This window comes from Cibotium barometz, chromosome 21 (genome assembly GCF_041138505.1).
Source record: "Cibotium barometz isolate CiBa-2024 chromosome 21, ASM4113850v1, whole genome shotgun sequence".
In the NCBI taxonomy this organism is placed as follows: domain Eukaryota; kingdom Viridiplantae; phylum Streptophyta; class Polypodiopsida; order Cyatheales; family Cibotiaceae; genus Cibotium; species Cibotium barometz.
Genome location: NC_141066.1, coordinates 45049840 through 45185796, shown reverse-complemented (window position 1 = coordinate 45185796; position 135957 = coordinate 45049840). Strand labels below are relative to the sequence as shown.

The following is a 135957-nucleotide window of genomic DNA, read 5'->3' as shown; positions in this document are numbered from 1 at the left end:
GAATGTGTTGGAAAAATTATGTTTTGAAGCCCTCACAAAAACAGTGAATAGATGCTCATTTTTTATGTTTTGAAGCCCTCACAAAAACAGTGAATAGATGCTCATTTTTTATGCAATTGGAACCGGTTTTTTACAAAACTCACAAGGTTGATGGCTTGGGTGCATGCCTAGGGGTGTTGGCAACTCTATATACCATCATTAGTCACACCTAACTCTCCAATTTCCCCTAATTATAGGCAGCGTAGCCTAGGAGGCTAAAACGTAGCAGTTTTTTGCTTTTTTTGCATGGTTGGTTGATTGATTCCTTGCACAATTTTCTTAGCAATATTATGGTACACACAGAGGAGAAGGATGCTATGTGTGTGTTGTAGCTTTTCTATTATGGCTTTATGCATGGTGTGAGAATGGACATGTGCAGAAGGTGCATTTGCATTGAGCAAATATGTCAGACAACCTAGTACAGATTGTGGGTGAGAAGTTGGATAGAAAGAACTTCCAGGCATGGAAGTACAGGATCAAAAGCTTTCTAAAAGAAAAAGGATTTTGGATCCTTGTTATTACAGGTGCGGAGCCAGAGCCGGATCTACCCCGACAACCTACACAACAAGAAGTTGCAGCTCATGAACAATGGACAGAGAGAGCATACAAAGTTTTGCATTACTTGTCTATATGTATCTCGGATGCTATACTCATACATATACATGATACTGAGAATCCCAAGGATGCATGGGATACTTTGGTAAAGCTGTTTAATATAGATACTAGTGCTCGTAAGTCTCAGTTGAGACAATTGATTCACAATGTGAAGTGGAAGGGAAGGAGTATTCATGATTATGTACAAGAGATTAAGAAGTATGCAGATGCATTGGCAACTATCAATGCCCCCATGCCTGATGATGATTTGGTAGACATTGCCTTGCGTGGTCTTGGCAAGGAGTACAAGTCTTTTGATACATCTATCTCTATTCGGAGTATAGGTTTGCCACATTTTGATGAGTTGGTTTCACTCTTGCTTGTTTGAGGAAATCAAACTCAGTGACCCTTTTCATGATACATCTACTAGCCATGATGATCATGGCAGGAATCAGGCTTTCTATTCACAAAGGGGATTTAGAGGCAAGGGGAGATCTGTGTCACTCACGAGGTCGTGGTGTTGGTCGTGGACGACAAGATAGGTCACCCCACAACAGAATTTTCAGCCTTCATATGGTGCTAGAGGTGGTCGTGGATATTCACCTCAAAGAGGTAGAGGTAATTCTCGTGGATATTCACCTCAAAGAGGTAGAGGTGATTCTCGTGGAAGAGAACATTGGCAAGGCCAACAAGCATCTATGCAAAATGTGGAATGCCATTACTATGGAAATTTTGGTCATATGGCTCGTGACTATTACCACAAACAGAATGATTTGAGAGGGGGTAGGGCACAACATGGTGGAAATTTTGCATCAAGCAGTCATGATGGTACTGCAAATCACTTGTTTGCCATGAAACATGTCTTGGGGTCTATGATGACACATGGTGACAGTGATGACACTTGGTATATGGACTCTGGAGCATCAAACCATATGACTTGTCATGGCAAATGGTTTGAACATATGAAGCCAATGGATGTGAAAGGCTGTGTGGAGACAGGTGATGATTCTCAGCATGCCATCACTCATGTTGGGGGTGTGCCATTGGTGATGCACAATGGTAAAATGAAGTCTATGTCCGTCTTATATGTGTCTTCTATTACAAAGAGTTTGGCCTCAGTTGGTCAAATTTCTTTCTCTAGTTCCGTACTTTAGGTGATTTAAACAATCAACCTGATAGGTTCACGGATGAACATATGTGACTCATCGAGACGCTGATGACTCTCTATGTTGATATGGGTAACTCGGGACGTCGATTATTCCATATGTAGATGTGGGTATGTTGGGGCGCCGATGAATCGCTGGTTTTTGCTGTTATAATGCCATGTTTTCCTACTTAATTTCGAATGGTTTACAACAACGAGAAAGTTACTTTGAATGTGAATTGCTCTGATCATCCATAGTCTAATGGGTAAACAGAGCGTATAAATTAGATTGTAGAGTATATGCTTCGTGCATATATCTCGAAAAAAGCATCAAATTGGGAAAAATATTTTCCAATGATGAAATTTGCCTATAACAGTTTTAAATATACAGCTATCGGTTTTAGTCCGTTCATGCTTATGTATGGGTATCAGCCTAGGGCACCTATTGATGTCGGTCTTAAGGACATCGAGCTTGATGCATCGAGGGATTTCTTGCGAGATATGCAGGAAATGCTGACGAAAGCTCGGGATTCTATCAGGAGTGCTTAGGATCAAGTACATTTAATACTGATAAGAGACGCTCATTTTGGTCTTTTGAACCAGGAGCGTTGGTTTATCTTAATGTTCCTAAAGATTCTCAAACTTTGTCTCAGTAGAAAAATGCTCAAATTTATCTCCTAGATATTATGGTCCATTTTCGAGTTATACATCAGATTGGGATGGTTGCGTTTGAAGTCAAAACTACCTCCACATATTAGAGTTTATCCAGTCTTTCGTATCAATAGATTGAAAGGGAAATTGGGAGGTGAGAATAACATGGTTACTTCTGAAGAACTCGTTGAAGTCCAAGATTTATCCTATGTTCCACATGAACCTGATAAGGTACTTAAATTCAGGGAAAGTAAACTTTGTAGTTGACTAATCCCTGAGGTTAAAATTAGGTGGAAAGATAGGGAAATAGAGGATTCGACTCGGGAGTCGGTTGAGATTGTTCAGCGCAGTTCTCCTTCTCTTCATTGCAAGAGTGCAATGTTTTGAGAGAGGGGAAGTATGTTATATGTACATTATGTGTGCTATGTCATATACACATTATGTGTGCATATACTAGGAGGCGAATCCACATTAGGCTTGTGAGCATGGGAGCATGGGAACAAGCTCTAGTGGAGCATGTGTCAGGACTAACCTTAAGGGTTAAAGTTAGGGTCAGGCATCCAAGGGTCACACATAGAAAATGGAAAGTCAAGAGTCACTTGAGGGCTCTCCTACATAATAGGGGCATGGGGCACACTCAAGGGAGGCTTGGGGGCTTGGAGGCTTAGGCTATGGTCTCTTGTGTAGAGGTCCATATCTATTCACCTACCATTTCACACTATAGCTACATGCTATTGGATTGGAGTTATACCTCTTGATGGTATGGGACATCAAGGTAGAGATATGATGTATTTCATTTATAATTCATGTGTGCATCCCTTGGGCTCGGGGATGGGTGGTTGAGTTTATGCCTGATTTATGCATGTTTATGCATAACAATTATCTAGAGAGATCTTAGGGTTTTAACAGTGGTATCAGAGCAATCTCTAGTTAATTGTTATTGATTTTGCTTTATAATTTTTAGCTTTTTTTTAAAAAAAAAATAATATTTACTAATAAAAATATTATTTTATTGATTTGTATTGATGATTTGCACGTGGATCATCGATATGGTGATTGGAACGCGTGTTACTACTATTCAATGGACGAATCGATGTTGCGGGGGAATTCCGTGAGTTTAATGCTATTTTTTGTAATTTGAAATAAGCATTAATGAAAAGTTTTACAAAAATATCACATATTTTACTATGGATATTTTTGGTAGAATGAATTCTCTAAATTTCTAAAATTTTTAGGACCTGATGAGTCCATATAAAACTTGGAAAACATCCAATAAAATCCACCAAAAACAAACCGATCAACTGACCCATATTTAAAATAAGCATTAATGGAAAGTTTTACAAAAATATCACATATTTTATTATGGATATTTTTGGTAGAATGGATTCTCTAAATTTCTAAAATTTTTAGGACCTGATGAGTCCATATAAAACTTGGAAAACATCCAATAAAATCCACCAAAAACAAACCGATCAACTGACCCATGATAGAATTTGTCTTAGGCTTAAGAAATTAAGCACAAACCACACTTAAACTAGTGCAAAATAAATTATCATATACAAGTGTCAAAGGTGAAACATACTTTGAATAGAGATTCTAGCCATCATTGATAAAATTAAGGAACGTGTCCAAAAAGAAAGGCTAAACAAAGGCCAAAAATCATGAAAACATCGTTTAGAATTAATCCAAATAAAAATAACTGCTAATACAAGGTACAATTGTATTAATAATACGTGAATAACCCGCATCTATCTAATGTCAGTACGAGAAAACGTACTTCAATATTAAATAACCCTCAAAAATATTAAATTCTTGAGAAAAATAATTATCATGATTTTTTTCTAAATTTTTCTAATTTTCTAGGGCCTCAAAATATAATAATTTTGAATTCCACCAAACCTATCTTATGGCATTCTAAACCTATATTTTTCCAGAAAAATTTTAGCAATTTAATTTGCCAAAATACCATTGATATTTTAAAAAATTCTAATTTTTAGGATTTTTAAAAATATTTTTGATTTTTTTTTGAGAATCCTATCGTTCACAAAATTTTCAATTCCGCCCGATAATTCTCAAATCTAATGAAAATTTACAATTTTAATGGATTTTTTAATCTTTTGGGTCAAAAAATATATTTTAAAGGAATTTGAATGGTCACGGGCGTCGAATGGACACACCACATGCCAAACACCAACCCCACATTTTGTCAAAATTTAAAATAACAGTTGTCTAATTTTTCACTAATTTTTAGGAATTTTTTAAAATTTCTAAATTACTGCAACCACATTTAAAATACGAAAGGTCAAAAAATTTCAGAATTCCAACGGTTTTCTCGGAATACAAAAATCCAAAAATTTTGGAAAAATGAAAAGATAAAAAAAAATCGGAATGTGAAAGGTCAAAAGTTCCTAGAATACGGAAGGTCAAAGTTTTTTTTGGAATTCGGAAAGCCAAAGGTTTCGGGAAAGCAGAAAGCCAAAAGGTTTCCCGGAAGATGAAAAGCCAAAAGGCACCAAGAAAAAATTTCCAAAAATTTTCAGGGAATTTTTTTCTCAGATTTCAGTTTTTCTCTAGTCTTTAGGCTTTTTTCCAAGCTTTTTTTAAAATAATTTCAAAAGCTTTTTTTTGTAAATAACAAAACTCATTTTTTTAAAATAAAAAAAACAATATTAATAAAGCTTTTTTCAAAGCTTAAAATTTTTTTTTGGGGGGGCGACGTTTTTTTCTCCTGCTGCGCAACCCTCCCCCCGGCCTGTGTGCAGAAAAACAAGAGAGAGGGATCTCTCTCTTCCCTCTCCTCTCTCCTCTCTCCACACCATTTCATGGCTCCTCTCCACCCCCTCCTTCTTTGTATAATTAGAGGGGAGGTTGATTATGTTTTAATTAATCTTTTTAGATTAAATTAATCATAATCATAATTAAATATTAATTATGATTAATATTTATCTAAAAAACCCTTTTAAGAGAAATTCACACGAGCGAGAGGAAAATAGACGAGAAAACTCAGATTTGAGAGGCAGAGAGGGTCCCATGCACACGAGAGAGAATTTCATGCATCAACATGCTGCCCCCTTACTGCATTTCAGCAGAAAACTGGCAAAAATTTGATCACATACCCGCGAAAAAACCTGCAAAAATGTATTAAAAAAATGTTTCTAATCATAAAAATGCTCTAAAAATTTAGGAAAAAATTTCTAAAATTTCTAGAAATTTAGGGAATCCATTCTATCAAAAATATCCATAGTAAAATATGTGATATTTTTGTAAAACTTTCCATTAATGCTTATTTTAAACCACAAAAAAATAGGAAGAAATAGCAGTAAACTCACGAAATTTTCTCGCAACGTCGATTCGTCCATTCAATAGTAGTAACACACGTTCCAATCACCCTATCGATGATCCACGTGTAAATCATCAATACAAATCAACAAAATAACATTTTTATTAGTAAATATTAAAATTTTCTTTAAAAAAAGCTAAAAATTGCAAAGTAAAATCAACAACATTTAACTAGAGATTGCTCTGATACCACTGTTAAAACCCTAAGATCTCTCTAGATAATTGTTATGCATAAAAATGCATAAATTAGGCATAAACTCAACCACCCAACCACCCCCAGCCCAAGGGATGCACACATGAATTATAAATGAAATACATCATACCTCTACCTTGATGTCCCATACCATCAACAAGAGGTATAACTCGAATCCAATAGCATGTAGCTATAGTGTGAAATGGTAGGTGAGTAGATATGGACCTCTACACAAGAGACCATAGCCTAAGCCTCCAAGCCCCCAAGCCTCCCTTGCGTGTGCCCCATGCCCTTATTATATAGGAGGGCCCTCAAGTGACTCTTGACTTTCCATTTTCCATGTGTGACCCTTGGATGCCTGACCCTAACCATAACCCTTAAGGTTAGTCCTAACCCATGCTCCACTAGAGCTTGTTCCTATATTCCCATGCTCCCATACTCACAAGCCTAATGTGGGTTAGCCTCCTAGTATATGCACACATAATGTGCATATAACATAGCACACATAATGTACATATAACATACTTCCCCCCTCTCTAAACATTGCACTCTTGCAAAGAAAAGAAGGAGAACTGCGCTGAACAACTCAACCGACTCCCAAGTCGAATCCTCTATTTCCCTGTCTTTCCACCTAATTTTAACCTCAGGGATTAGTCAACTACAAAGTTTACTTTCCCTAAATTCAAGTACCTTATCAGCTTCATGTGGAACATAGGATAAATCTTGGACTTTTAAGAAGTAACCATGTTATCCTCACCTCCCAATTTCCCTTTCAATCTATTGATACGAAAGAGTGGATAAACTCTAATATGTGGAGGTAGTTTTAAGTTCAAACACAACCATTCCAATCGATGTATAACTCGAAAATGGACCATAATATCTAGGAGATAAATTCGAGCATTTTTTTATTGACAAAGTCTGAGAATCTTTAGGAACATTAAGATAAACCAACGCTCCTAGTTCAAAAGACCGAAATGAGCGTCTCCTATCAGTATTAAATGTACTTTATCCTAAGCACTACCGATAGAATCTCGAGCTTCGGTCAGCATTTCTTGCATATCTCGCAAGAAATCCCTTGATGCATAAAGCTCGATGTCCTTAAGACCGACATCACAATAGGTGCCCTGGGTTGATACCCATACATAAGCATGAACGGACTAAAATCGATAGCTGTATATTTAAAACTGTTATAGGTAAATTCCATCATTGGAAGATATTTTTTCCGATTAGATGCTTTTCCCGAGACATATGCACGAAGCATATACTCTACAATCTGATTTATATGCTCTGTTTTCCCATCACACTACCGATGATCAGAGCAATTCACATCAAAGTAACTTACTCGTTGTAAACCATTCGGAATAAAGTAGGAAAACATGGCATTATAACAACAGAGACCAGGAATTCATCAGCGCCCCGACATATCCACATCTGCATATGGAATAATTGACGTCTCGAGTTACCCATGTCAACATAGAGAGTCATCAGCATCTCGATGAGTCACATATGTTCATCCGTAAACCTACAGGTTGATTGTATAAATCACCTAAATTACGGAACTAAAGAAAGAAATGCCAACAAAGGAAGAATCCAAATTTCCTTATCTGAACATAACAAGATAAACTTGTTTAAACTCTAAAGAAAGAGATTTCAACAAGTGAAAATACTGATGAGATAACCCTCATCAAAACATGCAGGCTATAGATAAAAGAAGTTTATCTAGAGAATTCCCACACTATAAATTCTCGTGAATTTAAAAAATGAGAATGTCTTTGAATGTTGAGGTCAACATGCTAAGTGATGTAAGTAAAGCAACGATCTTGAGCCCAAATTATCCCATAAGACAATATATGTGAGGGATCACTAGCGTCCCATACCACCATGATACCACCCATACATACCTTAACAATTTGAAAACTCCTTAGTATGCGTCTAGGAAAATATGAATAAAATCCTGTATAAAAGGAATAAAATGGCCTTATCCCAGACTTTCACATGCTAAAACCTGTCTCTATATACCTGAGACTACATCAAGGAATAATCCTTATCGAGTACATCATTAGAAAAGAAGTTTGAATTATTGGCGCCTTTCTAATGATAACTACTCAAAACACAATAAAGTTAGGGTAGAAAAATAACTCACCTAGATATATAAACAACTAGGTATCCGAGTTGGAATATTAAACAAGAGTAGAAGCAATATACTCCAAAATTATGTGCAAAAAACGAAGGTAAATTTATGCTACCCTCAAAGCACATGAGGTTATCCAAAAGATCAAAAGATCCTTATAAAACCATGGATAAAAGCATAAAAGCTCCTCGAATCCATAAAAACCATAGTTGATCATAAAAATCAATGCATACCATCTAATGGACATTAATCATGCCAAAAGAAGCATTAAAATTGGTGGCCAACTCATCAATCCGGAGTATATGAGCATTGTGTCGTTCAAGCAAAACTCCAAAGTAAAAAAGTGAAACACATGCGTGTAGCACTCATTAAAAAACCCCTAGACACAAATGACCTAGAGGCAGAACCTGATGAGTCCATATAAAACTTGGAAAACATCCAATAAAATCCACAAAAAACAAACCGATCAACTGACCCATGATAGAATTTGTCTTAGACTTAAGAAATTAAGCACAAACCACACTTAAACCAGTGCAAAATAAATTATCATATACAAGTGTCAAAGGTGAAACATACTTTGAATAGAGATTCTACCCATCATTGAAGAAACTAAGGAACGTGTCCAAAAAGAAAGGCTAAACAAAGGTGAAACATACTTTGAATAGAGATTCTACCCATCATTGAAGAAACTAAGGAACGTGTCCAAAAAGAAAGGCTAAACAAAGGCCAAAAATCATGAAAACATCGTTTAGAATTAATCCAAACAAAAATAACTACTAATACAAGGTACAATCGTATTAATAATATGTGAATAATCCGCATCTATCTAATGTCAGCACAAGAAAACGTACTTCAACATTAAATAACCCTCAAAAATATTAAATTCTTGCTTTTATATTAAAAGAGTGATTTTCATCATAAATGATTTGTATGCATAAACATATGCATAAAAGATAGTGGCAATACACGCTAAACGCCCATTCTATATCCTGCACAACATTTGCAGAATCTGCATTTGTAGAAGCATCCGCTATTGTGGCTGCATTTGGCTCTTTCTTCTTTGCCTCTTTAGCCTTTAGCTTAGGGCAATTCTTAATGACATGATCATTTGCCTTACAATAGTTGCACCTAATCTTTTTCTTGCCTTTATCATCAAGAGCCTTCTCAGACTTATTGTTGCTACCTGTGGAAGGAGAAGAAGTTGTAGACTTATTAATAGGAGAAGAAACAGTGGAAGGGGCTGCCTTACCACTTCTTCTCTGCTGGGCAGCAATAAATGCCTGATCAACTGCACGCTGCCTAGCCCTGTTTTGCCTGGACTACGCTTCTTGCAAGAGCTTGTTGACTAAATTATCATACTTGACAACATCAGGTCTGTCCTCAGTAACAAGTCTCCACGTGGAAGCAAAAGTCTGATATGACTCAGGTAAAGCATCAAGAACAGTCTGCACAAGAGAATGATCAGGAATAATCTCACCTGCAGGAATCAACTGTTCCTTGAGATCTTTAATCTCAGCAAGAAAAACATTCATGTCATCATCTTCCTACATAATCTTTGATTCTAGCTCTTTACGCAGGTAAGAGATTTTTGCCTCGTTACGACCTACATACAAACCAGCTAGAATATCCCAAGCCTGTTTTGTTGTTTTAGCTGAACGAATATGTGGGGTGATGTTACGTTTGACAGAAAGTGCAATCAAGGCATGAGCCTGCGCATCTTTACCATCCCAATGAGCTTGTTCAGTAGTGGGTAAAACAACAGCAACAGTAGAGCTGCTAGAACCTGCAACATACTCAACAGATCCTACATCCACAGAACCTGGACGTACATCCATACCTTGCACAATGTTCCACACTCCTTTTGCATCCAAAACATGTTGCATTATGTATGCCCAAAGTGGGTAGTTGCTGTCTCCATTCAGTTTGTCATCAACAGACAATATGCGAAATACATCATTGCTGTTATCAGCCATGGCCACTGACTGAAACTGATGCAAAAGCTACCTGTAGTGAAGCAAGGACTGAACAGAAAACAACTCGTGCTATGTAGCACGGTCCACAATAGAATACATATGCTTGTTTTGCAGAAAACTGCACTGTTGAGATTTCTGCACAAAATGACGAAAACACCTGTGCAGAACTTGAAATGCAAAAACGGAGCCTGAAACGACCTTAGATGCAATTTCTAAGAATGCATAGGGACTTGCAAACGCTCGTGAAAGCTCACCTCAATCGGAGAACGTGAGTCGAAGGGTGCCAGCAGCGTAGCCCTGGGAGCCGATGCCTACTCTGATACCAATTGTTGGAATTAGGGTTGCACGAAAGCACACAAAGCTTGGAGAAGAAGAAGCAAGAATGCACACAACACAAAGTGTATTAGATTGTGTCAATGTACAAAAGATAAGTTAGCCCTAGAATGATGGGCGTATATACAAGCCAGGGGAAAAAACCTCCTAAAGAGGAAAAAAGTGCCCCGGCGGTCCTAAGTGTGTTCACACACATCACTGCTTATATATATGGCAATAAAAATCAACCAAAAACAAACCGATCAACTGACCCATGATAGAATTTATCTTAGGCTTAAGAAATTAAGCACAAACCACACTTAAACCAGTGCAAAATAAATTATCATGTACAAGTGTCAAAGGTGAAACACACTTTGAACAGAGATTCTAGCCATCATTGAAGAAATTAAGGAACGTGTGCAAAAAGAAAGGCTAAACAAAGGCCAAAAATCATGAAAACATCGTTTAGAATTAACCCAAATAAAAATAACTACTAATACGAGGTATAATAGTATTAATAATACGCAAATAACCCGCATCTATCTAATGTCAGTAGTACGAGAAAACGTACTTCCCTCAAAAATATTAAATTCTTGAGAAAAAGAATTATCATGATTTTTTTCTAATTTTTTCTAATTTTCTAGGGCCTCAAAATATAATAATTTTGAATTCCACCAAACCTATCTTATGGCATTCCAAACCTATATTTTTCTAGAAAATTTTTAGTAATTTAATTTACCAAAATACCATTGATATTTTAAAAAATACTAATTTTTAGGATTTTAAAAATAATTTCTAGAAAATTCCTAATTTTTCCTGAGAATCCCATCATTCACGAGATTTCCAATTCCTCTCACGGACAATTCTCAAATCTAATGAAAATTTATAATTTAATGGATTTTTTAAAATTTTGGGTCAAAAAATATATTTTAAAGGAATTTGATTGGTCTCACGGGCACCCGAATGGACACACCACATGCCAAACACCAACCCCACTTAACCAATGCATAGTTAAGAAAATTATGTGTGGCAATGTTGTCAATCATAATGATGACTCTACGGTTATTGATTGAACCATACATTCGGATCAGATCACGTGGCCCAAACAATGGCAGCTGCCACATTGCCTATGTAACACTATAGGCATGGGTGCTATTAGTATGATAGACTGTCACCTCCTTAAACTCTATGGTCTGGAGAGACAACACCTACACCGTGTGTACTTGCCTAGAAGGCTTAGCATCCTTCTCAGCCTCATTGGAATTATGTCCAGTACCTAGCTTAGGACAAGCTGCCTTACTATGTCCGGGTTCAAAGCAGTGAAAGCATATATTATCCTTTTTTCCTTTTTCATATTGCTCTTTCTTTTGCATGTGTGTGGGGTTCCTTTCTTTGTGAGATTTTTCATGTCTCTTAGTCCAGTGGGCCCCTTGTCCCCCTTTACTCTCTTGCCCTCCATGACTCCTTCTCCTCCATGTCCCATGTCATTTCGAAAAAGTTTCTTTTAAATTTTGATGCCCCACCCTCGCCAAACTGCTATCTGAAAACTGAGTGCGATCTACGAGATATATCAAAGTGTACTTGATCACTTCATCAAGGTCTTTGGGTTCTTTGGGTTCTTTGGGTTGCAAATAGCTTTCGTACTCAAGTTCTAAACCACGCATAAATCTGCACAAAATTTGGAATGCATCGATTCCCTTCAATTTCAAAACTATCTCACGAGATAGTTTGAAATATACTGCATGAGTGTTGTGCCCCTCATGGAGCATTTATCCCACTCACGCCATGACCTCTGAAGCTCGTTCATCAATAAAAATTCCTAGCAGAATATGCTTTCAAACTCGACCCAAGTGCGAGGTTGTCTAGCACTATCAGCAAAGCTCATCCACCATTTGTATGCCTTGCCGGACAACGTTAGGCTGGTCTCAACCGCTCTATATTCTTCAGGTGTATAAAGTTATGTAGGTTAGACCATTTTTGCAAAAATATATTGACTATATCCTTGTTGCGTTCTTTTTCCTCCCCCCCCAAAGACTGGCACTTTAAGATCTTTTACGATGTTCCTCATTGGGTTTGCTCTAAAGTCTCGGTTCTTTTAAACAACTCCAAGAGGGTTGCATGTGAAACCTCCTGTGCGGGAACCTCATCGGGTTACACGTCTACGACATCCTCCTCCTCAGTGTCTAAGAGGTCCTTGTCTGTGTCTAAGTTCATTTGGGCAGTGTTTAGATCTATGTCGTCTGCTCCCAAATGCGGGTTATCTTCAGGACTGATCTATGGGATCGTCAAAGCACAATGGCAAGGTCTGGGTCACACCATGAGAACTACCAGTCTCGTGCATGCTCATCCATGTCTAAGAGGTCCTCATCCATGTCTAAGTTCATTTGGGCAGTGTTTAGATCTATGTCCTCGTCCGTGTCTAAGTTCATTTGGTCAGTGTTTAGATCTATGTCCTCGTCCGTGTCTAAGTTCATTTGGTCAGTGTTTAGATCTATGTCCTCGTCCATGTCTAAGTTCATTTGGGTAGTGTTTAGATCTATGTCCTCGTCCGTGTCTAAGTTCATTTGGGCAGTGTTTAGATCTATGTCATCTGCTCCCAAATGTGGGTCGTCTTTAGCCACTTACGGACTAATCTATGGGGTCGTCAAAGGACAATGGTAAGGTTTGGGTCGCAACATGAGAACTACCAGTCTTGTGCGTGCTCAGTTAGGTTGTCAACGACGAAGGACAAGTGGCCTCCATCTGACGTGCATGTATTTCTTGCCACATATGAGCAAGCTCCACTTATGTCAAGATGGAGAAAGGTGACAAGACCTTAGAAACACTCCCTAAGGGTCGGGGTTGGTGGGCTATCACTTGATGCCATGAGGGCAAATAATAAATTATGCAAAAAGAACGATGTAAAAATGAACACAAGTGTTGGATTACTAGATTCCTCGTCGTGAGAGTGTACTAGCCAAATGCGATGCCAATGTCGAGGACAAGCTACCTACATCGTCGTGGGATCACGGATGAGCTATGTCATTGTGGGTGCAGGCCTTTTTGAGTTCGATGAAAGCATGTGTCTATTAGGTGTGGCTAGTGCATGAGGCCACAAGGTTATCGCGCCTAGATCGTGGGTTTGATGTGCGAGTGGTGCTAGTGTGTAGATATTGGTCATCCACTCCATGGCAGCCTCTTGTTTGGATGTAGGTAGTCGAATGGTTGCCGCAAATATTAGTATGCTGCTCTATCTCCCCTTGCTGCAACATATGTGCTTGTCGGTGGGCTTTATGACATGCTACTGGCCGTTGTGTGCTTGTTGTCACACTTCTAGCCGGTGACACTGGTAGAGAGCACTAAAGCTCTTTACGCTGGATGGTGCTAGTCATGCTTGGCCACATAATGTTCCCGTCTGCCCAACGAATTAGTGCCCATCTAATGGTTGTTGTGTGGTGCCGTCTCGCTGCCATTGCTGATGCCCTTGCTGCTGTTGTGCTGCGGTGGCTGTCATGGCTAGCGGTGTTGCTAGCATTACCATTGTTGATGCACTTGTTGCTGCCGTTGGCTAGCGCTGTTGTGACAATCGAGCTTTCTACTCTTTGTTGGCGAGCTTAACATGCATAGCTGGTTTAGCTTACTTTGTAGGCTTTGTTGCTTAGTTTCTTGCTTAGCGCTTATTGTGCCTCCTTCATAAAACCAGAAGAGAAGCTTCTTCTCTCCACGCATTTGAAGCCCACCACACACTCGCTTTCTTCTCTGTCCACAATGTTATCCACACAGTGAAGGAAAAAAAGATCAGATTTTTAAGAAAAATCTTATCTTGTTTTTTTGAGCGAGGTCACGTGTGGAGGTCGTCCTTTGCACTCTGATAGTAATGTTACATTGCCTGCTAGGAAGACATCATAGCTAGAGAGGAGATAGAGCTCTTGTTCACCACCCAACAATAGAGGAATTGTGGATAAGCTCCACACTGCCGGGCTTATGTAGTGTCCTGTCGGCCCACATTTTCCCGGCCGCCCGTGGTGCTCCGACTCGAGTGCGTCACCCTTGAACCCTGGACACCCTCGCCAATCGCACTTCGATGATCGGGCTCCATGTTCGGTCAAGCCCTACATAACCTATTACAAGCTATGTGACTCTCTCTCTCTCTCTCTCTCTCTCTCTCTCTCTCTCTCTCTCTCAATTTCATGCTCTAGTTTGAAAAATGTTTGTGTTTTGTTTTTTGGATTAATGATAAGAAATATGTACCTTTAGAGATTGCTCTTTTGTGTAATGAGAGATAAGGTTGAGGACATGAGGTGTGAGAATATGATTTTATGTTGGGTCGAGTTGATTCATTTAAGTGATAGGATGGAGCCACATTGCTAAAATAACGACGAGAGTGTTGATTAACAAGCTTGGCTATGCTACATTGATGTGATGAAAATACTTGGATCAAATTAGTTGTACCATGGGAATAATGCCACTTTTGATTTAATTTAGAATATGTTTTTGCTTTGGTAATTTTTATTTATTTTAGAATATATATTTTTGCATTTAATCTCTCTCTCTCTCTCTCTCTCTCTCTCTCTCTCTCTCTCTCTCTCATGATATTTGTGATAGATAATATTGTCCTTTTTGCTATTAAAAAAATGTGTGTATGATAAAGGGATTATTTATATAAAATTTAAATATTAGATGTTGCTCTTTTGTGTTTTTGTTTTGTGTGGAGATGAGGTCGAGGACACAAGTTGTAAGGCTATGGCTATGATTCGGTGTTGAGTGGAAACAAGAAACAAGAAATGCTTGCTTCTTGTTTTATAATGAATCACATTCTTAGATGTGATCTCACCATGTGTAAATTAGGAACTTTGTTTGAAGGACCACATTTTGGACGAGACTCTTGCTCTGTGGGCTTGTGATGAGCTCATTGATGAAGTAGAAAATTTATAAACTCACCAAATAAGAATGGATGCAATCTCACCATATACTCAAATGAGCACATTGTATTTTTACATTGACAAACATATCCTTTAGGAAACTTGCTTGCCACCACTTGGTGCATAATTGCTTGGTGTATTAACAAACTGCCTCTTCCTAAATCCTTTTGGGTTGAGGTATTTAACACGGTTATATACATTCTTAACATAAGTGTAACACGTGCCATCAAAGACTCCATTATAGGCCTACTCGGGTAAGAACCTTTCGTTGCACACCTAAGAAACACCTAACACCTAAATCCTTTTGGGTTGAGGTATTTAACTGGTTGTATACATTCTTAACATAGTGCAATGCATGCCATTAAAGACTTCATTACTCGAGTAAAAGCCTTTAATTGCACACCTAAGAGACACCTAAGAGTTTTTGGGTTTGATTGTTATGTACATATTCTAGATGCTTAGACAACCAAATGCCAAAAGCCGTTCTTGGGTTGTAGTATGGAGTTGAAGGGATATCGACTCTATGACCCATAAGCAAAGAACATCATAGTGAGAACCGAGATGTGTTGTTCTGGGAACAACTATGTTGGATGAAGGTGGAGGAGCTTCCATCTTCTTCATTGTGTGCAACAACACAAAAAAAACACCACCTCCAGATGCATATAAACTTCCTCACATTTTAGACAAAGAACCAGAGCATGCTATGTCGTAAAAGGGTAATCCATTCCCTACGTGGCAAAGGAAACTTTTAGATGGAGCAAAATCTTAGACCATTGAGGATACGCCTCAAGATGTTTGTAGATCTAGAAGGATAGAGGAGGAAAATAGGGTTCGAGAGAATCTTATGAACTATGCTCTTATGTGTGAGGTTCAAGAAGCCACCACCCTTGCTGAAGCATAAGGGGACATGAATTAGATGGTAGCCATGTAAGTAGAACATGACTCCATCCTCAAAAACCACACTTACGATAGCCATGGTTGAGTAGCTCGAGCGCTCGTTGTCAGCATCCCTCAATTAAAACCCCCCCTCTATTAACTATCATGCTATGTTACATAGACCTAATGTGACCCCCCCCCTTTCCGAGTCACTTAAGATGGTAAGGAGATCGCTTCTATTTACATGCTAAGCACAACAACAATGCAACACTTGAGTTTCAAGGAAACCTTTTTATGATCAAGGGGTCATGGCATGGGGATAGAGGCATACTAGAAAGGATGACTTGTATCTCCTTGTCTAGTGCTTGCGTGTTTAAGGGGGGGGGGGAGAGAGACAGAGAGAGAGAGAGAGACAGAGAGAGAGAGAGATTTGCATCCTAATGTGCGTGTAGTAAGGAAGCATCGATGCACGCATTTCCTAGACAAACCAATGTAGGCTTGCACCTCATCTGAGAGAGAGAGAGAGAGAGAGAGAGAGAGAGAGAGAGAGAGAGAGAGAGAGAGAGAGAGAGAGAGAGGCTTGCGTCCTAATGCGAGTAAGCATCGATGCACGCACCTCCTAGACAAACCAATGTAGGCTTGTACCTCATCTACACCTACTCTTCATGAACTGCGAACCCTTCCACTCCATTGGCAACTTGTAAAAACAGAGAGAGAGAGAGAGAGAGAGAGAGAGAGAGAGAGAGAGAGAGAGAGAGAGAGAGAGAGAGAGAGAGAGTCCTAAACAACAACTCTCTTTGCAAATCCAACTCCCCTGGAAAGAGGGCATGGTATTTAGGATACATAGAGACATAATTTGCAGGTTGTAGCTCACTAGAGAGAGAGAGACCAAGAGAAAGATGCACATGGTGTTTACATGCTTGCCACATAAGAAAGGGAAGAGGGCATAGTATATAGGACACATAGCAACATAATTTGTAGGCTGCAGCTTAGTAGAGAGACAGAGAGACCAAGCACATGGTGTTTACATGCTTGCCACATAATAGAGGAAGATCCCTCGTATCATGACATACTTTTGTGATCAAACAAAACATGGAAGTTAATAATGAAAATTTCTTGCAGACTTTTTCAAGGTTTCAGATAATAATGAAACAAAATGTGGAGGTTAATAATTAATTTTTCCTATGAATTTTTCCAAGTTTTCAAACAGAGTTGCCTAATTATTTATTCCCGCCCCCAAAGTAGCGTCATGTCAATAGCGTCATGTCAAGAGTACTTTTAACCAAGTTACAAATACCCCTTTTCAAAAGGGTATTCTAAACAATAACTATATAGTGTTCATATTCTATAAACAATAACTATACTTATACAAACAATGAATACATACACCAAATCGAAAACTTTTAAAATAAAATTTGGGGAAAAAAACCTCCAGCCTTGATGACTGATTTTGTTTTAAATAATAACTATACTTAGCAAAACAACAAATACTAATAAAACAATTCAAAAACTTTTCAAAAACAAAAACTGCCAAGAGCTTTGACCGGACAATGGGAAATGGAGACAGTGTGCACCGAACGGAGCCTTTTGTCCGGCCTACGGTTGGTTTTAAAGGCACATGTTCAAATGAATATGTGCCACGAGGACAAGACGTCTAGGCTTCCCATTTCTCTGTAGAATTTTGCAGGTAGCCATTGCAGTTGGAGAAATTGTGAAGGATTTGTTCACCTAATTGTAACCCAAGATGTGGGCTGCGCAGTTTCCAGCTCACTTTGAGCCCAGCAGCATGTACACACATCCTGGGCCTAGGCCTTGCTGTTCTTCTCTCGCAACTGTCAACGATATGCCCGTTCATGGAAAGCCTAGAGATTTCTGTCGCAAATTTTGCTCGAATAATATCAGGTGTCAGGCAAGCCTCAGAGATGCCCATCATCCTCATAAGGCTAGCCCTTTCCAAATCCTGGGCCTCCCAGAAGACTGCACCGAAGAAGATATCAAAACTGCCTTTAGGGTTAAGGTCAGACCCCAAATTTACCCATCATTTTATTTTATTTCTTGCCCACCCACAAATAGATCTCGCAAAAACGTTTTTTTGATTTCACAAATACTATTACATATATACGCATGCACATCCATGAACGATGAAATACTCATACATATGTACATATAAAGTGTATGATGTATGTGTAGTATTATACAAGCACACATACATACATACTTGCACACATTCAGATATGTTCTTACGATACACACTCTCACACAATACATAGATACTTGCGTGTGTGTATGTATGTATGTATGTTGATGGATTAGAGCTTAGATTGCTGACTTCATTAGAATCAAAACAATGAAGGAAAACAATTTGTCATAACCTGAAATGATTCTTTCAGATAGATTTAGTGCTTTAATTTTAAGTTATATGCAGAAAATCTGCCATTATTTGCCAGTTATAATCACCAGTTTGGAGAATCTAGGAGGAACAGGCATTACAACATCCATTGAGCTTGAGCTTCCCCCCTGTGCACCTGTCCTTGTGCACCCCCCCCTGCCTCTTGCTCCCCCTTCGCTCTATCCTCCACCCACCGTCTCCATGGCCCTCACCTCCTACTACCACCCCTAGCCCTTCTTCCCCCAGCCTGTGTGCACCTGCCCTCTCCCGTGCCCTTGTCTCCTGCTGCCGCGCTTTGCTTTTGTGCTACCCCCCGCCTCCATCCTCGAATGCGCACCCTGCCGTACCTTCTCCATCCTCCTCGCCTTACTTCCCCTTGCCACTTTTGCACAACCCTACGCCGCCTCCTCTCCCAGCTGTGAGCGCTTCCCCTTTACGGCCTCCTGCGCTCATCTCCACCCCCTTCCACCTTCCGCTGCTTTCCACCTCCATTTCCCCTTCCACTTGCTGTCACCCTCCTTGCCAATCCGTCGTCCCCTTTTCTCTTGCTTCTTTCTCAGCGGGTTTTTGCCCTTTGAGGTTATTACCGATGCAAGTGGATTTGCAATTGGAGGAATTCTTATTCAGGATGGCTGACCTGTGGCTTATGAATCTCGAATGAGAGGAATTGTGCAGGTCATGACCTAGAACTTCTAGCCGTTACTCATGCATTGAAATTATGGAGACACTAGTTGCTTGGTCAAAGATTCAATTTGATGACAGACCATAAAAGTCTGAAATGGATATTTACCGAGATGGATCCCAACACGCGTCAAAGGAGATGGATGCAGACTTTGCAAGAGTTTGACTTTGAGATAAAGTACTGACCTGGGAAGGAGAATGTGGTTGACGCTCTTAGTCAAAAGGTTTCTTTGTTAGCAATAACTATGATCTCCAACGCATCGTTGCTGAAAGAGGAAGTTGGGATGGATGAGTTCGTCTTCACTGATTTGCAAGATTGTTGGGAGCCACCTAGCACGTGATCTGATTCGGGATCTAAAGATAGTCCGCATTGGCAAGCTTAGAAAAATCATGGACTTTCATTCTCTTGGGAACGGCTACTCCGAAGTGGAGTTTGATTCACCCATAGGTGGCTGATCTTGTGTGATGGAGCAGAGCCTCATTGCAATACGTAGCGCTTAGGCGTTTTTCGCTGGATGGCACCATGACTTTGACTGTGCATCCAACCCCTTCGCAGGTGCATCCAGCTTCCCCGTCATAGTCTGCTTCCCATGCCTCTGAAAGGAGTACCACCTCCTCATTTAGTCGAGTGGACAATCGATCAAATAGGTTTTGGAGTCCCCTCATATTGTCACCTTGGTGGTAACTAGGGCAATAGGGATTCCGTCCATTCGGGTATGCATATTCTTTCCGGAGGCTCTCCTTCAGGACATTGTACTCCCCAGCCTCCATGAGGGCCCGTTTATGCAGAGGGTTGAGTTTTTAGGTTTCCTTGGACAATCTTTCATTTGTAGACAGATGGGGCACTTGGCTAGAGCTTGTCCTCACCATTAGGGCCGCAGAGGACAACCCTCGGTCTCTCACTAGGATTCGTCCCGTGCTCCCTGTGTAGGAGTGGAGGAGTTAGACGGTTGGCCCCATCCCTCTCTTCAGCCCGGTAAGCGCGAGTTTGGTCGGCCTGATTTGCGGCTGGTCACCCGTCTCCCCAATGCCAGAGGCACAACATGGTGAGAACGCTGGCTGTTGGCAGCCAGTCCGACGGCCACACCGGTGGCAATACCCTTCTCTGCAAGGGTGTCGAGAGCCAGACAGGTGGGCCTCTTGAGGCAATCGTTCTTACTCGTAAGTATTATGAGCATTTGCACAGGACCTGGATCTTGGCGATGTGGCAATCCCACTTATCTTGCAAGAGGTCCCAGCTCCCTTTGTCCAAATTCTTGTTTTCCCGAGGATCTTGAGCATGCAATTTCCCCCCTCCCCTTTCTATTGAGATTCCCCTTCCCGCTTCCCCTTGTCCCAACTCCAATCTCCCCCCCCTCCCCTTCATGCTTGTTGCTCTCGCACAATGCCTATAAAAAGTAGGTAGATGCCAAGAATGGCACTCTGAAAACCAAGGAAGAATTCTGCCATGCAACAAAAATAGAGTTGTTAATTACCATTGAAGAAGTGTGCACATGTAGAACACTTGTGCCTATGTGCTAGGGTTTTCTAGAGATAAAAGAAAGGTGTGATGGAATCACACACACAACACACACACGAGTCCTAAACTACAACATTGCGTTATGTACAAGAAAGAGAAGTAATACAATTGAAATTCAAGTATTGCTATCGAGTAGAACGTGGTCAGATTTTTCTATACCTTTTCACTCTCTTTCCATTCTTGACTAGACTGGGTCTCAGGTCAGCCACATGTACCCGACTGCCACATCATTAGTGCCACGTGTCAAGTGCGTTGTCCAACTCTGTTTGATGGTTGCTACTGATGTCAGCTGTGCCCCACATACTCGTAGGTGTGTCACATTCTCCCCTACTTGCATCTTAGCTATGCTCAGTGGCATGGCCTCTTAATAAGCTCTCAACTAAGGGCGAGAGTTATCCATGAATTGATCCTTATCAAACCAGACTGCCTTGCTGGATTGGGTAGCCCTTGAACTTGAGGAGATACTAGAGTTGCTTTCGACAAGAACCCCTCTTGTACTCGTGCAAAACAACATGCTCCGGTATTAAGACCTCTGCAATCGTTTATCATCCACCAATTTTGGTTCATTCTCATCCGGCAGAGCGCTAAGCTCTAGTCCATGATACTATACAAGGTTGCTTCAATGAAACACCGGATGCATCCTCCGGTGGCTCGGTAACTCTAGCTTGAAGACTACATCACTTAGCTTCTTGATAATCTTGAATGGGCCTTTCTTCTTTGGAGCTAGTTTGGAAGCAACTTCCCCGAACGTTTTAAGCCTCTACTTCATGATCTTCAAATAAGCCCAATCTCCTTCTTTGAAGGTACTATCTCGACGATGTTTGTCAGCCTCACAGACTTGCTTTGCTTGCACCTTTCTCGTATTTTTCCCGAACTTGTCTTGATAGTTGGTTCAAATCCTGAACTACCTAGTGTGCACCATAGTTTCCTATGGAAGTTTTGAGAGCTTGGATCATTGGGTTAATAAACGACGTCCATATACCATCTCAAAGAAAGTTTTCTTGGTCGATGCTTGTGTGAGAATATGTGAATATGAAGCGGAAGCAAGTAGAGATCAAATAAGAGAAAGTAGATAGCCAAGATTGATCCAACACTTAGCCAAGAACTGAAAATATTGAATTATAAATGAACAATGTCCATGCTTATATACATATCTGTAGAGCTAGTTGACTGGAGCAAAAGAGCTACTAGTTTGGACAAATGGTCAAATGCCTAAAAAATACCTAAAACTAAGCTATAAAATAGCTGAAAAATATGATGCCGCTTTTGGAGGAGAGGACATCCTGAAAAGTCCAAGCTTCATATGGTTCGCATGCGCTTGAAGGATGCCGCCTTGAATTGGTGGCTAAAGGTGGTGCAAGAAGGAACTGAGCCGAAGACATGGACCGACTTCAAGGTTATGTTCAACAAGAAGTTTCTACCTGCAACCTTTGAAGCGGATGTGTAAAAAGAGTGGGATGTGGTAAAATAGAAAGTCGGTGAGAATGTGGCAACTTATCTTAACAACTTTTCAGCTGTTTCATTGAACTTTACTGCTTGTGATCCTATTCCACCGCTAATGGATATGCATAAGTTTGTGAATGGACTTCAACCTAAGCTTATGCAAGTAGTGTATATGGCTGGTCTGAAATCTTTGGAGGAAGCCCAAGACAAAGCTTTGCAAGCTGAGGCTTTGCACATGGCTTGGATGGTGGGCAAGACGAAGAATACAACGGGGATCCACTTGGAAAGAAGAAGTTTAAAGTCGGATCCCAATCGAGAACCGAGCCTCAAGAGAAGAAGGATAGGAGTGGGGACAAACCTCCACTCTTTCGAAGGAAATTGTCCCACAAGTAACTTGAGGAATATGTCAAGGAAGGTAAGTGTTTTGAATGTGGAAAGAAGGGACACATGGCTGCAAAATGTCTCGACAAGCCAAGCCAAAGCAAAAAGCCAAGCCGCCTCAAACCAACGCATTACCAGAGTAACTTCAACATCAAGATGATACACCACCAAAAAGAAGGCAACTTTTCAAGGCTTGGGGCAAAGTGGCTAACCAACCAGTGCTTATTCATTTTGATAGCGGTGATACTCATCACTATATCCATCCTCGAGTGGTGGAAGCTTTGAACCTCACTCCAGAGAGGTTTGGAGCTCCTATTTTTGCAGGTGCCACTTTCGAGGGAATGTCAGCGGAAGTGACCCTATCTTGGGGAAGCTTTGTTTACAGGTTGGGGATTATGTGGATCATGAGAATTTTGTTGTTGGTAAAGTTGGACATTGTGATGTAATTTTGGGTATGCCTTGATTGATCCAGCCATTGATTGGATTGGAAACAAGATAAGATTTCCTTTTAAAGGCAAAAATGTAACTTTTGATGTAGGAGTTGAGGGGAATTCCATTTCTCTCATTAGTCATGCACAGGTTCCTAAAGCAATAAAGCAATCTATTTCCTCGTACTTGATTTATGTCAGGGATCCTAAGAAATCCAAGAGTGAGGAACGACTCCCAACTCTTGATCATGAAAGGAAAGATTTCCTAAAGAAATATGAAGATTGTTTTGCAGATTTTCTACTAGGAGTTACCTCCGGAGAGACAAGAAGATCATTAGATTGACATCATGCTAGGAAATTCACCTCCCAACCGACCTCCTTATCGTATGAGTTGGGCACAACAGGAGGAGATTATGAAGCAAGTGAATGAGGTATTGGAGAAGGGTTTGATTAGACCTAGTCTATCACTTTTTTGTTCTCTAGTTTTATTGGTTCAGAAAAAGAATGGGTTTGTTGGCGTATGTGCATTGATTACAGGGCTCTTAACAAGATCACTGTGAAGAACAGGTTTCCTATTCCTAGGATTGATGACATCCTAGACAGATTTGATGGAGCCACCATCTTTAGCAGGATTGTGCTAGAGTATATTCACAAGACCGCATTTAGGACAACATTTGGACTTTATGAGTATTTGGTGATGCCTTTTGGTCTTACCAATTCCCCGGCTACCTTCAACCAAACGATGGAAAGAATCTTTTGACCACAGAGAATGTTTGCTGCAACTTTCTTTGATAATATTATTGTGCATTCTAAGAATGAGAAAGAGCATCGAAAGCACTTGAATATTGTGTTTCAAGAATTGCGGAAGCACAAGTTGTATGTGAATGGCAAGAAGAGTGAATTCTTTTTGTCAGAAATTCTCTACTTGGGTCACATAGTGCCCAAGGAAGGGGTCAAGATGGATCGAGACAAAGTCAAGTCTATTATGGAATGGCTAGAGTTAACTAGTGTGCATGTAGTTCGAAGTTTCCTTGGTTTATACTCTTATTACAAGAAGTTCATCAAGTGGTTTGTAGTGGTGCTAGTCCGTTGCATGACTTGACAAAGAAAGCCCGTGGGATTTTGGTGGACCAAAGCTGAAAAAGAATCCTTTGAAGCATTGAAATTTAATGCTAGCAAAGGACTGGTGTTGATTGTTCTGGATTTGTCAAAGCCTTTTGTGGTCGAATGTGATGTCTTAGCAGATTGCATTGGAGCAGTTCTGAACCAAGAGGACCATGCTGTGGCCTATGAAAGTCCAAGACTCCAAGGAGCGGAAAAGACCGCACCCACATATGAGAAAGTATTGATGGCTATCATTCATGCATTGAAGATGTGGAAGCATTATCTTATGGGTGTTGAGTTTGTTATTAAAACGGATCATCAAAGTCTTAGGTACTTGTCTCAACCTAAGATATCCGAAAAGCATATAAGGTGGGCTAGTTATTTGGCCCAATTTCATTTCCAAATTATACATACTCATGGAAAGGCAACAAGGTAGCAGATGCATTATCTTGGAGACCCATGAGCCATGCGGTTTCTATGGGTTACAATATGGATTTCACTTTGATGAAAGATCTTTATGCTATGGATGAAGACTTCAAGGATACATGGAATAGATTGCAGAACGGAGATTTGGTGATCTCCTATGTCATCAAGGAGGGTCTCCTTATGATACAAACCTAGTTATGTGTGACAAAGGATTTGAGGCCAAAAGTGATGGAAGAATGCCATGCTTCACCCTACATGAGACATAGAGGCATCTTGACTACAACTCAAGCTTTGGAAAGCTACTTTTATTGGCCTAGCATGAGAAAGGATATTGAGCAATATGTTCCAGAATGTTTGGTTTGTTAGAAGGTCAAATTTGATCGACAAAAGCCAGCAGGACTATTGCAACCATTGCCGATTCTGAATGTTCCATGGGAGAGTATTGCTATGGATTTTATCTTTGGATTACCAAAGTTAGAAAATGGAAATGATGGTATATGGACTATTATTAATAGATTCAGTAAGCCAGCCCACTTTATTCTAGTGAAGAAGACCATTCACACAGAGCATATGGCGAGATTGTTTATTCAACAGATTTTCAAGCACCATGGATTGCCCAAGTCCATTGTGGGGGATAGAGATCCTCGAACTACCAGTTTCTTTTGGAGAGCTCTTTTTAACAATATGGCGACAAAGCTGAATTTCTCTTCGGCTTATCATCCTTAAACTGACGGACAAAGTGAGATTGCAAACCTCACCATCTTGGATATGCTAAAGTGTTATGCTCTCGAAGCAAAGGATCAATGGGAGAAGTATTTGCTTTTTGTTGAGTATGCTTACAACAACACCATTCATTCATCTACAGGCAAACCTTCTTTTGAGATTATCTATGGCAAATCATTGTTGTTGCCCTGCTTAGAACTAAGGAAGAGATCTTCCATGCGGATGAGTTTGTTCGAGACTTGGATACAGCTTTTGCATAGGTTTGAAAGGCTATTGAGACATCTCAAGCCAAGCAAAAGAAAGGTGCAGATAAGGATAGAAGGAAGGTCTCATTTGAAGAAGGGAATTGGGTCTTGTTGAGATTCGAGAAAGCAAGGCTTAGGAAGTTTAAAGCCACGGAGCAGAAGGACCCAAAGCTTGCTTCTAGGTATTATGGACCTTTTTAGATCACAAAGAAGATCAACGATGTATATTATTGGTTGGACCTTCCAGATCATTAGAGGATACATAATGCCTTCCATGTGAGTTTGTTGAAACCATTTACAGGACCACCCCCATAGGAGCCCGTATTGGAGGATCCACCAGAGATGGAAGAGCAAGAAGAGATTTTGCAACTAGAATAAATTGTGTTTCATTCTGCGAGAAAAAGAGGAAAGACAGTGGTCAGACAGTTCCTCCTGCATTGTCACAAGGAATGGTAACGGGGGACGGGGACGGGATGGGGGACGGCCATAAGTAGGGAACGGGGATGGGGGAGGGAACGACACTCAAAAAATACTTTTTTTTTAAAGTTTTTCTACTCTACACTTATTCTACTTTGGAAGTACATCAAAATGAGCACAAATTTACATAAAATGGTAAGCTTTTGAGTCATATTAACAAAATACGCCAATCAAAGAGTGAAGGCGTTGACGGTTGATTGTATTAATAATTAAGTAGATACAAAATGAGAGAGAGAAAGAAAGAAAGAAAGCTGTATTAACGTCTACTAGAGAGAGAGAGAGAGAGAGAGAGAGAGAGAGAGAGAGAGAGAGAGAGCCTATGTGAGGATTATGTTATTAATCTTGCATATTGTGTACTAATTACTACTTAAGTAATTAACTTAGAACAAGAACCTTCAGGAGAACACTTGAGAGAAGATTGAATTGACTTCTTGTTATTAAACTGAGTACAATAGGTCTCTTATATAGGAGATGAAGAGACACATTTGAAGAGGCATGTCCTTTGATGAAAGGACATGACCTTAGACGAAAGGGTACAACTTTTAGGCTAAGGGATGTGTCTAGTCGATGTAGAGGCACAACCATTCATTAAGGGATACAACCATTCGTCGAAGAGATGTGGCTATTCGATGAAGAGGTACATCCTTTGACGAAGAGTCACAACCAGTCAAGGGTAGGGGTTCCCTTTGGCTGGTAACTCTTTGCATCTGCAACAGTAATCAGCAATGAAGAGAGAATCTGATACATAAACACGTCACAATCGTGACATTCCCTCCCATTTAAAATAAAACCCATGTGTCAAATGATAGACATCCGTTTGTCGAAGAACTCCTGAAGAAGGTTAGGGTATTGCTGCATTTCTTCATCTGTTTGCCAAGTGGAATCAGACTCATCCAAGTCCATCCACTTCACAAGAAATTGTGTAGTCAACTTTCTTCTTGTTTCCTTCTGTCTTACGTCAAGTATTACTTCTGGAACAAGGATAATATGGTCATCTTCAATTTCTGGTACATATGAAGATAAGTCTGGAACAGGCGAATCTCCTTGAATATACTGTTTGAGCCAAGAAATGTGAAAAGTCGGATGAATCTTTCCCCATGACGGTGGAAGTTCCAACTTGTAACTGACAGCTGAATTTTTCTTAAGAATCTTGAAAGGCCCATAGAAGCGAGGTCGTAACTTTGGAAAAACTGATTTCACTGTTTTGTAGCGGTGAGGTGCCACATATAATAAGACCAAATCTCCTTCTTGAAATTCTGCATGTCGACGATGCTTGTTGGCCTGTTTTTGATATTTTTGTTGCACATGGACCGATTTATCTCGAACTTGTACAAGCACATCTTGCATCTCCTGAACCAATTGATCTGCCAACGCCACTTTGTGTTGTAAAACAAAGTTTGTAGGCACAAGAGGAGTATGTTCATATGCTGCTTGAAATGGAGTTAATCCAATTGCTGAATGATGGGAATTATTATAAGCAAATTCCACGAGTGGTAAATAATCTTCCCATGATGCCAGACGGAATTGAATGTAATGTCGAATCATTTCCTCCAAAATCTGATTGACTCTTTCAGTCTGTCCATCTGTTTGAGGATGATAGGCTGAACTGAATAACAAATTCGTGCCAAGAGATTTGAACAAAGACGTCCAAAAATGTCCAGTGAACTTTGGATCTCTGTCAGAGATGATGGTCTTTGGCAAACCATGCAATTTGAAGACATGTTTCACGAATAATGACGCCACATCTAGGGCTGAAGCAGCTTTCTTGCAAGGAATGAAATGTGCCATTTTGGAAAATCGATCAACCACCACAAGAATCTGAGCATTGCCTTTGGATGAACGAGGCAAGGTGGTGATAAAATCCATACTGATACTTTCCCACCTCTCATTGGGAACTGGCAATGGTTGAAGTAACCCTTGAGAAAGTTGTCGAGAGGCTTTCATTGTTTGACATGAATGACAAGCTTTGACAAATTTGATAACATCTTGCTGCATCTGAGGCCAGAAGTATGTAGCAGACAAAAGTCGATATGTCTTGTTGATACCAGGGTGAGCAGCATAAGGGACTTCATGATGTTCTTGAATAAGAATCTTCCGCAATGAAGTATTGTGAGGCACACAAATGCGGTCAGAGAAGAACAGCAACTCATCCATGATAATATAGGCTACAAACATGTTCATTTCTGCAGGACTGGGATTAGAAGATTTGAGAGCACGGAACGCATCTCCAAAATCTCTATCCGTCAAATATTCATTTTTGAAACAAGCAGGGATTTCCATTTGCACATCTGTGATGGCAAAATTGATGGCTCGAGGCATGCGACTTCAGGCATCTGCAACCACATTCTGAAGACCAGGAACATACTGAATAATCATGTGGAAATTAGCCAAGAATTCAACCCATCTGCCTTGTCGAGAGTTCATAACAGGCTGAGTGAAAATATACGTCAGAGATTGATGATCTGTACGTACAACTGAATCTGCTCCAAGAAGATAATGTCTCCATGTTCGATAAGCATGTACGATTGCCAAAAACTCCTTATCATACACAGGATACCTGCTTTGAATGGCTGAAAACTTTCTGCTGTCAAAAGCAATGACACGATCATTCTGCATCAAAACTCCACCAGAAGCACGATCTGAGGCATCTGTCATTACATCAAAGGGCTGAGTGGGATCTGCAATGACCAAGACCGGGGTTGTCGTCAAGGCATGCTTGAGATCATTGAAGGATTGCTCAGCTTCCGAAGACCACTGAAGTTTGTCCAGCTTTGTCAGTTCTGTCAAAGGGGCAGCAATCTCCGAAAATCTATGCACCTTGTTGTGATAAAAGTTAGCAAGTCCCAAGAAAGATTGAACATCTGAAATGGTGAGAGGCAAAGGCCAATCCACAATCGCCTGAATCTTCTTAGGATCTACTGCAATCCCATTAGCAGAAATGATGTGACCAAGATATTCCACATGGTTTTTGAAAAATTCGCTCTTCTTTTTGTTGATGTACAGCACATTGTTGCGTAGTACTTCAAAGACTATCTGTAAATGCTCTTTGTGATCGACCATAGATCGGCTAAAAACCAGAATATCATCAAGGTAAACGATCACGAACTTATCCAAGTATGGCCCAAAAATTTCATTCATCAGGGTCATGAAAGTGGCCGGGGCATTGGTTAACCCAAAAGGCATGACCAAGAATTCATAATGGCCATATTTTGTCCGAAAGGCTGTCTTGTATTCATCACCATTACGGATACGAATTTGATGATAGCCGGACTTTAAATCAATCTTGGAAAACACCTTAGCACCAAGGAGTTGGTCGAACAATTCATCGATGCGAGGTAAAGGAAATTTGTTCTTGATTGTCAGCTTGTTGAGAGCACGGTAATCAATGCAAAGTCGCATTGATCCATCCTTCTTCTTGACAAGTAAAACCGGGGCTCCGAAGGGACTTTTGCTGGGACGGATGTGACCTTTGTCCAGCAACTCCTGTAATTGCTTTTGTATCTCCTGAGATTCAGAGTAAGAAACACGGTATGGAGCTCGGGTTGGAGGAGGTTGACCTGGGATAAGATCAATCGGGTGATCCACAGGACGACGAGGCAATGTCGTCGGAAGATCATTCGGAAACAAATCCTGAAAAGGCTTGAAGAAGGGTTGCTCCAAGTAAGCAGTAGTTGATGACGAGGCTTGAGATTGCTCACTGGTTTCTGCTTCAATCTCCTGTAACATGACCAAGGATGTTGCACTGTCACGTTTGCGAACGAGACGTTTGACTTGCAGGGCAGAAACAATGGTGATGGGTTTGGCACTGAAAAGGCCATGAAGTTCCAGCTCTCGACCATTATGATATAATTGGATTGAATGGGAACGAAAGCTGATCACCGGATCATATCGATACAGCCAAGATTGTCCCAATATCATGTCATAATGTGACAACGGCATCACTGAAAAATTAAGGTGATCCTGGTAATCTTGAATCTGGAACTGGAGCTGTTGCACCTTTTGGTTACAATTAAGGAAGGAACCATCAGCAAGCTCCACTTGAAAAGCATCCACAAAATGTCGGGTCTGTAGGCGAAGCTTATGAACCAAAGAAGTGCCCACAAAATTAGTGGAACAGCCACTGTCCACCAGCACATTGATGGGATGGTTGCCAATGAAGCCAAGAAGACTAAGGACCTGTTTGGAAAGATTCACCGGAACAGGGTTGGTACTTTGGCCATTAAGCATCAGGGTACTGACAAACTCCGAAACGCGAACAGAACAAGCCATCTATTTGTTCTTGTCTTTCACAAGAGGCGGGTCATGATCAGCATGGTGACAACTGTCCACCTGAGAATTGCGCCGAGTGTTGGAGGGTTTAGGACGCTGAGGGCATTCATACCACCGGTGATCGCCAGAACAAATTGTGCAGAGGCCTGGGCGACTAGGTTGGGATGAAGGGGCAGTTGATGAAGAGGTTTGCTGTCCTGAAGAGGGTTCTCGCTTGAAATTGCGCCGATCATTGTTGCGACGGTCCTGTCGAGACCGATCTCGGTTTTTGCTGCTGCCAGAGGATTCGGTCTGAGAGGATCCTGCATTTGACGCGGAAGTTTGCCCATAAAAGTGCGGCCGGAAGGATTGTTGTCCAGAATATGGTCACCGAGAGTTGGGTTGTCCAGAATTAGGACGCTGGGGTTGGCTAGTCCCATTGGATCGATTCCGCTGGAAGGAACGGGCGCCAGAGGAAAAGTTCCTGGGAGGACGCCGGTAATCACTGATGCGCTCGACATACGAGATTGCTTCATCCAGGGTGGCAGGATTATACTTATGGACTTCGTCTTGGATTGTGGGTTCAAGCCCGTCAATGAAGCTGTGAAGCTGGTCAGAGGGGCTGAGTCTCTCTATCTCCAGAGCCAATTTTTGAAACTCTGAGATGTACGCGGCCACGGAGCCAGTTTGACTCAGGCGGCGGAGAGAAGACCTGGCATGAAAATTCGCATTTGCAGGCTCAAAAGCCTTGCGAAGAGCACGCCGGAATTTATCCCACGTTGGAGTAGACTTGCCATCTGCAATCTTGCGTCGCCACCAGAGGAAGGCGGTATCCTTCAAGAGGGTACTGGCCAATGCCACCTTTTTGTTCTCGGGCAATTCAGTATTCGAGAAATAAACCTCCATTTTGTAGAGCCAATGATCGATTAACTGCTTATCACGGCGGCCATTGTAGGGCTCAGGTAACTTGATGTCCATCTTTCGTGTTTGTGCTGTGGTCATTAATTTATATAAAAGTTTAAGTTCAACATTGTCTACCTCGGCAGTCCGATCGAGAGGAGTTAAGGGATCGTCCTGCTGGCCCACCGAGGATGATGATGATGAATGTGGAGAATGCGAACGATGCGCTCGCTGTGACTTCCTGGATCCCTCGCGCTGATGTTGGTGCCGCTGCTGCATGTCTTCCATCTGGGATCTCATTGATGCCATTCCGTCGAAAAATGCCTTTTGCAAGTCCTCCATCTGTTGTTGGAGAGTAGTCATTAGCAAGGCTTCCATCTGAGGATCGGCGGGTGGCACGTTGTCGTGCGAAGTCGACATCTGGAGCACTCAGAGAGAGTACTGTGGTGAAGCAGGAAAGGTCCACCCGAAATGTAGAATGGAAGGAACAGCTGCTGGAGAGGCAGTAATAGGATCCTCGTACGCGAAGTCGGGGTCTTCCACTTCGTCGGGATCGTCCTCCGAAGTTACTGCATCGGCTTTCTCCAAAGAACTGGGCACTGGAGATAATGGAGTATAGTCGGGGACGAAGATCTCGCAGTAAAATGTCATAGGAGGGCGCGTGGAGGAGATATTGCGTAAGCCATCCACACTGCACTCTGGAAGAAAGTGTGCCAACTGCGGGTACCGTGATAGAAAATACTCGAAATGAGTAAGATGCAGTGGCTCGCAGGTGAGGAAAATAGTCCATATCGCCCAAGTGTCGGGTTCGGTCACATGCGGGCTGCTGACATTAATGCGGTACACCTGAGAGGCCGGGGATGCTGAGATAGGAGAGGCCGAAATACTTGGAATCCACCCAACATCGGCGGGTAGTGGCACTGATTCCGGAGTGAGGGCACGAGGAGGGCTGTGTTAGGGAAGAACAGCCTCGGGGATCTCGTCGATGTAACTCAGGTAAGAGATGTGCATGTCGAGTTCCTCCGGGAAGTTGTCCATGAAGCATGCACGTAGAGGGCGAGAGCACACAAGGTATGTGGTGTGGGCAAAGCCAGGAAAACCCACGAATAGCCAGGAAGAAGGGCGCCTATTCGGTGGAGAGGAGGAGGCGAGTAAGAAATAGGCGACATCCTGACAGCTGGGTGGTGGTTTCCGAGTCGCCCACGGTGGCTGTTCACACCAGCAAATCCCAGCGCACGCCCAGCGGGTTACGCATGCCTGTTGGGTGCTTTTTTTTTTTTGAATTCCACGTGGCAGTACACGTATTAATGTTGTGGATTGTTTTTTTTTTTTTGAAGGTTGACGCTTCGAAGGCCGTCGCCGATTGGAGGTGCGAAGGTGACGCTTCGAAGGGCTGAATCGCCGACTGAATCGCTTCGAACAGGGCTGAATCGCCGACTGTGAGTCGCCTCGAACAGTGTGCCACCAGCGGTCGCTGAATATATTAAGGCGGCTCACAACTGGCCGCCACGCTCAGCAATCAAGAGCGCACGTTGGCAGCAACCAAGGCAAAGAGAGGGGGGGGGTCCATATTCAGCAGCGAAGGGGGCAGTTCCTGCCATGTTGCGAACGCCACCGGTCAGCAGGGAGGGAGGGTATTCCGGAAATACAGCAGGGGGTCCCTCTCTGCTATACACACAATACGTGTATATGGGTGTGAGACCTTGTGTACTTGTTTACATTACTACGAGCAAGGATTCACGCCAAGTCCACCATCGCTCTGCTTCTTCCATACAACACCGAGAGGAGAGGTGGATGAGGGAGTGCCGCGGAGAGGGTGAGGGCTTCACAACCCACGGGTAGGAAAAAATTTTGCTCTGATACCACTGTGAGGATTTTTTTTTTTTCCCGAGAAAAGATCCTTTCATTAGTTATATAAGAACGCCCGTAGGGCTACAAAAGATCTCTCCTGCTCCTAAGAGAGATAGAGCAGCGAATACATCATGGCAGCCCGGGAGACTCTCCCTAGGTGCTACAAAATACAAGCATCAGCACAAAGAATTGAGCGGCTAAATCATACAATAGGGGGGGGGAAGAGCCAAACAGGTGGCCTGTAGTGCCAACGGGGGGATCTCGTGTGTAAGGTGTAGAAAGGGCCACAGCGCCAAGTGGTGTGAAAGGCCTGGCGCCGTAAGATCGCCTCACCCGAGTCTCCCCGGATGCGGTCGTACTGTCCTCGCAGGGTGTGGATCAACTCCTGCCAAATCCCCCGTAGAGTCTCTGCTGGTGGCTCCAATCTCCCCTCAAAGGCCGTAAAGCACCGGGCCCTCCAGGTGAACCAGATGGTGAGGCTGCTGAGGAGCTCCCATCGTAAATCCCTCTCCTGTGTCCAGCTGGCGGACGAGAAATCCGGTGCCGGAACCAGGCGAGGCTGGCCCCTAATAAATGTGATGGCCTGACTGCCCTGCTCCATCTCATAGCCCAAAGCAGGCCCTGACGAAGTCGACCAAGCAGCGGCACCCCACGTAAACATACCCTCTGGAGAGAGGGGGGCCAGAATACGCAGCATCCGCAGCCAAATCTGCTGTGCCTGAGGGCAGTCCCAAAGGCAATGTCTTTGTGTCTCCATAGGGTGGTCGCATCGGACGCAGGCCGCCGGAAGACCGCTGTAAACAAGCCAAGTGCCAACTGCTGAGCCCCTGTGGGCAACCAGCCACTGAAAAGCCGAGATCCTGCGGGCCTGCCGACTAGCCCAGAGCTGAGCCCAGAAATCCTCCAGGAACTCCTGTGAGAGTCCCTGTAGTCGCCAATGCCCAGCTGCCGCTGGAGAAACCGTCCTCCTCGCCGTCAAAATATGCCGCCCCAGCCGAACAGTATACTGGAAAAAGGTGATCTCTGTGGCCTCAAGGGATGCATAAGGATCATGCCACTCGTACTCCCCGGGGTCCCACTGTAGCCGGGCCAAGGGGCGCGTTGCATATGCCCATATGCGCCAATCCGGGAGCACATCAGCAAGGTCGGGGTCAATATGCCACTTCCGAGAAGCGGCGGCCACTACCCGAATTCTCTGAAAGGTGCACTCTGCAACCAAAGGCGACTCCACCTCCACTCTCTGTAGTCTGCCCTCATCCTGAATCTCATAGTAGAGGCATCTGCCATCCTCAGTGCTAGCTCTGACAGCAATCAGGATCTCCAACTGTGTAAAGGCTCCCATCCACCGTGGGGCTACTGGCTCGAGAGGCGTGAACCACTCCTCTGTGAGTGCCTCTTGTATATCATCCCTCATAATCAACCCTCCTCTGAAGTGACTCAGCCTCTCCACCTGGATCTCCTCTGGTAGACTGCAGAAAGCCTGCCAGTCTCCAAAACTACGAGCTGGGCCTGCGGCTAAAGGTCCCCAGGCTAGACGAGGCCGAGAACCCAGCATATGACCCTGCTCCGTGCGAACCGCTGGGCTCCAGATGAGCGGCTGTCTGGCCCGCTCCTCAACACAAGAAGGAGGCCGCTGAGAGAGCCCCGGTCTCAGCAGCTCCCAAGCTCTCAGGATACTCAAAGCAAATCTGTCCTCCCATCCTCTGCTGAGGCCTGTCCTCCTCATCTCTATGAAGATCCAGCGAATCTCTGGTGCCCAAGTACCCCCTGCTGGGGGCGCCCGAGCCTGCAGTCGCTGCAAGAGGAGCTCTTTCCAAGGCTCAGCACCTGGAAGCAACCCCCGAACAATAAGCTTCCCCAATAAGGCTCTACTCTGATCGATTGGATCTATAATGCCCAAACCGCCCTGAGCCAGCGGAAGTGTAATAACTGCCCATGCAACCTTTGCCCGAGCTGGCTGACCGTCCCTCCCGGACCACAGAAAGTTCCTGATCAGCCTCTGTACCTGGCTGATGCAAGAGCTCGAGAAAATCCAGCAAGACGTAATGTACCACATGGTCGCTAATAGCACCTGATTTGCCACCACCACCCTCCCAGCCAAGGATAGTCGAGCTGTACTCCAATACAATAGCTTCTTCCGAATGCTCAGAAGAAGCGGGGCAATTTGCTGCTCAGGTGACAAATCTAGGCCAATCTGGCATCCCAAATACCGCACTGCTGTGCCTGGAGGAATCCATCTAAAACCGGGGTCCGGGCTCCATGCCGGAGTGGGAGCACTACTGATCCAAAAGGCCACTGTCTTGCGCCAATTGATCAGTGCTCCCGAAGCTGCACTAAAACCTGGAGCGACTGCTCAGCCCGAATAAGATTGGCCTCATGGCCATGCAAAAATAAGCCCGTGTCGTCTGCAAACTCAGCATCAAGTAGGTCCTCCCCCCGGACTGGAAGCTGCAGTCCTCTCAAACCAACCTCTTCTACCGTCAAATACATACTCATAGCCTCCGCAAAGAAGAGAAAAAGGAAAGGGGCGAGAGGACACCCCTGACGGACTGATCTGGTCAGCTCAAAACTCGGCCCCCGTCCTCCTGCAATCAGCACCTGGCTGCGAGCTGTGGAATACAGAGCTGCCACCCCTCTGATCCATCCTGGCTCAAAGCCCAGGCGAAGCATAGTGCCCTCCAAGAAACCCCAATCAACTCTATCGTATACCTTCTCAAAATCGAGAAGCATCACGACCAAGTCCTCGCCAAGAAATCTAGCTCGGGCCGTCGCCTCCCAGAAAGTAAAGATGTTGTCAAGGATACTGCGCTCCTTGACAAATCCTGTCTGAGTAGCATGAATCAACTCCCCCAGGAAGGGCTGGATCCTCAAACTCAAGGCCTTTGCTAAGACCTTGTAGACAGTATTGAGGATCGTGATAGGCCTCCAATGCCGAATGTCATCTGATACTCCCTCCCCCTTGGGGATAAGATAGATCAAGCCCTCTGAAAAGCTCTGCGGCATCACCCCAGTGTCCAAAACATGCTGAAAGCCCCTGCGGAGGCCTGGCCCCAAAAGGTCCCAATAGCGCATAAAAAAGGCCGGCGTCAGTCCGTCCTCCCCTGGGCAACTATGTTGCGGCAGGACCCTCAAGGCCTCGGCAAGCTCAATCTCTGACAGAGGCGCACCTAGAACTGTACGCATATGGTCTGTGACCCTCCTCTGCACATGGGCCCACACAGTCTGTCTGCAAACATCTCGATCCTCAGTGGCTGGCTCCGCTAAAAGCAGGTCACTATAAAATGCAGTAGCAATGGCTCTGATCCCCCCGAGCTTAGTAGCTACCAATCCATCCGGTCTACCGAGCTGGCGAACTCCTGCTCGCGCATGACGGGGTCCAGTGATCTCAAAAAACTCTCCAGTCACTCTATCACCAAGCTGCGTCCACTGAGAGGCCTGACGACGATAGTAAAACTCATGTCTCTGCTCCTCTACCTCTCTAACCTCCTGGCGTGCCTGGCTCAGCTGGGACGCCACCCACTCACATGCAGGCTGCTGCTCCTGAAGGCGCTGTAGCGAAGCAAGGCTGCGTCTCAGCCGTTGCTCCCGCTCGCGAATCTCTCCCAGTCGTGTCAAAGCTGCAGCGTGTAGAAAGGAGCTAAGATCAATGAGTCCCTGGGCACACTGGCCCGTTGCATCCTGGTCAGAGCACTGACTATCATGCCAGATCCTCTCAATGTCCTCAGCGAGACTGGGATCGGTAAGTACCCTCTCTGGGATCCTCAACTGCAAGCTGGGCTCCCGTGTCCCCTCCTCCAATGTCAATATAACTGGCGCATGATCTGAAAATGAGGTGCCAGCGAGAATGCCGACGGAGCCCCCTCGCTCCCCTAACCAGTCGCCCACATAAAAGCGATCAATCCGTGATAGATTAGTCCCTCCCTGCCGTCGATCCGACCGAGAGAAACTAAGACTGTCCTGAGACCGGGAGAAAGCCCCATGCTGCCATGCATCAGTGATCCTCAGTGACATGCAAAACCGGTCCCAAACTGCAAGCTCCGTGCCGTGCACTGTAACATGACTGCCTCCCACCCTATCTGCCGGGTCCTCAAGCATGTTGAAGTCTCCCCCAACACACCAATGTGCGGCCTCTGGCAATGCATCTGTAACCTGAGTCCAGAACTCTGCTCTAGCACTAGCATGATTGGGCGCATAGATGTTGAGCACACCCAATAGCTCATCATGCATCCTCAGAATGACATACTGTGCTCTACCAGGCACAATGATCCCTCGATCCACAATGGCCTGCCGCCATACATCTGCAATAACCATGCATACTCCTCCGTGTCCACCCAGAGGACCAAACCCTGCAGACCAAAAAGTGTCCCATCTACCAGGCATCACCGAACCATATCTCCGGATCCTGCTCTCACCCAAGTGGTGCTCCTGCATCATCAAAATATCAATGCTGCCACCAACCAAGCATCTCTGAAGCTCCTGCCTCAAGCAACCTCGATAGCGTATAAAGTGTGCTCCGCCAAGGCCCTGTACATTCCATGAGATGATCCTCATGGATGCCCTGCTGAGGTGGATGTTGTCTCAGCCGTACGGCGGGCCTTCGCAAGCGGCTTGGATGGAGAGTAGTCCCCATCCGAACGGCTGCGAGTCTGCCCACCCGGTGTACTGCAAGAATCCGGATCAGGCGCCAGTGGCTGTGGCCCATGGCGACTGCCTCCTGCTCTGACAGAGTAACCTCGTGTATACTCACATATCCAGGGTCGCGTGCCAAGTCTGCCACTATGCGCACGACCAAATGCCGAATCCCGGAGGTATCCACACTCCCGGGATCCAAGAAAAAATGAGCCAACTCCCAAAGTCGGCCTATCACATCTGTCACCTCCAGATCGCTCATGTGATGAGAAAACTCAACTGCCTGAGTCTTCAAAGTGCTGAGAGCGAGCTCTAGAGTCCACTCCCGGTCACAAGGTCCACATAGAGGGAACGAGAAGGCCACCGCTGAGTCTAGTGCCTCCTCCCCGCGGGCCGGAGGTATCACTATATGAACTCGGATGGGTGCTGGCTCATGGGGGCCCTCTGCTCCAAAAAGCCGTGTGAAGGCATAATCAAACGCCTCCGATCCTCGCTGTCTAATGCCGAGGCGACTCAGCCGACTGCGGATAGATGAAATCCGTGAGGCCCTAATCGGCATAGGTCTCCTCTGTGATGCTCGAGCGAGGTCAGTGCTCAGCGCTCTCCGGACTGCAGGTGAGCGCCAGGGAACTGCCAGGGCCTTCCGGGAAGGCGAGGCGGGCGGAGGGGGAGGAGAGGGAGCCGCTGCCGAAACCGGAGCGGAGACGGGAGGAGGCGAAGGTGGAAGCGAGGCGGTGGGGGGGGACAGGGGTGGGGGGGGTGAAGGAGGGGGTGTTGGCATCTCCTGGTCCTCAGTCGCTGCGGGGGTCTCCTCCTGAAGGGGAGCAAAACTGTTCCTCACGGGAACCCAATGAGACTGAGACTGTGGCTGCTGCTGCAGCGGTCTCTGGGCGTGCTGCTGTGGCTGTCTCCCTCGGCGGCGCCCCTGTCCAGGCTGCCACTCCGAGGTCTCTGTGGTGTGAGCAGGTGTCCCGGAGGCAGCCTGCCGAGCCGAATCTGTGGGCGGGCCATCAGTAGCCTGCTGCTGTGGTGAGGGTCGAGGTCTCCTGCGAGGGCAGGCCTTGGCCAGATGACCGACCTGCCTGCAAATGAAGCACTGGTTCGGGAGCCCCGAGAACTCCACTCTCTGATCTATCCACCCCCCCCCCCCCTATCCTAGGTAGCTGAATGACCTTAGGAAGGGAGGAGATGTCAGACACCAACACTCTGACCGAAGGTAGCCCAGCTGCTTTGGCCACCACTGAAGCTGCTGAGGGGCCCGTCTCTAGTACCGAGCCCACCAATGCTCCGAGCCTGGAGAGGAGCGGAAGATACTCCCGGCGGAGACCAGGGAAACAAACTGTAATATGGAAGAGGCGCTCTCCCTGCTCCGCGGCTGCTGGGTCAAATCCATGCCGCCAAGGTCTGAAGAAAGCCCGAGCACCCCTGATGTCCAGAGGACTCATGGCAAGGACCTTGGCAACGCTCTGGGTGGCCTCGAACTCGATCTGATAATGTCCCCGGCCCAGGAGCTGTACATCCAGGATCTTGCCCACATCTGCAAGAAGGCGGGCCTGAAAAAGATCCCTGATCTCCCCTCTGCTGGGGCGAGTGCCGACTATACGGCAGATGGTGGAATGAGCCTGGAGGCGTTCCACCTCTGCGGTGAGGCTCGCTTCCTCTTCCGGCGAAAGAGAAAGCCTGATGGGGATGTCCTCGGGGGCGGGTGAGGGGGCTGCGGATGAGTCCCTCTGAGGCGAGGCGGGAGGAGTCTCCATCAGAGTCTGAAGCTCAGGCGAAGGCGAGGCGAAAGCGGAAATCCTGCAAGAAACGGGCTGTACACAAAGAGGCGGAAGACCGGAAGAGAAGGAAAAAACAAAACCCCCTGGGGGTGAAGAAGAGCACGAAAGAGGAGGGGGGGGGGGGGGGGGGGGGGGGGGGGGGGCGAAAAAACGAAGGAGAAGCCCGGGGGGGGGGGGGGGGGGGGGGGGCGGCAGCAACGCGAAAGGGAGGGGGGGCGGGGCGCTGCTGAAAGGAGGCGTGCGCGAACAGGCGAAGAGGGGGGGGGCGAACAGGCGAAGAGGGGGGGGGCGAACAGGCGAAAAAGGGGAGGGCGGGCGAACAGGCGAAGAGGGGGGGGGGGGGGGGGGGGCGAACCGGCAAAGAGGCTAGGAGGGGGGGGATGAGAAGGTGAGGAGGGGGGAGGCGCACCAGCGAGGAAGGGGGGGTGCAAGCAGGCGAGAACGCGAGAAGAAAGGGGGGGGCGCAACGGCGAGAAGAAGGGGGGGGGGGCAAGAAGCGATGGCAGGCGATGGGCGAGCAGCGCAGGGGTGATGGCGGGAGCTTCAGCGAGCAGCGTTCGTCCAAAAAAAAAAAGAGGATTATGTTATTAATCCTGCATATTGTGTACTAATTACTACTTAAGTAATTAACTTAGAACAAGAACCTTCAGGAGAACACTTGAGAGAAGATTGAATTGACTTCTTGTTATTAAACTGAGTACAATAGGTCTCTTATATAGGAGATGAAGAGACACATTTGAAGAGGCATGTCCTTTGATGAAAGGACATGACCTTAGACGAAAGGGTACAACTTTTAGGCTAAGGGATGTGTCTAGTTGATGTAGAGGCACAACCATTCATTAAGGGATACAACCATTCGTCGAAGAGATGTGGCTATTCGATGAAGAGGTACATCCTTTGACGAAGAGTCACAACCAGTGGTCGAGGGTAGGGGTTCCCTTTGGCTGGTAACTCTTTGCATCTGCAACAGTAATCAGCAATGAAGAGAGAATCTGATACATAAACACGTCACAATCGTGACAGCCTAGAGGCCTAGAGGCTTGGAAGTTGGAAGACTCAAGAGGCTTGAGGGAGAGGTGAGAGAGAGAGAGAGAGAGAGTCTAGATAGTAGAGAGTAGGGCCTTGTGTGAGAGACTTGGAAGTTGGAAGTTACTAAGTTAGAAGAAGCTTGAGGGAGAGAGACTAGAGAGAGAGAGTTGCTTGAACTTTGAAAACTTGAAGGGGTGTGTGTGTGCTTGTAGCCTTGTAGCCTTGTTCTTATATAGATATTAGATAGGCAAGAGAGAGGCAAGGGCAAGTGAGAGAGAGAAAGAAAGAAAGAAAGAAAGATATATTAACGTCTACGAGAGGCCAAAGTCGGCCTATGAGACAAAAAATAATACAACTGTGTTCTTCCGGTCATCGGAAGAAAAGAAACAAAAGAAAAAGTGTGCATGTGTCTGGATACAACTGTGAATCATCATGAATCGGTGGAGCCCATATACAAACAATATAAGGGGGGTGGGGATGTGGATGGAGTGGTAAGGCAAGATGCATCTCTATATGCTGAAGGGGTAGTACAAGCATGCTATGCAGATCTATGTCTAACTCCATCCAGTGCCATAAGAGGGATATAAGATATCATACATCGCCGATGCTGAGGCTGTGAATGGCATGAACATGTACCCTGAGTCTGAATGAAAGCGAGCTAGCCTCTCCTGTGTCTTCGTCTGGTGTCTCATTCGGATAGCTGCTATCTCTCGGTGACGGAGTCGGGGTGCTCTATGTCCAGTCTGTCTAGGTCTCCTCCTGGCTCTCAATTCCTCTGCTCTCTGTGCGGTCACCCCACGTGGTACATCAGCTGGCACTGGCATAGCTCTCTGGAAGAAATCTGTGAGCTGGGACTGTCTCCCACCCCTAGTGGAAGCGGGTGTCTGGAGGAGTCTCTCTCGAGAACTATGAAGCTCTAGTAGTAGTCTGCCAAGCTGTCGCTGGTCCGAGGCCTCCATCAACTGATGTAGTGAAGAGTGCTCCTCAAACAATCCCGCATATCTATCTCTGACCCCCTGGTGGGCTCTACATCTACATACAAAATGATCCTCAGTCTCCACCTCCTCGCGGCACAATTTGCATATCCGCGCAGCTCTGGGAACCCGTGCCGCTCTCCCAGCCTCTATCTCTAGCTGATGTGATGAGACTTGTAGTTGTCCAATAGCAACGCGAGAGCTGTGTGGCATGTATACATCCATGTACCGCGGTCGATGTATAAACCCATCCCCTGAGATGCTCATAAAGTGGTCTCTGGAATACAGCATCTTCGGTGGTAGTGGGCTCTCTGGTGCTGTCCATGTCTCCTGTATGTAGTGCTGCCATATGTCTTGTCTCATCACTCTGTTCCTCTCATTGAGAGAGAGGTAACCCCGTGGAGCAGACTGATCATACTGAAAAGGTGGCAACCGCTCAATGTCTATCCCATGATGTGAGAACCACTGTAGCATCTGTGCATACCAAGATCCAGTGTGTCCAGCCTCGGCCAGCTGTCTGGATGCCTCAAAATCTCGGCGGGATAATCTCTCCGTGGGCATCTCCCTCATCCTGTATATAAAGGAGATCGTGTGGAACAATGCCTCCACTACCATAGGTGGTGCAGCAAACTCAGATCGAACTATGTCGTGCGGGACGGATGGTTTGCTGCGTATCATCCTCGAGAGCATCAAGATCTGTGGTCTCTCCAGCTGTACCCATGTGGAGGCTGCAAGCCCTGGTGCCCAAACCGCTGCTGCATACATCAAGGCTGGTGTCACTAATGTATCAAAGAGCCACCCCTTCGTGCGGGGTACCTGAAAATGTGCTTGATGACACTGACGCTCAAGGCCAGCAAGCGCTGCATACCCCCGGGTCACTCTGTCTCGGACTGCCTGAGCCATGGAGAAGCGTCCAGCTGAGCTAGTAAATGTGATGCCAAGGTAAACATAAGAGCTCACCACCTCGACCCGCCCTCCTGCTAATGTGAGAGTAGTGTGGCTCCTGAGTGCAGGTGAAGTGTGGAAGATCATAACCTTGGTTTTCCCAAGGTTCACTGTGAGCCCCTGCTGTGCGCAGAAGTCATCAAGAGCCACAAGGTGTCTTTGAAGCCCAACCTGCGTGTCGGATACCAAGACGATGTCATCAGCATAAAGCATAACATGGACAGTAATACCTGATAGCTCAACCCCAGAGCCTCCTCCGTGTGTGATGTAATCGACCACCTCATCAATATAGAGCCCAAAGAGCGTGGGGGAGAGCGGGCACCCCTGCTTCACACCAATGGTGCTAGCAACTGTGTCGGACAAGCCTCCTGGGCATCGGACTCTCCCAAAGACCTGCTCATATAGCCTGTATATGCCCCACATCATGTCTGAGGTATGCCTAGTGTCTGTAGTCGCCGAAAGAGGCACTCTCTGGGCACAGTATCAAATGCCTTGCGGAAATCCACAAAGCAACAATAGAGCCGTTGCCTCCGTGCCTTGGCCTGATCAATCAGGCACCTCAATGTAAAAATGTGGTCGATGGTCGAGAAGGCTTGACGGAAGCCTGCCTGGCCTGCTGCTCTCAATCCCCCAACCTCTGCATGAGTGCTCAGCTCTGCCTCCAAAACTGCCCCGTATAGTTTGGCCAATATATGGCCAATCATGATGGTTCTGTAGTTCCCGGGGTCTAGTACATCTCCCGCTTTATGGATCGGCACAATAGTGTGCATCGTCCACTCAGCCGGAAACCCCTCTGACAGAGCTCTGTTGAAGAGATGAGCAAGAAATGGTGCCAATGTATCAATAGCATAGATGAGATGCTCTCCCTGTAATCCTGAATGATCTGTCGCCCGTCCATGTTGGAGTCGGCATATGGCCCTCCTAACCATAGGTGGGGTGAAGAAGGTGGAGACTGTGGAGCATGGCTCTGTGGGCTGTTGTCACCAATTGGCCGACCATTTGGTCCATCTCCAGTTTTTGCGTCTCGTTCACTTGAGGCCAGGCCGGTGTCTCATGTGAAGAGGCTAGTATTTTGCTGACATGGACGGGAGCCAGACTGGTGCCACCCGTGTGTTAGCAAGATGGTGTCGTATGGACGGGAGCCAGACCAGTGCCACCCGTGTATGACCTGGACTGTGTTCGACCCATGGGATTGTCACGCCATGGAAGAGCCACTATTCGTGCCGTGTTTTGCCTATGGGACTGTCACACCATAGGGAAACTCGTGCCTGGAACTGTGTCTTACCTATGGGACTGTCACTCCATAGGAAGACCAGGTTTTTATGTTTTTATGTCGTGCCAGTTTTGTGCCGACAGATATTTTGTACTTGTTCCATGAACGGGAGATATGTCCATGTTACTATTTGCACATGCACACATATTTTGCATGTTTGAAACTGTTTTCGCATGACATGTATTTGTGTGTTTGCTTGTTTGACGTGTAACTTACTGAGCGGGGACGCCTGCCAGTGAGTCGTGAAGTCTGCTCTGTATTCTGACGAGCTTTAGTGCATGTGAACAGGTGGTAAGTATGTCGCACATGTTGTTTTTAATATTTTATTCTAACCCCTTTGTTTTATAAGGTTAGGTGTTCACATTCACTTAAATGTGGGCACCCCCTTTGGGCACCCACTTAGGGGCCAAGGTGGGGAGCCCCACTTAAGTGAGTGTGGGGGTGGGCATGGTCACCTACCCAAACTCCCCACCCACATGCAAGCGTGGAGTAAAAACTCCACTTTTATTTTATTAAAAAAAAAAGGGCTTCCTCCATCAAGCGTAGATGATCAATCGCTTCCATCCTTCAAGCGATTATTCACCAACTTGCGCCTTCTCTCCCACAGGCGACTGTTTTCCATACACAACAGGCTGCGCTTGTTCTCTCCCAGGCGGCTGGCTGCCCTACATCCCTCCTACGTTTGCTTTTCCCAGGCGGCTGGCTGCCTTCCTGCAGCACGACTGCTTCTGTTTCCTCTGCTGTTGGCTGCGCCTCCTCTTCTACAGGCGGCTAGTGTTGACTTGAGGTGCGCTTCACACATAAGCATTGCTGCAGGCGGCCATCTCCATATAGCATACGCTGCTCTCTGCAGGCGAATCCCTTGGTCCTGCAGGCTGCGTGTTTTCACCAGCAAACTGCCCTTTCTTTCCTCTCCAACAGGCGGCTATTTTCCCCTGTACAGCAACTGAACCTTAATAGTCAGGCGGTTGTGCGCTACTACCTGACGGCTGCAGCACCTACTGTTGGTGGCTGCGCATGTTCTCTCCAACAACCTGCACTTCCACCTCACAGGCTGCTGTCCTTCTCATGCAAGCAGCGTTCTAGCTTCAGCAGGCGGTTGTCCCCCGAGTGTGTGTGCACTCCCGCAAACGATGCTCTATAGGCCGGTGGCTGCAAGTTGCCATCTCTTCTCCACTGGCGTTCAACAAGGGGACTTCGCATCTAAGGGAATTATCGAATTCCTCATGTGCTTTCTGAAGCGTATAGTTCGTGCGCTTTTCATGTGAGTCTATTTCAGAAATATGTGGGGCCAGATCGTGATGAGCCTGTCTCACAGAAGATCCGCCAGAGATCGAAGAGCTTGAGGAGATCCTCCAGCCAGAACAGATTGTTTTTCACAAGGAGCGAAAGCTACCTGCAGGAAAGCTTTCCAGGAGATACCTTGTGAAGTTTAAGAATTATTTGCCTATTGATGCCAAATGGGTAAATGAGGATTATTTTGCAGATTATCCGCAATTGTTGCAGGCATATCTTGCGGCTTTTCAGTTGAGGTCAACTCTTTAGAAGCCCGGGGGGATGTCACCAATTGGCCGACCATTTGGTCCATCTCCAGTTTTTGCGTCTCGTTCACTTGAGGCCAGGCCGGTGTCTCATGTGAAGAGGCCAGTATTTTGCTGACATGGACGGGAGCCAGACTGGTGCCACCCGTGTGTTAGCAGGATGGTGTCGTATGGACGGGAGCCAGACCAGTGCCACCCGTGTATGACCTGGACTGTGTTCGACCCATGGGATTGTCACGCCATGGAAGAGCCAGTATTCGTGCCGTGTTTTGCCTATGGGACTGTCACACCATAGGGAAACTCGTGCCTGGAACTGTGTCTTACCTATGGGACTGTCACTCCATAGGAAGACCAGGTTTTTATGTTTTTATGTCGTGCCAGTTTTGTGCCGACAGATATTTTGTACTTGTTCCATGAACGGGAGATATGTCCATGTTACTATTTGCACATGCACACATATTTTGCATGTTTGAAACTGTTTTCGCATGACATGTATTTGTGTGTTTGCCTGTTTGACGTGTAACTTACTGAGCGGGGACGCCTGCCAGTGAGTTGTGAAGTCTGCTCTGTATTCTGACGAGCTTTAGTGCATGTGAACAGGTGGTAAGTATGTCGCACATGTTGTTTTTAATATTTTATTCTAACCCCTTTGTTTTATAAGGTTAGGTGTTCACATTCACTTAAATGTGGGCACCCCCTTTGGGCACCCACTTAGGGGCCAAGGTGGGGAGCCCCACTTAAGTGAGTGTGGGGGTGGGCATGGTCACCTACCCAAACTCCCCACCCACATGCAAGCGTGGAGTAAAAACTCCACTTTTATTTTATTAAAAAAAAAAGGGCTTCCTCCATCAAGCGTAGATGATCAATCGCTTCCATCCTTCAAGCGATTATTCACCAACTTGCGCCTTCTCTCCCACAGGCGACTGTTTTCCATACACAACAGGCTGCGCTTGTTCTCTCCCAGGCGGCTGGCTGCCCTACATCCCTCCTACGTTTGCTTTTCCCAGGCGGCTGGCTGCCTTCCTGCAGCACGACTGCTTCTGTTTCCTCTGCTGTTGGCTGCGCCTCCTCTTCTACAGGCGGCTAGTGTTGACTTGAGGTGCGCTTCACACATAAGCATTGCTGCAGGCGGCCATCTCCATATAGCATACGCTGCTCTCTGCAGGCGAATCCCTTGGTCCTGCAGGCTGCGTGTTTTCACCAGCAAACTGCCCTTTCTTTCCTCTCCAACAGGCGGCTATTTTCCCCTGTACAGCAACTGAACCTTAATAGTCAGGCGGTTGTGCGCTACTACCTGACGGCTGCAGCACCTACTGTTGGTGGCTGCGCATGTTCTCTCCAACAACCTGCACTTCCACCTCACAGGCTGCTGTCCTTCTCATGCAAGCAGCGTTCTAGCTTCAGCAGGCGGTTGTCCCCCGAGTGTGTGTGCACTCCCGCAAACGATGCTCTATAGGCCGGTGGCTGCAAGTTGCCATCTCTTCTCCACTGGCGTTCAACAAGGGGACTTCGCATCTCCTGGGTGGCTTCATCATACCACAAGTGTTGGTTTTCTATCAACCATCTACAAGTAAGTGAAATTTCAGATTTCAATAAAGTATTTTATGTTTAAATCTGATAAGGGATTCATCCCGCTCGGCCAACACCCGTTCGGTGCCGGGTTGTCCAAGCTCTATTGGAGAACCTCGGTCCAAAGGTGCTGAGATCGCGAGAGCCAGGCGTTAGTACGAGAGCGCCTGTTTGTGCGTGGTCTCGGAACACCAGTGAGGCGCTCTCCGGGGAGTCCAGTGAAAGCACAGGACCGTAGAGATTGGACCACACTAGTGGTCGTTCTGCTTCGAGCTTCTACATCGAAATTCGACTTCGAGACTATTTGTTTGGTACTGTTTTCATATGTACATGGACATTATCTGGTTCTTGGAACCCATGGAGCATTGTATTTATTAAATACTCCCAATAAATATATCATATATTGAGGGGGGGGGGTCGGCCCGTTCCGGCCCCAGTGCTGGTGTCCATCTCTCCATTTCATTTCATTTAAATTTCAAGTTGTTTTAAGTTGTCCATTTCAAATTTGTGGTTTTAAAGTTGTGCTATTAAGCGTGTGGGTGTCCAACGGAGTCTTTCCCACTTGACGGGATCGGTTTCAGCTGTGGTATAGGGGGCTGTGCAGGCACATCATAAAGTCTCTCTGCATATGTCTGCCAGGTCTGAGGATCGGCAATAGGTGTGGGAGGATCTGAGTCTCCTCCAAGCAGCAGCATCTCTGCTCATGAGCATGTGATATGTGCTCGCCGCTTACGGCGGGTGAGAGTATGCATCCTCCTGCCTGCCTGCCTCTGGGTGATCTCCCCACGAGCCCTCTGCACTCGGAGACTGCGGTAAAGGTTTCTGCACTCATCATCATACCATCGGTTCTGGGGCATGCTCCCAGATGTAGGTGGCCGTCCTGTCTGTATGTGGTATGGGAAACTCCTCACGGTTGCGGAGTTCAGTACATGTGAGAGTTGGGAGGTGAGCATGGCCATGGGTGTCGATGGATCTAAGGCAAATAGCTAATCATGAACATGATAGTCGTACACCGCGGCTAGGTCCTGAGTGAAGTGAAAAATAGTGCGTGGTGGCTGTATGATGGGTGGGTGGGTCTCCAATAAGCTCCTGAAAGTGAGGGATAGGTATGTATGATCCGCCCCAATGGGGCATGGTGGTACGGTGAAGTGGGACACCATATCTGCTGCCTCCCGGGATCCCATCACATAATCCACGGTATTACTGCCGCCTCCCACTGGAAAGCAAGTCAACCCACCTGAATCTGGCCACTGAGTCATCCCGTTATAAATAACGAGATGGTGTCGGGCCCCAAGCTCCAGCAAATGTTGCCCATATCCAGTGCTGTCAGCTCCTCCATCAGCGGAGATCCGAGTGGTCCCTGTATCCTCTGTAGCTAGCGGCTCTAGTCTCAAGGGATCCTCAAAGTCATAGATCTTGCACTGTCTGCTCTGAGTCCGTGCATTGAAGTCCCCCATCAAGAAGACTTCTCCCAGTGTCGAATAGTGTAAGATCTCCTCAGATAAGACAGAGTATGGAGACTCACTAGCCTCTCCTCCACCCGGCTCCTCGATGGTGGCAAACCGCGACCCCTTCGGAGGAAAGTAGCAAAGGACGATATGAATCCATCTGGTCTCCGAGAGACGTAAGCTAATCCACATGTATCTCGCCTCCGAGTCTCGTGCTACGACTCGAACATGCTCATGTAACCCATGCCTGAAAAGCAGTGCAATACCTCCTGAACCTCGGGAGGTGGCCTGTCTCATCCCCTGTCGGTGAGCTGACTCCCACTGATAGCCCTCAACCCGTGGTAAGCCCCTCTCCGGGCTCTCATGTGTCTCTGTCATCAAGATGATATCCCGGCCCTCCATCACCTCCTCAAGTCTCCCTGGATGTGTCCATAGGACTCCATTACAGTTCCATATTGCTATGTGTATCTCTTTGTCTTCATGTTGTTTCCTCCGTGTCTCATAGGCCAGATGGCGCTATTCGACCCTCTTCCCATCAATGTAGATGTGACCATCCCTATAATGTGCCTTTTTCCCTTCTTTGCGTGCCGCCTTGATCTTCGGCATGCATAATCTTCTGTGCTCCAGTTGCATCCATGTGAGATCATCATCGAAGTAGATGGGGTCCCCTGGCAAGCTCCTCAAGATAGCCCGTCTTCTCATAAAGCTCATCCTACTCTCCTCGTCCGGGAACTGTAGCACTAAGGCCTTGCCTTTGGTGGAGTCCTTTGGGGTTGTCCTCCATACTTTAGTGAATGGGAGCGGCTCATCCTCCTTTAGTCCTAGCTTGGTACATATGTTCCGCCCGTCAATCTTGGGCGTGGAGGTAGTGCTCTCTGGTATCCCTGTGACTCGGATGTTGAGGCGCCGGATCCGTCGCATCTTCTCTTCATCAAGAGTAGACTGTATCATGTGTACAGGAGAGAGACGGGCTGAGAGGGTGGGTTTAGGGAAAGGGCGCAGGCGGACACGGGTTACACACAGAGGGCGAATGCGGCCACGGGTTACATGCAGAGAGGGCGAATGCGGCGAACAGTGACAGAGGAGAGAGACGGGCTGAGAGGGTGGGTTTAGGGAAAGGGCGCAGGCAGACACGGGTTACACGCAGAGAGGGCGAATGCGGCGAACAGTGACAGAGGAGAGAGACGGGCTGAGAGGGTGGGTTTAGGGAAAGGGCACAGGCAGACACGGGTTACACGCAGAGAGGGCGAATGCGGCGAACAGTGACAGAGGAGAGAGATGGGCTGAGAAAGGGTGGCGAAATGCAGGCGAGGAGTGGCGAAGCGGGCAGCGGGAGGGGTGGGCGAAGAGCGAAGGGAGCAGCGGGAGGGGTGGGCGCAGAGAGAGGCAAGGGCCAAGCCTCAAGGGCCAAGGCCCAAGGCCCCAAGGCTCAAGCCTAAAGGCCAAACCTCAAGGCAAGGCCCAAGGCCCAAGGCCCAAGCCTCCAAGGTCCAAGGCCTCCCCAAACGGCGAAGCCAAATGGCTAGAAACAGCTAGAAATGGCTCCGCAAACGGCTAGAAACGGGCAAAAGAAACCAGCCTGACTGCACAGAATGGCTCCCTGTCGTCCCCCACAGCCGTCCTCGTTCCTACTGTCGTCCCCTTCACCGTCCCTTGTGAGGGATGCCTTTAGGGGGACGTCTGACCGTCCCCTGCCGTCCCCATTCCTGAACCGTCCCGACTCGGCTTCCCTCCGTTCCAACCGTCCGTCCCTTCTGTCCCTTGTGACTATGTCCTCCTGAAATTAGCTAGAGGAGTACTTCAAGGACTATCCAGAGATACTTTGAGCTTATGAGGAAGCGGTTGGTCCAAATGTATTTGAAGTACAAACATAGATGTCTTGAGAACAAGACAGATTGAAGAGGGAGGGATTGTATCTATAGCCCTCTTCATTGTATATATGTATTGGAATGTAATTGATCATTATCTTACTTATGTAATGGTTAAGTGGACATGCTCTAGTTTGGGTCGGTTGCATACCAGATGACCGAAGGAACGAGATTCGTATTTGGGTGGCAGTGATGCTAGATGACCCATTGGGCAGCCTTTGTGCCAGATCCCTTGGATTTCACAGTCGGGCGGTCATAGTGACCAGACGGCCCAGATGACTGTGTTGCATTTGATAGTTGGGCAGTCAGTGCGATGAGATGGCCTAGATGACTATTTGACAGTCGGGCGGTTTGAGAGACTAGATGGCCCATATGACTGTATTGATGAACACTCAGGCGGTCATAGTGACTAGATGGCCTAGATGAGTGGTTATGATTGACTGAGCGGTTTCCTTAGGGAGCCAGATAGCTTAGGAGCGGTTTCTGATGAGACCACATGCTCGACCATGATAGATCATAGGACAATCTTTGAACAGGAGGATCTTTACATATGCATTGCATATTGATGTATGTTTAAATTTCTTTGACCTTTGTGTGCTGTTTTTAATGTGGACAATGCTTGGATTTATGGCATGTGATAGGCCGGTACCTAGAATATCCAATAGACGCGAATGATGCATATCTGTTTGTTGACTACATTGTATCTAACTTTTGTAGGAGGTATGTATGGATTTCTTTTATCTACCACATGTGATAGGTCATGAAGAAAAATCATCAAAGACAAGCCATTGGTAAAAGATAAGGCATTGAGATGTTGCGAGATGAGCAGATGACATCCACATGCATAAGCTCACTAGATGGGGCTAGTACTTGGAACATATGGATAAGCTTGATACACTTGTACTCCGTAGTTGAGGGCAACTGCGATGTAAGAGGGAGGGAATGTAACTATTTGGCCTTCCTAGCACTTTATCTCATGATGGAACCCTTGCTAGGACATTGGATTGGTAGAAGAAGGCATGGGGATAGGGACCATAAGATTTGCACATGGAAAAGCACTAGTTTTGGTCAAAAAGCAAAGAAAAGCAAAAGTCAAATTGAGTTGACTGCGAGCCTGGAGCATCATTGGCAAGAGCGGATTGAGCAGGATCGAAAAGCAAAGCTGCTTTTTCAAAAAGCAACTCTAGGGCCAAAAAGCAAGGCCCTAAAGCTGGAAAAGCAAAGCACAAAAGCGCTTGGAAAATGTTAGAAGTCATCTCCTATCTTTACTGAGACACCAAGGCCTCTGTTGTGGGTGTGCCCGCCCTTCTAGGTGCTTTTCTCATTTTTCCTCACTCGTATTTTTCCCCACATTTTTCCCATTTATCTATGGCTTGGGGGGGCAGTCTTGAGTTGGCAGGCGCATATATCTTGGCTGACTGTACCCGACTGTGTGTGGACACCTTTCTGGTGCTTGCCGACAGTGGACAGTTCTGGCGGACCGGTCTATGTGGCAGGTCGTGGAGTTTTGTGCTTGTTGGCTGCCTTTGGAGCAGGCTGACTGCCACTTGGGGGCCATATAAAATGGCCCCACAGCCCCTTGTCATTTGTGTCTTGTAGTATCTTGTATTCGGGATCTTCTTTGTGTATGTAGAACAGAGTTACACGCCTCTATCTCTCTCCTTCACTTGTGCTGTTTTTCTGCACTGTGTTTGCTCTTGTGCTCCCAGATTTGGTCATCATCTCCGCTGTGTATTCTGACATGGTATTAGAGCCCTAGGCTCTTGATAGTTCTTGGGAGTTGTGTGAGCAAGAGGGGGATTGTTGTGTTGCTGATTGGTGGATTGTTTTGGACTGTTCGGGAAGAGGAGAAGCAAGAGGAAGGCGGGCTGATTTGTTGGACAGCCACTTGCAGGTTAAGTTCTTCTTTGTTCCCACCCACCCACCCTTTTCAGTAACATCCCCACAATGGCAGATTTGTTAAGAGTACGCAGTGGAGATGATGACCAAATCTGGGAACAAAAGAGCAAACACAGTGCCTTCGAGTGTACTCGTGAGGGAGAAGCTATGGCTGAAAATGTATCAATGCATGTTGAGGGGCCAGCCATGCCTCATTCTTACAGGGCACATGTATCTATGCCTTCTGCACCACCTTTTTGGTCCTAAAATGATGCCAGTCACAGGGGTTGTCCCAATGGACAAACATGGGGGAAAACATGTTGAGATGCACGCTCATGCATCAAAGTCTTGTGACTTCAAAGCCGGAGACAAATCTGTGATGTTTGACACATATCATGGGGAATATGATGCATCAAAGGCACTTGCTTTTATTGCCCAGTTTGATATTGCTTTCAGTGATGACGATTTCACTTAGAAATCCATGATCCGGCATGCAAGCATGTTCATGAAAGACACTGCTGCCCATTGGTGGCTCACGGAGAAGCTCTCACCGAATCCTATTAGATCATGGGAAGAGTTCAAGGAGAGGTTCTATGCTCAATTCTTGCCTCCCAATGCGTTGAATGAGATAACAATGAAGTGGGATTGGGTGAAGCAAAATGAGGGGGAATCAGTAAATGCATATGTACAAAAGTTTTGGAAAGTGCTTTTGGAGGTGTCTCCATTTATGCATGTCACTGAGGCGGAAAGAAAGAGAAGGTTTTAATCGGGATTGCAACCCATGTACAAAGCGGGACTACAAATGTATTCTGGTCATGCCTTACATCAACTAATCGCAGCCGCCACCACCACCGAGCAATGGGAACTCAAATTGTGTCGATCCAATAAGGGTAACCCCTCATTTCAAGGAAAAGAGGGGGCCGTCCAAAACCTGCAAAATAATGGACAGCCACCTAAAAAGGACCAAAACCAAGATAAAAATGGTCCAAATACTGAAAATAACACTACCAAGAAGCGTCCCTTCAAACTGAGAGACTATAGTCTCACTTCGGAGCAGAAAAAGCAATATATGAGTGAGGGGAAATGCTTTACTTGTGGTAGCACCGAGCATATTGCAAAGGCATGCCTAAACAAGACGAAGCGTGATAATGCAAATGCATCAAAGCCTAATGTGCATATGGTTCCGGATGTGCAGGGCAACACTTCACATGATAGCAAAGACAAGGTTGTATGTAAAGCTTGGGGACAGCTCAAGGATCAGCCCGCTTTGTTCATGTTTGATGATTGTGCATTTGAAAATTGGATATCCACACAGATGGCAGCTCCTTTGGGTATTGAAGTGGAGGACATGGGTCCTCAAATTGAAGCAGGGGTTGCCTTTGTTGGTAGAGAAGTGCAGGTCATGCCTATTTTTGGCAAGTTGTGCATACACATTCAAGGCTATGTGGATCATGAGGATTTTCTTGTGGCGCCTTTGAATGGCTGTGATGTATTGCTTGGAAAGCCTTGGCATACACGTATTGATCCGTGTGCAAGGCTTACAAGACCAACAGGATCACCTTCATGCATAAAGGCCGAGAGCATGTAATTGATGCTGGTGAAGAGGGTGATACCATTCCCCTTGTATCTCATGTACAAATTAAGAAAGCAATGAAAAAGAGAGTTTTTGCGTACTTGATTTTTGTACGAGATCATGCTGAGGAAAATAATGTACATGTAAACACTTTTTGTAATGAACAATTAAAATCCATGTGAGCATGAAGGCCCACTTTTATTTTCCACATCACTAGCCTATCTACCATACCAAAGTACTATCTCATCTGCACCTTGATGCTCCTAAATTCTGGTTCATACTCTTTATCTGGTTGCCTCTTCTAGACCAGCACCTGAGAATGTCCATGGCATCTTTCATGCACATGACATCCCCCTCTGCTAAACTTGATGACGGGATTCCAAACTGTTCTTGGATGACTGTCATCATCCCAATCTTTTCCCGAAGTCCCTCTGTCATCCATCCATCCCTGGCCACCCTTTTCTCTGAAAGCCCGGCCCGTTCTCCAAAACCACTCTGTCTTAGACTAAGATCTATGCATCTGTTTCATCTAGTCCACAATCCATTCTTGCCCTGACTCTGAACACTGTCTTGGTCTTCATTCCTGAGAAATGAGTCTGGCACTCTCACATCACCCCTTGGAAGATAAACCTCCCTTGGGACCGTTGCCCGAGAACCTATTTGGCTCACAGGACTGCCATCCCCTCTGGCTCTGTGGAACACCACCAACAAACCTCCTGGGAGCTCTTCGCGATTATGTGTTCCTTGCCTTGGGCTTCGTATCCGTGTACTTTCCTATACCTTGGACCTGTACACCATCATATGGGACTGATTCAGTGTTTAGCTTTGTTGAGCCTGATGCTTTGATACCAATGTTAAATGTGGAAGCTTTTTGAGTCTTCTTTCAGCCCTAGACACTCTTGGAAACATGCTGATGCAAAATGCAGATTTGGAGAGAGAGTAGAGAGAGAGAGATATGTTGGAAATTCAGTATATTAATATGGTACAAAAAGGTACCTGCACTACAGCCATAGGCTGCCTTGTACAAAAGGTGGTATACACCCAAAATCTTGTCCTACTCTAGGACCCTAAGGATCCAATCCCTAAAGGACTGAATGAGTATAATGATGAGCTACCTTGCCTATTTATAGGCCTTTTGATTCCTTGGAGAACTGGCCGACCAGCAGTCGGCCAACAGTCTTGGCTTTCAATCCATAAAATGCAGTGCCGCCTCTGGTTGGTCCAGCCGCCCACCTTTTGTAAGCAGCCGACAGCTCATGTGTTCAGCCGACAGTGCATCATCCATGCCTTGGCTCCAAGTCCAAGCTACTACCTCATCTGCACCCTGATGCTCCTAAATTCTGGTTCATACTCTTTATCTGGTTGCCTCTTCTGGACCAGCACCCGAGAATGTCCATGGCATCTTTCATGCACATGACATCCCCCTCTGCTAAACTTGATGACGGGATTCCAAACTGTTCTTGGATGACTGTCATCATCCCAATCTTTTCCCGAAGTCCCTCTGTCATCCATCCGAGAAAGGCCATTATTGGAGAAAATGTCCGAAGCGGAGCACCAAGTAGGGTGCAGATTCCTCAGCAGTAATCGTGAAGACTCCAGCTTTTGTGCACTTGGAGATTATTGACACTGGCGTTTCATCTTCTTCGAGCAGGAAGGCGGTTGGACTTACCGCTAGGGACACTTGGGACTGGATTCTAGACAGTGGTGCTTCCAGGCACATGATTCCTTCCCGAGAGTTATTACAAGATCTTCGGAGGCACGCAGGTCACATCTTGATTGGTGACGAGTCCACTATCCCCATTAATAGTGAGGGCAGGTTAGAGATCATTCGCGATGGTAGAGGGGGGAAGCATTCCTCCCATGTTCTCTTTGTCCCATCTCTTGGTTTTCATCTGTTGTCAGTGCATGAGGTTTGCAAGACTGGTGTATGGGTGGAGTTTGAGGAGCATTTTGTTGCTCTCTGGGACAACGTGACAGGCCAGGTTGTATGTTAAGGCGGAGTGGAGAATGGGATTTACAAACTGTAACACGCGGAAGCTCTGAGAGTCTTCTTTCAGCCCTAAACACCACTTAGAACATGTTGATGCAAAAACACAGACAGAAGGGAGAGAAGAGAGAGAGAGATGATTGGAAATTTAGTATCTTCATATGGTACAAAAAGGTACATAGGTTCTACAGCCATGGGGCCGCGGAAGCTCTGAGAGTCTTCTTTCAGCCCTAAACACCACTTCGAACATGCTGATGCAAAAACGCAGATAGAAGGGAGAGAAGAGAGAGAGAGATGGCTGGAAATTCAGTATCTTCATATGGTACTAAAAGGTACATAGGTTCTACAGCCATGGCCTGCCTTGAAAAGGTAGTGAAATACCCTATTCTAATCCTAGTCTAGACCCACACCCAAAGGGGGAGTGAATGACCACAACAATGAGAAAACATGCCTATATATAGGCTCTTGGACAATTGGAGTGCTGGCCGACTGCTGGTCGGCCAGCCAACTGGGCATATTCTCCATAAAACGCAGCTCTGACCTGCCCTTGCAGCCGACAGTCCACTGTGCAGCCGACAGGTCAACCTTGTCCATTTCTCCTAGTCCTGGATGTGCCAGATCTGCACTGGATGCTTCAAAATCCCTGGTTCTAGGCTCCTTTTCTGGCTGCCCCTTCAGGATTAGCTCCAGAGAATGTCCATGGCAATTCTTGCACATGACACAAACTCTCAACACTCTTTGTAAACGGAAGGGGCAGGTGAACACGGAAAATCTAATCAATCATGAAATTTGAGAGTACACATATGCATGGCAGATAAAACAAGATGACAAATCTGCACAGTACACCACACTAGGGGCCATAAGATGGGCTGAACCCCCCCCCCCCCTTATGGTTAGATTACCAAAAAGGAGTTTGCTTCCAATACAACTTTGCGAGTGCCTAGGGTTCACCACTGGCTGCACCTGTTTCTTCCAATACAATACGAAAACAAGAAAAACATCACATAATCTGAATTTGCTGACAATTCTTAGCACAAGTGAGCATTCCCGGCATCAAGCACATGCAAGACAACTATGGACAGCCCATAGCACTCCCACATCAGCCCGGGACAACTCTACATCTTCATCTTCTTTCTGTCTAGCTCATAGGGCAAGTCGACCAGCCCTCAAAGGCTGTTTTCAGCAGTCAACCAGCCCTCAGTAGCCACAGAAGAAAGCGACCAGCAGTTGTGCACAAGCCTGCAAACCTCCGGTCGGAAGGAAAACTGTCTAGAAGCCCACGACCAGCTCTTCCTCCCTCTTTTTAACCTCTGTCCAGCCTCTATTCAAGCTGTAAATCAGCCGGCCAGCAGTGGAGAACATGCGGAAAGAGTCGGCCAGCTTCTCCCATGCAACTGGTGAACTTCAGTCATGATGGATGGCTGTAGAAACTTGCCAACAGGCTGAAAACCAGCCGACCAGCCCTCATGCACCCTAAAAAGCATGCGCCTCCCTCAATCTGGAGTTTTTGTTAATATCGGAGGCTCCCCTGCTGAAAATAGCCCACATGTGTGCTTTTTCTAGTCCAGAAAGGGGCGCCTACATGAAGGGAGTCCAAATAATGTCCAGTGCCCGGTCTTTGGCCGCCACGTGTATTAAATAAGTCCTGCTCAATGTGTACTCACTTATAAGTTGTCCGGTTACTTATAAGTGAGTGTGAACCTGCACCCATAATTATTAACATGTGAACTCATAAAGCTGTAAATTGAGTTTTTGGGAATACTTACCACGTGCAAAACACATGTAGACCACATGTCAGTCCCAAACAGGTGTGCACATACACGTCCAAAGGGTGCCTAGGTGTCCTTGGCCCCATGGACAACACAGGTAGAAATCTTAGGCATTGTCCAGGCAAACAAGACAAGTCATCCAAAGATAAAATAAAAGTCATGCACACACGAGTGCAATTATATTGGAAGAAACACCCATCTGCACAATTGTATCCGAGAAAATGTCCAGGGCTCATGATCCTTTCGGAACCTTCCCAGAACATAAATACAGAAGATCTCCAAGATAGTTGGTCCCAGAGACTTTCATTGTTAGGCTCCATGGCCACACATGTACACCATGTCAGGCCCCACAAGCCACACATGTACTATCATGTCAGGCTACACCAGCTATACATGTACTGTCATGTCAGGCTCCATATGCCACACAGACACACCATGTCAGGCTACACCAGCCATACATGTATGTCATGTCAGGCTCCACATGCCACACATGAACAGTAGAAAAATAGAAGCTGTAAGGAATTTTGTGACATTCCCCCCGGCTTCTAAGTAGTTGACTGCAACTGAAAAGCTGTAAGGAATTTTGTGACATTCCCCCTGGCTTCTAAGCAGTTGACCGCAACTGAAAAGCTTCTAAGTAGGCCTTTAAAAGTTCCGGATAATCCACAAAATAATCCTCGTCCATCCATTTTGCATCCATAGCCAAATAGTTTTTAAACTTCACAAGATACCTGCGCACTAGCTTGCCACCTGCATGCTTGCGCTCTTTATGAAAAACTATCTGCTCAGGTTGCAATACCTCCTCAAGTTCATCCACTTCAGGTGGATCTTCCAAAACTGGTTCCATATGAGGTGGTCCCACATAAGGCCTTAACAAACTGACCTGAAAGGCATTGTGGATTTTCCAGCGATCGGGCAATACCAATCTATATGCCACTTCATTTATTTTCTGCAAAATTTGGAATGGCCCATAATACCTGTTTGAAAGCTTAGGAAACTGGCCTTCCTTACCTGGCCGCTTCCGAAGACGTGCTTTCTCAAACTTTAGTAATACCCAATCACTTTCCTTGAAAACCACCTCTCGCTTGTGTTTGTCAGCTGCCTTTTTTTGCTTAGCTTGAGATCTTTCTATGGTTGTCCGAACCTGTGCAAACGCAGTATCCAAATCACGGACATACTCATCAGTTGCAAAGATTTCATCTTTTGTTCGTAAGATAGGTGGAAGCACCACCTTACCATAGACTATCTCAAATGGAGCCTTATTAGTTGAAGAATGCACTGTGTTATTGCATGCAAATTCAACCAATGGCAAATACTTTTCCTAGCAGGGTTTGAACTACCGGCGACCGCCTCACTCTTTGAGAAAATGATGATATCATCAAAGAAAGTTCCCGTGGACTTGCGGTGAGGTCTAAAAATTATGTCCATTATTCTATTGAAAGTGGCGGGAGCATTCGTAAGTCCAAATGGCACAACCAAATACTCATATAATCCAAATGATGTTCGAAAAGCCGTTTTGTGCACATCTTGAAGTACCACTCAAATTTGATGGTAACCACTCTTAAGATCAATGCGACTAAAACAAGCAGCTCCCTCAAGTTTATCAAGAATATCATCGATTCGGGGAATCGGAAACCTGTTCCTGATAGTAACCTTGTTAAGGGCCCTATAATCAACACACATCTTGTATGTCCCATCCTTTTTCTGTACAAGTAAAACTGGAGAACAATAAGGTGAAGAACTGGCCTTATCAACCCCTTTTCAAGTAGATCATTTACTTGAGTCATGATTTCTTCTTGTTGGGCAGCACTCACCCTATAAGGTCGTCGGTTAGGAGGAGAGCTCCCTCAATGCAATGATCCTTTGGTCTCTCGAGAGGTAACTGTCCTGGAAGTGAATCGGCAAAACAATCAACATATTCACTTAAGAAATCAATCTTATCTTGATCTACGGGAGCTACAGCATCATGCTCAACATTATCACGTACAAAGACCAAGTAAGAACAAGCTGATTTCTTTATTGCCTTTGAAATAGATATATGGCTTACAACGGGTATGGTACTCCCAGTAGTACCCGCATTAATACAAACTTCACTACCCCTATGAGTAACTGTCACGTGCATCCCGCACTTGGATGCCACGTAGACATATCTGTACAGAAGGTGCAGGACCTGGTGTCACCAGCTTGGACATTTCCCAGTATGGAAGGGGTCTGGTGGACTCCAGGATGTCTAAATATTTGGAAAGTACAAGCTTTGGGAATGGGGGATTATCCTAGAATACAAAGGACCACACTCCTAAAATTTAGGAGAGTTGCTATTTTTGGCCCGACTCCGATGGAAATTCTGTTCGCGTCATTACATCTGGAATTGAGCAGATACCAAGAGTTGGCAAAGTGCCTATGACAGAATGTCTACCAGTTGGGATATTTTTAGAGATAAAGTTTATGGAAGGACCCATCTCTTAGATTGGGACATGTGGCAAGAAAGTGGACCAAAGTGAGACAAGTCGCCTGACACTTGTTAGAAAATGGATCAAAGTGAGACAAGTGGCCTCACACTTGTCACTTCAGCTATTGTGTGGCTCTCCACTTGTCATTGTAGCCTTCTCTTGCCATTTTAGCTCATGGGAGGCCCAAATCTATAAATTGGACCCCTCTCTCTTCATTAATAGAGGCTCTCTTGCTGCACACTAGCCTCTACCACCGTTACAGGCTGCCCTAATGATGGCTACTCTCTTGAAGGCTGCCCATGAAGAATACCAGCTGTTGGGTACTGTTTTGGAGGCTTCCATCGCGAAGAAATACTGAAGGCAAGGGTATTTAATCATTTATTATGATTTCTAGCCATTGTACTTGTTGTACCAGCCTTTGTACCTATTGTACCAGCCATTGTAGTGATTGTACCAGTCCTTGTACTTGCTGTACCACCCATTGTACCGGCTATACCAACTTTTGTACTTGCTGTACCAGCCACTGTACCTGCTGTACTAGTCAATGTACATGTTGTATCAGCATTTGTACTTGCTGTGTCAGTTGCACCAGCCACCGTACCAGTTGTACCAATCATTGTACCTGCTGTACCAGCCACTGTATCGATTGTACCAGCCATTGTACCTACTGTACCGGCTGAATGGAGAGTTGTACTTGTTGTACCAGCTCTATTGCATGAAGACCCGTGGTTTTTGGGGAAGAATCAGTACCCACACGGAGGTATATGGATTATATTGTTGGCTCGGCATTTCTACAGCCTATGTTCCAGCTTGGTAGCCTCATGTTGGGCTGTGTTATGGCATTTGTATATGGATAATCCGGCATCTCCCGTGGGGAGAGTAAGGCCCTCAAAGCTTGTACATGATATTATTCTCCTTGGGTAATAAAATACTCCAAGGGGGGGGGGGGGGGGGGTCGGCCCATTCCGGCCTCTATGCGGTGTCACACGTGCAAGCTCCACTTTCAGCATTTGTGGATGTTTTGTCCAGCTTTATGTTTTATGCAAAGTGATGATGGATATGTGTTAAGGTTGTGGCCATGTTTAAATGTTTTAACATGCATCGATGTTATCAACAAGTGTGTCAAAGGCCCTAGTCCCTCGGGCACCTGCCGCGAGTTTCACCTGGGATGGTGAACTGGTCCCATGTGAGCCCAGTCCAGGACAAGTCAGCCAGGGATCCATCTCAGTCGTCCGAGGTCAGGTGTGCATTGTCCTGCACAGGAGTCCAAGGTCAGGTGTGCACTATCCTGCACATGAAACAATGCTAGTCCGCGCTGTGAGTCTCCCTCTGGAATGATGTCAGGGATTCTGTGTATCTGGTATGGTACCGGATGCCAGATCACTGAGTAGTTAGTTAGGGTTTGATTATAGGAAACGGGGCCAGCCATAGGGCTACTTTAAGTCTTAGGGTGGGCATGGGGATGGTGTGAAACCACCCCCATGAGAGCGAGGAAGGTCCTGGCTGTACCCACCAACCATGGGTAAGCAATGGAGGGCTGTAGGATAGCCCTAGGGGCAGGCCTAGGAGGGGTGTAGGGCAAGTATGGGGCAGCCCATATAGGCTGCCCAGCCTCAGGGTACTTGCAAAATCAGTACCCAGCCTCTTGGAATTCAGGCGCATGATGCCCAGCCATCTAGGGAATGAAGCGCAGCTTTTTATGTGTTATTTTCAGCATTTAATGCTGATTTTAGAGTCGTGGGCAGAAAGTGAACTGGCCGCTTGGATTAATGCTGGCCGACTGCTCATCCTGGAGTAGTATAAATAGATGAGCCACAATCCCATTGTTTCATCTCATTTTTCACCAAGAGCCAAGGCAAACAAGGGCTAGACAAGCCAAGGAGTTGCTAAAGCAAAGGGGTGAAGGACTGTAGGTCAAGGGTAGAGTTTTCTCAGCCAAGAAAGGTCTTTTGGAAGACGTTAATAAAATCTTTCTTTCTTTCTTTCTTTCTTTCTTTCTCTCTCTCTCTCTCTCTCTGGAGTCCTCCCGACAGTTAGCTTTACAGGGAGACACGGCTTGTTGGTATGGACAGATGACATCTTGGTTCCAGGCACATGGTTTTAGCATGGACAGATTGCCTCCCTTCCAGTATTCTCTGGAGGCACCCTCTCTCACTCTCACACGGACAGAGATTACCAGACTCATCCGTCAGGATTTAGTTCAGCTGGACATTAGGAGGACATGGATACAGCCGACTGAGGAGCTGGGCACGAAGATGGCTTTCTACAGAGAGCATTTTCTTCAGCTCACAGCAGATGGTTTTGTGATCAGACCCAGTTACATGGATGTACACTTGTCTCATGCAGTACGATGTGCTATTGGTCAGATTCGCACATCCTCACACCAGCTTGAGATTGAGATTGGCCGATATAGAGGTATACCAGCTGAGGCCAGGATATGCCGAGTATGCCATGGGGAGCCAGAGACAGAGCTGTATTATATATGCCATTGTACTGCATACTATGAGATACGTGGTCGTTTCCACTGTTTATTCAGAGAGGGTTTTGGACCACTTTCCAGAGTCATGGGATACCAGGACCAGAGGTGTTTGGGATTGTTCTTGCTTGAGCTGCGGAGACATAGAGATAGCCTGCTTAGGCGCACAGAGAGCCAGACTCAGAGGCACATTACAGATTTCTTTAGTCCAGCCATCACTGCGCCAGATGGACCACAGCAGCAGCAGGACATGGATACCGCCCACACCAGGGGTACACTGATTGATCGTACGATTGAGCTTGGGTGGTCCAGACGCCCACGACTACGGAGGGGGGCATCCCAGTATAGACGGAGGTTGCAGCGGCAGATTCGGATTATTCTTGCGAGGCATGCGGGACACCCAGTCAGGGTGCTGACCACAGAGGATATTGAGGAGATCCGCCAGTGTCCGATGCGGCACATATTATGAGATGGAGGCACCTCCATAGTGTACTCCTCCGTCCCACATGATATTGTATCCTCTCACTATATTCCACTCACCTCCATAGCGTACCCCCCCCCCCCCCCCCCCCCTCGCTATATTCCAGTTCCAGTTTCATTTTCTAGGTGCCAGTAGTATCATCTTTATTTTTCATTTTCTGGGTTTTTTTTTTAAAAAAATCCAGACATTGTATCAGATCCACCATGATATAACTTTTGGTCTCATAGGTCATTATGGCCTTTTGAAGACGTTAATATAACATTTCATTTCATTTCATTTCATTTCTCCCTATTTTCTGCACATCTTCATTCAGTTTGTGCGTTAATTCCGTCGCGAGAGTGTTGATTTCTGAGCATTGAAGTTACCCATCTTCTCCAAAGCTTCCGCATGTTACAGTGGTATCAGAGCCTACTTCAAGTGCAAAGATTCAACAAAGAAACCAATTTTTTTCTCGCTCGTGTGGTTGGTTTTTAGACGCCGGTGGACTACCCCCTTCGGAGTGACTCCTATCCCTCGAAGGGCGGTTGGTTTTCAGCCTCCGGAAGTCTCCGGACGTCTCCCACATAGATAGTGGATGGTCAGATTGCGTTCCGGAAAAGAAGTGCATTTTCCTGCTATGGCGAGCTTCGACGACGAGAGAGACCAAGAACCATGGGACCAGAGTGCACCAGGCAGCCCAGCTAGGGCACCAGGCTTGAGTGTTACAGATATGTTCCAGCAAATGATGCGCGCAATCGCAGACCAAACAACCAAGTTGGACGAGCAGAAAGCGCAGATCTTGGCTTTGGAAGAGCATACCCGTTCTCCAGCGTCGCGTTTTCCATCTCCTCCTCCCTCTCCTTTCATATCCGAGATTTGAGATCTTGGACACGGGGACCCTCTCGCGGGGTCACGACCGCAGCCTAGCTCTTTGCTTGAGTTGCAGATGCGTGCATTGGAGATCCGACAACGTGAAGACGAAGCCATGCGACGCGTGGAACACGAACGTTACCTAGTGATGGGAGAAGGAACCTGAATTAGGGTTTAGAGTTCATTCATGGGAGACATACACAGAGAAGCAAGGGAGAGAGAGAGAGAGAGTTGTGGGGATAAGTCAACTCATCAAGTGAGTGTGTGACTCCCCTATCACACATGTATATTGCACTAGTACACATAGTGCACTTAGTACATTAAAAGTACTAAGTGTACTATGTACTATAACTTATGGGCTTGTACACACTATAAGGGTGGGCATAACGCCTTTACCCCAACAACCTCCCACTTAAAGGCAAAGTGCCCTTAAGTAAAGGAAAAGAAAAATCAGCATGTACATGATAATATACAAGGCCATATCAAGGCTGAAAATGGCCTCATCCAATGCCCATCAAGTGTCTGCAATGAGCAAACCGCTCCGGAGGCAAACTCTTTGTCAACAGATCAGCCGGGTTGTCATCCGTGTGAATCTTAACAAGCTGAATTTGCTTGTTCTCTATCACCTCTCTGATGAAGTGATACTTCACATCCACATGCTTCGTCTTTGCATGAAAGACAGGGTTCTTTGCCAACTGGATGGCACTCTGACTGTCACAATGCAACAATGGAATATCCCCTGTATAACCCAAATCAACCACTAACCGAGATAGCCATAATGCCTCCTTGCAAGCCTCTGTGGCTGCAATATACTCGGCCTCTGTAGTAGATAAGGCTGTGCACTTCTGCATCCTGGATATCCATGACACAGCACCTCCTGTGAATGTAAATACATAACCGGTAGTAGACTTCCGGTTATCTGGATGACCGGCATAATCCGAATCCGTGTAACCATGCACTAATGCATCCTGTTTGCCAAAGCAAATGCACAAATCCTGTGTGCCCTTCAGGTATCTCATGACACCTTTCACTGCTTCCCAATGCTTCTTGCCAGGGTTGGCCATGTATCTAGAAACCACTCCCACTGCAAATGCAATGTCCGGCCTAGTAGCAACCATGGCATACATGAGACTGCCACAAGCTGAAGCATACGGAATCTTGGCCATATCAGCCCTGTCACTATCCGACTGTGGGCTGTCCATAGCACTGAGTTTCACATATGGAGGCAAAGGAGTACTAGCTTTCTTCCCCCCGTCCATATTGAACCTCTGCAAGACTTTGCCAATGTATTCCTTCTGAGACAAATACAACACATGCTGATTTCTGTCCCGAAGTATCCGCATACCCAAGATGTGATTTGCATCACCCAAATCCTTCATATCAAAGGTTTGATGCAGCCTCTGCTTCAAAGCATCCATCTCTTTACGAGATTTCCCGGCAATCAACATATCATCAACATACAAAATGAGAATCAAGAGACTGCCATCCAAAGCTTTCTTGGTGTACAAGCAGTGATCTATGTCACTTCTCCTGAATTTCTGAGATTTCATGAATGTATCAAATTTATGATACCATTCTCGTGGTGCCTGTTTGAGCCCATAAAGACTCTTTTTCAGCTTGCATACAAGCTTCTCCTTTCCACTCACTGCATAACCCTCTGGTTGCTGCATATATATCTCCTCATGGAGATCACCGTGAAGAAAAGCAGTCTTCACATCCATCTGAATCAAGTCCAGATCATCATGCGCAACCAAAGCCAATACAGCTCTAAGTGTGGTCATTTTGACCACTGGAGAGAAGATCTCATCAAAGTCCACACCATATTCCTGCTTGAAGCCCTTAGCCACTAATCTGGCTTTGTATCTTGGCTTTGCATCTGGTGCAACTTTGAGCCTGTATACCCACTTGCATGGCAAAACCTTCTTGCCTGCAGGCAAAGGCACCAACTTCCAAGTTCCATTTTTATGCAGAGAATCCATCTCTGACTTCATGGCACGCTCCCATAGAGCCTTGTCTGCCCTCTGTAAAGCCTCTTTGTAACATGAGGGCTCCCCACAGTCAGTGAGCATCAAGTAGTCAACCCCTGGAACAAACCTGTCAGGGGCTCTGGAGGGTCTAGTGGACCTCCGTACCCAATGACCATCATTTGCAGGTTGCTGTCCAGCCTGCATATCACCCATTGGTGGCTCCTGTTCCATGCCATAAGGCTGAAAAATCATGCCCGGTATATCCTCCAACTGTGGTATATCCATAGGGATATCTTCTGCCATATCTGGCTGTCCATTTGGACCATTTTCAGCACCATTTAAGGGCTGGTTTTCCTGCTGTAATGGCTGATTTACAGCCCTTTGTTGTTGTCCATGATGTCCATCATCATCAAAGATGACTCTGCCAGGCTCCTGTTGCCTTGCAGGCTCCTTATACATGCATGTTTCATCAAAAATGACATCATTGCTGCGTATGATCTTTCTATTCATGGGATCCCAAAGTCTATACCCCATTTCACCTCTGTCACCATATCCTAGGAATATGCATTTGTGAGACTTAGGATCAAGTTTGGTGCGCATTTCCCTGCGTATGTGCACGTACGCAACGCAACCAAACACTCTCAAGTGCTTGTATGACGGAGGCTTCCCTGTCCATACTTCTTCTGGCACTTTCCCACCAAGCCTCGTATTAGGTGACCTGTTTATAAGGTGAACGGCTGTCATAACAGCTTCAGCCCAAAAACCATGAGGTAATGCAGCATGTGACAACATAGAACGGACTTTCTCCTGAATGGTCCTGTTCATCCTCTCTGCTGTCCCGTTTTGTGGAGGATCATAAGGAGTAGAGAGCTCCCTCTTGATGCCTTTAGCATCACAAAAGTCCTGAAACTGTTTGGACATGTACTCTCCACCATTGTCGGAACGCAAAGCCTTCAGTGTTTTGCCAGTTTGATTCTCAACAAGAGCAACAAACTTCTCAAACACTGAGAATGTATCACTCTTCAAACGAAGAGGATAGACCCACACCTTACGTGTGGCATCATCAATAAAAGACACAAAATATTTTGCCCCTCCCAAAGAAAGCTGAGGCATCTCACATACATCTGTATGCACAAGCTCTAACTGAGCATCTTTCTGTCCAAGAGCTTTCTTGTGGGGGCACTGTAGTTGCCTACCATATATACAATGCTCACAAAATTGAAAACTTGAAAACTTTAGAGAAGGCAAGTAACCCAAACGAGACAATTGCTCCATTCCTTTGACACTCATGTGTCCCAACCGGCTATGCCACATAGAAATTTCCGGCAGCTCGGTTGCATTTACATTAGCATGGTGACAAACACCTGCATGCATGAAATAAAGAGTGTCCACTTTAGAGCCTCTGGCAACAACCAGTGAGCCCTTACTAATCTTCCACTTTCCACTACCAAATGTGGTAACATAATCAGCATCATCAAGCTGTCCAGTAGAAAGCAGATTCTTCTTGATCTCAGGCACATGCCTGACATCATGGAGCATAAGCTGTGAGCCATCTGAAAATACAAGCCTCACATCACCTCTGCCAAGAATTTTGCATGCATGGTTATCACCCAAATAAACCACTCCTTCATTGCCAGCAGTGTACCTGACAAACAAGTCTCTGCAACCTGTGACATGAAAGGAGGCACCTGAATCAATGATCCATGAGTGCATACCATGACCACCTGTAAGAAGTGAATGGGCATCAAGTGAAGACGTAAAGAGGACCTCATCCTCACTGCCACCTGCATGTGACACATTGATTTCTTCAATCTTGACTCCACTTTTGCCCTTCGGCTTTACATCTTTGGCTTCATCCTTGTCTTTGTCTTTGCCTTTTCCCTTTTCTTTCTGATCATTTTTCCATTTGTAGCATTGTTTTTTGATGTGTCCCTTCTTGCCACAATAATGGCATTCCAAATCCTTTTTGGAGCGAGACTTGCTCCTTCCCCTTTCTTGGCTTTTCCCCCTTTGCTGGGATCTCCCACGTGCATTCATTGCATTAGACTTGCCAACAGAGTTGTTCTTCCTATTCATCTCTTCTTGAAGAAGAGCACCCTCAACATCTGCATATGAATGCATAGCATTCGAATTGCTAGTGGCTGTCCTGAATGTGTCCCAACTCTCTGGCAAAGTGCATAACAAAAAAGTGGCTTTGAACTCATCGTCCATTGCCAACTTTTGATTTATAACCTGGCTGACAATACCATTAAACTCATTGAGATGGGCTGTCATAGAAGCCCCTTCCTTCATCTGAAGGCCTATGAGTTTCTTCAACCAATACACTTTGCTTGAGGCACTTTGTTGGGCATACAAGTCCTGCAATCTCTGCCACATTCCCCAAGCTGTCTTCTCTTCACGAATGCTGAAAAGTAATGAGTCTGACACAGACAACATGATAGTAGATCTTGCCAGCTCATCCATATCTTCCCACTCTTCAGCCGTAAGAGAAGCGGGCATCACACCCCTTTCTTTGATAGGCTTGTGCTGCTTTTTCTGAAGCAACACATTGTAGCACTGGGTTTGCCAAATGTCATAATTCTGCGAGCCTTCAAGCTTCTTGATGTGAAGCAATGAAGAGCTCTCACCTGTGGTTGCCATAGCAAAATGCAACCTGTCAATGCCTGACTCCCTGCAAATGTGCAAACACTGCACCCAAAGCACACAAAGTGCTCACAAATGTTCTCCCAAGCTTTATCTCCCACTGCGGAAGCAAGAATGCAACTTTTCTCCCACTTTTTGTGATGAAAACACCAAAATCTGGTTGCTGCAGATTTTGGACAGCACCTTAAATGTGCTCTTTTGCCCTTCCAAAGTACTGTACAGCAGTACCAAGTGCTCACCAATGATGTACCAAACCTGTACCGGCAATTTCAGCAGCTGAATTTGAACCTTTTGATCACTCAAAATAGTGTACAGCCATGCCAAAACATGTACAAATCTGTACCAAATCTGTACCAGCAGGTACAGTAGCAATAAATGCTCTCCTGGCTGTCCAAATGAGTGAAAATCAGACTTTTACAGTCCTGTATACTGCATACAACAGTCCCGAACAGAAATTGGGCAAAAGCCCCTTGACTGCAAGCTGATTTCTGAGGATTCAAGGCATAAATGTCTTGCATGTTGCTTTGCCAAGCTCAACAAGCATACAAACTTGAAAAGCCCCTTGATTTGAGATCAATTTCTGATCATGCATGGTACATTGGCGCACATGAAGGCATCCAGAGTGTTCACGATGCTTCCCCCTGGCCACATATACATCCAATACATGAAAGCCCCTTGATTTACAGGCACATTGAGTGCTTGTAAGGCATCAGCACATTAACCACAGCATCAAATGCGATTGCCTGCATGCAAATCAACCAAATCGGCACAAAAGCCCCTTGATTTGCACTGCAATTTGCTGCAATTTGCTGCGATTTTGCCCAAATGTGCAATTTCTCACATCATACAGCATGTATGAGTGCTTAATTGCACAATTACATCAAAAGCCCCAAATTTCGACATCCAATTTCCTGCAAATTGATCCTGATTTGACCAATTTCCTGCAAATTTATCCTGATTGTGACCAATGTCACCCGATTTTGCCAATTTTGCTCAAAATTGAGCAATTGGGCACCTGTACCTGCTCAATTGATAATTGTACCTGCTCAATTGCAAGTCCCAAAAAAAAATTGAAGCAAAATACCTCTGAATTTGCAGGTGGATTTCTGTTGCAGGAGGGGGGTTTGCTGATGTTGATGCTGCTGCAGAAAGCTATTGCTTTTTATTATGTTTCCAGACGAGTTGGTGCTGCTCTGTGCGCATTACGTGGAAGAAATGGCTGTCCTGGGCGAAGGAGAGGCGTGTGTCACCTTTCACTGTAGACAAGAGCTTCTCCAGTAGGCGGCTAGCGAGCGATGGTGCCGGCGTTGCCAGACGCCACACTGAACTCCACCCGAATCTGAAGGTCGCGTGTTCAGTCCGCGCTCACCATACCAATGGGGGGATGCGCCCGCTAGTAATCCTTTGTTCGCCTGGACGCTTGGTTGCCCCTTCGCTTAACGGTTCGCTTTGTTGCCTTCGCCCAAAGCTTCTTCGCTCGCCAAGCGTTAGTATTCGCTCCACGCTGAAGGACTTTCGCCTATCCGCCTGCGTGGTGGCCAGCGCTACACGCTAACGTGCCTTTGCGTTTTCCCTCTAGCGCCAAGCTTGGCCGGACCTCGTGGCTGTTGGGCAGCCCACGCTGGTTGGCTGGGCAGAGACCAGAAAAAATACAGGCAGCTCCAAGAGAGATTCAGCAGGCGACCAGCTCCAAGAGAGATTCAGCAGGCAGGAGCCATCAAGGAGAAGAGGGAGGGACCAAAGCTCTGATACCAGTTGATGGGAGAAGGAACCTGAATTAGGGTTTAGAGTTCATTCATGGGAGACATACACAGAGAAGCAAGGGAGAGAGAGAGAGAGAGTTGTGGGGATAAGTCAACTCATCAAGTGAGTGTGTGACTCCCCTATCACACATGTATATTGCACTAGTACACATAGTGCACTTAGTACATTAAAAGTACTAAGTGTACTATGTACTATAACTTATGGGCTTGTACACACTATAAGGGTGGGCATAACGCCTTTACCCCAACACCTAGCAGCTTTGGACGCCAGATTGACACTGGCGGCGCCCTCGAATCATTTTTCCGAGAAAATGAATTTCAGTAAGTATAATGGTAAACTCGATCCCACAACTCTTTATTCATGGTTACATCAGTTTGTAGCTTACTTTGCCGCAGGGTACTTGGAAGGTGAGGCCATTCCTTGGTGGACTCTGTGGGCTCATGCCCACACCAGATTAGGTATGGTAGCTTATGTGTGAGACGAGTTTGTCCGTGACCTTAAGCAGCGGTTTCTACAGCCTCACTACCTTGAGCGACTCGAAGACGAGTTCAGGGAGCGCGTTAGAACGCGCAACCAGTCCTTCAGTTTGCTAATAGAATTTCGACCTTATGTTTGCAGTTAGGCTTATCTGATTCAGACAAGAAAGGGCAGTTTTTGTATGGCCTTGACACGCAAATCCAATGGGAGGTGCGTATGTTCCGGCCAGCCACCTTTGAAGACACACTCTCGCTTGCGCAGAGTGCAGAAATGAAGCATAATGAGCAAGGCCAAGACTTCCGAGGCGGCTTCTCCCAAGGCTACCCGCCTCGGGGGGCAATGGCCAGAACCAAACGAGGTCTTTCCCAGGACAGAGCCTGAGAGCCTCTAGCTCCAAGAACTTGAACAATGCATCTAAGCTTACTCTAGACAAGAAAGCGGAGGCAGGCAGGACAGGTGGCAAGTTGAGTGCTGAGGAGCTTTCTCAGTACAAGGAGGGTAGATGTTTCTTTTGTCATACAAAAGGACATACTTCTCGGGATTGTCCTAAGAAGCCTCGAAAGCCCGCCGCCGCTGCCTCCATAGCTTCCGTGGTGAACTCAGATCCCCCACACAGATCCTAGCGGCTATCCTTGGTTCTTCAAACCGTGATGCTTCAATTGGAGCAATTATTAGCTGGGAGCTCGAAGATAAGCAGAAGGGTGCCCATGACCAGGAGTATGAGCGCAATGAATTGCTGAAGTCCTTTGGCTACATAGGTGGCCAGAGTCGTCATCGTCTTGTTTGACAGCGGCAGCACGGAGGATGTGGTCACGGAACAGGCTGCCAAGCGTGCCCGTTTTGACCTGACTTTAGTGGACAAACAAGTTGAGGGTTTTAGTACAGGCATGACAACGAGCGTCAAGTATGAAGCTCTAGGTGCTAAGTTAGTTATTCAGGGCATAGAATTTGTGCGTGATTTTATGGTTGCCTCTCTTGTAGGAACAGACATAATTTTGGGTATTGAGTGGTTTCACAAGTTTCTTCTAGATGTCAAGTGGGACAAGCACACGTTCCAGATCAATCGGAATGTGTCAAATGCCCCAGTGTGACCATTAAGTGTGAGCCAGGGATTTCGAACTTTCCGCTCATAAGCCACCTGTAGGCTAAGCGAGCAGTCAGGAAAGGCGCACACTGTGCGATGATATACATCCAGACAGCCCAGACGGTGGCCAGTGCTTCCGAGAAGTATTCGGCTCTCCATGAGAAGTTCCAGAAGATTTTTCTTTAGGACAGCCTCCCTCCCCAATCCCTCCCTGTCCAGACCGGAGGACCACAAGATTGACCTCCTCCCAGGCTTGGAACCCCCGAGCAAGTTTCCGTATCGCCTTTCCAAGGCAATGGAATCGGAGTTGGACCGCCAACGCCAGAGTTGTTCCAATTTGGCTTCATCCGTCCCAGCGTGTCGCCATTTGCAGCCCCGATTTTATTTGTCAAGAAGAAAGATGGGTCTTCCCGTTTGTGTGTCGATTATCGTGCACTCAACAAGCTGACTATCAAGAGCAGATTCCCGATGCCTATAATAGATTATATTCTCGAGAGGCTGAATGGAGCAAAGGTGTTCTCAAAACTTGATTTAAAGAGTGGGTACCACCAGGTGCGGATTGTGGAGGGGAACATCTCCAAGACCGCCTTTTGTACGGAACGGGCCCACTATGAATTTGTGGTCATGCCATTTGGCTTGACGAACGCCCTAGCTACATTTAACCGCATGATGATGCATGTTTTTTGGGATTTGATTGGAAAGTGTGTGTTCATATTTCTGGACGACATACTAGTATTTTCAGCTACGGTTGGGCAGCATGACATTGATGTGGAGAAAGTTCTTAACTTGCTGGAAAGCAACGAGCTCTACGTCAATGAAAAGAAGTCGGAATTTTATCTGTTCCAGGTGCATTACTTGGGATACATAATTAGTGCCGAAGGCATTCGACTGGATCCGGCTAAAGTGGCCGAGATTGTCAATTGGGAAATACCTGAGACAGCCTATGACATCAGATCCTTTGTGGGTATATGCCAGGCATACTCCACCCACATAGACAAGTTTTTTGATCTCTCGGCGGATCTCACCGATCTGCTAAAGGGTGTGAAGACAAGAAGGGAAAAGATTCGAATGACTCCATGAGCGTTGGAGGCATTCAAGAACCTCAAGGTGGCTTTATCAGAAGCGCCTTGTTTAGCACTTGCCTCGTGGGACGAACCATTTCAGGTGATCACCGATGCGAGTAACATCGCAATTGGCGGTGTGTTACAACAGAATGGTCATCCAGTAGCTTACATGTCTCGTAGTTTATTGCCCGCAAAAAAAAATTACTGAGTCTATGATCGTGAACTCCTAGTAGTTATACAGGCCTTGAAACATTGGAAACATTTTCTTTATGGCCGTGACTTTGAGGTTCGCACTGACCATTAGGCATTACGCTGGATTCAGACAATGCCAAGTGCACAGTGGAGTGATCGACAACACCGCTGGAGTCGGTCTTTAAGATGCATACCCACATGCCTAGCATAGATTTCTCAGTAAATTCCTCAATGCAAAAGGCTATTTCAAATTGCTTTACGAAAGCAAGTGCCTTGGTAGTATCCAACTTTCCATTATAGCTCTCGAATTTAATGTGCTTGTCCCCTGATTTGAACTCTTTGGCCTTCTTGCCATGACGGGCATCCCGACGCTCTAATACATCCTCCTCCTCGTCATGCCTACGTTGGCGATGATGCCCAGTTCTAGGGCTGATTTCCCGCGTAACACCCTCCACTCTGGATGGAACTCTAGGAGCAGGAGCATACCTAGAAGGTGGAGATACCACCGACAATGCATGAAGATCTTCTGCATCTCTCAAATGGGTTGAAAACCCCTCATCATCTCCTTGGGCTGCATGCCCCCTCAAATCAGTTGCATGGACTGCAAGCCCCCTCAAAACACTTGCTCGGGCTACATGCCCACTTACATCACTTGCTTGGGTTGCATGCCCTCTTACATCACTGGTGCGGTTTGCATGCCCTCCCACAACATCATCGGAATTCCCTTCACGGGATAGCTTGTGAGGCTGCTGTGTGAAGACCCTGATCATCGGAAACAACTTCGCCAGGGCTTTTTAGATAAGCAACAGCCAACTCTCGAGGTTTGTCGATTCCCATCTGTCGGGCAATTGCATCAAAAGTGACCACATCAGTCTTGACATGAGACTTTGATTCTATGACCCTCTGTATATCAGGATCTCTTTGCAAAGCACGGAGCTCTTCAAGCTCATTCATCAAGGCATCAATATCCTGCTGATCCTCAGTCCTGGCAGATAACGGTGGATTGTTACCCGCCAAAGCCCCAACATGATCCCTGTCTCTATCTTCTTCCCGCACGCGGCGAATACGGGTGATAAGAGTCCTCCACAGAATGATCAGACTGGCTGGCCATAATGTATCTTTCAGCTTTTCAAAAAGAAAAGAATTTTCCATGCCCTGGATTCGCTCTCTACCAGTTTCCCAAGTATGATACTGAATAGACTGCAAGGGTGCAACAGTGCCCCTACACTGACAGGAGGGCCATGAAGTCTTTCCGCACGCTCACTGCCGCTTAAACCAAAGGTAACCTCTTTCGAGGTGTGACAATAAGACGAGGGCTACCTCAGAATCCCAACCTTCTCTCACGGATAATGACTCCTTACAGCCATATCCAGCATCATATTAGGCTAGGCAAGGCTATATATAATGAGGGGTGGGGGGGTGCTGATCGGTCAGCCTAAAAGGTGTAGGCCAGTAGCCAAGACAAAAAATCCCAAATAAATCATAAAATACCCATAAAAATACCTTTTTTAGGGCTGGGAAAAATATTGTTTTCTCACAATCACCTCCTCTATAGCCTGACTTCAGTGCCCATTACTCACTTTCCTTCCTTTCTCTCCCACGAATGCCTTTCATACATGCTTCTGATGCTCCTACACTACCTTGAAACCTTCTAGCTTATCTACTTGTTTTTTTTTTCTGGAAACAAGATCCTTCTATTAGGTACCAAAAGAAGCCTCCAAAGGCTAGATACAAATTGCCTCCATGTACGGAGCGAGGACCAAAGAATAGAAAAGGGGGGAAGGATGCACTTCTCCTCTGGGCTAGCCACTCTATGAAGAGAAGGCTATCTCATCCAAGGGGTGGGGGAGGGAATAACCATACAGGTGCTTTGTAGTGCCAAGTGGGCTCACCACCACTATCTGTGAGAAAAGGAACAGGTAACCAGAGCTTCACGAAGGCTTCGCGACGCTTCTGCATACGGTCAAAACCACCCTGAAGTTTCCCCCACTGGCCGTGGAGGGTATGAATGATACCGAGCCAGACGCTCTCGATGGACTCCGCAGGTGGAGTGTTGGTGCCTTCGATGGCTTCGTTGCATCGGGCTCTCTAGATATTCCATGCAGCAATGCTACTACAAATCTCCCATCTTTGGCACGAACCAGGAGTCCAGTGACTAGTAGATGGGGTTGGGAATGGTACTGTCGAAATATGAAGGTGAGAGACCTGAAGGGCTAGCCCCCCACCTTCCTTCTCATAAGCCATGACAGCCTTGGCCTCAGTGGCCTAAGACAGTGCCCCATATGATTGTACGGAAAGAGGCCGTGTCTAGAGTGAAGATGCAGAGAATCCGTTGCCAAACCTGCTGAGCCTTCGGGCAATTCCAAAGACAATGGCACTAAGACTCCTGGGGATGGCCACATCTCGGACATGCTGTTGGTCTGCCGCCAATGGCCAACCACGTGCCAACCGCCAAACTCCTATGTGCCAGCAACCACAAAAAGAGGGTGATCTTCCGAGGTTGAAAACTGACCCAATGTTGCCGAAGTGTCCTCAACCTCAGGCATTTGGATCCTACGGATGTTGTTGCTTTGATGTGCTGGTGTAAGTTGTCTGTTGTCTCTCTAAGCAAGATGTGACCTGTGAGTCTTTCAGACTGAGCCATGCTACATGAGCTTTTGAGCCATGTTCATGAGCCTTTGAGCTAGTTGCGGGGAACATGTGGTGTTTCTTTGCTAGTATTGGAGGACAGGGACTATTGAGGGCCATCCTAGCATCTCCAACTTCACATCCGAGGGGGGGTTTAGAGCTTTAGTTTGTGAGAACACTCCCTATGAGTGTGTGTGTGTGAACACCTCTTAAAGGTGAATGTGTGCAATTGTGAAGAAGTGCTTATTATAACCACTTATGTGTGTGTGTGTGTAAGAAGTTGTCACATGCACTCTGCACTAGTGTGCATGGTGAGAAGACGGCTCATCATCAGTGCATCATTGTACAGCAATTGGATCCTTTAGGATATAAAAATGTTGTATGCCGTGGTCCCATTGTAATCCTCAGTTCAGGATATGTCAGGCACAAGCTACGTAGGTCATTCCTCAGCCTTAGAGTGTCAGTTAGTCAGTCAAGTCTCTTAATCCACTTGAAGAGAATCATTCGTGCATGTAGAGTCAGTAGAAGCCTTAGGGTTTGCATCTGGCTTCTCATACAAGCAAGAAGTTTTTTTGTTGGACTGTCTTTAGAAACAGGCCGATTGTCCACGGCTTACTAAAAATAGGAGAAAATGATAAAAGCCCATAAAATAGGCAAACCCCATAAATACATTGAGATGCACAATTCTAACACATGTTACATTGGTATCAGATTTAGCTTGTCCACACACACCACATCCTAGCGTGAGCATCCTTGGATGGTCAAACTTCGCTCCAGCACGACCATTGACTTCAGGAAAATGTGGAGAGTACACATCAGTAGGAAGATGTCTCCCTGGAAGGAGACCATGCTCTTCCACCAACAGCAGATACCATAGCTCTACTCCGAGCACAAAATCAACTTCTTCTGGAGCGTCTCCAACTCTTGGAGGCTATGTCAACAAAACCCACTCCACCAGCTACTCTCGACTTCATCTCTCTTTTCTTTCAGATGGAACAACAAAGATGAGAGGATGAGGCTAGATGGTGGGAAGAAAAAGCTGAAGAAGCCGCCAAAAAACAACAAGAAAAAGCAGATAGATGGGACTATGAGGAAGCTCAATGCAGGCTTGAAGAAGACCGGCGTCAAGCTGACCTCACAGCTCAGGAGCACCAACAAGAGCTCGATCGAGAGAAAATGATACTCGAACACAAGCAGGAAAAGGAGGCCATTCATCTGCAATTTCAACACACCCTCTCTTCAGTTTCTCCACCCATAGGTGCCACCAGCCATACCCCCGCGACATCAACGACCGTCATTAGAACTTAACCAAATTCTAGTAAGTATGATTGTAAGTGTGATCATTTAGCTATCAATCAATTTATTCATCAGTTTAATGCATATTTTTCTTTGGCAAAGCTAACAAATCCTCAAGATAAAGTCCACGTAGCGGCTCCCCACCTTATGGGTAAGGCACTCACTTGGTGGTAGCATTGGTCTACTTTACATACAAACCAGACCACAGGTGTGAGCTTTTCGTTGGGATATCTTCGTCCATGACCTAAAGACCAAATTTCTCCCTCCCCAGTCTTTGACCAACTTGGGAGATGAGTTCTATGGACTCAAACAGAACGGGTCATCCATGCTTCAGTTTTTGAGAAAAGGTTATCACTTCAGCACAACAGTTAGGGTTATTTGAGCGGGCCAAGATGGGTCAATTCATTTGTGGATTGGATCCTAACATTTGGTTCACAGTTTGCAACTTTGAACCTAACACATATGACTGGGCTTTGACTCTCGCTCAAAATGAAGAAATGAGGATGAACGAAGGAAAACCAAAACAACCGCAGTCTAGTACCAAAACCCAGCCACGAAAGGGTATTTCGTCTTCTAAAGACGCTAAGACAGACAACAGTTCTAGCTCTATTTTAGGGAGTAAGGAATCCAAGCCTAAGAAAACCCCTCAGGAAAGGCTAAAGCAGGCATCATTGGAGGCTATCTACCTCCAGAGGAGCAAAGGAAGTACTAGTCAGAAAACCGATGTTTTTACTGTTATACCATTGGGCATGGTAAGGATTGTCAGAAATGGCAAGTGGAGCAAGCCTCCAAAGAGCCTTTTGCCACAGTTGCCAGAGTATCTTCCGCTCCTCGAGAACCGCCTGCTACCGCAAATGCAGTTCAGCTCTTACCTTCTATGCATCCCATGTCATCCATGGTGTTTGATGCTAAGTAGGAGGGTGAGGTTGCAGTCCCATCAAAAAGCCTGATCTGACCTTATGGCTCTGCCAAGGGTCGTCAGTTTATAGTCTTATTTGCATGGTAACAAGCAACGGCCGTTTCCCTGCTCGGAAACGCGGAAACACCGTTTCTCGAGAGTCACCGTTTTCGTTTCTCTGTTTCCTAGTCTGCAATAAAAAATCACCCATTGATTTGTCTCATCTAGTGCTTGCTTAGTGATTTTCTACAAATTTTGCTCACTATTTATTTCAAATTATGATGGTGTGCTCCTCAAACCTTTCCCTAGTTATTAATTTTCTCATTATTTTTATATTATGTATCATACATCCACCGTTTCCTAGCTGTTTCTGTTTCCTAGTTTTGGGCCGTTGCCGTTGCCGTTGCCGTTGCATGTAACTGTGCTTATTTGACATGGGCAGTATCTCAAAAGGCACAGCAGTTTCCTTTTTAGGTTCAAAAGGTCTCATTTCAGCGCGATTTCATTGTATCGCCGCTTTTGGGGTGTGACATGATCTTAGGAATCTAGTGGTTTCGCCATAATGAACCCATTCCCAATTAGGGGCAGGACACTTTTACTATCTGTAAAGGTTTGCTTGAGCCTGTCATGATTCGTGGGGATAGGAGCATTCTTGGCATACCTATGATTTCTTATCTTCAGGCCTGATGAGCTATCCGCAAGGGAGCGGAAGGAGCATTGAGTTATCTTCATGCTCAAACAGCTTCTATCTCATTGATAACAACTGTCTCATCTTCTTCTTCAGTCCCTCAATTAGTAGATCTCCTTTCTCATTCAGATATTTTGCTTACGGACGATCTTCCACCTAGTCTCCCCCCCTCTCGTCTCGAGGATCATCATATCGATTTGGTCCTTGGGATAGAACCTCCTAGCAAGTTGCCCTATTGTCTTTCCAAGACTTTCAAGGGCAAGCTAGAAAAGCAGTTAGTGATCACAACACTCAAACATTTGAAGCCTATTCTTAATGGATGAGTTTTCACATTTAAAACAGACCACCAAGCACTTTAGTGGCTCTCAACGATGCCAAGTGCCTAGTGGAGTGATTGGCAGGCCAGAAGGAGTCAGATCTTCCAACAATTTGGCGAAATGATCAAGTACATCCCTGGTTAGCATAACCCCGTGGCAGATGCTCTTAGTGGAAAGACTAGCATCCAGCCCATGCAGGATTCCCATTCTCAAAATCTATGGAAGAGACTTGGATAGCGTGAATGATGAGCATGTCAATTCCGCAGAGTCTGGTACTCGATACAGTTTCGCCCCTGATTTTGAGTCTGGCCATTATTCAGTTCATAGACATGCAAATAAGTCTAGACGAGATGTCCACTTCAAGGAAGGGGATTGGGTCTATTTGCACATAATGAAACAGAGATTGAAACAAGTGGGCAAACGTTGTTCCAAGCTTTCTTTCAGTAGTTTTGGATCTTTTCCTATAGTTAAGAAGCTAAGTGATGTCTCTATGAAGTTGAAGTTGCCTAACAGACCTACCTCCAAGCTAAGTAGGAATGTCACATGCACTGTGCACTGTAGTGCATGGTGACAAGATGGCTCATCATCAGTGTATCATTGTATAGCAGTAGGACCCTTTAGGATATGAAAGTGTTGTATGCCGTGGCCCCATTGTAATCCTCAGTCTAGGATATGTTAGGCATGAGCTACGTAGGTTATTTCTGTGAGTCAATCAGTCAAGTCCCTTAACCCACTTGAAGAGAATCATTCATGCATGTAGAGTCAGTAGAAGCCTTAGGGCTTGCATCAGATCATGGTTTGCATTTGCATAGCATTCATCCCCATGTGCATGTAAACCATTGCAGAAGTCTTAGAACTTTATTCAACATTATTAGCATTATTCAGCATTTTTATCATATTAGTCAGCATATAACACATTATTACAAGTGGTGTAGCATTTAATACGCAGTCGGCCAGCTCCATAGCCAGCCGACCAGCCATATACTCCATATAAATACCATCGCTTTGCATCTCATCAATCATCTCAGCATTCAAGCATCAACGATTCAGCATTGAGCCCTTTGGATCATCATCGCTTGAAGCATAGAAGCATTCAGCAGCATAAAACACATCATCAACAATCAGCCAAGGAAGAAGCACTTCAGTCCCTTGCGTTTCTCAGCCTACAGAAGATTTCAGCATACGCATACATCATTGTTTGCTCCATGCTTCCGGGTGAAGGTAAATGCAGCATATTCATGCATTCATCTTGCATATTCACAGCCTAGAACAGTCCCAAAAACAGCCCATCTCTCAGCCACAGTTTGCAGCCTTCCTACAGCCCCTTGGAAGAGTGCATTGGCCTTGAGATTGGACATCATTGGTGCTTCTACAGCCGTGTACAGCCAGCCCAATTCTTGGTCTTCCAAAGGTCTTGCGTTTGGCTTATCTACAGTCCCAAGTCAGTCATTCTCTTCAAAGTAATAAAGCAAATACTCCTGGGTAATTTGGGACCCAATAAGGTGTATAGGTCTCTATCTCTCTCTCTCATCTCTTAAAGTGCGAAGTGATAAAGTGGATTGCTAAAGACTCACGAAACTCAAGATAAAGAAGGCAGTGTGAGACTTTGTGTGAGAGGATTCTACATCTACGCATAATTCCGCTGCAAGTTACAACAGTGATGTCATTGCTATAGCCAAGTGTCACTACCCCAATGAGTAGAATATTGAGAAAGATAAGGCATTCTGCCTATAAAAGCATTGTACCTTATGAAGTTCAAAATATACAGCAATCATCAGCTTTCAGTTTGTTACATTGCACACTCCCTGTCGCTTCTGCACATACACCATGGAGTTCCATCATCCTCCATAGTAGCTGGTCTGCTAACCCTAGGCAACAGAGGGATGTTTTGTGTGAAGCTTGGATTTAAATTTTGATAATATTGCGTTATGTTGCTGGTGATAGATGATATGACTTTGTATTATGACGGCATGTGTGCTGCATTAGTGATAATATTTCCTATGACTCCAATGTGCGGTTAGTCTCATGATAATTTCACAGCTTGTTTCAGGTCAAAGAATATCATCCCGATGTTTACAAGGGTCAAGAGGATGCAGTTCTAATAACACAGAGGTTAATAGAAGCCTATGAGGTTTGAAAGCAACGAGCCTTTTTCTTGCATTCTCTAATTTTCTGAATACAAATTCTTTTGTTCTACTCGAGCCATCACTCACTTGAGCTACACTCTTCTTTTTTGTTTTTTTTTGAGCCAGGGATTGACTTCATAGCTATTAGTTCAGCTTAATTTAGGCGTTGTTTCTTACAATCAAGTGCGGAAGGCCTGTCCAAGGGCCAGCTCATAAAAGGAAGAATTCTACCATAAATGCTGGTCATGATGCACTTTGAAAGGCTGACCAGCTCTAGGAAGAGGACTTTTGGCTGCTCAGACAGCCCCCTTTGTGCATTCATTACATCAGCTTCTATTGCAGCCCTTAAACACACAGCACTGCAGCCAGACTTACACCAGATTTAGCCCAAAATGCGGCAGACAAGATTCCAGTGCCTTCACTAGATCATAGCAACATGGAGGAGGAGAAATTGAATCTTTTGCATGCTGTCTGGCCTAAATAGCACCAATAGAGCTCCTTCATTAACTTTTGTAATGTTTTTTCAATTAAACAAAAACTTGGAAATGTGTTTCTCTCAAGTCTTTTCTTAGGTCTCGTTAAGTACCTTTGTGGAAGCTTAATGTGATGTTTTCGGAAGCAAAAAAAACACTGAATACAGATTTACACACTTAGTGATGGCCCGAGGGCCGGAAGATAGCCATTTGTTCTCACCCCTTTGCAGAGTGTTTTCTTTATTGATATGAGAAAAAAAATTCGAAAGTCAAAGGCTGAAATTGAACCTCGTGCTCTCTATGGCAAACAGGTCAGAGTGGGGAAATTGACTGCATACTTCTTCGAGATGCAGACATGGCTGAAGATGAAGACCCTGCAGACCTGCAGAATGTTTGTTGGTTCTGAACACCTTTTGGATGTAAAATCTATTGGAAGGGGGATCCAACAAACATTCTGCAGACCTGCATAATGTTTGTTGGTTCTGAACACCTTTTGGATGTTAAAATCTATTGGAAGGGAAACAACAAGATTTTGACATAGAACAAGATTCAACAAAAGAGAAAGACAACGGTCGTTGGAAGAGCTGCGCTCCCTCCCCTCCTGATCCACGTCGCTGCCGGCGTCTCCCTGTCTTAGCTCCTCCGCCTGCCCCCCCCCCCCCCCCCCTTCGCCTACTGCATAGCCCTTCGCTCTTCTCCCCCTGTTCTGTGGCGCCCCTGCCCTGCCCGACTGCAGCCCCCCTCTTTTCTGCCCCTGCCCACCTGCGTCCCCCCCTTTTCTGCCTCTTCCTTCTGCACGCACCCCCCCCTGCTTTCTTTCTGTGCCCGTTTTTTTTCTTCGTTTTTCTTTTTCGTTCTTTTTCTTTTTTCTTTTTTTCTTTTTCTTTCTTTCTTTCTTCTTTTTTCTTTTTTTCGTTCTTTTTTCTTTCTTTCGTTTTTCTTTTTCTTTTTCTTTCTTTTTTCTTTTTTTTTTTGTTTCTTTGTTTCTTTGTTTCTTTTTCTCTTTTTCTTTTTTCTTTTTCTTTGTTTCTTTGTTTCTTTGTTTCTTTGTTTCTTTTTCTTTCTTCCTTCCTTCTACCTTCTTTTTTTCTTTTTTCTTTTTTCTTTTTCTTTGTTTCTTTCTTCTTTTTTCTTTCTTTCTTTCTTCTTCTTCCGTTTCCCCCCCGCCCCCGCCCTGCCCCTTCCTTTCCTTTCTTCGCCGCCATCTCTAGCCCTTCCTTGTTCCTCCGGCAGTGCCCTTAGGTTATGGGCATTTCTTCATTTTCTTGGCAAGTTTCAGCCTCTTTTGGTCTTTGCCCCCCAGGAGGACTCCATGGCAGCCGCTCCGTTTCCCCTGACCGAGGCCGCCGTTACCTGCCTTTCGTTTTCCGAAGCGGATCTGCAGCTTCTCGCTATGACTGTCGCATCCCTAGAGGCCTCCACTCTGGTATGCAAGATTGTCGGTAGCCGCCCCGTGCGTGGCCAACTCAGAGATCTTCTTTAGGCTAGCCTTCTAGGTACGCCAGCGAACATCATAGATAGTCATCCTTTGGGGCGCGACTACTACCAGGTTGAGTTCGACTCACCAGCGGCGTCTAATCTTGTCATGGAGCTGAGCCACGTTGCATTGCATACGGCCCATGCCTTCTTTGCACAGTGGCAGTGTGGCTTTGACCCGGCTGCGACCCATTAGCTGGAGTTTCAGGCTTTCCCGTGACAATCTGCTTTCTAGGCCTCCGGAAGGAATACCTTCCTCTTCTCCCAGTGATTGGTGGTGCCATCGGGAGAGTGATGGAATCCCTCTGCACCGCTCCCTCGGCCCTCGCACGAGCAGCCGGGATTCCATCTCTCCACATCTGTGTTGCCTCACCGGATTTTGTGCCTCACATGATATCTATTCCTAGTATTCGAGGCGACGCCATTATGCAGCGAGTGGAGTCTTCCAGGCTAATCGGTTTCATCATATGCTGGTGCTACATGGACACACATTGTCATTTGGGGTGCGATGTGTGATTGGACAGATCCGCACCATCGGTTGAGAGTGGAGACAACCAGATATGGATTGGGTGCAGTTGCGCTAGAGGACAGGATATGCGAGCTTTGTCATACAGAGGCTGAAACTGGCCTCTGGTAGAAACCAAAGTGCGGTAGACTAGCAGTCACCCAAACTAGTTGTAATCCAGCAAATAAAACAAATATTTGGGAGCTAGAGTGCTCTAACACGAGAAGAAGAATGACACCTGTTGGCCCCAAAGCTTGGCGCCCCTTTTGGTATTTCTTTATTCAAATTCAATGGAAAAGTTTAATTGAGTACATCATGGCCATTCATGGCTTGTATGTTTGCATGTCCAATCTGCCAATCCTCTGGACCTCTTAGCATAGAGGTTACACACAGCTTTGTGTCCCAAAAACAAGACACTGTTATCTCCTCTAATCTGCCAAGACAGTGCATCCATGAGGCCTTGAATATGCATCTAAATGGCCCATGCACATAGCCACAAACTCAGCCATGAAACAGTCCACAAACTCTTCCAAATCAGTCCAAAAACTTGCCCTGTTTCCACCCTTCAAACTGCCAAACCCTTCCTCTCACAAAGGGCCAAAGAAACAACTCCGAAATAGTCACGAGCCAGTGAAAAGAGAGACTCAGTTTTACACTTCCTGCAGTCCCACCTGCTCACAAAGAGAGAGAAACTTACAGTCCTTGTGTCACTTTTCACAAGAGAGAGAAGGCATGAGAGAAGCTCTGTTCTGTCCTGCCCTCCTGTCTTGCAGCCACCAGCAGTCCAACACCTGTTTCCACGTGAGAGAGAGAGAAACTCGTGGGTGAACCTGCTGTCCAGCCCTGCACTCCCTCCTGCAGTCCACTTCTCTGTGTCCAGCTCTGCCAGCGTGATGCACAATAATATGCCTGTGCGCGTGTGTGTACTGCAACGCAGCCTGACAGCCAGCCTCTTGCCAAAAGCGAGAGAGAGAGAGAGATTTGGTCTGCACCTGTATGTACAGCAGCACAGCCCACCGGCCAGCCCTCCAAAAAACAAGAGTGAGAGAGAGATTCAGCTGTGCCTGTGTGTGTTCCAGCGCAGCCTGCCAGCCAGCCTTCCAAAAAGCAAGAGAGAGAGATAGCGTGCTGGCCCGACTCCCTCCAAAAGAAGTGTAGTCCCCCAAATTAGCCTAGGGGCCATGATGCTCCAAGAAAAAAGGGAATGTTCTTTTATTTTTATAAAGGTTATAAACCTTAGTTCCCTTTTGTGATTTGTCCCCTCCACACATGGGGTTATAAACCTTAGTTCCCTTTTGTCCCCAAGTATGAACCTTAAACATATATCACGCTCACTGACCACCATGCTCACACTTATGCTGCACAAATTCATAGGGTCATGACATACCCCCCTCTTGAAAAATGGCAAGCGTCCTCCATTGCATTCTGGTGATACAGCAAGACATCCAAAGCGGAACCACACTGATAACAAAGGCTGCCCAATACAGTAAAGATATCAGCCATGTGATCCAACTAAAAGTGAAAAGTACAATATGGCAAAAGATCAATGTCCCAATACAGTAAAGATATCAGCCATGTGATCCAACTAAAAGTGAAAAGTACAATATGGCAAAAGATCAATGTCCCAATCTCTCTGAGCCATGTATATGTAGCAACATTCATTGCAAAGCAATGGTGTAGTAAAAGTCCAAGTTGTATACCCAACTGTGAACCATACACAACCACAACATCCAATGTGACTAGTACATGAGCTTACAGTGCTTCCAGGCACATTTCCAGGAGCCCAGGACAAAGGGCTAGCTTTTTGACACCCTCGTCACACCAGCCTTGATGTATGGAGTAGCCTTTTGGGGGCCAGATTTATCCGATGAGGATTGGCAGCAAGTTGAGAGGCCCCAGGTCATGATGTTCTCCCGTATGATCCGCAACAAACCATCAGTCCCACACTAGATTATCCAGGCAAGGTTTGTTGCAGCCCCGATGGTAGTGGATGCACTCTTCCAGACAGGCACATACCTCCATCGCATTAGTCACATGGATCCCCACAGGTACGCGAGGCTTGCCCTGGAGTCCTCAAGAGAGCTAGCACTTGAGGGCCACTCTGGAGTATGGTATGCACTAGTTTCCACTTGGTTCTCAATATATGGGCTCCGCATGGACCGCCTACCCCCCCTTCAGTATAGTTTGGACTCCCCTTTTCTCCGGCTCTCTCATGAGGATATCAACCGGGTTATCCGGTTAGATCTTCTGAGCCTCTACACCCATTGCACATAGATCACACCTCCGAAGCTCCCCACGAAGATGCACTTCTATAGAGATCACCTCCTCACTCTCACTGAGGATGGGTTCATCCAGCAGCTGGGCTACTTGAGTGTTCACATGTCCCATGCCGTGCGGATTGTGATTGGCCAGATATGGGTTTCATCCCACCGCCTCAGAGTGTAGACAGGTAGAGTTGAGTGCATCTTCAGAGCCAGGAGCTCACAGCACGGAGACCGAGAGAGGAGAGGATCTGCCGATTACGCCACACAGAGGTTGAGACGGAGGAGCATTACATATGCCGCTGCCCAGTATACTATGAGATCCGCGGGAGGTTTCACGGTCTATTTCATGAGGGATTTGGTCCACTCTCCAGGATCATTGACTTCGAGGACCAACGTTGCCTAGGAGGCTAGGCCTCTTCTTGCTTGAGCTCCACAGACATAGGGACACCTTCTCTAGAGAGCTTTGTCCCCAGCCACCCCGCCCCTGTCCCTCACCAGCCAACCATCACCAGTTTCTTCCAGACCCAGGAGGTGGAGGACACCGATATCGTGGATCTTGTGGACCCTCCACGAGATGCTCCGGACCTACCTCGCCCGAGAGGAGTTACCTCGGACCAAGCCTCCGCACTCCAGCGTGCCCGACGGCCCCAGCCCCCCGGCCATCAGCCACGATCGCCTCATCAGCTCTAGATCCAAGACATGCTCCATCGCCATCAAGCTACCTTTCCACGTGACATAGCCGAGGGAGACCTCTCGGCCATACTCATTAGCCCCATGCTTGATATTTTGGAGAGTGGTATATCATCTACTCGGAGCTGATGCTGCTCTCATGTTTCGATGTTCTTAGTATTTCATGGACAGTTTTGTATCACCCCAGTGAGATAGCTATGTTTATGTTTTCTTTTTGTTTTATTTTCCATTCCATGATGAGATATGCCATGGACATTATTGTATCACTTTGGTCTCATAGGCCCATTGGGTCTTTTTAGTAGACGCTGAATATATCTTTCTTTCTTTCTTTCTCTCTCTTTCCCTTGTACACCATGGTCATGGCTTGAGATTCCATATCATCTCTCTACTTGCACTCTCTCTAGTGCCTGGAAATTGAATCATCTTGAGAAGTTTGTAATCTCATGTCAAAAGTTGCTTCCGTAGTATTCATGTGGAAATCTCTAAATTAATCTCAACATTTTTCTGACAGCTATTGTCAAAGCGAGTGGGTCAAGGCGCTTCCAAGAGGTATTGTGTCACTAGGGTTTATAATGGGAAGTGTCTTGTCTTTGCAAGAGGATCTTGATGTGACTATAATATTGAGATCAAAGACCTTGATTTTGCAGGAAGAGTGTGGATCCTTTTGAGGATCCCGAATGTGAGGCACAGGAGGTTTTCGTTTATGAACTGAACTGCATTGGTAGAGGTAATTATGTTTCCACTTCTGATTATTTTGATGAAGTTTGAGGATTGCACCATGGTGTGGGCAGCATGTTTTTGAGGAGCTGTCTGTATGGTGGCAGTTTAACAGGCATACTTTTTGTTGTAGGGTGTCCTTATTCGTGTGTGGAAAGGGCCCCGGCAGTTTTTAGATTTGCACGAGACACTGGGTGTGCAAGGGCTGTGGCACAAGGTGAGAACCATGCTTTCAAATTCAATTTAAATCTCTTCACAGCATAATTGAAGATGTGACTAGATCTTGTCATGGAACTTTACTCTTGGAAATGGCTTTGTGGTGTCTAGGTCGTCCAGATGATTATGGAGTACAGCTTGCTGTTGGCCAATGTCCACGAAATTGCATCTACTATGTCACTCCACTCCAACGAGAAACACTAGAACGTGTTTTTGAAAGGTTTGTTTTTTCCTTTATTTTTTGTGGAAGTACATGGGCGGTTAGAGTCACTCTTTCAGTTGGGGATCTGTACATAGATTAATGTTTAGTATTAATTGAGTACAAGTAAGTCTAGTAATGGTGCTGAAAGGTGATGTTTATGTTATTTAATGTGTAGGGCCTTGGAAGGCACTGTTCACTCTGATGAAACTGCTCTCTTGGAAAGCCTACTTGCTCGTGCTAAGTTCGAGAACGGGAGGTACACCCCCTCAAAAAGAGAGGCAAAAACATCTACAAAGTGGGTCGATTGGTATTGACTTGTATCTGAATTGTAAGTTTATGTATACAATATACGCAACTTTGGGGAACAGAAAATATTATTTCAATCTCTGTATTTTTGCTTACCCCAATAAGAGGGGTCTTTATCTTGTAAGGTTTGTTTATTTTGTCGCCCAGCTCTTGCCTGAGTGGTGAGCTCAATACTCATCCTACCCAAGAGGTTGTGAGTTTGAACCCTTACACCTCTTGAAAGAAATAATTGTTTATTTTGAGGAATACAGGTCTTAAATTTCAAATTGTGTAATTCTGAATCATTATAAAATGAAAATTGTGTTCGTCACATGCATAGGCGGTTTGGTCTTCCCACCTAAAGACATTACAACTCGTGGCTGCAAAAAGCAACCAATGTGGGCATGCGGGGATTTGAACTCATCAGGACCTCCCCTCCCCAAGTTCCTTCCAAGTCCACACTGCTGGGCTACTTGCCAGTTGGCCTATTAGTGTTATTGTTGTTAGCCATTGTAATTTGTGAGTCCTAATCGATAAAAGGGACAGAATTCCAGAGTGACGAGTGACAGGGTGATTTATGGATGCACACAGGGATGTATTAAGGCCTGAGGGGTTTTCCCATGAGAGCGACAGGTTTGGAATTGAAGGAGCAATGTTTGGGCAGCATAGAATGGGAAATCTTGTACAACAAAGATGTGGACTGGAGTCTCATGGATAGCTAATTTGAATTCTCAACCACCTATGGACATCCTGATTTCCAAACAGCCCTAATCAGTCACCCAGTCACTGGCAAGGGGCCGGGCATGTGAAAAGGACAAAAATGGGTAAATAAGGATTTTTTCTTGTTGTCCTTGTCCTATTGTAGGCTGACCTGGCTTAGTTGCAGTAGGGGTGGAAAATCACCTAGAGAAGGGGCCCCATTGCTCCAAGCTCCTGATATGGGCATTCACTCTTCTCCGCTGCCTGCAACCCCCTTCCAGCAGTTTTCTACAGCCAGGAGGTGTCCAGAACCAGTCCTAAACTTAGAAAATCACCAGCAAGTTCTTCAGGGGCTTCATCTTCCGTGTGTCTTGCTTAATATTATCAAGAGGGAAAGATTATTCAATATTTGTAGGCGGAGTCAAATTATGATCTCTCACCTCTTCCTTCTTGCCCCCATTTTGGGTACATACTTGGTATGCACACGATGATGCCATTCATTAGTTGGTACTTAGTGTGATGACAATGTCATTTATTAGTAGGTACTTGGCATAGGTGGTAGTATTTCAAAGGCGACCTTGGCATAGGTGGACCCAAAGTTTTGTGAGATCTCTGTCCCAAATGGGGACATCAGTATTGAGGAGGTTGTCCTTCCCAATTGAGAGTATCACCTACTGAGCTCTGCTCAAGAGAATGGTGCCAGAATCCATCATTTGTGGAAGAAGATGGCTACTTATATGCGCCTTGGGAGAAGCTTCCCTCCACAACGACTGGTCTGACCTGCCATGAAATGGTGTTTGTAGATCATGAGCACATTAAGATTTCTCTCAATAAAGGCGGGCTTCAACTTGTCCCAAACTATCACCTTGCACATGTGGCTAAAGGTGCCACCCAAGACATGAACGTTCCAGAAGAGGATCATTATAGCTAGGTGAAGAGGGTGCGGGATTTGGAAGGCCTCTCCTTGGCTTGCGAGGGGTTGGATGCAGGGTTGGACGGGGAGTATTGGCAATCCATTCAAAGCCTCAGGCTCTCTAGTGCACTGCCACATGGGACCACTCAGGACTAGCCCAAACTGTGGCATCGCCTGAAAGAACATGCTTGCAGTTAAGGTACCTGTAAACACCCTCTTTTTCCGTAAAGATGAGGTGGAAGAAAATGAAGAGGCAAACCTCTCTCACCTCCACATCGAAGGTCTCAAGCTCCATTTGTGCTGACCGCCAAGTCTGGCAAATGGCATCTCTGATTTGAAGATTGCTGCCCAAGAGCTGCGAGAAACCAGTGGCTTGGTCCTGAAGGGTGCAGTCCTTGGTGGTGGTGTCCCATTCCCTCATAGTCCAGTGGGGGCATTGAGAGTCTTAAGGGTGAGCGTCGAGATCGGGGAAGAGGCTGTGATTTTCTCTAGGATCTCAGAACCTCTACAAGGAGTGGTTCACAACTGGTTGAGATGGATCATGGGCAATGAGAGGGCCGTTTCCATGGTGAGAGGTAGAGAGCAGATTACAGGGTGGGGGGTGGTGGAGGGGAGGAAGTCGATGATGAGATTGAGAGACAAAAGTGGCAGAGATAATCTGTTTGGGGGTCGAATCCAAAAGAAAGGTTCTGGAGCGGTGAGAGGCTGTGGGATGAGGGTAAGGGTGGGGCCATAATGGGTTGGGAGAGAGGATGATAGCCCGATAAATTTGCTACAAGCATTTGGCTCGTGAGACTTGGTGCAGGCTTTAGTAGGAATGTCCTACAATACATGCTCTTGACAAGTTGCCTTAGGAACTGTTGCCTCGAGTTGTGCCTCTAGGACATGGTTCCCCCACATTGGTTGGCCATGTTGATGATGGGGCCAGCAACCACTCTTGCTTGAGGGTGGGCTGCTACTGTTGATTGTGCGCAAGCCGGCGAGGCACATCAATATTCAAACTAGTAGAGGAATGGACAGAAGCTAGGAATAGTGATTCTACCCTCTCAACACTGAGGGCTTGCTTTGATACCATGAATAATAGCAACCTAGCTGAATTTATGAACCAACTACTAAAATGAACAATTAAATCAATCACAAACACAATCTGAACTAGAGAAAGTGTTGGACAATATTGAAGAAGACTCAAAATGCTTGTATAATTTTGGAAAGATAGTTACAGTACATGAGATAAACTAAGTGAAAAATTGGGAGACTTAATCAACCCTAATAAGCTCACAAATATGTGATTACATGCCTCTTAAGTGTCCCTAAAACCTTTGAAGTACATTAGAGTTATATAATTCTCCATATAAGTGATCGGAGCTCATTCTGCATATAGTCAACATCTTATCAAACATGATGCTAGTGGTAATGAAACTTTGTGGTCTCTTAGTTCTCAATGTCCTCTACACCTTTTTAGTTTTCATAAGAGTCTACATCTCCACCAATTTTAAGCTATTAGCTTGACATTAGATCTGTTATATAGTTTTACATCAAGCCAGAAAATAGGGATTACTTCTCTTTGATTGATTGAGGTACTCCCGGAATTTTTTCATGAAAATAGGTGTGAGTGATCCTTGAATGTCGAATAATATGTAAACCTAATGTGGGACTAATTTGGACCTTTTTGAATGTCCTAAAAGATGCCTAATGAACCATTCACAAATGACTAGGTAAATATCCAAACTTTTAACCCCACTCTGCTTTTGGAGATGGCAAATCATGTGGAAATATTCCAAATTGTGAGAATGTGCACAGGCGGAAGCGATCAAAATAGAGAGAGAGAGAAAGAAAGAAAGAAAGAAAGCTGTATTAACGTCTACTAGAGGCCGAACTCGACCTATGAGACAAATCAATGTACAACTGTCAATGTCTTCTGGATGTCCAGAGAAAAAAAGGACAAAATGAACATGAAATAAAGTATGAAAGTACTGAGCTAGTTGGGGGGGGGGGTGATGGATGGAGCACTACTGCTAGAGGCTCAGTATGCAACCTATATGCGTAGGGTATACAAGAATGCAATGCAGATCTGTCTAGCTCCAACCAGTACCATAATGGGGGTGTAATATGTGATACATAGGCGATGGCGAGGCAAAAATACCTGGGAGCATGATCTCCGGGTGTGAGTGTAAGTTAGCTAGCCGCTCCTTGATATGGTGCTGATGTCGAGCCCGTATCTCTGTGATCTCCCTCTGATGTAGTCTGGGAGTCTGGTAGCCTGGTGCTCTCGGTCTCCGTCTGGCTCAGAGGTCCGCAGCGCGTTGAAGTGTAACCCCCTCCTGTGTCAGGGTAGGCACTGGGACAGATCTGTAGAAGAAATCAGTGATCTGGAGCTGTCGCCCACCTCTCCCTGTGGTATGAGTTTGTATCAGTGTCTCTCTGTGGCGCTGTGTCTCCAACAAGAACTGGCCAAATCTGTGCTGGTCTGCGGACTCCATGATCTGAGAGAGAGAGAGAGAGAGAGAGAGAGAGAGAGAGAGAGAGAGTAGGCAATGATCAAGTTCTATTATCATAGCAAAGAGGTTGTAAGGGTAGTACAACCAGCAAATGGACGTGTAGAACATGCGCTAGGAAAAGGATGAATAATACAAGGGGAGAGGGGTCTTTATATCATAAGACATGATTGCCCTACTCACATTAAACATATCCCATGACCTATAAATCAGCCATGACCTATAAATCAGCCATGACCTATAAATGGTGAGAGAAAAAAACACATGCGCCTATACAAGGTCGTTTCCCACACTAGAAATGCACAAATTCTAACACCCCCTCTGCAGCTCATAGTGTGCAAATGTTGGAAGCAGAAAACTGACGAAGAAGATGCGACCATGGACATCCTAGTATTGGTGGGTTACTGAATACACCGCAGAAGATGCACCTACCAACTTGGCTCTTCAAAACAAAAATGCCACCCTGAACAACAAAGAAATCTGCTTGGCTCCGAATTCCCACATGACATCCGAGAACTTCGAACAATGAACTTGGAACACATCCAGTCCATAGCTTCTGCTACACCAAGCAATGAATTTGGAACACAACCGAACCATAGCTATCAAAATTGACCTTTACCTGCCAGATTTTGTTTTTATATGTATATTATGCTTGAAACTCACGTGTCCTGTTCACGAGAAATGAGGAGCTGCTGACAGCCCCCTCTCCCGCCCACAATCCTCCTTTGGCTGGAAGCACATGGGGGGAAACCTGTCCTTATGGCTAGAGAAGCACACCGTCTAGGTCCTTCTGAGCCAGGAGGGCCCTCGGAGCACTGGAAGAAGAAGAATTGGAGTCACTTTCATGTTCTTTGTCCTTGCCCTTCTTCTTGATGAATACTTGTCCTTGTCCTTGGCTTTGTCCTTCTTCTTGGACAAACAATGCTATGCCAAGTGACCTTTCTTCCCACAAGGGTAGCATTGGCTCCGACCTTTCTTTTGCATTGTATTAAGTGCCTGATCCTGACCATTGAGAGACATCCTGACCTTCCCTGTGAAACGAGGACGAACTCTTCTTCCAAAAGAAGGGAGTTGTGGTCATCAAAATCCAGCTTGCTTTTTGTGACCTGGCACCACAAAGCCTGAGAAACCACATCGTACTCCGGAGGAAGCTTCGTGAGGATAAGTGCAGCCAACTGAGTAGAGGACAAGGTAGCAACCATTGCCAATAACTGGTCATGGATGACCTTGGCCTTCATTAAGAACGCCTGCATAGAACTACCTACAGAAAACTCCATACTGTAGAGCTAACCTTGCAAAGTTACTGCCCACATCAAGGAATCCCGAGCACATAGATTCGCCAACTTAGACCAAAATTCGAATGCGTTGCCAAGGGTTTGCACAGCCGGTGAGACCTCCTTTGTGATGGTCTGCACAAGCGTCAAGTGTGCCTTAGAATCATGATTCTCCAAGTCTTCAAGCTCTGCAAGAAATTCATCCTCTTGAACTTGGGTCCAACGCCTCGAGTTTTGAGGACACTCGGGCTTCTTGTCATTGCCCTGAACAATATTCTACGAACCCTTATGAATGAACGCATATTCAGCTTCCAATGAGCATAATTTGTCCCATCAAGCTTGTCCTCCTTGTTCGTACAGGGGGGAGCCATATCCACAGCAAAAGAAACACCACCGCTTTGCAAGAAAACCGCCTGAAAATATCGAATCTCAACACTCCAAGACTTCTCTCAAGCACATCCAACGGATAAGAGCGCATCTAGTATGCTAAGGTAAACATTTCTACTACATAGTTTGGATATAACCCTTGGGTACAATAAAGTATGCTACCCAAGGCAGTAGGTACAAGCCAGTACGCTACCCAATGTATCCAATACACTAGTCTAACTATACATACATAGTTTGGACACAAGGCACACATTGATATAATCTCACACATGCCTGATACAAGATGCTGAGTTGCTAGGTACACCTGGCTTCGTGAGTCACCCATGCTATACTAGTGTGTAACAATCACCCAACTATCCATCCTATTGTAAAGGAAATAGCCCAAGGAGAGTCCCACTTTTGCATGTCTTTTAGGCTGCCTTTTTTTGGCGTAGTCTCTTAATGTATTCGGATGATCTTCCCACATGAAATAGAACTAGAATTTTCTTGTACTTTGGTGCGGGTTGCACTAGACACAACCCCTTGCACTTAGGTATGAGACTACTGTGATGACCTACAATATTATGGGTGTTGCATCATCCATGAAACTCTCTTTCTCGTGTGGTTTTTTCACCATCCATGAAACTCTCTTCTAGTGTGGTTTTGTTTGGAAATTTACTTGATTTAGCAATGCCAAATTGTAGCCTTGAATGGTTGTAGACCTTAAGGTTAAAGCTAAGAGGTTAAGATGTAATGCAGAAAATCATGGAGAAGGTAGATGAATTTATGGAGTGTGATCAGGAGCCTAATGAAGAGTTAATCGCATGTATACTTTGCCTATTTAAGAGGCCCAAACATATGCAAATGCGTGTGTGCTCCCTTGAATTTGTTGTTTCCATTTCTTTGAATGGCGCCTCTATTCTTTGATCCACCTTAAGCTCTTCATTTCGTCTTGGTATCTAGAGGTAGGTTGCCTACGTAGCTCATGGCTTTCTATGCCTGTGTCCATAGCTTCATCCCTGAATCTCTTGAGCATCCTGGAAGATTTTATTCATCATGTGGACCTCACCAAGACAGCAAGAGAGGTGTGGAACAACCTCGACAAGACTTTTTTTTTTTTTTGGAAAAACGATCCTTCTATTAGTTAATGAGAAAACGCCATAAGGCTACAAAGCTCACCTCACAAGGAGGGATAATAAACACAGTGAACACCGGAGCTCCACCCTCGTGGGGCTGGCCGCTCTCTGGGGGGGGGCTACCTAGTACATGCGGGAGGTGAGAAGAGCCAAACTGGAGGCCTGTAGTGCCAAGTGACATCCTCGCCCCTCGCGATGAGGAAAGGGCCAGGCTGCCAAGTGCGGAGGAACGCCTTGCAGCGATCTCTCATGCGATCCGAGTCGCCCTGGAGTTTCCCCTAGGTGTGAATGATGTCCACCCAGAGGGCCTGTATGACCTCCGCCGGTGGAGTCGCCTGGCGGTCTATGGCCTCCCTGCATCGGGCTCTCCATATGTGCCAAGCCGTCATGCTGCTGATCATCTCCCATCTGTGCCCGTCCCCCTCCTGGGAGACTGCCGAAGAGAAGTCTGGCGTCGAAACCACCGCCATCGCTCTGTCAGAGACCTGGATGGTCACACTGCCAGGGACGTCCTCGTATCCAAGGGCCGGGCCGCTGTCCATGGCCCAAGCCACCGCACCCCACGTCACCATCATCTCACCCAGCGAGCCTGCAAAAACCATCCTGAGAGCGCGCTGCCAGACCTGCTGTGCCTGTGGGCAATCCCATAAGCAGTGCCGCTGCGACTCCTGTGCGTGGCCGCACCGCGGGCAGGACGCTGGGTGTCTGCCAAAAGCTAGCCAAGCCCCCACAGCCAGTCCTCTATGCGCTGTAAGCCAGAGAAAAAGCGTCACCTTCCGGGGCCGGAAGCTGGCCCAAAGGCGCTGCCAGAAGTCCCTAAGGAAGGCAGGGGAGAGCCCCTGTCGCCGCCAATGCTCGGCCGCCGCCGGGGTGCCTGCTATCCTCTGCCTCTGGATCCGCCGCCCCAGCCTTGCTGTGTACTGAAAAAAGGGGGTGCCTGGGCTGGTAGGGGCCGAGTAGGGATCTCGCCAAAGCCACTCGCCTGGATCCCACTGAAGGCGAATAAGAGGCCTGCTGTCCCAAGCCCATAATCTCCAAGAATAGTCCTCCCCTATCGAGGCCGGTGAGGGGTCTACATGCCACTGTCTCTGATAAAAGCCGACCACCCGCACCCTCTGAAAGATACAACCCTGGAGCTCATCCAAATCTAGTCGGGTCCTCTGAAGCTGGCCTCCCTCTCCCACCTCAAAGGTGAGTGGGGCGACTCTCTCTGCTGAGCCGCAGACCGCTAGAAGGATCTCATGCCGAGTAAGGACGCCCATCCACTGTGGAGGTGGAGGGTCCTGTACTGGAGTCCGCCACTCCCGGGGAATGGCCGCCTCAATGTCCTGCCTCATCAACTCTGCCCCTCATCCCGCTGAGTCTCCTCTCCTGAACCTCTAGAGGCAGCTGCTGAAAACATATCCAGTCGTCTAAGGACTGGGCTGGGCCAGAGCTCAACGGGCCCCACGACACATGAGATCGCGATCCAACCATATGACCACTGGGAAGTCGGATCAAGGGGTTCCAGATCAATGGCTGCCTCAGGCGCTCCTCATCGGTGCCCGGGGGAGTCTGGAAGAATGACGGCCTCAGATGCTCCCAGGCCCTCAGAAGGCTAGCTGCAAAACGCTCCTCGAAACCAAGGCCCACTCCTCTGGATCGCTGCTCTGTAAAGATCCACCTGATGCTGGGGGTCCGGGGGCCGCTAAGAAGAGTGCGGCTGAGAATCCTGGAGACAAGAAACTCCTTCCACGGCTCAGCGCCTGGTAGGAGGCCACGAACCACCAACTTGCCAAGCAAAGCCCGGCTCTGACAAATAGGATCAACTATGCCCAGGCCGCCTCTCTCCCTCGGCTGAGTGATCACAGCCCATGCCACCTTGGCCCTGGCGGGCCGCCCGTCGCCACCGGACCAAAGAAAGTTCCTGATGAGTCTCTGCACCACCTGGCCAATGCACGCCCGAGAGAAGTCCCAGCAAGAAGTGATGTACCACATGGTAGCAAGCAGAACCTGGTTGGCCACAACCACTCGGCCAGCCAGAGATAAACGAGCGGTACTCCAATACAGAAGCTTCTTCCGAATACTCAGAAGAAGGGGGGCTATCTGCTGCTCCGGAGATATGTCGATGCCCACATAGCATCCCAAATAGCGCACTGTAGTGCCGGGGGGCAGCCACTGAAACCCCTCAATTGGCCTCCAAGTCGGGGGGGGGCACAGAACTGACCCACAACCCACACGACTTGTGCCAGTTGATCAAAGCGCCCGAGGCTCTGCAAAACCTGTCCATGGCTGAGGCGAAGCGGCGGAGGTTCTCCTCCCCTCCCTGAAGATAGACAGCAGTGTCATCCGCAAACTCCGAGTCTAGGAGCTCCTCCGAGGTGCGGATGGGGAGCTGGAGGCCCCGCAAACCCGTATCCTGTGCCGTCAAGAAAGTGCTCATGGCCTCCGCCACAAAAAGAAAAAGAAAGGGCGCCAAGGGGCACCCCTGCCGCACCGAGTGCGAGAGCTGGAACCTCTCTCCGCGCACGCCCTGTATCAGCACACCTGGCTATGAGCCGATGTGTAGAGTGCAGAGACCCCACGGATCCACTGAGGGGGGAAGCCCATCCTCTCCATAGTGCCTTCCAAGAAGGCCCAGTCCACCTGATCATATGCCTTCTCGAAGTCGAGTAGGAGCACTGCCAGATCCTCTTGCCGAAATCTAGCCAAAGCCGTAGCCTCCCAGAAAGAGAAGATGTTATCCAGGATGCTCCTATCCTGGATGAAGCCAGTCTGCGTGGAGTGGATGATGTCCGGAAGGTGAGGCTGAAGCCGCCTGCTGATCGCCTTAGCTAGGACCTTGTAGGCCGTGCCTAGCAAGGTGATCGGTCTCCACTGTCTAATCTCCAGTCTGTCTCCTCCCTCTTTGGGGATCAAGTGGATCAACCCCTCTGCCATGCTGTCCGGCATGTCTCCCGACTCCATGATCTCCTGGAATGCCAATCTGAAACCCCTATGCAAGAGACCCCAGTACCTTTGGAAGAAAGCCACTGCTGAGAGACCGTCCTCTCCTGGGCATTTGCCCCGAGGAAGTGCCTGAAGAGCCTCCTCCAGTTCCGTATCCGAGAAGGGGGAGAGAAGGGAGTGCTGCAAATGGGCCGGCACAACCGGTCTCGTGAAGCTCCAGACTGCCTCCCGAGCCTCTCTCACCCTGTCATCTGCTGGCTCAGCAAAGAGCAGATCCCTATAAAAATCTGTGGCGATCGCCCGAACCCTGGGGGGATCCACCACTACCTGGCCATCAGCCTGCCGAAGACGCCTGAGACCCTCTCGTCTGTAGAGGCCCTGTCGTCTCAAAGAAATCTCAAGTCACTCTGTCTCCAGCCTGTGTCCAAAAAGAAGCCCGAGCATGGAATCGGAACTCCACCCTCCTCTCCTCGATGGATCTGATCTCTGTGCAAGCTGACTCCATCTGCTCTGAAATCCAAGGGCTCATAGGATCCCTCTCCTGAAGTCTCTGAAGGGAAGCTAGACTCCTCCGCAGGCTCCTCTCCTGCTCTCTGAATGCCTCCAGACGGTCCAGGGCAGCCTGTCTGAGCATCCTACTGATCTCCTGCAAACCCCTGTCAAGATCTCTGGCTGCCGATCCTCTCCTGAACTGAAGCTCCTGCCAGACCTGCTCAACTCTGGTCGCAATCTCGGGCTCCTCTATGAGACAATCTGGAATCCGGACGCTCTGGTCTCGCTCTCCTCTCGTAGGGTCCTCGATCTGGAGAAGCACTGGAAAGTGGTCTGAAAACGAGGAGCCTACAAGTATACCCACAGTGCCACCTCTATCGCAAGCCCACTCATCAATGTAAAATCTGTCGATGCAAGAAAGGTTAACTCCTGTGGCCCGTCTATCCGAGCGCGAGAAAGATAAGCTCCCCTGCAACCTGCCAAACTCCGAGAGAGTCCACGGATCCTGGCCTCTCACCTGCAGCACTAGTTCCTCCCAGGCAGCGAGCTCCGGCCCATGAATGGTCTCCTGGCTGCCCCCCATCCTGTCCGCTGCATTCTCCAGCATGTTGCAATCCCCCCCTAGGCACCAATGGTCTGCCATGGGGAGGGACTGCCTAATGGTGCTCCAGAACTCAGCTCTCCCGGTCGCCCCATTAGGGGCGTAGAAGTTGAGGAAGCCAATGCGGTCTTCCCCAACCCGAAGGATGATCCACTGCGCTCGACCCTGGACCAGAGTGCCAGAATCCACAACCTCGGATAGAAGTTGCTCGCTGACTGAGATGCATACTCCACCCTGGTTCCCCTGGGAGCCATATGCCGGTGACCAGAAAGTGTGACTCCTGCCCGGCAAGATCTTCCCGCAGGTGCGGGTACGCCCGGCAGAAAGGTGGTGCTCTTGGATGAAAAGGATATCTATGGGTCCTCCAACGAGAGCCCTCTGGATCTCCTGGCGAAGTCTGCCCCGACCAATGTAGCAGCGAGGTCCACCAAGACCCTGGATGTTCCATGAGAGGATCCTCATGGATGAGCTATGGCGAGTGAAGCAGTCGCCACTGGCTCACCCCTCTCAGTCGGCTCGGATGAGCTGCCCTCCACTCTGTGAGTCTTGGGCGCCGGCTTGGAGGGAGAATAGTCACTGTCTGTCCGGGTGCGGAGTCTCTCCAAAAAGAGGGTGACCTGTCTCTGTGTCCAGCCCCACTCCACCTTCGCCCTGTCCAGAGCATAGGCGTGAGACCAATCCTCTGCATATATGTATCTAAAGATAGGCTGCATCCTCGGGGCAGCGTGGAGGAGAATCAGTAGCACCGCCTCAACTGAGGTGTGGACCGGATCCGCCCGCCAATCTCCTATACCAAACAAGCTCATGCGGGCTGAGTGTAATCGGGTCTGCAATAGGTCCGTGAGCCCCAAGTCACTGAAGTGGTGAGAAAACTCCAGTATCTGATCACGCAAAACTTCCTCTACAGAGTTGCAATCCCATGCTGTGCCTGGGGCAACACTGAGAGGAAAGGAGAAGGCCACCATGCTGCTCACCACTGAAGGAGAACGAGAGGGATGGCATACCACGCAAACTCGCAAGGGCACGACCAGTGTCTCGAACGGGCCAGCATCCAGCTGGAGACACCTGAAAAAACCGTTATCCACTGGGAGTCCCATCACTCGCGGGGGCCCCCCAGGGAGAGAACTCTGTGGCGGGCGAAGCTAGGATCGCCATCTCCACCGGCCCGGAGTGGCGGTGGAACAGCCGTTGAATTGAACTCTGGCCTACCCAGCTGCGCTGCCCTGGGGCAGTGGGTGGTCTGGAGGAGTATCTTGGAGAGGCCGAGGGAGGGATGGTGGCTCGCGGAGAGGAGGGGGGAGAGCGAGGAGAGGATGGAGAGGCATCTGCCAGAGGAGAGGTGTCAGGGGGGGCCGCCGGGGGAGGCGGGAGGGGGGGGGCTGGGGGGGGAGAGGGGGGGTGGAAGGAGTGCTCTCCGAGTGAGGGGAAGAGGGGCCTGGGGTCGCAGAGTGCGGCCCGGGGTCCTCAGGAATCTGCTCCATGGAGGGGGCGGGGCCCCCCGCGGGGGGGGGGGGGGGGGCGGGAGCGGGGTCTCCGCGTGGGGGGCTCCACCGGCGGCCTCAACGGGCACTGAGACTGAATCCTCGTCCATCGGGGTGGGACCTGCTGGCCGCCTATCCCTGACTGGAGCATAAGTGCGGGTAGGTGCCTGGACGCCAGTCGGAGTCGCCTGTCCGCTAGCCTGTGCTGCCTGCTGGCGTCTGCGGCGGTCCCTGCGCGCCGGGCGTTTCCGCCGGCGAATCTCCTGCCATCCGCCAACCTCCTGGGTCTGTGCGGCATCCTCCGCCGGAGCCTGCTCGTCAGATGATGGCGCCTGCTGAGACGAGCCAGGGATGTCCGGTCTCTGAGGTGGATGGCCACCCCTCGGGCCTCCTCAAGGGGGTCCAGAGGCAGTAGGGCGTGAAGGATGAACCCCCTTGCGGGGACAGGCGCGTGCGAGGTGGATGGCCACCCCTCGGGCCTCCTGAAGGGGGTCCAGAGGCAGCAGGGCGTGAAGGATGAACCCCCTTGCGGGGACAGGCGCGTGCGAGGTGGCCCATCTTCCGACAGATGTAACACTGGCCGGGGAGGCCCGAATACTCCACGCGCTAGATCAGATGTCCTCCAGAAAGACAAGGGAGGAGGATCGTCTTCGGGAGGGACTCCGGTGACGGAACCACAACGCGAATGGCCGGGAGTCCTGCTGCCCGAGCTATCACTGAAGCCGCTGTCTGAGGCGTCTCCACCACTTGCCCGAACGCCTTGCCAATGGATGACAAGAGGGGCAAGTACTCCCTGCGGAGTCCAGGAAAGCAGATAGTGATGGGGAAACCTGTCGCGCCTGCTAGCGGGTCAGAAGCGGGGTCGAAACCGTGAGTCCATCGCGCCAGGAACGCCCGGGATGAGCGGAGGGCAATGGGGCTCCGAGCCAGCACCGTTTGAGCTGCCTGGGGGGACTCGAAATCCACTTGGTAGTAGCCACGTCCCAAAAAATCGATGCTGACGATCTTGGCAGGCACGCCAACGAGGCTGCATTGCAGAAGGTCGCGAAGCTCTCTCCGCATCGGACGGCTACCCACTATCTTGCAGACCAAGGAGGAGGCCTCAAGAGCGGATACTGTGGAGACAAACAACTGATGATCTGCATCTGTGAACTCCAGACGGAGACCGGAATCGGCAGGGGTAGTCGGAGCGGCTTCCATGGAGTCCTCCAGAGGGAAAAGGCCAGAAACCGGGGTCACCAACGGGAGGGACACAGCCCTACGAGGAAGCGGAGAGGCGGAAGGAGAGAGGATAGCGGGGGCGGAGCGGGGGGGGGGGGGAGGGGGGAGCTGATGCGGGGGAGCTAGCGGTGGGAGGAGGGGCGAGACGGAGGGGGAGGTGAGGGAGAAGGCGGGGGGGGAGAGACGCGAAGCGGAGGAAAAGGCGGGGGGGGGGGAGAGATGGCGGGGGAGGAAGCGAAGAAGGAGGCGGGGGGGAGAGAGGGCGGGGGAGGAAACGAGGAAGGAGGCGGGGGGGAGAGATGGCGGGGGGGGGGGGGGAGATGGCGGGGAAGGAAGCGAGGAAGGAGGCGGGGGGGAGAGAGGGCGGGGGAGGAAACGAGGAAGGAGGCGGGGGAGAGAGGCGGAGGGGATGGCGGGGGACAGGCGGGGGGGGAGAGGGGGGCGCACGTCGGCGAGAGGCAGCGGGAAGGAAGACGGGGGGGGGTGAGGCGGAGCTCGCAGGAGCAGATCACAGCTTCTCAACAAAAAGAACGAACCTCGACAAGACCTTTGGAGCCAAGGTGCAAAAATCCAGTTGTTTTTTTTCAAGCAACAATTCTTTGCTCTAGAAATGAAATCTAGTAGTCTTGCTAGTCCTCTCAATGCTTTTAAATATCTTATGCACAACTAGCTAGCATAGGCTTTAAGGTACAAGATAATGATGCCATAGATGTGCTCCTCAATAGCTTGCCGCCCAATTATGGAAATGTCGAATCCAACATTTACATACATTCTGATTTTACCTTAGAAAATGTGATTGCAACCCTCTAGATGAGGATAGGAGACCCAAAGGCCAAATTTCCTCTAAACCAACTGTTGAAACTGTCTGCTTCAACCGAACTTCACAATGCTAACCACAAGGTCCTAACAATAAAACTACTACAAGTTTGTCAGCGGGCTTCAGCCCGGGCCATTCTACCCTATCCAAAACGAATGGACCTGGGTCCAAACCTTGATATCTGTGGTGTGTGTGAGTGGTGCAATGCTTGCATTGCATTTCCTGAAAGGGTCTTCCGCAGAAAAAAAAAAACTACTACAAGAAAGGGAATATTGAAAAAGGATGATGGAAAAAGCATTCGAGCAACAACAAACTGGAGAAGCAAATTTTGTCCAAGAAGGTTACGTAGCATTTTGTAAACCCCAATTTGTCATTGAGGGAGGGGGTGTTGGGAATTAAGTTAAAAGTTGGCAATGACTGGCGGATGAATCGAAGCAAGCGGTTAAGGCCAGCGACTCCCAATCAGTCAAGCGATGCAAGTGACTGGACACAATAGGAGGAGTAGACTAGGAAAAGCCACCGATAGAATAGACTAGAGTAGGTTAGCATGTTAGTAAAGTAGAACCAATTATCTCTCGTGCAAAGTCTCTCTGACTATAATATGGGCAATAGCAGGTCGTAGGTGGTGGGAAGTCTCCAGAAATCGCTCTACCTCGGTAGCTATAAATAGGGTTTGCACTGTAGCAGTAAGGATCATTTTTAGAGTTTTTGGCTTTTGGCAAACCAATATACTTCGGACAACCTTAAATTGTAACACAATATTCTTAATGAAAATGACAATCATTCAAACTTTCATATTGTAGCTCAACTGTGTGTAAACATAAGTGCTAAAATGCCTTTTTTCCACAGAGTAAACCTCATTGTCAGCAGTCGCTTCCTAGCGTACTGGTGGGATTGGTGATCCCGGACCCTAACCATTACCCTTTTTACTCAGTCCTCCGCTCGCAGAGGGTGGGAGTGGTAGGAAAGTGAGATGTCTAGGTTAGGCAGGAAGTAAAACTTGTATCCTAGAAATAGGCAGGAAATCTCGGCACTGCTGCAAGAAAGACATTTGTAGATGATATAGTTAAACCTCTCTAATGAAGATTAAGAAATGCTCAAAGAAGATACTAATCAAGGCTACATCTTAACTTAATGTCAAAACATGAGAAACTAATGAAGATTAAGAGACACTAATGAAATGATAAACAACCTAAGCCCTAGAGCAAGAGAGATTGAAATGAGCCAAAACCATTTGTGTTCTTCCATTTATAAGGGGGCTAGGTTTTCCCACTCAACCCTAACCTTAATCAGCATGATCCCACATTTGTCCACCAAATGGCAGCAGTGGCGATGGCTATAAGAGCTCATGCAGTGGTGTTGCAAGGTCTCCAAGGACAAGGCTAGGCCTTGCAGCACCCTCTGCACCCAGAATATGTGTGTTGTAGTGCGTGGCGATGATAGGCAACCACATAAGAAGAGGTGGTCCGCTGTAGCAGTGGCCCACCAGCAACAATAGTAGGATGGAGTCAATGAAGAAGGAAGTAGATGAAGAAGGCCCACATTGTGATAACTCTCAACAAACAGAGAGCACACATATTTTTGAGGGTTCTGCTGGCGGTCTGGGCACACTGTGAGCGAGGAGTTGGACTATGAGAAGTAACTGAGTAACTGAGTAATGAAGGTGCTCATAGAAGTTCGAGCAATGAGGGTACCCTGCCAAGGCCATCGGTTATGACCACATGAGGGGGCAGAGCTCATAAGCAGTGGTCAGGGGGTTTATGGTTTTTTTTAAAAAATAAATTTTTACATTGAGATATTTGGTAGCAGTGGGCGATGGCTGTAAGAGCTCATGCAGAGGCATTGGAAGGTCTCCAAGGACAAGGCTGGGCCTTGCAGCACCCTGTGCACCCAGAAAATGTGTGTTGGAGTAGTGGGTGGCGATGATAGGCCTCCACATAAGGCACACATGGCCGTCTCGTTGAGGGTTGTGTTGGTGCGGCCTTGTGGCCATGATGGGCTATGAAAGGGAGAATCATCTCTGCAACGACAGCGAGCAACAAACTGGGCCATCGTGGGGATGAAATGGTGGTGTAGAGGGCAGCCACAGGGGCAACAACCACGGCGGTGTGAAAAACAATAAAAGCCAAAACCAGAGGATTGAGGGAAGAATAAGGAGGAAGAAGGGGGAGATGTGGGCTGGGGGGAGGAGAACCATCCGATGCAGATTAAGACGAAGCTAAAAAAACCTTATATACTAAGCTCACACAAGAGAGATTACTAAATGAAGCAAATAAGACCTAAAACCAACCAACTGTGTGTTTTCCCATTCATAGGGGGGCAGGGCTAGGATTTTCCCACTCAACCCTAACCCCATGATCCAACTTTCCCACCTACTGGACTGATCACAAGGTTCAGGTGGTAGGTATGCTCGAGGAAATTTAAAAATTAAGAAGGAGATACGTACAAAATCAAGGAGAACATATAGGAATTTATGGAATGTGATTAGGGACTTAATCAAGAGTTAACCACATGTATATTTTACCGATGTAAGAGGCCCAAATCTAATGCAAATGCATTCTTTGGCCTTTAACTTTGTGTCTACCGGATTCATTTTAACAACATAAATGAGCTGCTTCTTTCTAAGTTCTTTCAATAACCTAAGTCCTTTCATTTTAACAACATAAATGAGCTGCTTCTTTCTAAGTCCTTTCATTTTAACAACATAAATGAGCTGCTTCTTTCTAAGTCCTTTCAATAACCTAGAAGATTTTACTAATTGCAGATCTTGGGATCCTAAGAGATCTTAGGATTTTAACAGTGGTATCAGAGCAATCTCTAGTTAATTGTTATTGATTTTTTTGAAGTAAATTTTAATATTTACTAAAAAAAATATTATTTTATTGATTTGTGTTGATGATTTGCACGTGGATCGTATATATGGTGATTAAAATGTGTCTTACTACAATTCAATGGACGAATCGACGTTGCGAGGAAATTTCGTGAGTTTAATGCTATTTTTTCTTATTTTTTGTGGTTTAAAATAAGCATTAAAGCAAATTTTTACAAAAATACCACAGATTTTACTATGGATATTTTTGGTTTTTCACGCAAGAAAATCTTACCATTGATAGAGTGGCATGTGTAGCTAGCTTTATTAATGACTCAGCGTCCCTTGAATTTCTTTGAATGGCCTCTCAATTCCTTAATCCACCTTACACTCTTCATTTCATTTGTTTTGTCTCCTAGATGGAAAGTTTGATACTACGATTGAGGTGGGTAAGTCATCATTATGTGATAACATAATATCTCCCAATTAACCCAGCCAATAACTAAAGTATTTGGCCTAGACTGTGGGTGTATATCCATGTGCCATCATGGGCTCTATGGTATTGAATTTATATTCCAACCTCATGGAAACTTCTTGTTATAAGGCAATTAGAGATGATTCGCACATGTACACAACTGTTAACCCTCATTGGATACCTCTCCAGCGTCATTGTATATTTTATGTATGTGATTGCCGCTTCTCTATGAAAGACGCGCCACGGGATTAATTATGGAGATTGTATTCTTAGATTAAGTGTTTGCACAAGCCTAGGCGACCGTGGATAGCCATGGACATATTTTTTAAGTATGGTTGCCCAAGGTGTGAAGGCGAGTTGTGTATTCTTACCATTCATTCGTTTATGCTAATTCAATAGAGTGCTCTTCTTCTCTACTCTCTTATGCTATTGCTTTCTTGCTTGCCTCTTGCTTGTTTGAGCTCTTGTGTGCTTGCTTGTATGTGTGTGAGAGAGTGAGTGTGTGTCATTGAGCGAGAGAGGAGGGTCGAGCTTCCATTGGAGTGGAGCTTGGAGTGTGGCTGTGCGGTAACATCATCTCCTACGAGAATCCGAGCATAAGCAATCAATGAGGTGAGTGACACATCTTGTTTATGCAATTGTGGGCTAGGTTATGGTAGATTAACCTCTCGGTTTGAGCTGTTTTATGCTCCCGCGTGCGGTGAGGCAAAGCCCCACGACATTAGCTAGTTCTTGCACTCTTTCTATGATGCAAGGGCTTCGCATAAATGGCACCACTGTCGGGGAATAGCCTACCGCATAGTCACAATGAATTTTGAATGTGTGTGTGTGTGTAAAAGAATTCTGTTATAGTTCTATTTTTTGTTTTTGAAGGAAGGGTAGACATGAATAGCTAAAAATGTGTCCATTTTGTGGCATTGTTGGCATTCTTGTTGATTTTTGCAATTTCTGTAATTTTTGCGTATTGTTCAATTTCTGTAATTCTTACATGTTTCTTAATTTTTGCTTGTTTTTCGTTTTCTATGAGTGCTACAATTAGTGTATTTTGATTAATTCTTCTCCTATATGTGATTTTTACATTTCTCAAATTTTGTATTTTTTTTCAATTTCAAAATATAAAAAAAAAAGACGATTGAGCATCAAATTGAAAGAATTGGGTAAAACAAACTATAGAATCGGTTTCTTATCATAGTGTTTATCCCAATTTCGATTCCTTATGTGGAGAAATTAGATTAATAACAAAAATTAGGAGAGGATTTGGTAAAGATAATTTTTTTTTTTGTGTTGTGTGTATTTTCGTATTAGTGATTAACGCGAGTTAACTACATCTAATCCTCTTTTTAATTTGGGAGCATCTTGATTGGGTGGCCGTATTTAACGCGTGCAGGCTTTTAGGCCACTAGCTAGAAATTTTCGAAAGTCTGTTTTATGTGGCTGAACGTAGTTAATGCGTGTAGGTCCCAAGTCAAAGATTCTAAGAAAACCTCTTTTCGGTGAATTGGTGAAACCAAAAAGTGAAACCGTAAACGATAAACAGAAAAGTGAAACATAAAAAGTAAAAAAAGTAAAAAATAAAGTAAAAAATAAAAAATAAAAAGTGAAAGTGAAAAGGTAAAGAGGTGTATAGAAAGTTTTCGGAAAGGGCTCGCATAAACTTTCCTAATATATGTTTTAGACTATTCCGATCACGTTGACGCAACTTGCGTAACACTCCAAAAATTTATAATTTTATATAGTTAAGATTCTTAACTATCGGAGCCAACGCCTGCAGCGCTCGATTGATCCGAAAAAAATACACTGTTTTTGGTGCTGGACGGGTTAAGAAACACAAAAGACGTGTTTCGGAAAAACTTTGGCGAATCTATTTTTTTTTCAAAAAAAGTTAAAATAAAAAATTTTAAACTTGTTCGAGGCAAATTTTAAACTTGTTCGAGGCATCTTTAGAATCTTCTTGCACCTTATAAACACATGCATCTAAGATCTGGACGTGTATTAGAGCCCGATATAGACGATAGTGCATCTATCGTGCTAGGCACGTACCAGCGTACATTGGGCTCAGGACCTTCGATTGGAACCCAGTTTAGCATTGTACGAGGAACTGTACTAGGGACCAGTGATACATCGTCATATTTAGATTCAATGGAAGGATTCCCAGTCGAAAGAAGTGAGAACCCTAACCAGGTCTCACGAGTCAAGCCAGTTACCAGCCTTTTTGGTCTCGTAACTAGCTACCTCAGAGGTCTGGCCTAACCGCTACCTCTGAGCCAAACGTTACGACTTACAGACCATATAATAAAGGAGTTGAGGTTAACTCCAGAGAGAGACCTAGTGTACACTCATCGTTGTCCATACAGCTCCTGTTGCACCTGCTGCAACTGTGACCATTGAACCGCCCCCTTGCACAAGTGCTTATGTCCGATTGTAGGACATTAGAAGAAGTGCAGGCAGTAGAGGTACCGATCCAAGCTGCTAGAGCAAAGAAAGAAGAGACTTTGTAATTGGCACAAGAACGATTAGTAGCCCTTAAGTTTAAAAAATACTACGAAACTCTTACTGAAGAATCCTTACGCGTTTCTCATGACAAGAAAGCAGCCAAGGAAAGAGCCGCTCAAAAGAAGAACCAAGCCCAAGAGGAGGTAAGGGAAAGACAAGCCAAACTACAACAACGTCGAGAAGGAAACCTTAGAGTTGCTGCACAAGCCTTTGTGGGAGAGGTTGAAGGGGACATAGAGGAGCACATAGCATCTCTACGAACATCCATTCAATCGCTAAGCCCTTATGGCAAAGTGCTTTATAATGCATTGCTTGATATGGGGGCTAGTCATAATCTTATTTCCTTCAATGCATGGAACCAGTTGGGAAATACCAACTCGTAAATACCTCCTTAAAGGTGGAAGGTATCCATGGTAGAAATACCAAGGTTATTGGGCTATTACAGATAGAGATATACTGTGATGGGAGTAAGAAATTGGTGGGAGACTTTCTAGTTATGCCTGCCAGAACATTACCTGAATCAATAATACTTGGTCGTACATGGATAAAGGGTGCAGGATATATGATTGACTGGTCGATAGGGTGTGTCTCCACCACCACTAAATAATCTATTCATAATCCCTTACCATCTCTCACTATTATCGAGCATTGTAAAGAGGAGGAAGCTTCAACATCCACAAAATTTATGGAAACCCCCTCCACCTCAGTGTTCAATATTCAAAAAACTCTCAATTCTTCTACCTCCACACAGCAAACACCTGCATATCAAAAGAATGAGCAGATACGAGAGCTAAAACGTGGCAACCCAAATCTACCTTGAAATGGGTTCCCAAGATTTCTCAATCCATACCATCTCAACCGACCAAGAAAGGAGTACCTCAACACAAGAGTCGGCACAAGAAGTCCAAGTTACAAGTTACCTCAACATGGATCCCCAAACGCTTATTAAAAGCTCAAGGCTACTACGAGGGTAACCATTGTATTTGGATACCAAAACATAAAACTATACCTCCAGTCTCAATGCCGCCACTTGCAAATTCTCAAATTTCCTCATCAATGATGGATAAAGGCTTCAATTGCTCAAATTCCAACAAAGGAAAAGCTATTGAAAAAGAAAACCTTCACCACCAACGCTCAGAAAAATGCGGATCCCAAAGAGAAACCCTATCACACAAGACACGGTGATTGATGGTGAAGCCTCTACATCATGCAAGGTTACAAAACCATTGCTAGCTATTCAAGTGCTAACCCCATTGGTATCTCTAGAGTGACCCACTATGCAAGTATCAACTCCATTACTCATCTATAAGGGTGAACCCATAAGCTCCATATGTTCTTATGAGATCGTTTTGTCGCCATTAAAACTCAAAGTGGACCTGCCACAACAAGGAACAAAGAGTGCTCCTAGCAAGCGAACATTGATGGAGCAAAGTTGGAAGGGATGGTTACAAAAAACCTATAATACATTCCGCAAGGTCAAGGTATGATAGAAAGCAAGAAGGGGGGACTTATGCTAATATCATTACTTTTATGCTCCATGTTTTGCTCTCTGACAAAGTTCATGTCCATATCAAGAGGGAGCCTCTTGAAAAAAGCTAACTCCTGACAATATAGTTTAAACCAATAGTGTACAACAATATAGCAACTATACACATACTAAAACTTCGACTAACCATAATAAAAAAAAAAAGATAATGAGAAGGATCACATATCAAATAGAAGAACGAAGTATGACTTTGGTGGTGACTACAGGTCGTGAGCATGGACTTTTCGTGGACCGACTCTATCTTGGACCCGGATTGCCAGGAATGGTACTATCGAGGGCAACTAAGTATTCCTCCTTTGTAGACCCACTTACACTATTTTTATGCACCACTAGGGGAGAGATGTTGAGGAGTCACCTTTATGGACCTGTTGGACAATTTCAAGGGAACTCGTTCCTGAGAATTGTATGAGGTTACTTCTAAAGCTTCCTTTAAAACCACAAGCACAAAATCGAAAGGAAAGGGAAAAGAGTCCTCTTCAAAAGGGGCAGAATCCGTCCGGTACTATATCAACCGGGTGAGATATCTTCACTCTCGCTAATGATAGAGATAAGTTCTCTAACAAAAGACCGATCGATCGATTCCTAGAGGGCCTTGAAGATGTAGCCCTACACAACTTCCTATATGCTCTGGGGCATACATCCTTTGAGTAATGCTGCAGAAGCACCATGGATTTCGAGGACAATTTCAAGGGAACTCGTTCTTGAGAATTGTATGAGGGTACTTCTAAAGCTTCCTTCAAAACCACAAGCACGAAATTGACAAGAAAGGAAAAAGAGTCCTCTTCAAAACAACAGGTGGAGCAGCTATCAGCTGCATCAATGTAACAAATGACCCAACAATGGAGAGTAGGCCAAAGCAGTGACCAAGTTGGGCAACCTCACCTTTACTTTAAGAGAGAACTAGTGTGGTGCCCAATTTGTCGAGAAAACCACACCAGTACGGAGTGTCACATTTGAGACCCCGACCCACTCTCTAGTGTGCTTACTACCAAAGGTGGGGCAATCATGAGACCTCAAACTGATACCACCAAAGAGCTACTTAAGCAAGGACTCTACTGTGTAGGCCGTACCACCCAACCTGAGATAACTCCTGGCCTTGCTAGCCTTAGCACAACACAATGCACCTCAACTTGGCCCATGAAGTGACCCTCCAAGGAATCCTTAGGGTACCCGGAGTACCCTTGCCACCCCTAGTTCTTCCACCATAGCACCATTACCTTGAGTGACCCCTATTCACTAGTTAACCCTAACGAAAATCTTTAAAGAAGGTGAGGAGGGAGAAGCTATCAACAACACCATCTTCAAACCCACTGAGCCAGCCCATCCCTGCAAATCCTACATCACTACATGATGAAGGATGAGCACATGTACCCCGTGTGCTAACCACCACAACACCACGAGGACGAGACTTGAACAACATTTCTAAACGACTGCCTATGCAATGTTATCATTGTGCTGGACCTCATTGAATAGACAAATGTCCGGTCTCAAGAAAGGAATGGCTAGTCTTCCAGTGAGCACTCCCACCTTAACTCCCTTATGCACAGGTTGTGGGATAGACCATATGTACAAGAATTGTCCATTGAGAATAGGTATGATGGGAAAGGGAAATGAAGATAAACCTAGTACTAGCATTAACTTGCTGAGTATATAGGATGGATTCATCCACATAGTTCCTCTAAATGCAAACACCCGAATGCAAAGTAGAAGGAAAGCTACATCCCATACTACTGTTGGCTGTAGAAGCGTATACTTAGCAAAAACAGGAAACTCCAGGACATGCAATGATCTTATCTTCCAAAGAGGTTCCTAAACGAGCACGAGCAATGAGTCACTCTCGAAAGAAAAAGGCTACAAAGATTGGCAAGGGAGATAACCGTGTCATCATAAAAAGTGGGTCCGACGAGGAGACAACTACCAATGTGTCATCTTCCTCATCTGATGAAGAAAAGATACTACCATCCACCCCTCAAGCAAGAGAGAAAATAGACCCCAATCGGCTGCCCCCCAAGAAGTTAGCTGAATATCTAAACCTGATCGAGGAGAAGGCTGAAGGCCGCTCTCAAGAGTTGGTCAAGGATTGTGAAAGGAGAAACCTCAAGCAATTCAAGCTACGGGAAGTTCCTCTATGCCTAACTTACAACCAACTAAGGAAACAACCCAGTAGCTTAACAAAAGTCCCGACCACTAGGCACTCTCCCTGAGAATCTCCCTCAAGAGGTAGATCCAAAAGCCATGATAGTTCCTCACCAGGTAGAATCTGTTCATGCACATCTTAAGAGTCTGAGAGACGACCACCCAAGAAGAACATGTATTGAAGTGCATATCCCTATACCCTAAACCTTGAAAAGTTTGAGCCTACAACCATTTTGAGAGACATTGCAGGTCTTTCCTCCATGTCTTCACAAGTCCAGATTCCCATTGGCATCTTACTCCAAGAAAGCGTGAGTCCGTGGAAGAACTTGAAGGATTGGATGGAAGGAAAGCTTGGAGCAGGAATGGAAGAACATGTGGAACTGGGAAATTTTGATGAGACCGATGAGGATAGATTCATAGAACGAGACAGAATTACCGGTGTTCTTCACATGTTCCGAGTGAACAAGTTAGGGTAGTATTTTGAAGGAGACAAACTTAACGTAGAACTGCCCTTAACTTTTGATGAACTTCTAGTCACCACCATCGTAGATGGCGGGGTAGGAGTAAGCATTATTACCAAAAAAGGCTGGAAAAAATGGGAAAACCCTCCTATGGAAGCCTAATACCTTTACATAGCACCATGCATTATCATATTACCATTTGGTTGCTTTTGGATTGGTGGTTTTGTTGTCTAGTGGACTTAAAAAGGCCTTTGATAGTATGACTCTTAGTCACATACCTTCACACAGCACCACACATCATCATATTACCATTTGGTTGCTTTTCGATTGGTGATTTTGTTGTCTAGAGGGCTTAAAAAGGCCTTTGATAGTATGACTCTTAGTAGTTATGCATGAAAATGGGAACTCGGTACCTGTAGGTCTTCTATGAGATTTGAAGACTAAGATTCTCGGAACCAATTTCGGATACACCTTTATGGTAATGAACTTCAGCGAGTAGTTACATATTAGGACGACCCTTTGTGAGAGAAACTAGGATGATCCATGATTGGGCCATGGATCACATTTACATTCGAAAAAAAGGCCGAACGCTAAAGGTCAGCCTATGTACTTGGAAGATCCATCCAATGAGTGGGGGATCCTTAGCAGAGGATTCAGTAACTACTGAGAGATCCACAATAGTACACTTATGTCAAACATGCCATAAAATGTTGGACGATGAACGAGATAGCATGGAATTCGCACCTCTCCCAGATCCGGAAGACTCTGAGAATTGGATGCACATCCTTTCTACCATGGACATACTTTCAAAATGCATGGGTACAAGATTTTCCACAACTGACAGCAAGAGATCACATCCCTCTACATGCTCAGTGCCGCGTGTATGCTTGATGCTGTAAGCCATGAACCTGTGAGCATCAAAGAGGAAAGATCGTTACGGGGAAAACCCACCCACAAGACCCATAAAACAAATAGCTTCACAGGAGAGGAGGCTTACATCTTCCCAATAGAATCAGAAGAGCATTGGCTGAGGCTTACATCTTCATAGGAGAGGAGGCTTACATCTTCCCAATAGAATTAGAAGAGCATTAGTGGATATACGTGGAAGCTGTTAACGCACATTCCTACTTCTGCTAGGTTTGGCAAGAGGAGCTCAATGAGTTCCCCATTCCAGTTAACATTGTGAGACCACAAAAAAAGAATAATCAACAGATTCCCAGTCCAAACCCCAAAAGCTTTGCCATTCTACACACAAAGCAGGAACAAAAAGTTGGCACTAGCCGAGCGGGAAGCTAAAAAAAGAATGGATGAGCAAAGCGCTAAAGCTAAGAAGACCAAACAAGACCAAGGTAGGAGACTGTTTCATATAATACAAAAAGGCCCAAAGAACCCATGATGGGAAGCTAGGAACCTCTTATGATGGTCCAACCAAGGTCAAGCAAATCAGCATGGCAAGCCCAGGGGAAGATCCAAGACCCATTTTCATTGGGGAAGAACTTTTTGTAGAAGAAGAGAAAGACCTTATTGACCTCACAGAATTTGAGGATTGCTTTGCAAGTAAATATACGGATATGAAGCGTGTACCTCCTAAAGTGGCTAAACACACCATCACAATGGTAGAAGGAGCAAGGTCAGTGATGAAGAAGAGAGCATATCCTATGAGCCCCAAATAATCCAAGATGATCCGAGAAGAAATCAATCGGCTCATAGATGCCGGCTCATAGAGATAGAGCACATCGAATGGATCTCACCCATCGTGATAGTGTCCAAAAAGAATGAAAAAGTGAGAGTGTGCATGGATCTCAAAAACATCAATGCTGCCACAATACGGGACCACTATCCATTGCCTTTCATCACGAGCGGGTCACAAGAAAGGAAGCGTACAACTTCCTTGATGGGTTTTCTGGCTACAACCACGTGATGATTGACCCAAATGATCAAATTAAAATGGCTTTTGCCACCAAATGGGGCACGTATGCATATCGAGTCATGCCATTTGGTTTGACCAATGCCCCATGCACCTTCCAACGCCTAATGTACACGGCCTAATACAAGGAGAACAGAAATTCCTTGAAGTCTTTATGGATGACCTTTGTGTTAACTCTACATGGAAAGCACATTTGTTGTGTCTGAGAAAAGTGCTAGAGACGTCGGCTTTACAGGATTTCTCTTAAACCTCTAAAATGTCAATTTTGGGTCTGGCATCATGGAGTAATCCTAGGACACATTGTCTTCGAACATGGTATCTCCACATATGATGGCAAGGTGCTCTCATTCTTGAGCTGCCACCCCCTACCAATTTCAAAGGAGTCCAACGATTCATGGGACATGTCAATTATTAGTGGCATTTCATTTTTATGTATGCTGACATAGCTCATCCCTTTATGGACCCCTGGTGATTTTCAAGTGGAAATAGGAGTGCCAATGAGCGCATGAAACCCTCAAAAAAGCATTGGAAAGCACTCCCATTTTGAGATCCCCTAATTTGGAAATCATATTCCATGTCTACATTGATGCCTTTGCCTTCGCAATTGGTTGTGTGCTGGCTCAACTTGGAGAACACAACATGGAATTTCTTGTTAGCTTTACGAATCGCCAGTTAAATGAAGCATAGAGAAATTATACTAGGACTCAAAGAGAAGGGTTGGCCATGGTCTATATAGTTAAAAAGTTTTGTCACCAAATTTGTTTTCTTCGTAAACCATCAAGCTCTTCTTTATCTAGTGAATAAACCTTGCACCACGGACAGAATCACCAGATGTTTCCTAATTCTACTAGAATTTGATTTTATCATTTACGGTATGTAAAGGCTCCCAACATGTTTTGGTCAACCATATGTCGTGCATTCCTAACGGAGAGCCACCTGGGCATTAATGATGACTTGCTAGATGCCCCTTGTTCCAACTATGCTTGATTCCCGAATGGGGAGAGGAAGTGCATACTTCCTAGCTAATGGCCTATCCACGGAAGCACATATCAACAAGGATCGGGCAAGACGTTTCATCAAGCAAGCCGTCCCCTATCAATTGATAGGGCAACTCTATAAACAAGGAAAGGACAGAAGCATGAGACGCAGTGTCCATGGAGGATGGATACATCCCTATTTTGGAACTAGACCACTCTGGAGTCGCTGGCAGACAGTTCACAATGGATACCAAGGCTCGAAAGATCCTTTTGGTAGGCTTATGGTTGCCAACCTTGTTTTTGAAGATATTGCCGAATATGTGAAATGATGCGATGAATGCCAATGGATGGCTATTCTACACGATAAGGACATGATGTCCCTTTACTTTGTCATGTCCTAACAACTATTTGAGAAATGTGGCATCAATTTTGTGGGATGCATTTGTCAAGCTATCCAACACACCCAAGCGCGGTACATTATAGCGGCCATGTACTATTGTAAAAAATGGGTCAAAGCTCGAGATACAAGAAATGCTGATGTAAGGTCCACGGCGAAATTCCTTTACGGCGGTGTGTCATCACTCACTTTGGGTGTCCCCTTGAGCTTGTTAGTGACAATGGCACCCACTTCATCAAAACGAGGTTATGCAATTCTTGTTTTGCAACAATTCATGGAAGTTAAGGCCATGCCACCCCTACCCACTATCTCCAACGATGACATCCCCTCAACCTCGGCTACCCCACTTGCCCTTATCATACAACTCCCCCAATACACCCCTACTCAACCTCTTGCCTCTCCAACCCCTCATTGTCCAAAATATCCCTCCGATGAGGAAACAAGGCTTCAAGGTGAGCTGCCAGCCTTGCCCAAACCTAATTGGACCTGCCTTCTCACCATTGCCAAATGGGCAAGGAGTCAGTACAAAACCTGCGATGGAGTGCTAACTCTATAGTCCCAGGGTACAAAACTTGTTCACAGGGTGCCAAAAAAAAACATCAAGGGAAAGAAAATGGCCGTTCACTCATGAAGTCGCGGTCATTCACTCATGCTCTACAATTCCACAGTCGTTCACTCCTTAAACCATGCTCGTTCACTCCTTAAGCCACTCCCGTTCACTCCTTAAGCCACAACCGTTCACTCAAGCCACGGCCGTTCCCTCGTGGAGCCACGCATGTTCCTCTATAAAGCCACAGCTGTACCTTCCCTGAAAATCTATATGAAGGCCCAGCCCCCTTCATTTTCCTAACTTTTGTTCTTGCTCCCTAGCCAAACTCTTACAATTTTTTCACTCAAATTTTCAGTTCTTCCTACCAGCTTTCCTGCCCATCGCTATCATGGTCGAACCCGAACACTCTGTGACTCCTCTTTTGAGGTCATCGCTCACACTCCCCAGAAGAAGAAACGGCACGCTGGCTAACCAACCAGTTCTCGAAGAGTATGGCAAGCACCCCACCTAACTCTCATCTGGGTGAAACCTTGATGAATCAGGTTAATGGCCATGCCATCCATAGCTTGATAAAAACACACATAAGGTTGAGCACAAGCTACTATATTTGATCCCTACTATCGAGCCATCATCAACCCTACCATCGTCACCCACCTAGAGCAAATTGGGCTCAACGGGTTGCTCACCATGCATCCCTAGGACCAACCCTCCTCAATTATCTCTATGTCATAAAGACATACAATGCCAACCAGGTTACAGGGCAGGTGCTGGACAATGAAGGCGCTCCCTATACAGTACATCTTAACCTAGACCTAGTTCGGGATGTGCTCCAACTTCCCAGAGTCGAGCAGTCGTACGTGCGCGGCAATGTCATGCGTCATGTGCATGACGCCTTCCAGGTCTTGATAACCAAAGATGACGTGGAGTGGCATAACATCACTCGACAAGAGTTCATCGTGCCCGCTCGAGCTCTTTTATTTCTCCTCTCACAACACGCTGGGCAGACCTCTTCAACATATGTAACCTTTCTACCCTCACCCGTGTCCATCAAGGATTCATTGTCAACAAACTGGGCATAATATCTTCATAAGGAACTCCACACCGTCTGCTCTAACCCACACATGGCAAGTTGGTTGCCTCCTCATTACTCACCAATGTGCTCTACCATGCTACTGGCGCGACTAGGAGGAGCTTCCCCAACCTGTCTACCTCCAGGGTAGCACCTCCATTCCTTCCACTATCCTTGAACCACATCCTTCACTCACAAACCACACCTCCCTCCAAGCGCCACCATCTCGGTCCCTTGGTGGAGGAGGAGGCACACCACAAAGCAACAGAAGAAGAGGAGCTTGGTCGGAAATCCCGGTTCCTCGAAGAGACCCTCCTCCAAAAAACCAACCCTGTGGGTCAATCCCTTTCTTCACGATCACCAACTCATCGCGAGGAAGGGCCATCGACATCACCCTCTACCTCACAACGCCACACCATGGACACCCTCCGCTGGGTACAGGCTAGGTGTTTTCGATCCCAACAGGCCTACTTTGAAGGGATCAGATCCTCCCACGGCACCCTCCCCAACTTCGTCGAAGGTTTCTCTAACCTCACCACCAGGGATCTCCTCACGTCCTTGATGGACTATATGCAGAGGCAACATGAGATGGTCACCGCTAGTCAATCCACCATGCTCCTGGCCTGCGTCGATTAGCTCCAAAACCAACAGGACCTCCAGGCCGGCGGTCTCCTAGCCAACACCCAACTACAAGCATGCCTGGAGGACCAGGAGCGCACCCTCGCCAATGCCTTGGCTACTATCAACCAACTCCAGCAGCTCCAAGGAGGATGCCCAAACCACCAACCACGCTCACTCCCTTGCCCAGAAGGAAGCTAAGGACATGCCCCGCTGAGCACAGACCGCTGAGGATGGCTACAAAAGGATCCACGCCTCCTTCAACTCCTACAAGCAATTCACTATAAGCAGACCTTGCTGCAAAAAGATGCCTCAACTGCAGGTAGTTGAGGAACATGTCCTCTAATCGCCAACAAGCAACTCCGGAGCAGACATCCACCACCAATGAGCAAAAAAGCAATGCCTTAATTAACGCTGCCACACCGAGCTCCCAACCCTCTCCATACCGCCTCTCAGAACCCTCCTAGTTTCTCAAACTCGACTACTGTATCCTATAGCTCAACCTTTTCCAACATAACATTTTCCTTGATGAACCCCTCACCACATCCACCCTCTCTTATCTCCTCACCAAAATCCCTTGCACCTCCATTAATCTTCTCATTTCCCTCTTTTTTCAAAACCAAATTTCCTTTGACACCCCCACCAACCTCTTCACACTTCCCATCTCGCCGAAAACATCATCCACACTTCTAGAGTACGGGAATGCCACCAATATCGACGCCTCCGTTGAACTTTTAGTCCCCCATGGCCTCTGCCCATACCCTTTACGACTCGTCAAGATCCCTTGTTTTTGCAGCCCTTGCCTACCTGGAGCAGCTTGATTGGAACACCATCTACTATGCTTACAAGTCCCTCTGCTGTCGAGGCCTCCCCCCTACTCCCCCTATGGAATCCTTGTCCTTTACCACCATGTCTGCTGTTAGTTGGAGGTCATCGCGCCGCCACCGCCATCATCCAATTTGATGACTCACATATTGCCTTCCCCTATGACATCACCCTCGAAGAGGCCTGCGAGGCGAAGGCTTTCTTCTCCAAACCTTCAAAGACATGATGGAGACTACAATTTAGACGAGCTACAAAGCCTTCCATTGATCCCCCCAGTACCCCAAATCTCGATATGATTTTGTCTGCACATACTCCCTCGACTACCATTGATTCTTCTTGCCGATTTTGAGGACGGACTTGAATTAGGGAGGGGGGTAGGTTAACCACAATGGTTAACATCATTTTAAGTGTGGTTACGATTCATGTAATCCATTTTTATGCAAAACTGTGCTAAGCGCTTCATGTAAAAGATATATGGGATGATTGAGCTTACGACATGTGTAACGCTGGCCATGAGTAATAAGCCTAGGTGTACATAGAGCTAGAGATCCAGTTTTGGACCCCCAATTGTTAAATTGGGGGTCAACCATCGTAAAAAGAGAGCTCATGTATATAAGTGACTTATGAAATATGAAAAGGATACAATCCCATTATCACAATTGAGTTTTACTCTCTCTCTCTCTCTCTCTCTCTCTCTCTCTCTCTCTCTCTCTTATATGCATGCATGCTTGCTTGGTTGTATGTGTGTGTATGTAGATGATACTCTCCTGGCTTGCCTCTACTTCTTCTTGCTCTTTCCCTCTCTTGCTTGTGTGCGCTTGCTTGGTTGTATGTGTGTGCTTGCTTGGTTGTTCGTGTGTGCATGTAAGTGACGGTCGCTTGGATTGCTTCTACTTCTTCTTCTTGCTCTCTCTCTCTCTCTCTCTCTCTCTCTCTCTCTCTCTCTCTCGCACACACGAAGGCATTGAGTAGGAGTTGAGCTCTCCATAGCTCCTTCTCTCATTTCTCCCAACCTAGCTTGAGGAAAGCTCCACTTGGGTGACACAAGTGGTGGTAGAATGAGCCCCTAGCAACTTCACATCATAGAGGAGTTAACCCTCATTAGGGTTGGCTTAAGTGCATGCTCCTGAACCAATTATTGCAGTCTCTTTTCTCTCTTCTTCTTTCTCTCTCATGCAAGGAAGTATGCTTATTTAGGTGAACATCCACCACAACATACTAGAGATTGTCGCCAACCCGTACTGGAAATTTAACCTGCCTCTTTGAACACTGCCTACTACCACTCTGGTGGCTACCTTAGCACGTGTGTCCCGACTTTTTAAACACCACTAGAGTAGCAATATTCAGCCATGTGCACCATAGTGCCTCTATAGCAGCCATCAATCTGATGCTCTATGACTCTCTGGACACTACTAGAGTAGCAGTAGTTGACTTGGACCATAGCCATGTGCGCCATAGTGCCTCTATAGCAGCCATCAATCTGATGCTCCACGATGTGCTTCTTTTTGTGTTTGCCCCACTCATTTCATTCATGAATGCCTTGTGATGTTCCATCCTCAGGATAACACAGCCCCCCGATGGTGCTCAACCTACCTGCGTTAGTCGCACACTCGGCCTCTCTCCCATTTTTCTTACTCCAAGGTTACAAAGTTTGATAGCTTCAAAACCCTTAATAATTAAGCAATGGTGAGAGCATCAAGTCCACATCATCAATAGTCTAGCGTCATCAAGAAAGGTACAAAGTTCATTATAACCGTAAAGCTTTTCTTATTTTTTGGGTGCTTGGTCGTGCTTCTTAGCAATAGCTAGCACATGTTCACTACAACTAGTTTACATTGATCATATCCTAATCTTTTTTATTTCATCCCCATAAGCACTATAAGCACAATCATGCAAGTACTCATCCCAAAAAATGATTTCATGCCAAAAATGATTTCATTCACCATAAGCACTATAAGCACAATCATGCAAGTACTCATCCCACACTTGATCTCATGAAGTGTCGGAATCTTGGAAACGATGTCGCAAAAGGATCTTCACTGACATTGAGGGGGGATTCTTCCCCCAGCTTTTAATCTACTTCTAGGTTTTCTTTTTACATATGAGTCTCTACTGGGGATGTCCTCTCCAAAATTTGACTTTTTATGTATGAGTCAAGGGTTCTCTTCCTGGGTTCTCCCAAAATCTGAATATTTGGGATGTCTTTTGGAGTTGTTATATAGCTTTGATGCTATAAAAGGCAAAGATGCATTCTTGTCCCCAGTTAGGAGTCGGGGGGCACGGGGTGACTAAGTGATAATCTCAGGTTCAATCATAAGTTGATTAAGGGAAATAGTTGTGTGGAATGGGAGGTACACATGGCTAGGTCACCTCTTTGCAGTGATGTGATGGGCTTGGAGGTTGGTTGCTTCTTTTGTGTTCGGGTCTCAAAACCTTCGCCTTTGGGAGGGTGCTGGAATTATTCAAGCCTCAGTGATGTGGGCTATGTCTAGGTTGTTTTGGTGTGAACACCCTCTTAGGTGTGAATGCTCCTTATTTAGGGTTAGGTCAAAAGATAAGGCCTTGGTGCCTATAAAAGATTGTACATGGTGGGAGTATTATTTTACATAATACAATCAGTCTTGTTTGGTGCAACTCTCTCATACTTGAGCTCCATCTCCTTTCTCCCTCAAGCCTCATCTCTCTCCACCACACATCATCATGGTGGCTGTTCCAACCTCCATAGCCCAGGCACCTTATTTTCTAACACTCTATCTACATAGTCCCATGGTAACACAATAGAATTGCCTTCCCTATGGGGATTTCACAATTGGGATTCCACACTCTTTGAATCCTACATATTCACTTTAGAAGTTTTAGAAGTTTCTCTACTTCCTCCTTGTGCTAATCTATATAATATTCACAAGCTCCACTCATTTAGTTTTCTACTCCCTCATATCATGTTCTTCAATGTAGATTTTATAGATTGCTTAGGGACTATATACCCCCAGATAGAATAGTTATTCCTGGGGAAGACATAGAATTTGTATGAGCCGATTGAGTTTATAGCCAACTTCATATTGTATATAAATAATTTTGATATATATATATATATATATATATATATGATGTTTTTTAAATTGTAAAATTATCTTTCGTGTCTTCTTCCTTGTTTTTTTAATTATTTTAATAAGTTAAATTAAGTAAACGTTCCATATGTCTTCAAATTTTAATAACCATGAACAGTATCATAGGACCCATAATGGAAGAATTAGAGTACTTAACCCAAGATATATTTGAGGAAACAAAGAGACAATGTTGTACAAAATAAGATCAAAATAAAGCTTTCTCCTTTGTTGAGTATTGACTTTAATTTTAGAATGTTAAATGTATAGTTGTGTGATGTAATAAATGGCCTAGCATCAACGAATCATAGATTGTGAATATCAAGCCGTATGTCGCTTTTCAATATATGATGAACGATAAGATAAGGATGGCCACATACTATCTCGAGTTTAGAGAGTATTACTTTGGACAACCTTACCAGGGACTTCCTATGAGGCCTCGTCATTGGGTCAATGCAGAGGCCTCGTCATTGGGTCAATGGAGAGGAACAATTTATTATCGAGATTAGCTTGGATTTTCTTTTTTTCTTGCTTTTAAATTTAGCCATGATTACCGAATACTTCTCTATGTTAAATCATCTAAGTTTGTATCTTCCTTATCAAAAATTTGTAATTATGGGACAATTCAGAAGTTCTGCTTATTTAGAAGAAGGGATTAGGCTTCCCTATTGCAATGTAATAAGAGATTTTGAATAAATAAAGATATATTACTTTTAGTCAAGTTGTTGTGTCTAAGATTTAGATGTGTAATTATCTTTTCAGAATTGTCATCATGAGTCGAGTGGGAAAATCTTCCCCTCTAGTGGAAGAACTTGATAGTGATATTCATGAAGCCCTACACAAATTGTAGCCAGGATCTTTTCTAGGTGAAGGAAATAATGTGGCTAAAAACGTTTGTAATTGGGTGGATGCAATGGATGAATACTTTTATATTGCCGGTTACAAAAATGAACGGAGCAAGATGGCCTTGACATCTTAAGATCACTAGTCAGGCTCGTTCATGTTGGAAGAATCATGTTGAGGTAAATTATCTAAATCAAGATTAATTAAAATGGGACAACTTAAATATGTGAAGATACTACTTGTTAGGATACAAGGAGGACAAGATGAATGAATTTTTGGAATTATCCCAAGATGGAAAATCTATCGATGCATATCATCAAGCCTATGAAAATCTAATGATGCTATTCGCCCCATCTATGAATGATACCACATTGCTTAATAGGTTTGTCAGAAAGCTTGATTCACCTATGAATAAGCTGGTCAAGAATGCTAAACCAAGCTCAATATAGCAGAAGTAGTGCATATGGAAGAAGACTTTGCTAAAATTTTCTTGAAAGAAAACCCTCAAGCTAGATAAATGCCCCTGAAAAAGATCATTAGGCTTGGGTGAGAACCAAAATCTACCCAGGTCAAAGAGAAACAGAATTCAAAATTTGAACGAAGATTCTCAAAATGTGGGAGGAAGAAGAGAGAGAGTTTCCAAGTACCTGATCCTTGGAATAGCTCAAAAGGGAACAAATATGTTACAGATGTTATGAGTAAATGTTTCAATACCTCAGTTATTATAAGTGAGTGTCCCAATACCTATGTGGGCTTTTTGTCTTTTGTTATCTCTATTTTTTAATGAAGTGTAAGTCGTTAGAGTATTGATCCTTGAGTGGGTTGTACTACTCCCTTGGTGTAAGCTACTTGTTTGTTATGTCTTGCTTATTGCAGAGTGTAGTTTGGAAAATGCGTTGTTTGCTAGGCTGTAGTGTTCCTTATTGGTGGTGATTTGCATCTTGTTCATCTTTTTTTAAGGTATGTTCTCATTTTATATATATATAATTAGACATGTATAATATGCTTTTGTATTATATTGTCTTACAATTGGTTATATCGTGCTGAAAGGTTTTTTTTTAATTTTAATCGACAAAGAGCATGTAGTATATTTATGGAAGTCTTTTAAAGGTATAAATGTTAAAAGTGATTTTTTAAACACAACTTACAAGATTAGTGTGTAAAATGTCATCTAAATCTTGTTCTTATATTTACAACATGCAGATTTTTTAGTAAACCCATACCGCTTTGCAAACATGAGCACATATATCTAGCACAAAATGGATTGTAACACCTTAGATCCATATGTGTGGAATGTGAGGTTTCTCTAATTGAAATACCTACCTATCCAACAACACAGGGAACATCCGCTCAGGTGCACAACACTGGAGAGAAAAACATGCTTGGACCCGAGTGGAAATTCATGGAGTGGGAATGTAATTGTTGTCATGTACGTAAATTAAGAGACATCCCACATAATAGAGACCATTTTTTGGTAGTATTAAGAAATTGTACAAAAAATGTGATCATCTCCGGCTTCAGTTGGTGCATCAAAATGACTAAGACAATTGAGAGAGGAGAGTGACAAGGGAAAAAGTCTCTAAAGTGTCCTTTGCAAATGTTCATCCTCTTTCACATGTACCCCAACCTCCTCCTCAGGCTTCTTCATGGACATTCTCTCAAAATGCTAAAGATTAAGTTACAGAGTAACAAGCTACAAATGTGAATGCATGTGGCCAAGATCAAAGAGAATGTAATAGAGGAATGGAGAGCACAACATCCTTGTGGCACTTTGGGTCGCATGGTGGCAGCAGTAGTTTTTATAACAAGAGGCAAGCTTCATTGCAAGAATGCTTTGGTGCAAATGACACTAAAAGAGGCTCAACTATCACTGGACAAGGCAATATATTTTACTAGAGCTTCAATGTCTATGGTCAAGATCAAGAGGAGTGGAAATTTGCATGGAAAAATATAGGAGAGCATGGTGCTGGTTTTAGTCCTCCCTCATATCATCAAATGAGAAATGCTTTATTGGATAAATGCTATGCAAGCGTTAAAGAGAGGGTTAAATGGTTAATTTTGGATAATTTATCGATGTCTAGATGCACAATTGTTTATGATGGATGGTTGAATGTGCAAGGCAATCTCTCATTAATGTCATGCTTGTGTCTCCTCGAGGAGAATATTTTATCAAGGTAGGATAGCTTAAGTAAAGTAAAATCTAGTGCATATATAGCTGAAGTTCTTGCACAGGTAATTGAAGACATGGGTCCAACAGTCATCGTCCAGGTTGCCATGGAAATTACTGATCTGCCAGTAAAATATTAGTCTCGTTATATAGACATACATGCATGTGGATGTAATACACGCTCTTTGAATCTAGTATTAAATGATTGGTATAAAAGTGCAGATACAATTTGGTTTAGAGAGATACTTGATGAATGTAGGGGGATTGTGAAATTTGTGTTTAAGTGTCAAAGAGTGCTTGATATCTTTAGAGCGCATATGACACGTATGTTAAAGCTGCCTGCAGAAACAAGGTTTTGCACTCGCTTTATACATTATAATCTCTCCTCTAAAAAAAATATGGTATACAAGAGACGTTGTTTATGTGCACTGCATTTCAAAAATGGGAAGAAGTGCACACACAAGGTGTGCTTGAAGGTAACAATCCTTCATGGATTGCTCGAACGGGGCTCTTTTTGGCATGGATTTGAAGATGCATACCATGTTATAATGCCCGTTATGTATGCCATTCGAACTTTGGATAAATGGGGTGTAAATATGGGTAAAGTGTGAATGACATGGTGGATAGTTCAGCAAAGCTTGTTAAATCCATAGGCCATCTCAGACTCCATGGGTAAAGTGTGAATGACATGGTGGATAGTTCAGCAAAGCTTGTTAAATCCATAGGCCATCTCAGACTCCATTGTTACTAAATGAAGGGCACCATTTACTAAGCAATGATGACTCATATTACTGAGATACTTGAGTATTAGATGGGCTTCAACTTATAGCCCCTTGCATAGTGTGGCTTTTTTATTAGACCCAAAATATTGGCCTATGAATATGGATGCCGAAGAAGAAGAATTGGATGATTTCTATGGTTATCTTGACTTGATAACCGCGGCGGCGAGTTATGTTCAAGAAATTTTTAAATATAAGTTAAAAGAGGGAAAGTTCAATGGGTGGGCGGCAAGTTTGTTTAGGATCTAGAAACAAGAGATCTGCATGAAAGTGGTGGATGTTGATAAGTGCCAAGAGTGCAACCACACACAAGCGGGGAGGAGAGAGAGAGCGATGATGATGATCAACAAGATAATCAGCACAAGATTAAAGGGATTGAGGAAGTATAAGATGAGTGGAAGCATAAATTCATTCTAGAAGTAGGTCCTTTTTATAGGAGAGACCTCATTACATATTCTAAAGCATATGCTAGATGTGATTCCACCACATATGCTAAATATTATTCCACAATATGATGCCACCACATATTCCAAATATGATTCCACCACATGTCCCACACGAGACTTATACATACTAGCAGTTGTTCACATGCATTGGAACCACTTTATTTAAGGTCTACATTCAGTGCTAGTTTACTCAACCACCTACTACTTGTTTATTCCCACATTAATCAGCATTATTTAACATTCCCCACATAGTGATAATGTTGCTAAAAAGCCCAGTCATCTTGGACTAGGTTTACTTTATCTTCTAGCTGCTACTTGTTGTCGTCAGAGGTAGAGAAAGTAGAGTTTGTAAAGTCCTCAACAACTTTTAGCTTTACAAGCCTCGTCTGACACTCTTTGATGTAGTGTTGAAATTACAGCAATGTGATGAGCTATGGTGGATCAAATGCTAGAATCAACATAATTAATAAAGTGATTAGATGATAATTAAGACGTGATTAGTGAGTAATTAACTAATAGCTTAATGTAGGCATGGATAATCAAAAATCAGCAAATTCTCATTAGGCCAATGCCTCAATTTATAGAGTTTACATCCAAGCAACTAATCCCACTGATTTCTCCTTGATTCACTCCACCTCTTTTGCTTGATTCTCTCCACCTCTCCCAGAATATCTCCACACCTCCTAAATCTCCTCATGCTACCCTTTATTCTCTCCTAGTAGATTCTTCTCACCTTTTCACAGTTCTCTCACATTTACAGATTCTCTTTTACAGCCTCTAGCCAACGGCTTGTTCCCACACACACCCTATTCACTTGTATATTTCAACACCTCCCCTCAAGTGAATACTCCTAGCACACCTGGACCCTATACCAAGTTTTCCTCTTACTTGATAGTCCGCGACCAGTGCCTCAAGTCCGTAAACTCATAGTCCTTGACACACTCTCTCTCTCTCTATGTGTCCAAGGCTACTACAAGTGCATGTGACCTTGACTAAAGTGCTCACACATATATCTACCACATGGCCTATATCATCGGTGGCTCAGAGGTGGTTTTACTCTATTGGGACAGGTTACATTGGGTTGTGGGGTCTCTCTCTCTCTCTCTCTCTCTCTCTCTCTGTGAGATTTTCACATGGCTCCTCACTCTTTGGAGCCTCACATCTTCTCTTGTCTTCAATCTTCTTGTCGTGGTGGCAGCTTCTCTTCACGCGTCCGTGTCTTCCTCTTCTTTCAGTCTTCTTGTTGTGGCAACTTCTCTTCACGCGTCCATGTCTTCCTTCAATGCTTCCTTTAGCTTTTCTTCTTGGTGTGGATCTTCCTCTTGGAAAGAGATGTTCTTCTTCTTTCATGGCTGGGGCCATGAGCTTGTCTGTCAGTTCTTGCTCCATGTGAGCAACATGTTTAAATGTTTTGTTGACAGTTCTTTTGGGTTTTTGATGTTTATCTTGTGTCATTATGCAATGCAAACCCAAATCTATGCGGGAGGTCTTACCTCTTGCCTTATTCTGGACAAGGACAATGTCTGATCCCATTTTTTACACTGATGTAATGTGCCCAATACATAATGCATATAGCATTCATTCTTATGCACATTCTCAAATGCAACTCTGGCTGTGAATAATCTTGAATTTGAGTGTGATTTGCAGGCATTAACCAAGGGTTAAATGCAAAATGATGATTACCACAAATTTATCAGCATAATTTTACCAGAAATTACATTAAATCAAGGGTAACCAATTTGTACAGAATGGTTAGCACATGACTCGTGCTTCATTATGGGATTGGAACATGGTCTCGAGGACCACCTAGACAACCTTGTAGAGCTGCAAGATCAGATGGGAGGTAAAATTGAGAGCTTGATTGAAAGAGAAATCATGGGGCCATTGCTTGAGCATTACAGGCATCTCACCATCTTTGATTTTTAGTGGGTCCAGGAGAGGCGGTGCTATAATGCCTAACACAACTTGTGCGTTTAGTTTGAGTCACGCATGATGTCAAGGTGCTAGGAGTTAGTGCAACAGGACGAGGCTCTTACCTCGTGACAATCTCCCATAGTCCCTTCGCAATTAAGAGGCTCTTTAGCATGAAACTCCATAATAAGTAGTTGGGACCATCAAGCTAGTCTTCAGTTGTCATGAATGCACCAAACCCGAAAAGTTCAGTGGAAGCATCTCTTTGTGACATCCTCACAGTAGTACGAGATTTCCCAAAGTTGGAGAGAGAACTAGGAACAAGAAAGTCCCCCCTTGATGTGAGCTCTTTGAAAAATATGAGAAAAAGAGAGTTATGGGAGTGTGCACAGAAGGCATCGGGATATGACGGGATTGAAGGTGTGACGCTGAAGTATACCAAAAATAGGTTGTATACTTGAATGCAAGACTCTTGGAGTATTGCATAGGAACAAGAGTGCCTATGGATGATTCCACTTTTACAAAACTTCCACTAATGAATAAGAATCCCCAAATATAGAGGTTTTTTATTCGACAAACAAGGTATGAAAAGAAAGCTGGATAGGATGCTAATGTGAGAGAGCCGAGTATAGAGCTAAGAATATAGAGCCAAGGAGAAGCCCTACCAGCCTCAGAGCTGGCCAAAGCGGCGCACGAGGGTGAGGCTAAAGCGCGGGTGGTAGACACAGAGGCGGTGGTGGGCATAGGCGCCAGAAAGGCAGAGGTGGTGCTGGCGGCAGTGGATCCACCCAGCTAGCTGGCGAAGGTGTGCCACCCATTTGGCCAGCAGCGGTGGGATCTGGAATGGTGGAGATGGGTGGTAGCGGCTCTAAGACGGCAGATATGGGCGGCGGACGCCTCTTAGACAACGACAGGTGTGGCCTCTGGCTCTAGGGCGGTAAATGGTGACTGTACGTGGAGATCTGGCTGCAACAGAACCAGCTCTGATACCATATGTTAACAAGTGTCGACAGTGCAACTACATGTGGGGAGAAGAGAGAGAGATGATGATCAATAAGATAATCAGTACAAGATGTAGTGGAAGGCATAAATTCATTATAGAGGTAGGTCCTTTTTTATTGGATAAACCTCATTACATATTCTAAAGCATTTGTTGTGATGCCACCACAGATGCTAAATATGCTTCCAGAGTATGATGCCACCGCATAATCCTTATATGATGCCACCACATATGTATTTTAAGAGGTTGTTCCCACACAAGAGACTTATACACACATTGTTGTGATAAATGTTGAAATAAACAAGTGCTAGGTGGTTGAGTAAACTAGCACTGAATGTAGACCTTAAATAAAGTGGTTCCAATGTTGTGTTTTGTGCACAACATTGGAACCACTTTATTTAAGGTCTACATTCAGTGCTAGTGAATTTCTAAGGCCCCTTGCAGTGAAAGTGCATGCATAATGCACAGTATACTCAATCTCTGAAAGGAATTCGAGCACGTACAAGTATGTGCATAGTACCATTCGCAATTTACTTCTTGCAGATATGGCAAAAAAATTGGTGTACATGTATTGCAACAAGAAGATTTCGAAGCACTTTGACAGTGAAGATTATAAAGATGTTCCAAGATGGATGTACGAATTCACGGATGATGTAAATGGAGATGTCAAAGAAGAGGATTTACATAATGTCGATTCCTCTTTTATGATGAGTATGCAAGAAGTAGATGAGAATTTGGAGGTAGATGATCAAGAAATTGAGCAATGCCTACAAAAAATAAGGTGCCACTTTTCACCAGAACATGAAATTTCTGACATATGAGTTCAATGTACATTCATATTGATTTTAAAACCAACTATGATAATATAAAAGCACAAAAAGTGTTGCTCCATTATTGAGAGTACAAAATTTAAGTACATTATTGCGGGATCTTTCTTAACAACTTTCATCAAAGTTGATGTTTCTAAAGACGTTAGGGATTCCTTGCCCAATGTTAAAAATAATTTGTAGGAACTCTTATTGGAGTTCAAACATCTTATACAAGTCTTCTTGTAATTTTAGGTCACATGATTTACAACGGTTACCTAAAAACATTGACTGGATTAAGCATGATAGATGGTAGTAACGTCCACAAGGCAATGTGTAGTAATCGCTCCATTCGTCAAAAGATTTATCGCAAACTGGACATACATTGTGAGGCTTGATTGGGCATTCCCTTATCGACGATGGATGAGCTTGATAACGGGATTCTCTTCTAAGCTTGCAACTTGCTCCTTCAGTGCACAAAGCTCTCTACTTAAAGATGCATTGTCTTGAGTTTCTTTGGTAGATGTCATGGCAGTATCTTGCCACTTCTTGATGTGTGTCTCTTGGCGTTTTATATGCGTACATATCTCTTCTCTCGTTTCATGCACCTCCAAGGAATCCCCATGGATAGCCTATTGAAGCTCCTCTCAAGTGAGCATAACTGTTTCTTATCGGCGGATATCATGTACTAACTGATGGGTTTCTTTGGAGCTAAAGTCCATGGGAGTACCTTCTACAAAGTGCATGTACAATATCTTTGCATACCAAAAGAGGATAGTCTGCATGATGTAACGGATGACCTTTGATTTGAAGACATATTTTTTTCGCATTTTCCCTTATATCGTCATTCAGACATTTCTCTACTTTCCATTTGCCTTTCTTCATCTCCCCATTGTTGATGGTCCATATATCATGAACTATTTGGTTCATCATCTTTATTGACCTCCTTTTAGTGCATGTGAGTCAGATTCTCCCATTGGGGTGATTTAGCTACAGTTCGAGTAGCCTATGTGGTTTCCAGATTGGTAGCCAGGGCTTGAAACTTGGAAGATTTTCCAATGGCGATGGTCATAGTTATTCCCTCACTCAACTCTTCGAACCATTTCTGGGTTCTCTTCTTTCCATTCTATGAAATGGTATAGTTACGTTACTTTGCATAAGATTGAACCATTACATCGTTGTCCCTTCTGGAAAAATCATTCACGAATGCGTTCGTAGGATTTTTGTGCTTGTTCGTTGCGTACTTGTCTTGTAGAATCGCCTTCTTGATCCCCTTATCTTGCTAGAAATGGTATTTCCCCATCTTGTTTAGCCATGGCTGTTAACACAAAGTGCATACCCACGTTAGTATCACTATAAAGAAAGGCAAAAAAAAATTATTGAAAAAAAATAAGTTGATTAACATAAGGCAAAGAACGATCACAGTGGATGGCATGGACTCAAGAGATTGCACTGTAAAAACTTATTCACTGGTTGCTTCAGGGATTACTAGTGCAATGGATAACAAGGACTTAATTTGTCACAAACTTTAAAACTTCACTTATAGCAAAATCAAACAAGGACATAAAACCTCACAAACTTCAAATATTGATTGTAGCAAAAATATACATCTCGATCCTCATTAGATTGTATCAAATATGTTTTACAAAAAATTATATATCTCAATAAAATGATGGTATCAACTCAATGGTCAGTTGAAGCGTTGCTTGAGATGAGTATTAATCCTTTTTAACATCTCAAAAAACTCAAGAAGGTTTTTATAGCTACCTTCTCCTTTATAAACATATAATACGTTACACAAAAGCGAACACGCTCTAGTTTATCTCAATTGGGATGTAATTCCAAATTGTGATGCTCAAAGCTCTCCTTCAAAAAGTTATTAATTAGATAATTAACCAACCTAGTGCATGTATATCCGACTCTTTATAAAAAGTATCCTAATTTTTAGGATCTAATAGTTATGGGGCTTGCCAAGGGCGCAAACAAGTCCTATCTTTAGCTTCATTCTTAATTCACACCCATGCTATAGGCTACCTGCAAGTAGTTCATGGACTCTCTTTTCTCCCTTGTAAACATAAGCAGCCCCCAGTCTATGACTCCCACCCTACATGTTTGCTGCCTTGCATAATCTAACACAATATTGTATGTGTGGAGATCACAATGAATGATTCCCCTTGCATGAGCATCTCACATGGCCTCGATTAGGGCTGTTGCAAGATCAGGGTATCCAGTTTTGTCCAGTTTATGCAGAACTGGGACATAGCTTGGAGAGCAAATTTTGGGGGGCAAGGTACTTAAAATTAGATCAAGCAAATAATAAAAAATACACTTGCCCTTAAATTAACCTAATATAACTTAAATTAATATAAATTAGTCTAATTAATCAAAATTAATCAAAAATATGATGAAATAATAAACAAATGATCTTTCCATACTTAGAGTGATCAAATTTATTTTTTCATAGATGCACCATTACAAGTACACTAGTCCCTATAGGTTTTAGATGATTCACATCAAAAATGTAATTTTACTAATTAGATTATTAATATTTGCAGGCCTTCTGATAGTCTGAAAGAATTTTGAAAAAGAGATCATTAAAAATCCAACCATTGGATTTGCAATTTTTACTAACCACCACATTCTACTAATGTCTTAGTATCTACCCACTCTTTTGATCTACAAGATTGAGGATTTTAAGTGGTAGCTATTGTGGGTACAAAAACAGGCGTATATTATAACACTTTAGAGACCTTGAAATATTTAAAGAAAATAGACAAATATCTTAAAATTTTCTTGAAAAATCAAGTTAAGCTCCATATTATGTGAAGATCTAAGGTACAAAGTGGGAATCTCATATGAGTTTATATGTAAAAGATATTAGCATTTTATGGAATCAGTTCAAATTTGGGACAGGGTGTATACATTGACCTTGTACCTAAGAAAATGAGGACTTTTGACCATCTAATGCTTAATCAAATTATGCAACTATATTTCCAACTTTGAATATGATGTTCCAATAAAAGAACTTGAAATGAAATTCCTTCATTTACTAGGAGAGATTAGCCACTAAAGGTAAACAAATGCCTGTTTTTTTACTGTTTACAGGGTGCTTGAGTGGACAAAACTGGGCACCCTGATCTTGCAACCACCCATTACTACATGAATAATATTAGGTAGACCCTCCAAAAAGGCATCCAACCGAGCCATCTGTGCACTCTAAAATAGGATCCTCTCTTGGGAATCTTATTGTGCCTCATTGTGCTGATGTAGCTTGGTGATGAAAGGTCATGTGTTTAAAGGGGGGGCCATGGGTAAGGATCCACTGTACCACCATTGTAGTAAGGAAATATTGTTATCCAGGGGGACTGAATGGGTTAACGCAATGCATCTCACAAGGCCCCAGTGTGATATTTGCATTCCATACTACTTCGTGAATGACTTATGCTTCTGTAAATAGGAGCCTTTGTATTTCTTTGCTACAAAGGTGGCAAATCAAAATTTAATAACAATTAGAGAGAATAAATAATGTGCATTATATATATATATATATATATATATAGAGAGAGAGAGAGAGAGAGAGAGAGAGAGAGAGAGAGAGAGAGAGAGAGAGAGAGAGAGAGAGGGTGATGTGCATTGAATAATTGATTCATGTAATTTAAACACACTAAGACTTCATACATGGCACATGTGTGCAAACCAATTTATATGACAAACTATATTTTTAAATAAAACATCATACCTACGCTATATATATATATATATATATATATATATATATATATATAGAGAGAGAGAGAGAGAGAGAGAGAGAGAGAGAGAGAGAGAGAGAGAGAGAGTAGACATCAGGTTTTTTTGGCAAATTTAGTTTTAAGATATCATAGTGAGAGACCGAATTTTCAAAGCAAGCAAAGCAAGAGAGAGAAAATAGACGATGTAGATTGTGAAAAGAGGAGATGGAGACTGAGAATAGACAAACAACATAGAATACATACACATACAAATTGCAATATAAACTATGGCATGTTACGGTCAAGTAATATGACCCAATGTTGAAGTATACACTCACATACAATTAAAATGATATGTTACGACCGAGCAATACGACCCAGTGTCAAATTTTACATGCACTTAAAATATGAACTAGAACGACACTTGAGAATTGAGCAATATGACCCAGTGTTGAACCCTAACACACTATATATAAACCCTAGAGATGACCCGAATAGCCGAGCAATATGCCTTAGAGTCGAATCCTATATACCCCACCCTATAGTTGACAGACAACACGTTATAGCTGAGCAGTACGACCCAGTGTCAATCTTAATTTGCAAACATGGGAAGGTGTCTCGTCCACGATGTTGACAACCACACCGAGTGATATGACCAATTGTCGAATAGCGGACATACTTATCTAACGACATATACAACTGAACATTATGATATAATTTTGAGAGATAATCACCACAACATGCACGGGCCTAGGACATGACTCTATCCTCGATGCTACATACTAAAAATATGACACACCTTCGATTTCTGACTAGGTTTCTTAAAAAAAAACTAAATGTAAAACGTTAAAATTATTACCTGTGTGATGCAATCTCTCTATACTCACTCACTCACTTTCTCTGTGTGTCTCTTTACAGTCTCTCTCTATATTCACTCACTCACTTTCTCTGTGTGTCTCTTTACAGTCTCTCTCTATACTCACTCACTTTCTCTATGTGTCTCTTTACAGTCTCTCTCTATATCTCTCACAAAGTGAAAATGAGCTCGACGAACTCAATGGGGGACTTTATTTATACCCTTGTTGGGCCTGCTGAGCTTTTGCTTTTTCCCACCGGGCCCATCGGGAAAATGCAAAAGCCCGATGGGAAAATGCAAAAGCTCGACGGGCCTTTATAGGTCTCACAAGTCACCCACAACAAGTTAACGTTTTTTATGTCAATGATGTTGCTGTGTTATTGACTTATTTACGTATGTTAATAACATAAAAAATTTGAGTAATTACATCAATATGAAATCCCTATGCATGAGCCATGAACGCACATTTCACTTTGGGCCTTAACCATTCCCTTTCCCATATAAATAGAAAAGCCATTTTCTTTCCCTTAAGAATAGGAAAGTTGCATGCTTCATGCATGCATTCAATTATTGACCTCATATTTATTAGGCTAAGGTATTACAATGAATCAAATAAATTGACTACACTAAGAGAGTCCAAATAAATTAAATGAAAGGGTGTCCAAGTGAATAGTCTAAATAGTTGATGTGGCCACCCTCCAATGCTAAAATAGGCATAGCCATAATGCGGAAATTGGAGGAAGTTATTGAGCACTTGCGCTAGCCCTACCCCACTGATCTGCTTATCAAAACCAATCACATGTGTTTTATGCACATAGTGTTCACCATAAAAATAAATCCAAAAATCATTTAAAATATATTTCCATCACACGCCCCGAGGTGGAGTAGCAATTGTTCTCAGTTGTTCATAAATTTCAAAAATTGTGTTATCTCAAGCGATAAATTGACATAAATTGACATGAAGTAGAAGTGTGTTGCCTCAAGTGGCGACGATCAGCACATACTAATGATATAAGTAATCATGTTGCCTCAAGCAGCAAATCAACACAAAGTAGAGGTGTGCTGCCTCATAATATAAGCAATCGTGTCGCCTCAAGTGGCAAATCAACACGAAGTAGAAGTATGCTGCCTCAAGCAGCGATTGGCACATACTAATGATATAAGCAATCATATTGCCTCAAGCAGCGAATCGACACGAAGTAGAGGTGTGCTGCCTCAAGCTGCGATCTGCACAAATTGTTCAAGTGTTGCCTCAAGCAGCAAATCTACACAATAGTGAGGATTGTGTGTTGTCTCAAGCAACAAATCGACACACCATATATCACCTCATGTAGTATATAACTATGAATAAGGTCAATGTAAATGATAATGATATGTAGTAATAAGGGTAGGGTAGGCAGCTATGGATGACTAAGGCATCCATTGTGACTCTTCAAATGAGTTATTTTTGTACTTGAGTAAATATCGATGGTAAACATGTCCTCGCCAAGTGATGGTATGGTCATGGCTAATGATTGTTTTTGGAATTAAAATTTCAGAGTCTTCCTTAAGAAAAGGAGGGTCATCTATAATAGGTAAAGCAGGGGTACCCTTGAAAGGGGTATGCGTTAATAGGCGGGTAGGTTTAATCTAAAGCCTATTATGTATGCGCTAATAGGAGGGTAGGTCTAATCTAAAGCCTATTATGTATGCGCTAATAGGAGGGTAGGTCTAATCTAAAGGCATTATCATTGATCTTATGCACTATCTTGAAAGGCCCTTAAAAGTGTGGAGCAAGCTTGACTTTGGGGCATTTTTCAACATTCTTTAGTCTACCTTTCTCAACTCTTAATAAGAGATTTGTGTGTGGTTTTGAGCTAAGGCATCAATCGGCGGCCACAACGTTAGCATAGCCAGGCTAGTACTGGAGCATAAGGTGGAAGCCTAAATGAAGAAAGCCATTTAATATGGCAGTCTAAGCTGAAAGGCTGACTAAGCAAGTGCTTAATGCTTTGGTGCTCCATCTTGATAAAAAAATCAGAACCCATGAGGTAATGCTTCTAAATACGAAGTGCATGTGCGACCGCCGCTCTAGCAGAAGATCTTTGTCATACATGCTATAATTAAGCTCAATAGGTTTAACTTTCTACTTTCAAAAGATATGGAGTGGTC

At 45.3% G+C, this 135957-nt stretch overlaps 1 protein-coding gene across 1 annotated transcript; it reads left to right on the top strand.

The window, feature by feature from the left end:
• Positions 1 to 17808: 17808 nt before the first annotated feature.
• On the top strand, positions 17809 to 87747 carry LOC147627217 (Chaperone DnaJ-domain superfamily protein). The gene is made up of 7 exons (XM_086815887.1): positions 17809 to 18170; positions 80557 to 80637; positions 86552 to 86589; positions 86688 to 86767; positions 86891 to 86974; positions 87085 to 87193; positions 87351 to 87747. The coding sequence occupies exons 1-7, from the start codon at positions 17898 to 17900 to the stop codon at positions 87487 to 87489; spliced, it is 804 nt and encodes a 267-aa protein (XP_086672013.1). The 5' UTR covers positions 17809 to 17897; the 3' UTR covers positions 87490 to 87747.
• Positions 87748 to 135957: the final 48210 nt, after the last annotated feature.

Bases quoted from the DNA above. Each gene is read 5' to 3' on its own strand.
- LOC147627217 (XM_086815887.1), top strand. From the start codon at position 17,898: ATGTGGGCTGCGCAGTTTCCAGCTCACTTTGAGCCCAGCAGCATGTAC. The intron at 86,590-86,687 runs GTATTGTGTCAC...TTGATTTTGCAG, and splicing joins GGTCAAGGCGCTTCCAAGAG to GAAGAGTGTGGATCCTTTTG. The intron at 87,194-87,350 runs GTTTGTTTTTTC...TTTAATGTGTAG, and splicing joins CTAGAACGTGTTTTTGAAAG to GGCCTTGGAAGGCACTGTTC.